A 113,431-nucleotide genomic window follows, 5' to 3' on the forward strand; every position below is an offset into this window, starting at 1 on the left:
AATATGAAATATTAAAATTTCAAAATACATAACGAAACTCCAATACTCCATCTATATAAACATAATCATAATGTTATAAAGAGAAATAACACATGTTTGATTTGAATAAAATCATGTTTGATTTTAATAAAATTATTAACACATGTTTGATTTGAATAAAATAAAAAAATAATTCGGTTTTTCGGTTCGATTTTTCGGTTCGATTTTTCGGTTCAGCTAAGTGAACCGAATACCGAACCGACATTTCGGTTTTTTTTACAAATGGTATATTCGGTTTTTTTAAAAAATAAAAACCGAACTGAATTAGAAAAAACCGTCGGTTCGGTTCGGTTTTTTTAAGACTACGGTTTTTTTGCTCACCCCTAATTGCAGTAGAATTCAGGACCTATTTGATACAAACGAAAAAACTGTGCTCTTATCTGATAAATTATATAACTTTCAGACCCAGATGTTTTTACACCAATCCGAAACTCCCGTCAATGTTTTTTATTTTTAATTTATTTTATTTTTTTGAGAGACAGCCATGGTTCTTTAATATCTTGACCAACGAGTTTTGTAGCTTATTTTAGGCCGTGACTCGTGAGTTTATGCAAGGGTAATCCATCAGTAAACACTCTAGTAGAATTAATGGCTGAGATCCCCACTAAATTAATTAGTTTGCCGAGTCCATACTATTTTCAAATTTTATGAATTAGCAATGGTTTCAGTCTTGTGTTTGAGTCCTCGTAAATACAATAGATCTCTCGTGTCTACTCTTATTTTATCAAAAGATTGGATTGTATGAATATCAATTAATTCAATCTTGTCTTTTGAGGTCCTCACGGTATTGTTGTTGGTGATATTTGTCTTTTAATTTGACAGAAACATTTAAATTACAGTAGACCCAAACCCGTAGATTCTTTTGAGTATATTCATATGCAATGAAAAAAAAATCAAATTATATGAATCAGCATTAACCAATTCTTTCGAGTCATTGCGTTATGTACAAATCTTCCGTGTCTAGCCTTATATAATAAATAGTTCTTCCATTCAGTTTTGTGTTTTAAATCCTCGTAAGTATCGCTACTAACCGACATCACTTAATGTGAGAAGGTGAATCTTACCAGTAATGGCACGAGATTTAGAAGGCTTAATGGAATAAAAGAAAGAATGTCGTATAGTTGTTGGAGTAAAGGTAATTGAATATTATGATTCAGGGAATTCTCGTGACTATAATTGGTAACTGGTGTCTCTTATCATGATAGCGCGAATCTCGCTTATAACTATTGTATTTTAACATGAAAGAATCGCATGTGGACAATAATTCTAAAAAGTAATTGTAAAGTAATTTTTATATATTCTACCTTTTTTTCCCCTCATTTCTATCTAATCTAGCAGCAAGAAAACAACTTAACTAATTAATCAGAACCTAAGATTTTTCCAAATCCATAAAAAAGGCGTACACTAATTAATATCTGAAAATGATAAACGAAATTATCAAAGCAGGGGCCCGTTTGTTTTTTTTTTTGAATACTGATTAATCATAATATTACTACATTACACAGATATTTACAACTGCTATTATAGCAGATATATTACACTGATATTTACAATCAGAAATACATGATTGGGACTTATATTATTACATTGAATTCTGTGAAGTACATGCCCAGATAAATAATCCCTTACAGAAGAGGGATGTCCATACTCCACTCGTATTGCACGAGGGAGAGGAAATTTTTGAAATATTAAACAAATAAGCACGTTAGCCCCCACAAATGCTTTTGTGGGGGCTTGAACCGCTGCCCTCACAATGCTTGTGAGGGCAGCAACCCACCACTCCGACCAAGGCCGAAGTGGCAGGGGCCCGTTTGTTATTATTGCCAAAAGGGAAAAAACTTTTTTCATCCCTAAGGTTTCATACAATAGCTCATTTCATCATTATTTTTTAAACAATAACCCAAAATATCCTTCTATTAACTCACCGTTAGTTGAATGTCATTTGTTAGTAATTTATTAAGGGTAAAAATAGATTTTCCATCAAAGAGAAAATTAAAAAAATAAATAAAAGTTGACATATAACTAAAAGTGATTTTATCTAATTCCACCAAATAGGAAATACCGAAAAAAAAATGAAAAACTTATATTTCAAACAATTCTTTTTTCACTTCTTTCTATTTTTGCGGCATAAAAACCCTATAAACCTTAGATCTAAGTACTAAAAATATCACAATTTTTTTATTTATAAAAGTATACTCTCTAATTGCACTGTAAAATAGCTTGAATTGAGTTAAAGATAAAGAAGATATTCGCACATGTAAGTACATAAAAATTGGTGGTATTTTTGAGTTTTTCTTCCAATGATTTAAAAATATTGTGTTAGTTATAGTTTGTTCCTTATGGCCATTATTTAATGGTTATATCAAACTATATCATTGTTAATTTCATTTAAGAAAAAGTTAATGAATTTTATGTACTTTGTAGTGTTATTTAATTGTGTAAAAAAATTATTTTAATATAGTTTGTATTACTTTAATAAAAATATTATTTTATCCTTAATAAATTACTAAATAACGATTTTATATTAATGATGGGTTAATAAAAAAATATTTTAGACTATTATTTAAAAAATAAAAATAAAATAAGTTATCGTATTAAATTTTAAGGATGAAATGAGCTTTTCCCTTGGCAAAATGAAGACCTTACGACAACAAAGCGACTCCAAGTGCAGTCCTTCCGTTTTATTTTGTATCTACTCTGACGTGCGTTACATCAAGCTGTTTATAGGCGAGTTGAAACCAATTACAACTCCCCACGTCTACAGTCTTCGCCACCCACTTGGCATTACGTTTTACCGTACTCCGCAGAGGTGGACCCCACTCTCGCTTGCTTCAAAATCCCACCGCAATGATTAATCTGAGGGTTGTAAATAAACGAATTCTGTTCCCTCCTCCATGCCTCGCGTCTCTCTCCTGGCTTTTGCCTCGGAGAATTGGAGTAATATCAAATGGCTCCTGATAATTTTATATTTTTTCAAATATGTGAATAATTATTTTCATGTGAATCAAGTGAGTCCTAATACCTATTGTTGATGCCGAAAAACGACCTCAACAGCTGAATTTGTTTCTTTAGGGGAATTACAGTACGAATCCAAGCTCAAACGCCAATATGACCACAATTTTCTGTATCTGTCAACCAGAAAACACGGTTAGGATACGCCGATAGGGTTCCGGCGCATACCCTCCGATGCTTAAGTCATAAATTTTGTATAAAGAGATGAAAATGAGAGGGAAGAATTGTGAATGGGTTCAAAAAAAAAGAATTTTCCGATCAAAGAACTCAAAATCTGGTAAGCTCTGTTAAGGCTCTTAGATAGGTCACTTCTAGAGTTTTTTGTTGATTTTTGCTAACCCCTGCCTCAGTTGCCATTTTCAGCTTAAATAGGCCCCTGGTCATGGGTGGTTACCACCTTTAACTTCTGCCCACTTTCTTCAGCAGTTGCACATGGTCATCGGTTGGAGATAGTTTAAATAGATCGTGACACACAACTTTCCTAGAAATTAGGCCACGTTATCTTAACCAATAGCTTTCTATGTCAAGCTAATTCTCTGGTCGGGCAAATAAATTTCGAGGTCAGACCGGTGAATTTTCTGGTCGCTCATATAGGTTTAAGGTTGTATTCTTAAATCAGGTCATTCACATAAATCTCAGGTCGTACTTGCGAACCAGGTTGCCAACATAGGCTCCAGATTATACTTACGTGGTTAGCTCAACAACAATGAGTTCTGAGTAAATTAGGGTCGACTATACTTCTGAAGTTTTTAGAAAAATCCAACCCAAACACCTATTAGAATAACGGAGAGAGTATTTGGTATTGAGTAGGATACTCTTACACGGATCCCCACTTGTAACCATTCTCTCTTAACAAAAGAGCGTGAAATAAGGTTGTAACTGCTGTCTTTTAGCACGTGATAATCGTATACGGACAACAATAGCGAAAGTAACTTTTCAGTATATTGACAACAATCATAAAGTAACTTCAATAGATCCTACAATCCTTACCTTTTCTTTTTTGAGAACTTAGATGTATAATTAGAATATTTAAGTAAATATTAATATACTAATATTTAAGAATATTATCAAAATACTTTTTTAATTTTATTTTTTAAATATTTATTTTCTCACTTACGTGATAAATAGAAGACTGAAAGTAGTTAGAAATACAAAGATAAAACTTATTTGATATAAATAAATAAATAAATAACATCTTATTTGTGGAAACATAATAACAACTTAAGGGTATCCGGATACTTTAGTACTATAATTTTTAAACTTATAAACAACAATTAATATTTATTAAATATTTTAATACTATATTTTTAAGATATAACTGTTTGATCTCAATATCAAAAGCATCCTATATCATCATTTTGCTATTTGGACGTCATTCCACTTTCCTGAATTCCTCTCCACCGTCTGATCAAAATCAGAACCAAACAAAGGAAGCCCAGGAAAAAAGCTAAGCCCATTTGTCAGTTTATGATTAGATCGATTGCAACTCTCAGGCTATATAAATTGAGAGCCTGGACTCAGGCTAGCTTCTACACATTACTACTACAGCAACCTTTGTTTCTTCCTCAAAAACTTTCTCATCCCAACACACAAATTAGAAGAGAAGAAAAAATAATATGTGTGGCGGTGCACTTATTGCTGATTATGATGAAGTCCGGCCGGTCAGGCGCGAGCGCAAATTGACCTCCGAGGATCTCTGGTCCGAGTTTGGTTCCATTTCCGACCTCTTGGGCTTGGACTACAATGGCAAATCCCACCCTAAGCAACCTCTCAAAGGTAACATTTTTATCGTCGGGGTCCCTCCCTCCCTCCTTAAAGTTTCATTTTTTTTTGGTGCCGTAAACAATTTGAGAAAAGATTCTGGGTTTCATTGAATTTAAATAGGTTCCGTGTTATTTTATGGTTAGGCCCCTGTACTTGCTAATATTTATTCTATCCTCTTTAAGTTTGTTATTTCTCCATAATGGTCCCGGTCAACTGGTCAAACGAAGCAAAAATCAAGGTTGTAATTGCATTTGTCTGGGCATTGCATATATCGTCAACCAATTCTACCTTGGTTTTACTTTCAAAAACTGCCTTCGGTGCTATAGCTTAAAAATGTTTCGATGGTTCTGGTGATTACAGTGAAAAATGAGAAGGCTGAAGATTCAAGCAATAAAGCTGCTCGTGTTGAGGGGAAGGAGAAGAAGACTCAGCGAGTTCGCAAGAACGTGTACAGAGGAATACGGCAGAGGCCGTGGGGAAAATGGGCAGCTGAAATTAGAGACCCTTACAAGGGCGTCCGCGTTTGGCTCGGCACTTTCAACACAGCCGAAGAAGCCGCAAGAGCTTATGATGAAGCCGCCAAGCGTATCCGCGGCGACAAGGCCAAGCTCAACTTCGCTCAGCCGCCGCCGCCAATAGCTCCACCCCCAGCTAAGAAACGCTGCATGCCATCCCCTGAGTTGACTCAGCCGAGATTTGAAACCATCGGAACCCCACCGGCTCCGGCGCCGTCCCCGTGGGTGGGGTTTGGGTATCAGAATGAGTTTTATCAACCCAGGGCAGTAGACGACGAGTTTGAGCTGAGCCAGCAAATTTCGAGCTTGGAATCGTTTTTGGGATTGGAGCCATTAATGAGTCAGCCGAGTGGAAACGGTGCTGGTGGGTATGACTCGGTGGACTTTTGGATGCTTGATGACGTGGCGGCGACTCAGCAGCTGAACAGCAATCAGTTCTTGTGTTAGGAAAAATAATAATAAACGAATTGAGTTGTGGCCGTGCTGTGTGTTCGTGTGGGTCTGTGTATTGAGTTATAGTGTTTAATGCTGTTTATGTAGTTTTGATTTTGTGTTTATGTTGTTAATGACTTTGTTTATTTTAATTTGTGTTTTATGTTGTTAATGACTCGATACTTAATTACGTGCTTCGTGTGTAATAAGCAGCTGCTTCCGCTTGCTTCTCTGCCTGCTTTGCATGCAGCATCTTTTATTCAATTTTCCGTTCAATTTCGAAACCTCGGAAAATGCCAGTGATATCGGTGGCCTGGCGTGGCGTGTTTGATTTATCTCTGGGTATTTATTAATTCTAGTAGTTAGCCTTCTAATTTCTTCATTATTGCTTCGAGGGATTAGATTCATTTGATACAGTGATTTTTATTATTTTAATCCAAATCAAAGAATCCGTGCAAACCTTTCTGAATCGGCCAGCATGTGATGTTCCTTCGGTTATATAATATTTTCTGTTGATTTTTTTTCCTTTTTTAACTTCGTAATTTCTTTCGTCTCACACACACGCAAACACACACGTATAATTGGTTCAACTATCATAGTGTTATGATTGGCTGGCGATAAAGATTACTTTTGAAATAAAAGTAAAAAACTTAGATAATTTCCTTTTTTTTTTTTTATCACGAGGTATCCTGGGGAGGCTCCAATTGTCAGAGGCACCTTTAAGCCCATACCATAACTTAGATTAGAAGTTTTCGCTCGAACCGAGAGGCATATTTCTCCCAACAAAAGTGATTTCTCTGCAACTCGAACTGGGAAGTAAACCCAATCAAATCAGTTAAGGGGACTCCATTGCCAGTGCCAACACTTTGTTGGTTTCCTCTCTCTTCTTTAAAGATAAGTTTAAGACTTATTTTTAGTTAACAAAAAAAAAAAAGACAAAAGGGATTTTTCTTCTTTAGGAAAGGAAGAGAAAATAAATTGGAAGTCGTCTTCATTTGTACGTACACGAGGATTTTACGTGCATTTACTGATATCAGTGCAACAACTGCCGGCCGTTTATTTATATACGTGAGTCTGTCTCTTTTTTTTTTTTTAAATACTGCTTCGCACTATAATATTGTATTATATAAATATTTATAACTATAATTATAACAGATATTACACTAATATTTATAATAAGATATACGTTAAGAACCAATCAACGTTACCTTTTCAAAAAAAAAAAAAAAGTAATGAAATTCCGATTGCCTGGTCTTTAATCAGCAGTGGCGGCCTCGTGGTGGTGGGTGAATGTAACTAATCGAAGATGTTTCAACAGTCTGGAAAAGAGCACTGACTTGCGACCACAATTACAGTTGATGGTATATTTGAAAAGTAGGGTCGGGCTGTAATGCAGTGCTGCATGTCATGCAGCTGCCTTTATTATTTTTTTAATAATGCGGATGTAACCGGCCACCGATTCGCTCCTTTTAATCGCTTAAAGCGGCAAATGTTAAAAGAAACTATCATAGAACTCCCTCATTTTAGGAAATATTAAGATAATCAATTCAAAACTAGTAAATTATCAAAGACCCCCTCAACTTTACACCAAAAAAATACTTCCTTTTTCTTTTGATTCATGGAAAATATAGTTAATATATTTAACTTATATCCTAAAAGAAACATAATTAAATAAAATTAATTGGACTAATATATTTAAATAAAAATAATTATATTATTTTTCTTAATATTACATTATAAATTTAATGATATTTTGCCTTAAAAAATGTAACTTATGTACTAATGAGAATACTATTTAAATATAATAAATGGAAATAATTATATATTAATTAAAAAATTTAATTTATTAATTGCACTATTTTTAATATTATGTAATAAATATAATGATATTTTGCTTACAAAACTATCAAAATAATTTTATCAACTTTTAATTACATTAGAATCCGAGTATCTAAACATATAACGAAATCGATTTATTTCCAGATATTTAGAAGAAATCAATTCCAGGATCTCACGATTCACATTCAAGGACTTAAATCCCTACCTACTAAAATGAGGACAATATTTATCCAACTATCAAATAATTATCATTCCAAACATCGTAATTACCCCTCAAATGTTGTTGTTGTTATTATTAGTGGCCAATATTAGTATGTTTTATGTATACCCTCTAAAACAAATATTCATATATTACAAAAATATAAAGCATCTAATATTTGATATTTTTAAATAAAACTCATAATCAATCTCTTGTGCAAATTAATTCATACTATCTTAAGTGAGATTAATTATTTTATTTAATCCTTTTTGCTATAATAATTTTTTTGTTAAACATTAATCAAATTCATAATGGTACATAACATGGATAATTACAATTTGAATGCAACTAATATTGAATAATGTTGTATTATGTTATACTTATAGTTATATAATTTAAGCATGACAGTTATATTTCTAAATTAAATTAAATTATTTGAGTAACATTGCACTCACTATATGGGTACATGATTTGTCTACTAAATGATGTGCAAGTATTATAAAATATGTTCAATCTTAAATTTATATCTATATTTTTTTGAAATTAAGTTAATTTATATCACAACCAAAAAAAATTAAATTATTTAAAAATATGAAAAATATAAATTCATTTTCATAGTAAGCAGTATGTTTTACTAAATTTACTTTTAAAACATTTTATGCCATTGGGGAGAAATATAGTCTTTTAAATTCATTTTTATTTATACGTCTTAAGCTTGTTATAATCTTTGCCACATGAAATATGTTTTCACTGTAATTCTCGCTAAATTTAATTTATATACTTTTATTCTAGTGGTAAAAGAAATTGAATTTGAATATAATTTTTTCAATTTAGTTTTTTTTAACTGATTAAGCATCATGTTACTGTATTACACAGATATTTACAACTGTTATAACAGCAGATTATTACACTGATATTTACAATTAGATATACAAACTGAGACTTATATTATTACATTTTAAATTCTATGAAGTAAGTGCCCAGACAAATAACCCTCACGGAGGAGGAGTGTCTCCACTCCACTTGTATTTCGTAAGGGAGAAAAATTTTACAAATAATCTCCATATAATTATGTTTAATTAAGGGAGTTTGAGTCTATGAGGACTCGAATTATTGCCCTCATAGTCATGTTTTACTTTAATGGTGTGTTTACTTCATGGAATGAGGAATGAGAATGAAGGAATAAAAATGAAACATATATTTACTTGGCAAAATGTAATTTGGGAATGAGAATAAAATGTGTGGGTCCCACACAATTTGGGAATAAGGAATGGGAATCTCATTCCCGGGGGTTGGGAATGTGAATGAAATATATGTTTACTTTTGTATTCCTCTAATTTTTTCATATTTTCTAAATTACCCTCATTCAAATCACAATTAATTTTATTATTTTAATTTATCAAAAATTTATTATTATTTTAAATGTCATTAATGATAATTATTATTATTATCAAATTTTATTAACTTTATTATTTTAGTTATTATTAATTATTTTTATTTTTATTATTAATATTATCATTATTAACAATAAAAATAATGATAAAAATAATAATTAATAAAAATAATTAATTTATCATTATTTTTATTATTATTAATAAAAATAATAATAAAAATAATTAATAATAACTAAAATAATAAAGTTAATAAAATTTAATAGTAATAATAATCTAATTTTCATTATCTAGATATAAAAATGATATTAATTAAAAATAATAATAAATGTTAATAATAATATTAATAAAAATAATATTAACAATAATTAATAATAATTAAAATAATAAAGTTAATAAAATTTAATAATAATAATAATAAATGTTAATAATGATAATATTAATAAAAATAATAATAACAATAATTAATAATAACTAAAATAATAAAGTCAATAAAATTTAATAATAATAAATGTTAATAATAATAGTAATAATAAAAACAACAATAATGATAATATTGTTAATAATGATAAATTAATTATTTTTATTAATTATTAATACTATAAGTATTTTGGTAAATTGATTTTCATTCACATTCCTCATTCCCATTTATTTTGTCAAGTAAATACATCAATGACATTTCAGCACATTCTCATTCCCATTTATTTTTGCCGAGTAAACATTAAAATCGCATTCTCATTCCAACTCATTCTCATTCCCAGCCCATTCCTATTCTACCACATTCTCATTCTATGACGTAAACGCACCATAAGGTCAATGGTTCACCACTGGGCTAAAGCCTAAGTGGCTAATTTAGCTTAATAACAACTAAATTTACTCCCATGGATTCAAACATCAACTATTTTGTTTTTAATTCAAATGATTTACAACTGCATTAATTAGTACCCACAACGTGATTATTAATATACTTACAAAGTAATATATCTCATCTATATTAAATTATCAATATATTTGTAGAAAATTAATTTTATATTAGCACAAAAGTTTAAAATATATCTTTTTTATGTAAAATTTATACATAGAAAAATTTTGGCAAGTAAAACTACCGCCTCAATGAAAATATTATTTACAAATTACAAAAATGAATTTTTAGATTTTGAATGGTCACAACAAATTTATCCGTGGAAGTTTTGTCATACATCATCACTCTTTTGTAACTTGCAAAAATCAATTGCATAATCAAAATGTTAATGATATCCATCGAGTGCAAAAATAGCGTAGGACATATGTACATTCTTATTATATTTAATTATAAATCCCACAGGATATGATATTAATAATAATAACTGTAGTAATATCCAACAAGCACACAGAAAAAAAAATAGAGATGCTCAACTAAAATAGATTAACTAAACTTTAATCTTGTAAATTAAAGTATTTTTGTAACTTAACTTATATCATCATAGCTTTAGAAGCATAGCAATTGCAATCCTTCTTACTTGTTATTTATTTATTTACCGTTGACGTTATGAAAAACTAAAGCAATTAATTTGAAAAGTAAAGAGAAAGATGAAAATAAATGCATAGATTTATTTTTAATATAATTAAACGCTATTAATTAAAATGATTACAATGAGAATAGATATGTATAAAAGTTAAAAGCTCAAGTATACATACAATCAAACTCAAAAGATTGCATGAAGTAATGAAGATGAAAAAAAAAAGGACTTAGATTATGGACTCAAAATGTTGAAAATGATGAAGGGTTGCAATAAAAAAATTCTTAGTATTATGTGGTAAATTGATATTTGTTAAAATAGTAAGGGGTCAACCATAATTTGCCTTATTGATATTATTGTTATTTTCAACAAGTAATTTATTATTAGTAAAAAAAAAGAACCTGAAACATGTACTGGTAGTGTTGGAATATAATAAAAATAATAGGAACATAAAACCATTATTAGAGTTTAACAAGAGTTGAGGAGCATAACTTAAAAGTTTGAAGAACTTAACAAAAATATGATAAAGTTTAATAATAAGTCGAGAACTAGAAAATAAACTTGAAATATCTAAGTAAAATGTTAGAAATCAATAAAAAGAGTTGGAATACAGAACCAAAAAGTTGTGGGAACAAGAGTAGAAGAAGTTAACCTAAAAGTTGAAATAACTTATCATGAATTTGATAAATTCAAACACGAAATAGGGATCTGAAAAGTAAATTTGACATATTTACCCAAAATTTGAAATTCAATGAAAAGAGTAGAAATATTGAACAAAAAAGTTGTGAAAAGATAAGTTGGAATAACTTAGCGATAACTAGATAAAGTCTAACAGGATATAGAGATATAAAAAATAAACTTGAAATGTTAACCTAAAAATTTGAAATTTAATAAGAAGAGTGGAAATATAGAACAAATAACTGGTGGAAAAATGAATTGAAACAACTTACCAAGAATTTGATAAATTTTAATGGAAAGTGGGGATCTAAAAATTAAACTTGAAATTTCCAAACAAAAAGTGGGAATTCAATAAAAAGAGTAGGAATATAAAACCAAAAAGTGGTGGAAAAAAGAGTTGAAGAGGTTAACCTAAAATTTGGAAAGAGTTACCAAGAATATGATAAATCCAACAATAATTAGGGATCAAAAAATAAACTTGAAACATTCACGAAAAATACTTAAATTAAATGAAAAGAGTAGAAATATAGAACAAAAAAAATGGTGAAAACAAGAGTTGAGGAGCATAACTTAAAAGTTCGAAGAACTTAAGAAAAATATGATAAAGTTTAACAATAAGTTGAGATCTATAAAATGAACTTGAAATATTTAACCAAAATATTAGAAATTAATTAAAAGAATTGGAATACAAATACAAAAAGTAGTGGGAACAAGAGTGGAAGAAGTTACCCAAAAGTTGAAATAACTTAACAAAGATTTGATAAATTCTAACGCAAAGTAGGGATCTAAAAAGTAAATTTGACATATTTACCCAAAATTTGAAATTCAATAAAAAGAGCAGAAATATTGAACCACAAAGTGCTGGAAAAATAAGTTGGAACAACTTAACGATAACTAGATAAAGTCTAACAGGATATAGAGATATAAAAAATAAACTTGAAAAATCAACCTAAAAATTTGGAATTCAATAAGAAGAGTGGAAATATAGAACGAATAACCGGTGGAAAAATAAATTGAAACAACTTACTAAGAATTTGATAAATTTTAATTGAAAGTGGGAATTTAGAAATTTAACTTGAAATTTCCAAATAAAATGTTGGAATTCAATAAAAAGAGTAGGAATATAAAACCAAAAAGTGGTGGAAAAAAGAGTTGAAGAGGTTAACCTAAAATTCGGAAAGAGTTACCAAGAATATGATAAATCCAACAATAATTAGGGATCAAAAAATAAACTTGAAACATTCACGAAAAATACTTAAATTCAATGAAAAGAGTAGAAATATAAAACAAAAAAAATGGTGGAAACAAGAGTTGGGGAGCATAACCTAAAAGTTCGAAGAACTTAACAAGAATATGATAAAGTTTAACAATAAGTTGAGATCTATAAAATGAACTTGAAATATTTAACCAAAATATTAGAAATCAATTAAAAGAATTGGAATAAAGAACCAAAAAGTAGTGGAAACAAGAGTAGAAGAAGTTAACCCAAAAGTTGAAATAACTTAACAAGAATTTGATAAATTTTAACAGAAAATAGAGATCTAAAAATTGAACTTGAAATTTCTAAACAAAATGTTGGAATTTAATAAAACGAGTAGGAATATAGAACAAAAAAGTGGTGGAAAAATAAATCGAAATAATTTACCAAAAACTAGATAAAGTTTAACAAATTGTAGAGATATGAAAATAAACTTGAAATATCTATCAAAAAATATGGAAGTTGATGAAAAGAGTGGAAATATAGAACCAAAAGCTAGTGGGAAAATGAGTTGAAACAACTTACAAAAATTTAGATAAATCATTACTAGAAATAGGAATTTGAAAAGTAAACTTGAAATATGCATTATAAATATTGGAATGTGACAAAATAAGTAGGAATGTAACCATTTTGTGATATGTTTATATTTTTTGTACTATTTTTAAATTTTAAATTATTACAATCTTTTTCCTTATTTAATTAAAATTTTACTCTTTTTTTTCCAAATTTTTTCATAATTTTTTCACATTAAAAACAAATAAAAATATAATTTTCATTATATTATCCGGTTAAAAACCGGTTGTACCGGTTGCATGCATGTGCTGTATGAGATACAGCGCTGCATGGTAGGTTGACTCTGAAAAGTAATTAAAAATAATTTGATTCCCAGAACAAAATCTTCCTTTGTTTCAATGGTCAAAAATGTTAACGTGTCGTCAATGTGAAGCTTTTGAGTCTCTTTGATTGTGATGTTGAATTGATAGAAAAACAACCCCAACTCCATTCATGCACCAGACAATAATATATAGTCTCAAAGCATGCAGTAAAATATTTGAAAATTTCTCTTGGTCCTGTCTCCTATGTGATTCACCACTTTCCTAGTTGGGTCTTAGTTTTTTTTTTTTTTTTTTGATTTATTTTAACTCGTATTTCTAACTTTATAGAAAGAAATCTAACACTTTTTTTAAAAAAAAATTCTAAGACCTATTAAAAATGTGGGAATAAAAATGTTTCAAATTTGTTTAGAGTAAAATCGTTCGTTTTTTATGTTGATGAATGCCAATTTTCATATTGCATTGATTATATACCATTGTAATAATCAAGATTTACCATGACATGTATTTTTCATATGTGTTCGAATAAAAATGAATTACTACCAGTCATTTTGTTTTATAGCCTTGTTATTTTCTTTATTGTCCCCTTGAAATAGATCAATTAGGTTGTCGGATTTTTTTGATAAATTTGTGTCACTGCTTGCGAAATCACACAGACTTTTTTCCATCTGGATAGGTAACATGATCCGACAAGAAATTTAGCATCTCTTATTAACCTAGAATCAATGGCCAAAGCCCAAAGGGTCGATACTTTGACTCATCCCACAACCACAAGCTCGAGAACCTCTAATTAAACGCCAATGTTTTTCAAACTTTTACTTTCACTTGCGGATTTTTCATATTTGAAGAGTAAGGAGGAGAAGGCAAATACAAAATCCTCGCAGCGAACTAATTTTGATGCTGAAGAGGAATTTTAGTGATCAATCAAGAATGATTATTAAACATATGTAGATAATGAAAAGAATCTCAAATTGCAAAAGAATCGACATCAATGAAATAAAAGCACCAGTAATTAATGTCAATCACAATTGGTAGAATAGTTCGAAACCAAAGACGAAACCATTGAAAAAAACACGTCACTTAAGAGGAAGATGCATGAACCAAACCCAAAGGTGCGTCACCACTTGAATCTTAGTGGGGCCTTTGATTACAACATACACTTCTACACATTCATGTCTACGGGGGGGAAAAAAAAAGATTCAATAACTTCTTAATCATGGTTGCGGAGATAATTAGGGACCGGTGGTTCTTGTCATCTTACTCGACCGTCAAGGATTTCTTAACATTTTATTTCAAAACTTATCCTAAGTAATGTGACATGCGGTGCACTGTTCATTGAGCGGCTAAGTGAATTAATTATATTATCTCACTATTTAATAGATGAATGCCACATCATTTGAAATTAAATTTTGAGATGTATAACAATATTCTTTCCATTTGGCTTCGAAATAATGTTGAACATTAGATGTAGGATCGATATCTTTGATCACTACATTTTTATAGTGTGTGTGTCTGTGTCTGTGTAGACACACACACCCTATAATTATGAGTAATGATATAGCTACAAACTCTTATATAAATTTATTTTGTATAAACTGATGTGGTATGATAAAATTGATTAAATTACATATCTCTTGACCCACATAATTTATTTCTATTATTTTATATTTTCATTCAATCAATGAATTAATATTACATCAGTTTGTACAAAATAAGTTTATACAAGAATTTATAACTGTATCATCATTCTATAATTATTAGATAGTAATTTCAACTAAGGATAATCTTCTTAGAATTGGGCTTGACCTTTTTTTTTATTGGATCAGACTATGTTGAACTCTCAATGTGGGTTTCCCATATTGTGCCTTTCATTTTTCAATTTCAATTATGCTCCTCTAAATTTCCTCCTAGGATGTGTCCACTTCTTAGGTGATAGAGGATGACATTTATCCGATAAATATCAACAAACATAAGAAAAACAATTAAAGGGCCGGCTTTGGCAGCATAAACCCTCTGATAATCACCACCGAATTTTTAGAAAAATAAAGTTTAGAGTGAGAAAAGCTAGAGAGATAAAGCCTTAAGAGAGAAAGTCAATATATTTTTTTTCTTGAACGATTTTTGGCTTAAGAAAAAATACTTGTCTTTTGTTTTTATTTTTTAAAGGTAAAAAAAATTGATTTATAAAGGCCAAATTCCAATTAGTTGCACCAAAAAAAAAAGGAAAAAAGTATAAGCAGTATTCATCACAATCAATTACATAAATCTTAGAATAATTTAGACTATCAATCAAAAATTAAATAAAGAAGATAGATAATAAAAGAAATCTTTTCTAAGAATAAAGTTTAAAAAAAAAGTGAGAATTGAGAATTAAGAATTTAACTTGAAATATTAATTGCAAAAAGAAATCTTATTATTTAACTTGAAATATTATATGTTATTTTTTAAAAACATTATTATAAGGGACATGGTCATATTTGTCTCTTGATGGAACTGTCCCTGCATTGGACACATAGGTACGCAACCTTGTCCTTAAATCAAAGGAGAAAATGTCTCGATCCTCTTTGTTTAGAGGAGGATGTGGCGTTAGGATGCTCAGTTCAAATAAGGAAATCTTTTTATCTTTTCAACCTACGAAGTTTGTGCGAAGAGGTTTATCTTTGGAAGATTTTCCTAAGAGGTCTTTCTTAAATGACTTGTCCTAGGATATTAAGAACCCAAAAGATTAATCCTAAGTGATTTGTCTCAAGATATCAGTATCTTAAGAACCTAAGAGTTTTATCCTAAAAGATTTTGTCCTAGTGTGCTCTAGAATCCTCCTATGAGGTTTGTCTTAGGCGGTTTATCATAAAATCATGAACTTATCCTAAAAACCTAAGAGGTTTACTTTAAGTTTTGTATTAATCTCTTTTTGGACTTTGTTGGAACCATATTTACTCGGATTGGACTTAGGTTTAATTTTGGTCCAACAAAAAGTGTATATAATAGAGTAAAAGAAACACATCATCAAGTAATGGGACATCAATAATCATTATAAACAAAATATATATATTTAATATTAAATTTTTAAATGTCCCAATGTAATAATAACTTAACTGTAGAAAGTATTTTAGTAATTTTAGAAACATCATTATCATTTTTCGTTCATTATGTTAAATATTATTTTTTTAGAATGAAAAGTTTTATCAAAATTAAATCTTATCCTCTCCTAGACATTTTCTTTTCTACTCCTTCTAGATTTTTAAGGATCTACTGGCACGTGTTATTAATAAAATTAAATGACTTAAATTAATTCTTATATTGTAATCTTATTTTTTTAATTCATGGTAACTCAAAAAATTTTGAAAAAATTCAAAATATATGTAGCGGAAGCATCTCAAGCTCCAAAGTCCTAACGACAAAATTATCCATTCATAACTAGTGGATTAGTTTCTTCTTCTTACTGTGGGCTCGAAATAGAGATCTCAGTGCCACTTGGGAATTTCTATTTGTTTTTTAGCTGCCAATTTTCGCATTATTTATTTGATAAGTTTATGACGTGAATTTACACTGAAAAAAAAGGCATTAGTCCCCGTCGCCTGTCGCTTAAAAGATAAAAGGAACACTACCAAAAATTAAAATCAAAAAATAAAAAGGAACGAGTTTTATGATAAAATTCATCATGCACTTGAGATTTGGCTGCGATTTCAACTCCCGGCTGACTTATTCCAAAATCCCCACTTGGAAACTTCTAATCCGCAACTTTCGACAATGAGATTGAAATCAAGCTTGCAATCATATCAAACGGATATGAATATTATTATAAATTCATCAACATTCTCTTGTTTAGAAATTAGAACCAGGCGTTGCTTAAACCCTGAACATGCTTGAACCATTTTAACTCACAATTTCATTTCAACAGATCTATCAATGATGGCATGAACAAGCAGTTGCTAAGAAGTTAATGGTTAACCTATTTTAGTTTCATGGTAGAGGTGGAAATCAGCAAGATCAAAGATGGGAACCTAGATAGCTGTTTAGCTATTAACTCACCAAATACATCAGTCATGATTGAAGACTGATTCACATATGCTATAATTGCACTGAAGAAAAGATATGGAAATCAAAACACTACTGAAACATAAAATTAAAAAAATAATTGGAAGAGGTTTTTCTTCACCTGTGGTGTTGCTTATGTACCAAAGCAGCCAATTGGCAAGACATGTACAAGCTTTCACATCAACCAAGTTGCATTAAGGTCTCTAGTGTCTGCTAGCAGTCAACCTCAATATTAAGTACACCAGCTGACAAGGTATAAGGAAGGCAAGATGCATTCATCTCTAAAATCCATCAAAGATATGTATGATTCTAGGAATATCAACATGATCTTGATCTAGTCCACTGTTGCCATCAGTTGCACATATTGAACGTTGGAAGGAAAGTTTCTAACATATCTTCTCAAATAAAACCACCAAACTTCCATGTTGTCAAAGCAAAATATTGCATGATCCAAAAGAGAAAATAATACATAATAAATGCTCAAATTTAGCTTCCTTATTTGCTTCTTGAAAAATTAACATAGTGAAATTTTCAATCAACTCAAGACAGCTTTAAAAGAATGTGGTGCTTTAATGAACTGAAAGTCATCTGAAGACGTTATATTAAACTTTAACAACTTCAAAACAAATTCATGATACGAATCTACCAATAACATACAGTAACATGAAGTTAAGAGAAGAGGAGAACAGACAAAAAAGAAAACCATTCTTTCAGCATTGCATTTGACCCAAGAAAAAAAAAAACAAAAGCAAAAAAAAAAATAATAATAATTCTTCCAGTATTGCATTTGACATTGAATAGCCCAATCATTGACAAGGTAGCTTAGTCACCATTTTAGCATATAATAAAGTATTCAGACAACCTAATCGTGACTATAGAACTTTCCAGTATAGTTTAGGAAGACAAAAGGAGAGGAAAAACAAAAAAACAAAAAAACAAAAAGACAAAAAAAAGATGTGTTTTAGAGCAGTCATCAGTACCAAAAGAAGGAAGCACAGTAGCTGCTTTAGGTCATAGCGTACCCATTTGCCAGGCAATGAGTTCCACAGCCTCTATTAAGAGAGTATTCATGGCTTTTAAAATATGAAATGACCACTATAATTCATGAGCTATCATGAGCGAGAAATTGATCAAAATTTTCACCAATGAGTAACTCTATTCAAATTCACACTGAACCTTCCATTTTTTATAAATTATTTTGCATTCTCCTTCAGTAATAAAAAAGTAATTGAAAGAGAAAAAGAAGTGCACGAATGAAGACATAGAATCAACAAGAATACCAACAACAGAGCTCTAAAGATTTTTCTTGAAAAGAGGGAAAGATTATTAAGCAAAGAAAACAGAGAAAAATAGAGAGTGAACAAAAACAAAATTAGCTGTCGTCAAGTTTTGTCAACTCTTGGGCATGTAGTGTACATGCAGGCACACACACCTGTGTGTGCTATACATATTGGTGCAAACTAGTAGAGAGACCAGAAGAATGGCTGGACAGTATTTCGTAGTTGTGAACACCCAGGAAAGACAAGGCAACTAACATCTCGTGCAACTAGTAAATTTTCCAAGAAAAGAAAATAAAGGAGTTTCTTTATTCAACAAATTAGTATTTAAAATTACTATTTTAGTTAATGTTAGAAGATTAAAACTTGGAATGGATCATAAACTCAGCATGGAATATCAAAGCCCCATGATAATTCAAACCAATTAATTAGAAACCCTGCACCATTGCGCAAAACAAATTTCAATGTAAACAATTAATCCAAGTACATAATTTTTCTGTAATAAACTTAATAGAAAATTTCCCAACTACATAATTTCACTAACAGGGTACAGAAGTATCTCATATTCTGATTAAAAGCAAATAAAATAAAATAAACACAAAAGAATTAACAAAGCAAACCAAATTTGAGTGACCACATGCTTAAAACTCAATTGAAAAAAAAAAACACCAGTGAATAAGAAACTAAATATATCCATGCACAAACAGTAATCTATTGGCAAGCAATGAATTATTCAACTCAATTAACTAAAAGTTAATAATAGATCTTTAGAAGCAATGAGACTATATATATACACTATATATACAACTATCCAAATGAATATCAACAGACAATTCAGATATAATAAATTAGAAACAAACACCTAAATGACAGCAATTAACAAACTGGAGTCAATCTCATAGGAACCTTGTCTCTATCAGAGTCGGCCACAATCCTCGCCACCTTCTTGAAGGCAAAATGCACGCAATTCGATAACGCGATCCAATAAATCACTTCATAAACAAAATCAAACGCGAACTCATTCGACGATGATGACTCACCATCGTCGCCCCAATTTTTCCCTCCGAATCCGTCGAAATTCCACCCCCTTCCACCGTAACCGCCGCCGCCTCCGAAAGGCCCATCGTCGTTCCCGCCATCGAAGAACCCGTCGCCTTCGCCGCTATCTTCGGAATCATCGCCGCCGCTGTACGATCTTCGTTTCGTACGCCGCTTCTTGCGGAGGAGAGTACGAGGCACCGTCCTGCGGGAGGTTGATTTGACAGGTGGCGGCGCAAGGGCGTCTCTGGGGAGGACCGGGACGGATAGCAAGTAGTGGCGACGGAGAATGAATTTTGCGATGCCTAGGGTCTGTGACGTGGAGGATGACACTGCATCGCCAATTAGAGCGATGTCCATTTTGGGAGAAAGGGCTTGTTTGTTTGGAGGAGGGGTCTGGGGAATTGGGGATTTTATTTTATTGTTTTCCTTTTTCCCAGAGAAGGCGGGGGAAAATATGTGGAGTTGGAAGAGGAAAGGAAAAGAAAAGGGCAAAATTGGAATGTGACTTTGACGCTCCGGCGAGACAAGGACAAAAATATGTTTTAGGTAGAAACGCAACGTGCGTGTTGCGAATTGTGATAATGGCGGGGTGCGCGCGCGATTGTCTTGTGTGTGTTTTGCGGGGCTGCGTTTGGGCTGATAAACAAAATTTGCTAAATGGGCTTGAGAGCAACTGAAACGATCCGTTTTTAAATTTTATTTCTGAATGGGCCTGAGAGATCTTAAACGTTCGATGGTTTAAGCATCTCTCAAGCCCAGTCTAACATCGATCGAAAGTTAGTTTTGTTTTATTTTATTTTATTTTTCTTTCCCACCATAAGAGGAACGTGGAAGCCTCAAATCCCTTATTTCCACTCAAAAGATTTTACAAATTAAACTAATTGTCACCACAATGGTCTATTAAGAGTCTAAATTAATATACTTATGGTACAACGAGAGGTACACCAAACTATGCGTATAAAGTTTCTTACACCAACTAATGACAAGATTTAAAAGAGATTCATTTGCTACCATTAATATTATTTGGAAAGATACATCTATCCCACCCTTATTTGTGGGAGTGAGTTATTTTGAGTCCCCGCATTTCCTTTCAGTGGACATCATTAACCCAAGGCTTTAGTGACTCAATTTCTGTCAATTCGAATCAGCCCTAAACCCATCTAATATATAACTTGTAAGTATGAACACTTCTTAATTAGTACCTAAAATCTTATAATCCCAAATAAGATGATATTTATTAACTAAGCAATCTATAAATTATGAAATTGGTTCAAATTAATGAATTTCAAATCGTCTTTTAAGATTATAATTCTGAAAAATGGATCATTTAACGTTTATTTGCATGGATTTGTTAACCTGGAAGTCCCTTGTTTTTCTATGCAATTACAAACTTGTTTGCTCTTAGAAGTCCTTCACTATATATATAAATTATAATATGCCAGCTAGCTTGTGATGTCAGAAGAAATTTTCGGACAATAATGGTGATCAGTTGCAGCGAAGAAGCAAGAGGCTCAAGTACGAGCGTGTTCAGATGGCACGAAATGCTGCTAACGAGGAGCAAACACATGAATATCGTCCCGGACTTTTTACTTTAACAACGGAGAATCAAATCACCAAAAAAGTTCCCGGAAAATCCGATGTTGCTGATGAACCCAGTCATTCTTTGTCGAGATCCGTTTCAGCCAATGCTCGACGATTTGCTCTGATCGACTCGTCAGTTTCTTCCTGAGCCCAGACATTCTTTGTCGTCTCAAATACGTAGCTGCCTCGTTATCGCTATCGGTTTCCTTAATTAACAAGGTCCTGGAATTTTACGAGGGCGAAGAGCCCCCTGATGGTGATAGCCGTACATGCTGAGGGAACAAGGCTTGTGGAGTTTACGAATTCAACAGAAGATCTTGATAGCAAATAAAGATTTGGATGTTATTCATAATAATCGTTATCCTGAAGAATATATATTTATCATCATCAGATGAATGCTACAGTGATTCGGCACCTGATATTTGGAAAGCAAGGAATGGTCCTGTTTTGAAATATAGTCCTGATCTGATAATCCTGAAAGATGTTGCGAAATGATATCTAGGTGTTCGGAACAAATTTCCACCACAACCCGTTTTAGGTAATGGGCCTGCCGGCTTAGTTAAAGTGGAACCTCAGCCAGGACTCGAGATTGCGGATGTTGGAGAATAAAAACTGTCAGATTTGTTCCAAGCAATTTCCGGTTGGGATGGAGATTGTTAAACCAGCTTGCTCGCACATCAAAAGGGGACTCTTGCCTCTCGTGTGTCGATTTGTTTTCTTAGAAACTTGATCAATAATTAGTTGTGATCTCATTATTAATTTTTAATCAATTTGTTCAATTTGAAACTTGAGTTCTCTCGCACTTCTGTTTTTGTTTTTTAAATCTTTCTACGGATTTTTTCCCGTTTCCATCAAAATTCGGCTATGTTCTTTTTTTTTTTTTTTTTTTTTTTTAGTAGGGTTACAAAAGAGTAAAAGATGAACATTTTAAATTTTTTATTTCAAACTTTATCCCAAATAATGTTTGTGGTTGACAACTCTTTACAAAATTAAAGTGAATTAAGTATATTATCTTACTAACTAATTGATACATGTCATATCATTTGGGATGTGTAGCACTATTGTCACTAGTAGAGCTTTTACATATATAGTTTTTACTAAACAAACTTTATTTGTTTGGTTGTCAATAAATTTTTTTATAAAAAAAAATTATAAATTATTTTAATAGTCAAGTGTTTTAAAGTTATGTTATTATAGGAGTGAAAAAAAAGTGAATTATAATTTTAGACAATTTAACATTTTAAAAAAGCTTTACAACTTCTACTAGTAAACGTTTAAATTAAAATACTTTTATTTAATATTCAAAAGATCTACTCAAAATATAACCAAACAACATTCAAAAATTGTGAAAAGAACTTTTGGAATTAAATAACTAATATGTTTAAGAAAGCTTTCCAATCTCTACTAGCAAAAGTTTAAATTAAAATAGTTTTATTTAATTTTCAAAAACTCTACTCAAAATATAACTAAATAACATAAAAAATTGTGAAAAGAACTTTTAGAATTATAGAAGCACTTTGACCATTAACCGTGCCAATTACCTAAGATGCAAAAACATGGGTAGATTTCAAAATGGTAAATTATTTAACTGTTGTTGTGTGGCATTTTGTTGCAAATACGACAGTAACAACACAAAAGCATTTTGGATGCTAAGCATTTTGTCAAGTTTATAGTTAATCTCGACAAGTGACATTATTTCGTGGGAAAGTGGCTTTCTTTATTCAGCACGAAATTCAAATCACTTCCTCCTTATTTGATGCAAACCCCACAATGAAACTTTAAAACTGATACTTAATTTTAAGTTTCAACTTCCTTAAAAAGTTCTAAATAGATTTAAGTAAAACAAAAACCTTGACTCAATGTTTAAGAAAACATGAACGGGAGGTATAGAGAAAGATATTGATGCCACACTCAAGATTTATATGAGAAGGTGAGTGATAAGTTTATTTTGAAACGCCACAAGAATGCAAATTCTTGATAAGTTCACTAGTTCTCTCAAAGAACCAAAGAAATAATGATCTTTCAAATTCAAAAAAAAAATATTCATCTCTAATTGTCTTACATAGTAAGGTTACTGAGTTTAAATAGGCTAATAGAAACCCAAAATCCTAAATATACAAATGGAAACATTAAAACAACCCTCCAAGCATAGGTTTGTCAAAGGATGCTCCAAAAATCTTCACCAACCCATTATTATTAATGTTAGTCATTGACAAACTTAATGATAGCCTACCATAATTAATGCTATCATTACCAGACATAATGCTAGCCCACTATCATCAATGGTAGACTTACCTAATACATTGATAAACTTGAAACAGAACAAATAAATGAAGTTGAATAAACAAAAGAGTCGTTGGAATTCCCAAACCTGAACAAGCTAGAAGTTATAACTCATTTTAGAGAACTCAAAATCCAGTTCTGTAAATTGCATTGGAAAGTTAACTTAATTATCCTTCCAACGATATATAGCTTGCACATTAGTTTTGACTCAATCAATACCAATTTTATAATGAATTTGCCTTTTCTGTATTGGATCCAAATTATGTATTTGGCTGCCCAATAACTTGAATAATGCCAACAATGCCTTATCTTCTCTCCAAGCCCAATTCATGATATCTTGCATCTTGAATTGTATTTTCAGTCCACTTTTTCTCAATTAATTTATTTAAAACAGTTTGCATCCTTTTTACTCTAATTCTTGCCATTGAGCCTCTATAAACGTGCAAAGGATTACTTAAAGCTTTAATGGTATTCCCTTGATGGTTCTCATCACTATTATATATATAGTATATAATAGGCTGATTTTGTTTAATACGCACATGTATTGATAAAACTTTAAAAAAAAACACTATTTCTAGATTAATATACATTCATTCATTAATAATTTAATAAATTATTTATTTTTAATGGATAAATGAATAACTTCATTGAAATAAATTTCATTCTTAGTCCTAACAATATTATTTATAGATATTTTACTATAATAAAGTACCTAATCATAATGGAACAATGTAAAGAATGATTGTTGCCAATAGAAAATAATACCTATCAAGGAGTTAGTTCTTAAGTTAATTTTGAAGTTATTTATAAATTTATGATTTTTTTGGACATGCTTGTTTTGTACATCTTAAAAGTGAATATTTCTCTCACAACTCTCTTAAATATTTAAATAACTCTTACTCACGGATCGGTAGAGTCAACAAATATAGCCGTGAGATCAAAGCTCATACGGGCTGGTGGCTGTCGTCGCACGGCTATATTTGTTAGCTCTAACCGTGGCCCTCACTCATTAGTCTTCATTCAAAAGCAGTTTTTCCTATGTTTAATTATAAAGAGATTATGTGTGAATGATTTAGTTAATGTCTTTGTCCTTTATTGTAATCCGTTGAGGCTAAAATTATAAACATAACATAGGGGTTTTTCAATTTAAAAAAAAAAAAACAAAGGGGTTTTAATAAGGACTTCTGAGGGGTGTCAAAAGCTTAACTCTACCCCATAACTGCTACAACGAAAAGCCCATAATAGAAGCCCAATAAATTGCCCAAGTGTCCAGCAGCCCATATTGGCCGATTCGCCATCTGCATTAATCCTCTTTCAAAACCCTAACACATACATGTCCTAGCAATCTATAATATAAAAGCCGCCTCCACTCTAAATAGCAAAAACCCTTGTTGGTTGGCCACCGATCGCGAGAGAGAGAGGGGGAGAGAAGAGAAGAGAAAATGGTGTCGTTGAAGTTACAGAAGCGGCTCTCCGCTAGCGTCCTCAAGTGCGGACGTGGCAAGGTCTGGCTTGACCCTAATGAGGTCAACGAAATCTCCATGGCCAACTCCAGTACGTCTTGCTTTTAATTTCTCTTTGCAATTTCATCATTCTATTTATCGTTTTTGGGTAGTTTATATGTTCTTTCATAGACTTGATTATGTGAATCTAAGTTATTGTGAACCCTAGATCTGGTAGCTGAAAGGTTTTGTGAGGGCTATATTACAAATTAATTTATCGATAATAGAGAAAAGCTATTGTTACCTTAGTGGTTTTTTTCATCAAGTGTGATGGCTTATATGAGTATTTAATCTTCTTCTTCTTTTTTCACCTTAGGGTTTAATTATGTGGTGATGGACTTGATATATCAAAGTTTAGGTGGCAGTTTAATTGTTATACAAGTTTAAGAAATGAGCTTCTAGTGAGATTTTTTGTTATTGATTATTTCAGCGTAGGATATTAACTTGGAGCATATTTTTGGTGAGCAAAGCAATGATTATTTTTGGAAATAACAAAAGTAGAAAAAAATTATTGTCACTGGCTTGTGCTTCTGCTTAATTTTGAAGCATAGGATCTTCTCATCTGTGTGTGAAAGCCACATCACTTCAAAATCTGAAATACCCTCTTTGCTGTTGCCGAGTGCAGGGCAGAACATTAGGAAATTGGTGAAGGATGGTTTCATCATCAGGAAGCCAACAAAGATCCACTCCCGTTCTCGTGCTCGCAGAATGAAGGAAGCCAAGAGGAAGGGCCGTCACTCTGGATATGGTAAGGATTAGTCTGAAAATTAGTCATGCCCCTTTTTTCATAATTGTTTTCTGATGCTGCATGTTTCAAATGTCAAACAAGTCATGGATTGGGTTTCTTTATTCTGTCTGCATTGCTGAAAAAAGTGTTATCTTTATGCTTTCAGGTAAGAGAAAGGGTACTAGGGAGGCGAGGCTTCCCACCAAAATCCTCTGGATGAGAAGGATGCGTGTGCTCAGGCGGTTGCTCCGCAAATACCGTGAGTCGAAGAAAATTGACAAGCACATGTACCATGACATGTACATGAAGGTCAAGGGTAATGTATTTAAGAACAAGCGTGTCCTCATGGAGAGTATCCACAAGTCAAAGGCTGAGAAGGCAAGAGAGAAGACTCTTTCTGACCAGTTTGAGGCTAAGCGCGCCAAGAACAAGGCCAGCAGGGAGAGAAAGCTGGCCAGGAGAGAAGAGCGACTAGCACAGGTTAGTTAATGGAAATATTATACATGAATGGCTAAATGGGTTCACAAGTTTCTACTTGTGTTTGCATAATATGTTCTATGCTTCTAGTGGCATCTTGCATAAGTTATCAAGTTCTTTGTTGTGTTTGCGTGTAACGTACTCTGCTTCTAGTTGCCTTGTGACCTAACTTTGGTGTTGGACATGGCAGGGACCTGGAGAGAAGGCAGTACCAGCACCCCAACCGGCTGAGTAAGAAACTTGAATTTTACTTGATTTGAGTCATTGTGCAACTGAAATTTGGCGTATTATACATTTCTTGACTTTTGCAGGGGAGCTAGGAAAGCTAAGAAGTGATTGCTGATACATCGATGATGGAGACTGAAGATTGACAACTTATATATGTTAATGTTGGTTCTGGTTTCTTTGTAGGAGTTTGTTTCCCAAGTTATTTTGTTTTCTGTTTAATGGCAAATTATTTACTTACAAAGCCTTGAATTTTGGAACCATATGAACCGTTTGTAGTTTCTTGTTATGTTGAATGATGAGTATTATGTTCATTATCTCTGTTGGTAAATTTTCAGTGTGCGGTATTTGTTGAAATTTCCATTTTTGATTGTTTAGCGCAATACTCTTTTTGTTTAAAGTCAGAGGTTATGTAACTTGAGATGCTAAACTTATGCTGGTAATGTTATCTCTTTCCGCCGCTAGATTCTTCAGACTTGCACGGCACTCTTTTTCTTTATTGTATTTTAAGTCAAGTTTTCTTGTTATTGAAAACTTGAACTAGACATGTCAGCCCATCGAGCATATGAAACCTCAAGTCCTTGAGTTAATTTGATAACTGGAGGGTTAGTTCTTGGTCTGCATCTGCTGCTAATTTTTGTTATTAAATTGTCAAAGATTGTCAATTATGGTTAACTATCTATAATTATTGGATTATCAGTTAAAATTTGTTATAACAAAAGTTAAAAGATAATGATACATTTGAGGGGTTCCTCACTTCTTGTTTTGAAGATGATACGTGTAATTTACCAAGGACGTGTAGACATTGCCGTTCATTGTTGATTATTAGCTGGACTTGGACCAAGCTTAAAGCGTCTGATTGAAGCTAAAGTCGGTGATTCCTCCTAAAATTACAATTAAATAAAAAAAGACAGTTGAGTAAGCTTATCATTAAGCCGACCACGAGAACTAGGAGCAAAATTATGTATATAAACTCCTCTTGCGGATTACTCATACGAGAAAGGGAACGGAACGGTAGTTAAATAGTTTACGTGTTACAGAAGTTTATTGTGATATTATATACTCATTTTATTTAAATAAATCGATGTGATACAATATATAATATTGATGTCCCAAGTCGTAATGTTATATCAATTATTATAAGATCTCTAGTTCAAAAAAAAAAAAAATGGAGTAGCTAAAATATCCCAAATTAATTTATGCGAATGGAGTTTGTATCACAATATTATTGTCTGTTTACATTTTGATCCAAATACCATTGGTTTTAATTCTTTAAAGGCAATAAAATGAATGATTCAGCATTATTTAATGTATTAGAACTTTCTGCTTGTTTTCTAAACACAATCGGCTCTAATCCAAATTCCAATATGCCCCCATTGAATAAAGTGGCAACTAAATTCCAAATTTGACACATCCTTCTGGTAGTTACTTGAATTCATGAGCAAACCAATTTCCCGAGACTCTCTCTCTCACTGTTTCTTTTACTTTTCAAAATCCCAAAACGACCCCAACAATTCATAACTACTCCGTCGTTTTATTTTATCTCTTAACTTTGAATTTAAATCAAAATCCTTTTACCATAACAATTCTTTGATTCGGGAAAACATCTTCATTTTTTCTTTTTTGGAATCAAAATCACAGATTGGTTGATTGACTGTTAAATTAAATCAATATATTTTAAGGAAAGGAATGGCATCGGAGGATTCGATACCAGGGGTTGGACTCCGGTACGTACAAATGCAGCAGGAAACGTCATCGTTCTTCACGTCGGTCGGGTCGGGTCCCGAACCCGAGCCGGCTCGGATATTCGACGAGTTGCCTAAGGCTTCCATCGTCTCCGTTTCGAGACCCGACGCTGGCGATATTAGCCCCATGCTTTTATCTTACACCATCGAAGTTCAATACAAACAGGCACGATCTCTTTTTCTTATCATTGATATTCATTTTTTAGTTATTCTCTAACAAATCGTTCAAATATAATCGAATTGTGACTATTTATAGTTTGTATTTAAATCCGAATTAAGTTCAAGTTATGATTATTGCAATGCTTGAGTTTAATAAGAACTGCTTTCGTAGAGCGCAATTTCGATAGCTAGTAAGTGCTCTAATTACTTATATCAAGTCCATGAAAGTGTGTCTTTTATCTTTTACTGATTACATACTGTTTTCGCCAGTTCAAATGGAAACTCGTAAAGAAAGCTTCACAAGTGTTTTATTTACATTTTGCATTGAAGAGACGTGCGTTTTTTGAGGAAATTCAAGAGAAGCAAGAGCAGGTATGCGTTGTTGTAACTTTTTATGTATTTGCGCCATTTTGTCAGTTTATTTATGATTTGGGAAGGTTTAGGAGTTTGATGTAAATTTTTCATTGGAAAATTATATTAAAGGTTAAAGAATGGCTTCAAAATCTAGGAATGGGAGATCACATGGCAGTTGTGCAAGAAGATGATGAAGGTGACGAGATCGCTGTTAATCATGATGAGAGTTCTAAGAAAAGGTCTGTTACAACTTGTTATGATGGTCATGAATGAAAAATATGACCTATTCTTCAATGTTTGTTATAGTTACAAAGTGAGGTTTTTGTGTTCAGAGATGTTCCGGCAAATGCTGCTCTGCCAGTTATCCGGCCAGCTTTAGGAAGGCAGCACTCGATGTCAGACAGAGCAAAAGTTGCAATGCAACAGTATTTGAATCATTTTCTGGGAAACATGGATATCGTTAACTCTCGAGAGGTATGCTTGGCATTTTCTCGTAATCTACGTTAGTGTTATTTGAATTTTTTTTTAAAACATAATTTTTGCATTTCTGTTTATAAATTGATTTGAATAACATTGAAGAGTTAACTTTCTTCACAATGAGCAATTTCATATTGTAGGTTTGCAAATTTTTGGAGGCTTCAAAGTTGTCGTTTTCACCAGAGTATGGCCCTAAGTTGAAAGAAGATTACGTAATGGCAAAGCATCTACCAAAGATTTCAAGGAATGATGATTCGAGAAAATGCTGTTGCTGTCCCTTGTTTACTTGTTGTAATGACAATTGGCAAAAGGTAGTGTAATCATCCTCGAAGTTATTGAGATACCATTTGAAGATTTTATTAATTAAGAAAGTCTTTATTCTATTTTATCAACCTTATTTTTAATTTTGTTAATTAATCCATGTTGTTATTCTTTCCTTTTCTTTTCCCCTCCTGCACAGGTGTGGGCTGTTCTGAAACCTGGATTCTTGGCCTTGCTGGCAGATCCTTTCGATACCAAGCCAATGGATATAATTGTTTTTGACGTACTACCTGCCTCAGATGGAAATGGTGAAGGTCGAGTATCATTAGCAACAGAAGTAAAGGAACGTAACCCTCTACGCCATGCATTTAAGGTAATTAGCAGTTAAGCTGGGGAAAACACTGAATGAAGCAATTGAGGGTAAATTTTCATTGTTATAATTTCAGGATAAAATCAGTCCACTAACTTCTAAGAAATTGCCTGGGAAAACGCTGAATTAAGCTGTTGGGGGGAAACTTTCACAGTTATAAATCTTTATATATCCTAACTCTTAGTCTGAGCTGAGTTCAGTAGATTTCTTTAGGTCTTCTTTGTCTCTCATTTCTATTTGTATGAATTTTACATATCTCAATGCTGAGGTCGACACCCACTTAAATCCATGGATTTATAGTCTACACGCTTGTTCAGTAGCCCTAGTTGAGGAATTGTGTGATTTAGAGTTGGAAAAAATTGTTGATGCCAAAGTAAGCTAGTGCAATTTATTAATTTTCTTGTTGTAGTTAGATTATCTTGTAGTTTCTTTAAGTGGAGGCATAAATATGTGATGCAAATTGTGATGAACTTATACTCTACTTATTGAACTTATGGTGTAATTGATTGGCTGGTAAAATTGTATATCTCATGAACGGTTCCAGAAAAATTCACCCTCTAACGAGTAATTGGAAACTTCCAAAGGTGACTTGTGGGGTTCGGAGCATAAGGTTAAGGACCAGGACTGGTGCTAAAGTTAGAGATTGGGTTGCAGCAATTAATGATGCTGGACTTAGGCCTCCTGAGGGCTGGTGTCATCCTCATCGCTTCGGTTCTTTTGCTCCTCCGAGAGGTATGACAGATGATGGAAGTCAGGCTCAGTGGTTTGTAGATGGTAAGGCGGCCTTTGAAGCTATTGCTTCTTCAATCGAGGATGCTAAATCAGAGGTCAGTCCCTTCCCCATTAGAGGCACTGAAATACTGCTGTTAAGATTAATTATCCTATCTTTTTGGCTTCAAGTATCCATCAGATGATTGGAATTTCTTTGCAGATATTTATTTGTGGCTGGTGGCTGTGCCCAGAATTGTATCTGCGACGTCCGTTTCATGTTCACGCTTCCTCAAGGCTTGATGCATTGCTGGAAGCCAAAGCTAAGCAAGGAGTTCAGGTATATGTTTGGGATTTTCTTTTTCCTTTTCCTGTTCATGTTATTATTTTGACATCTGGGTTGATGCTGCTATTATTTGCACTACTTTTAGTGTTCTACAATTGGACACATACGTGGTGTCATGATGAGTTGTGAATCATTTCTATCGAACTGAATTCCTTTCTCCTTTGGATGCAATATTCTATTTGAGATACCATGAGGATAAACCTTTTGGAGAAATTTATGCACCCTTTTCACTGCCAATATTTTCTATAGTTGTTGCCTAGAACTTTGCATGGAAAGTGGACTTCAGTGTGCTGAGTCTTGTTAACATTTGTTAAACTACCTCTGAGTACTTGCCTACTAATCAGCTTTGCGTCAACTGAATTGATTATGTATCTTGTCTCATTAGTGAATATGATAATATATCTTGTCTCATGCTTGAATTGGAGCACAAACTGCCGTCAATGGTACAAATTACAACTACCATTAAAGCAATATTTAACTCATCAAAAACGTAAGAGATAACTTGTTGCAGAGTACTTTAGCTCAAAAATTACAGCCATCTAAATTCTGCGCATGTTGGCTGCTATATTATAACTGTTATCTTTTTCTAATGTCTAATTTGTGTGTTTTTAATGTTCAGCCTATGTCGATCCAAAATTTTGGTGTTTCAACTTGATTTCAGATTTTTGCTTCAGCAGGATGTCACTGCTGGCATTTCATTTGAGTGAATGATGGTATTAATGTATTCTTATGATTGCAGATATATATCCTTCTATACAAAGAGGTTGCACTTGCTTTGAAAATCAATAGTGTGTATAGCAAGAGAAAGCTCCTTAGCATTCATGAGAACGTGAGGGTTTTGCGTTATCCCGATCACTTTGCTTCTGGTGTTTATCTATGGTAAGGATCTGTGGAAAAATGTAATAAAATATTTGAAGTTGTTAAAAGTATCTCTTCTCTCTTCTGGCATTATGTTGGATTTTTTTCATTTTCTGATATCTATGTTTGATAACATATAGGTCCCACCATGAAAAACTTGTCATTGTTGATTACCAGATTTGCTTTATTGGAGGACTGGACTTATGCTTTGGCCGCTATGACACATTTGAACACAAAATTGGTGATAATCCTCCTTTGATATGGCCTGGAAAGGACTATTATAATCCAAGGTATGTTTATCCTTTATGAAATAGTTCTTTATTTAAAATGTTTTGTGCATTTGTTGGAAGACTATGGTATATAAATGCTCTGGTCTATGTGATTACTCTTGAACTAGTGTTTGTTGTCACCAGTTTGTATTTGTATCCTGGAACTTGTACCATATAGGTTGTCTAAGAAGAATATTACTAGGTGTGGAATGTAGCTTATTATGCTACTTGGTCAAAGTAAAATAAATAACTAGCAGTTTGAAGGTTTTGATGTAATACTTGGGTTAAACTTACCCAAGATTTTGCAAATAACCTTTGATGGGCAGTGCGATGAGGAAAAGACAAAGATTTTTGTTTGGAAATGTCATAGTTTGAAATTTGGTGCAATAATAGGACTTAGTTTTGCTTGCAATCTATTTGGCACGGTCGGAGTTCGATTATTGTGTGTAGAAATTTAGTCCTGAAATAAACTTATGGTTCGTTGGAAGCTTGCAAGATTTTTAGTTGATTTATGTAATGATCTTTCCTTGCATTTTTTCAGGGAATCTGAACCAAATTCTTGGGAAGATACAATGAGAGATGAATTGGATCGTGGAAAATACCCTCGAATGCCTTGGCATGACATACATTGTGCCCTGTGGGGACCACCTTGTCGCGATGTAGCAAGGCACTTTGTTCAGCGCTGGAATTATGCTAAGGTTCATGCTTTGTTTCAATAATGTGATTCTGTAGGAGACTTAATTGTGATTGTGTAATTTTAATATGGGCATGCATTTTTTCAGAGAAATAAAGCACCAAATGAGGAAACAATTCCGCTACTTATGCCTCAACACCAGATGGTTATTCCACATTATATGGGCAGAAGCCGAGAAGTGGAGGTTGAAAGTAAAAATGTGGAAGACAATTCTAAAAGCATCAAAAGACAAGATTCTTTTACTTTTAGATCATCTTTACAAGACATTCCGCTGCTCCTGCCTCAAGAGCCAGAGGTGCTGGATGATTCTAGTAGAGGTCTGATACCTAATGGGTTGGACTATACCACAACCAAAAGTGCCTCTTTCCGTTACCAGAAAGCTAAAATTGAACCAGTAGTTACAGATATGCCTATGAAGGGCTTTGTAGATGACCGTGATTCCCCTCATCATCATCTCAAAACGTCACTGGATGTGATGACACTGCCTGGCACTAAAAGTTCAGATATAGAGTGGTGGGAGACACAGGAACGTGGTGATCAAGTGGGCTCAACTGATGAAACTGGGCAAGTTGGTCCACGTGCTTCATGCCGTTGTCAGGTTTGTTGTTCCTCATGTAGACATCCGAAACATTTTCATTGTAGACCAAACATGTGCAGCTTACCTTAAGGTTTCTGATAATGTCATTAAGCTCCTCTGATCTCATGGTTACTATTTACTTTGAGGTTTTAATTTGGTGTATTTTCTCTCCAACTGCAATAATAAGATGCTCTATTTATTTTTTGGCATGTATGCTATATATAAATTTACAAGTTTTACAAGGGATACATTTAATCCTCATTGGTTTTTCAATTGGCCAATGTGTTTTCTTGTTTGTCTGTTATTGTCTGTTACCAATTTTACTGTTTCTCCTCCTGAATTACTTTTGTATTGTTAACTAAGACTTTATATCCTCTGCCATTCATTAATTGCCTCGATTTTTTCAGATTATCAGGAGTGTCAGTCAATGGTCTGCTGGAACTAGCCAACTTGAAGAAAGCATTCATTGTGCTTATTGTTCCCTTATTGAGAAAGCAGAACACTTTATCTATATAGAGGTATATATTTGGAGCTTTTATTTTATAATTATAGCTTCTTTTTCCATGGTAGCTGTAGCTTGTACAGCACCTCAATGCCAAATAGGGCCATAGGCCTGCCTGAAGCTCACCCTAAACTTTAGTCATCTATGCTGCTATCTCTCCGTAAACTTTACATCAGTTTTTCTCATGGCATGCCCTAAGCTCTCCTAGGTATAACTGTTTCAAATCAAGTCAGGATCAATCTCCTAGGTACATCTGTTTCAAATCAAGCCAGGATCAATCTCCTAGGTACATCTATTTCAAATCAAGCCAGGATCAATCTGAACATTCTAATCTCATTTTAGAGACAAGACTCAATTCATTCTGAGCCAATTCATTTGTTTATCTAGGATGCTTCCTTGATAAAATGCAGTGATTTATGGTAAAACTGATGAAGAGATGAAAGGAAGAAACAACTTTTTTGGAATGACTTGTAAAAAAAATTGAACGGTTCTTATAATGAAGGGAAAGGTCGTGAGGCTGTAATTTTAGTAGAATGAATCAATCAACACACGAAGCACATTGAAAACTGAAGTAGTTGGGAAGTTTTGCCTTCTTCTGAAATGATTATACTCTTTTATCTGTGGAAATTTTTCATGACAAGTATTTTTATACTTTTCAATCTATTGTTCTTTATGTAATGTTTTCCCTGTTTCCTTACCTGAACTGAAGGAGGTTTGCGAACTTGTTTTATATGGTTTATCATCCTGACTGTTGTTTAAACCTCGGGCAACATGTTCCCAGAATCAATTTTTCATTTCAGGACTTTCAGGAGATGAAATTATACGGAATCGTGTTTTGGAAGCATTATACCGACGTATATTACGAGCCTACAACGAAAAGAAGTGTTTTAGGGTTATTATTGTCATACCTCTGCTGCCAGGTTTCCAGGTTCTAATCCTTGCATGATAATATTGTGAAATTGGAATTTAAGCTGGTTATTTTTATACTGAAACTGAATCCTAAGCTTCACAGGGTGGTGTTGATGATGGTGGTGCGGCGTCTGTTAGAGCCATAATGCACTGGCAGTACCGAACCATTTGCAGAGGACAGAATTCGATATTGCATAACCTTTATGCCCTTCTTGGTCCAAAGACTCATGATTACATTTCTTTCTATGGTCTTAGGGCTTATGGTAGACTTTTTGAGGATGGTCCAGTGGCCACCAGTCAGGTATTGTCTTTAACCAATACAAATGCTATATGCATCTGTTGTCAAATTAATTCCCTGATATATTGGCAAATGTTGGTCATGCTTTTTCACAATGATCTACAATTTCTTGGTAACATAATTTTCGAAAGGTTGAGTGCAGATCATGATTCATGAATATTTGAGTTGATTCATTGTGTTCTAATTCTTTTGCAGGTCTATGTACATAGTAAAGTTATGATAATTGATGACTCAATTGCTTTGATTGGATCAGCCAATATCAATGACAGGAGTTTACTTGGTTCAAGAGATTCTGAGGTATCAGTTGGTTTATATTTATTTATTCTTAGGTGGGAACTTACTGACCTTAAAGTTAATTAGCTAAAACTGCTAAGGAAATGCATGGAGATCTTTTGACCAGTCCAAAATCTGATGCTCAGAAATATTAAAATCTTCCATCACTTAAATTTTCCATTGATGACATGAGAGTTATTTCAGATTGGAGTACTAATTGAAGACAAAGAGTCAGTAGATTCATTTATGGGAGGAAAACCATGGAAGGCTGGAAAGTTATGTTTGAGTCTTCGGCTTTCGCTTTGGTCTGAACATCTTGGTCTTCGTTCAAGGGAGGTTAGTAACTCAACCATTTACTTTCCCGTAAACACGTATATGCATTATAAGAGCATTACTTGCCAAGCCCTAAGAGCATCTAATGTTACTCAGCTGATTCTGAATTCTTTGACCATTATTTCCTCCCGTAGGTCAATCAAATAATTGACCCGGTCATTGATTCAACTTACAAAGATATATGGGTTGCAACAGCAAGGGTGAGCTGAAGATATTGTTCATTTGTGCTTCTGAGTTGTTTTTGCTTCCAAGAGTATTGACACATATATTTTTATTCATTGGGCAGATGAATACCACCATCTACCAGGATGTCTTTTCTTGTGTTCCCAATGATCTTATTCACACTAGGTATGATTTGCTTGTGACTTATTTCCTTCACCTACTTGCATCGTGCTAATTTATCATCGTGTTTAAATACGATTTACATGCAGAGCTGCAATTAGACAAAACATTGCTTTTTGGAAGGAGAAACTTGGCCATACTACTATAGACTTAGGAATAGCTCCTCGGAATCTAGAATCTTATCAAAGTGGAGATATCCAAAAGACCGATCCCTTGGAGAGATTACAGGCAGTGCGTGGACATCTTGTTTCTTTTCCTTTGGATTTTATGTGCAAAGAAGATTTAAGACCCGTTTTTAATGAGAGCGAGTATTACGCAGCTCAAGTTTTTTACTGAGCTTAGAGAAAGCGCAGGGTTGATTTCCAATTTGCGGAAAATCCCCTTTTTTTAAAAAAAGGCAAAATGCACAGAAACCACACGTACAGAGAAATAGACGCAGAGAGGGGCATATTGTTTTTACACTTGCCCCTTGAGAAACCAATTTGGAACCGGCCATTGTATAAAAGTCTTCAAGAATACTAATTTATAATACAATGTTGTCCTTTTCTTATCAATAACTGTTGTCACTTTGTCTATTGTTTCTCGTTTATTAAAGAATTGTGTGGCTGTGTTTTGCTAAAACCTCCACAGATCACCAAACAATTTGAATGCCCTCATATAGTTTAAGAACCACAGCACCTTAGGATGGTTCTATTGGAATATTAAACAAGAAAAGGATGTATCTACAAGCCTTCAACAAACGCGACAGGCACCGGCCACTTTACGGAACAAAAATCTGGTTATTGTCCATGTGCTTCAAGCCTTCAACTTTATTTTTGCACTAAAAAAGTTGTGGATTTAATCAAAAGGGTTTGCAATCATATGTTTCCATTGACCTTCAGAATCCACGGCCCCCCGCAATCTAGCGGCTTTCGTTTAGCCCCGTGTTTGGTACCTTTATTAAAGCACAAAAATGATATCTTATCTTCTCAAAATAAAATAGACTCTATTGATAAATTTGGTTTTAGGAAATTAAATCATCATTAGACACTAAACCAACCATCTTATTTTTAATTCAACAAACCTTCACAATCATCATTTCAATAATCGTTTAGTTAACAACTCCGCTAGATATAGTTCTTTACTCGCATCCAATTTCACCCACAGAAATATCTTAATTAATTACCGTTTAACTTATAAATTAATATGTTTTTGACCGACTTTACTTGTATATTCCAATTTGATTGTCATAATGTCATATTAAACCACGTCGTAGGTTAGTGGGCATGACGTTCGATCTTAAGGGTCCCCTCCGAAATGTCTAAAATACCCATCGTAATTGCATTATTTGGTAGTCAAAGTTAGGGCGTTGTAGTAATTTCATTCGTCAAGGCCATACAACATTACGTCGATGCACTTTAAAAGCTTTTGCAATTTGGAGGCAACAAACAATGGAGTATAAGCGACACGAAGCTCATTCCTGTTCAACTATTTGCGGGGTGACGTGATATTCCGGCCGTTGACACCATCTTCGCTGCCCAGGTGTCCACTTTCAGACAAACAACTGATCATTTTCCTGACCGTAACAAAGGGTTTGTGTTATATGGAATTTGTTCTCTTTTCTTTTTCATCCTTCGTTTGTATGGAATACATGGTGATGTTATTGTAATGCAGAGACAATATATAAATATCAATATGATTTTTCCGTCTCTCATCGATGGGTTGGCGAGGACTGTGTCGATCAAGAGAGGGAAGAATTGTCGAAATGATTCCGGAAGAGAAGCTGCAGAAGCTTTGGCAAAATCTGCAAGAAAGAATGAGTTGATGTTGAGTTCTTCGGGCATTGTTAAGTCCAATAAGTCTAGTAACTTCGCCTCTGTTTGCTCCAAACGAGGCCAGAAAGGAATCAATCAAGATTGCGCCATTGTCTGGGAGGTAAGAACAATACAACTAAACTAATAAAGTGTCCCACTTCATGCATAGTTTGCTAATTTTTATATATTTGCTTATTATTATAGGAATTTGGATGCCAAGAGGACATGGTGTTTTGTGGGATATTTGATGGGCACGGACCATGGGGTCATGTTGTGGCCAAAAGGGTCAGAGAATCAGTGCCTTATTCATTGCTGTGCAATTGGCAAGAAACATTACTATCTTCAACTTCACCTGCCATGAATCTCGATCTTGATGGGAATCGAAACGTTCCTCAGTATGACATATGGAATCAATCTTGCTTGAAAACTTATGCTGCTATTGACCAAGAGCTTAAGCAGCATACTGGGATTGATTCTTTCCGTAGCGGTACCACAGCCCTGACCATTGTTAAACAGGTTCAATACTTAAAAAATCCCTCTCGCGTAGTGATGAGAAATAGCTAATAGTTGAATCAAATTTCTCCTTAGTTTTGATTTCTCTTCAGGGTGAAAGTCTTGTGGTAGCAAATGTTGGGGATTCTCGGGCTGTGTTAGCAACTCTTTCTGATGACGGCGATTTGGTACCCTTTCAGCTTACCGTAGACTTTAAGCCAAATATACCAGGTCGGTTCTCAATTGTCTCATCTTCTCTTCGATATTTCTGCCTCGTGTAGGTGTATATATGTGTACGTGTTTTAAGGTCTCCGTACGTGTTCTTGTCTTCACTGGCCTATACAGAGGAAGCGGAGCGAATAACGCAGTCCAAAGGGCTTGTGTTTTGCTTAAATGATGAGCCGGGCGTATACAGAGTCTGGATGCCGAACGGTGAGACTCCGGGGCTAGCCATGTCAAGAGCCTTGGGTGATTACTGTGTCAAGGACTATGGCCTAATCTCTGTGCCCCATGTAACGCAAAGAAACATAACAACACGAGACCAATTTGTCATTCTGGCATCAGACGGGGTACGTATTCACAAATTAGAATTATCTTTTGATCTGAACTAACGTCAATGTTTGAAAGATCAATTATGGATTTTTCTTCAGGTTTGGGATGTGATTTCGAACCAAGAGGCGGTGGAGATTGTTTCTTCAATAGTGGATAGGGAAAAGGCAGCTAAAAGATTGGTGGAATGTGCTGTTCGGGCATGGAAATATAAGAAACGAGGCATTGCAATGGATGATATTTCTGCCATTTGTCTCTTCTTTCACTCCTCATCGTCCCCTCAAAATGTGGAGCACAATTTGAAGGATTCAAAACTGCAGGCTGGCATTTGAATGAATTTGAAAACAAGAGCTGCTTCTCGGCTGTTGTTTCTGTTGCCAAAGTACTACTTGTATGTATACATATGTCGGCGTTTTGTACGCGACAGTCTAATATAAAATTACACATGAGAGAACACAGAAGTTGAAGTGACCCAAGATTAACGTAACATTGTTTCCAATGCTTTGGTTGCATCTTGTTTGCAACATCATGATTTCATTTTCATATAATGGCATTTACTATCACCAAATTGTACATCTATGTTGTGGCTATTATTAAATTATAATATAAACTACCCGATAATTATTCAATGCGTATTTGTTAGTAACATTTACATTAGAGAACTTCAAGATATATCTAATGTGGTGGAGGAGATCTAATAACAAAAGAAGGAAGAAATGAGATGATATATTTACATAGAATCATTATATATTATAAATTTCCACATGTTTTAAAATATGAATTTGATACATGATTAAATTGGAACTAAATAATAAATGTAATATAATTCCACAATTAAATTTTAAAACGCGTGAACTTTCCACCTAATATTCTTGATGGATAACCAACCGTGATTAAATGTAAATTTTTTTTTTCAAGTACAATTGAGAAACTCAAAAGATATATGCATAATTTTACAGAAGGATGAAAATATTCCAAACTTGATTAAAGAAGAATGCTTTATATATGTAACTTGTACATTAGTAATGGTTTTGTAGGAAATGGACAAATGAAGACAAAAACAAAATTACTCATAATTAAGGGGATAAATTATAAATAGGAAAATTATCAATTGTATACCTTATTATCAAATTTACTACAATACTTTTAGGGTATATCAGTCATTCATCTTAAGTTGACAAAATATATTGTCGTTCACCAAACCTTAGTTGCCGTTTAAATATGATGACGTCAGAGGGGTAATATGATCTTTTCATATGATACAAGTGATAATTTAAAGGTATATAAATAAAAAAAATTTAAGGGCATACAAGTACTAATTTTTAAAGATAAAATTATCAATTTACTTTAATTTCATTAACTTTCAAAAATCAATTAACAATTTAATGGTCAGCAAGTAACTTTTATTAATTTAGGATAAATGATTAATACATTCTTAAAATATTATAATATTTTTTATAAATGCATAAATTTAGGATATCCGAATGATAATTTTTGTTAAGACACTTTCATGGGACACGTGCATTGCATGTGATTAATCTTCATAGACGAATTTACTAAAAAAACCCCACGTTGTAACCAAAATGTCAACTACGTCCTCCGGCCACGACCTTTCGACACGACGACACAACCACCCCCACCGGCTCCTCTTCTCTTATGAGCACCTCCGCTTATATCCGCCACACCTGTCCACTCGCGTCGTTCGCGTGCATACCACGCTCCAAAGCCTTCTCATTCCAACTCCGGGTGTCGACACACCCTCCACTACACTCCTCTCACTGTAAACTCCACCGCCGCCGTCCTCCGCCAATGTCCTCCGACCACGCCGGAACGAATTTCCCGGCTAACAAGCTGGAGCCGATTCAGCTTAACGATGAGTCTGATTTTTACCAAATCACCTCCCCCGATGGTCTCATTTCCATTTCTGGCTTCGGTTCACTCCTCTCCGGTACGTATAATTGGCCAATTGCCATATCAATCATAATTGATGATCGTTTTTTTTGTTCTTTTTGAAAGTATGCAATACGGTGCGTTTTGCGAGCAGAGAATAGTGCGAGAAGTACGTTCCCAAATCTGATCAACTTCAGAGTGGCGAAGCTGCACGGATTCCGCCGCGTGTTCGCTCACGTGGCTCCGATCTTCTTCGAGCGTGGCATTGCCAAACCTAAAACTAAGGTCACTTTAAATCTGACACGTGTCGCTTAATTTTTTTCCATTTGTTACAATCTGTTTGTTTGCTGAGGAAATTATAAAAGATTGAAAGTTTGAAATGAATTCAGGAGATTTCGAGCTTGAGTGTGGAACCATGTGAAGGACAGACACTGATTGTTACTGTTTTTGAAATTAAAAAATCAGAGGTATAAAATTGGAAGAGCTATGTACTATGGTTTGCTCATTTTTGGTTTCAGATTCTGAATGTTCAGAGTGATACTGAATTTGTTGTTAATCTCTACAAAGTCAGATTCCGGCATTCATCAAACGAGAGCATGAGTTTCGTTTTCTAGCTGTAAGTCGGGTTTACTATCTTTTTGTTAGTTTCAATTTCTGGTATTAAGTTTCATCTATTCATGCATAGTTTCCTCTCTATAGGTTTCACCGGAAACACTTGATGGGAAGCCTTTTACCAATCGCGCGGTATGTAAATTTGACTATATATGTGGCAGTTTTATCTCATTCTGTCTCTTTTGATTGGGTCTGGCATGCAGGTGCTGTGTGCTCGATCTAGTGATGAGGAGTTTTTCCAAATTAGATGCAAAGGTAATTATCTTCGGCGCTCTTGTTGTCAGAAGTGTTTGAGAAACTTCGTATGGGATCTATATTTAGCTTTTTTAGAACAGATGATGTTGCTGTGGCAATTTTATATCTCAGTTTGGTTTCCCATTGTATCAACCCACTGGCTAGTTTAGTGGCTCTTTCTTGTTTGTTGTTTCTGAAAAGTTGGCATAGACTTCGAATTACATCAGATATGTTTCATGATTGGAATTAAGGCTCTCTGTATAAGCATATCAAATACCATGTATGAGGACTGTTGAGATTACCTTATGTTGTTCATTTTGGGTAACGTATATTTTTCAAATTTCTGCATCTTGAATTTGTCGTCATTTTCTTTTCATCTCTCTCTGTAGCACACTCTATATCCTTGCTATTTTTGTTGGCAGGAAGCAAAGAGATATATTTTCATCATTATGGGCGATACAACATTGATAAGATTTGGAGGGATGATATCTTACCTTGCCGTGTTTATCTTCGGCATTGGTAAGTGCTGCGTTTTATGTTTGCCTATTTATTCTATAAACTTATCATGAGTAGACTGCTGCGTGTACTCATAACCAAACTTATTCATGAAGCTAATGACTGATGTCTTGAAGTACTCTAATAGTCAATTGCATGAATTTTTTTAATAAAAAAATCTCCTGAGAAGCCAAAGCCTTCAAATGCATGCATACCCACAGGAATATTTACAGAAAAATTATAGCTTTGATGCCTCTCATTGATCTGGGTTTAAAACTTTTAGCGACATCTAGTGGCAAATAATAATCTTTTGCTTTGCTGCCTTTTTCTTCTTCTTTTTTTTTTTCCAGTCATTGCTGTTTTATTTCACCCTGCCCAGTATGCTTTAGCAGCTTCCACAAACTTGGTCATTCCTTGCATCAAGAGCTGTAAACTCTATTTGCCATGCTAGTATCTCTACTCTAAACTGAACTTGTTGAAATGCCTCTGTAGTGTGTTGGCAGCCAAGAATCTTGGAGATGAAGCTTACAACAACTTTCTGGATCACACCTCTCTTGGAGACTGCAAAACAACCATCCGTGAATACTTGGCAACAACTGGAGCAGGCATCATGGAAGAGGAGCCTCCAGAATCCCTCAAGACTCGCTACGGTGGGTAATTGCAATAGAAAGGGCTGACAATTCTGCAGAGAAGTTTTTATTGTATTTGGACATGAAGACAAGCAACGGTACTTCAATCATGGCCATTGATGTGTTTAAAGTTCGACAATAAACCTGAGGGGACTTGCTTTGTTATATTGCATTATTGTTATTGAATCTGCAAAATGCAAACTGGAGAATAAAACAAATCTTCCTGTGATTGTTAGTTGTTACAAGAATATATTAGATTATTAGTCCCCCTACATGTGGGGTAACAATGTTTTGAGACTCCAGTGAATCCAACACTAAATATTGGGTTTTGATTGTTCAAGATTGACACGATAATTGAACAGGTTGGGTTTGTTTATTGCAATTGCAGAGAAGGGGGAACAGTAAACTTAATCCCACAAGAAACCTTGTGTCCCTGTAAGAGCTGAGTGCTAGAAGAAGATAAACATCTATCACACATTGAAATTTAGCGTGACGGAAGCTATATTTCAGACTCCATAAATTCAGCTATAGCAACAGCATCAAGATGGCAGGAGATAATTGGTAAAATACTGGTTTTGTCCTATTGGTCAAAATAGAAATGTTCTCAAAAGTATATTCTTGTGGATTTTGTAATTGAGCATTATTGTGGATTGAATGGAAGAAAAACAACAGTATTAAAATAACCTTCTAAATCACAGTAAAATATCATTTTTCTGATGAAGATACTGGAAGAAGAATGATCTTACATTGGTGTGACGGTGACTCGTGAGTGACAAATATAGCGAATTCCTTTATGATTAATTTCACATTTTAAGATAACTAAACAAGATCAATGTTAAATAATATTTGAACATTATCCGCAGATGTCCTACTTCGGTTTCGTAGCTTTTTTATGCAGCAATTGTTTTGCACAGATGATGAAGGCAGCAAATCCCACATCGGTTTCCAAGTGAGGTCAAGGGTTGGGAGCAGCTATTTAAAATCCACGAGACGACGTTGAAACCCAATAACCCAGTCCTGTCAGGGGTGAAGGGTGACTCGTCAATGATCGTTTAGAGACGGCGGGTCGTGCCAACACCTTGTGAAACGAACACACTGTCTTGAGACGAGTGAGTTCCCACCCTACTTCGGTGGAGCTCGCCCGTCAATTTTTGGAAGCCCTCGCCTTAGGGCCGGGCCTCACAAATCCCTAATTCTCAACGCAATTTCGTTTTTATTCGCTGAGTACGGTATTTCTTGACAAGGGGCATATTTTTAGAGGATGTGTTGGCAAATAACTTTTTACAATACCTTGTACGCTTGTGCTAAAAGCTGATCATATATATCACTCAGAATTCGAAACGCATTTCATTATCTCACAATTTTCTATTCTTGTAATATTACACAATTACAGGCGGCTTCTTTTTGAAGTTCACTGACTAGCAGCTCTATCATCTTCTTATACATGGGCATATAATGATCATTAATCATCGTTCTTGAAAGCCGGATTTTATTGTACAGTTTTCTCGGCGTCTCATATATACCAACTCGTTCCTCAACTGGACTGTCACCATCCAAGTTGGTAGTATCAGATGAAGGTACAGAGACAACATGCATGATTCTGCCAGGGGGATAAAAGTGATGGCTTTCCGTAACATCTGATGAAGAAATGGAAGTTATGCTTTCAGATGCTTCGGCTAGAACATTTTCTTCTTCTGTAATTTCTTTTACTGCAGCAGCTTCTTCTTCCTGAGCTTGAACATCGACTTTGTTTTCCTGCCTCTTGAGTTCCTTCTCTAACTGGTACCATAACTCGCCTTCAGAAATGTTTTCCACATTGGATCTAGTAATGCATCCATCCACCGAAATGAGCTCTTCATCTTCGTCTGTATCATCATTTCCCAATCCACTACTTGAAGAATGATATTCTATTTCAGAGTGCACAGAATCATTTGTTACCACAGCAGTCATACCACCAGCTTCAGAGCAAGTTTCAGTTATTAGAGGAGCGTCAGGAATATCCTCAACTTTGGAGGTTGACAATGGACCCACAGTTCGTCTACGTGGACCTATGCAAGACCATGATGACAGAGATGGGCGGGTTTTGACCACAGCTTCAGCAACATTCTTTGCACGCTTCATTACAACCTAAAATTTTCCAAGCATAAATCAAATGTTATAGTCTCAACATAGAAGCAACAACTCAGAGGGAGGGGAGAAGCTGCAGGAAGAACCTTGGATGGAAGTTTAATATTCTACCATAAGTAATTCAGAAGACTCAAATTAATGTGTCAGGATAACCATTACGTCATGCTCAATTCATGGCAAACAAAGGAAAACATTATGAAAGTCGCATTACTAGATGAGTGGCCTAGACATTACCTGAGTAATGTTGGAGACAGGTCGTAGAAGAGCACCTGCACCAACAACCCTAGCTCTTGCACTAGCTATAGAAGGTAAGCGAGACCCCAAAGCAGATGCTGAACGATAAACAACATTCAGGACCCTTGTACGTTCGACCTGGTCCCTCAAATCATTTAACCAAGATGATGCTGTGACCTGATAAGAATTTGAAAAAGGATTGTGACATTAAATAATACAAGACAGTTTAGACTATGATCGTTAAGGATCGATGTTATAGAGAACATAGATTCTTTTCCACTAAAGAGAAACAGATACAGAACCTCAAAACGAAGATCATCAATAGAAGCAGTGGAGAATGTAGGCACTAGATCAGATCCATTAATAAGAGTAGTAATAAAGTGCTTGCCTGATTCTGCCAAATCCCACGTCATACAGGCAGCTGCAAAACAGTACTTCAAGCAGTTAGATATAGCAAATCACGCTAAAGCAGAGTTATTGTCATTTACATATGGAACAAAAAGAGACAGAAAAATGAAGTAGCCAGTAATTACCTGGTGCAAATGCGAAACAACTACAAGAGGAGAACTCTTTCTGCTCTCTCAGAACATAAGTTAATAGTGCAGCAGTACCACCGCCCAGTGAATGCCCAACAATCTGAATATGAAAATGAAGCATTGGATCAGGTCCGCATACCAAGGACAAGAAAGCTTGTAGCAACAAATAAGATCAGTACCCATATAAGTAATTATAACAGAATGATGATAATATGTTTCGAAAAAAGGAGGAAAAAAATGCTTTCTCCAAAACGAGATATCTAGTGATGGAGAGGGATTATAATAATAGTGTTTCAACATCCAATAACACCTTCTAACGGCTGGAAGCTGACATCAACATCCATGAATTATTAGATACTATGAATCTGGATTTGCTGACAAAGATCAAATTGATTAACAGGTAGAAAATAGAGAGGTTTCAGTTAATGCAAAATATTTTCGGAGGACCGAAATCTATTTATATGAATGTTGACAGAAACATCAAAATACAGCTCATTTATGCTGTAAATGAATTTCCAAAATGAAATTGACTTGAATGCAACCATTGGGTGTAGGCACCAGTAAACCATCTGATTTGCCCCAGGGCATCTCCTTTGACCCAAAGCAAGAGAAACATTAGGATTAACAACATGATTGTCAAGAAGATACGCATTGATTACCTTAATTTTGAAGTCAGGATATTCACCAAGAGCCTTAAGCAGGCAAGGTGTACTAAGCTTTGCAATCCAACGAGCTGCAGCAACCATTCCACAGTGCGCGTATCCTAAAACCAAATTGCTTATCCCACCATCATGTAAAACAGAATGGTGGAAAGGGACCACCGCACCAGTTACTGCTGTTAGTGTATCTTTGATGCTATGAGTACCACGAATCAATAGAAGGAAACATTTTGAATTTTTATCCCGTATAATTGTGAAAGCGGGCTTCAGAAGCTGCAATCATTATGGTGAACATTAAAAAAACATCACTCTAGTAATCTTCAAAATCAAATAAAACAAAGTTTGCCAATTCAGGCTCCCTAGATAATCCAAGGTAAATAGAATAAAAAGGAATTACTAAGAAATTGGAAGCCATACAAACATGCAGCTTCTTTTAGTGCAATCATATCAAGGGAACAGTTGAAAACAGTATTTCAACACAACATTGAAGTAAATAAAATATCAAGATTCCTTTATCACTTACCCATGCTTAGTATAGAACATTCCTAGTACTAAGTTTGGTAACACAGAATCATAAATTCTGAATTGAAATTAACAGGTATTATTCACACCAATCCCCAGTCTTTCTAAAAATACAGTCAACTCTATGTCCAAAATTTCAGTTGAAATTAGCTGGTATTAGTGTCACCAATCCCTAGTATTTCTAAAAATACATTCAACTCTATGTCCAAAATTTCAAACCACCATATACACCTACGAAAAAGCTAATCAACTTCAAGAAGTTAATTCAAAACAAAATGCATTCAGACTGTGACCACCTACTAAAAACAGAGGCAGTGCAGAGAGTGACCTACCCCCGCCTTCGGTTTTTGAAGTAGGACTTCTTCTTCAGAGTAACCGGCAGACTCTAAAAAGACTGGAAATGTCTTCTTTGAGAAGAGCATGCATAGAGTCAATAACCTCAATAAGTTATTCAATTCAACAATAATTTCAGGGCCTTTTAGTTGTATGCTCTCATTGCCAGCATATACACTCGCAACATGAAAATTACCCTGCAATAAAATAACACTCGATAACATCAAACAGCAAGAAAACAGAACAAGAAGATATTCATTAGTTCGCAATACAGAAGAAAATCGAAGAAATACAGCAGGAAGACGAATAAGACAAGCAAGATCACCAATAATCCAATCTTCTAATAGCATTCCATGAACTCAAAGGTATCAAATCAATAGTTCAAGCTTAAAACCCTGAAAGTTTATACTGTTTTTTCAATTAAAATGACTAAAAAAAAAAAAAAAAAATTTTTAGTTATAAAATACCTCAAATAACAGTACACAAAATCTTAATAACATGCATTGAGTTTCTTTTTCACCATAAATTAAATCAGCTGAGAACAAGATACACATAAGATTTTTTTTAAAAATAAAAAAATAAAGAAGCTAAATTTCTTACATTTTTTTGATAGAACAAAGAAACAGAGCTGAAAGAAATGAACTTACTTGTTTTCGCAAAAGATAATTGATGCCGAAAGCGAGGTCAGCAATCGGCCATTTACCCAAAGTCTCGGAGTAAGTAAAACGCAGCGTTTCAGACAAGGTAGTGATGGTCTCAATCCACGTGGCAGGCGCCTGTGCAGGCCTTCTAACAATCCGTCTCCTCACCGATCTGCTCGCTTTCGATAAATCTCCGCAGTCCTCCGCATCTTTCGACGCCGTTCTACGGCTCAGCACATAGTACAGCAGCACCGCCGCGGCCGCCGCCGTCGCCATTGTTCCCGCAGCCATCCGTTTCGAAGACCAGATCAGAACATCTGAAATTCTTTTTGAGATCGAAACGAAAAGGATAGCTAGCTAACGCGAGGGGCAAAAGTGAAATTTTTAAGAGAAAGATAATGGGCTTATAACGAGAGAGGAGTGTCGATTTCGAAACGTCGAGGAAGCTTTGTTTTGGGTTCAGTTGGTTTAGCTTTTAGTTTTTAGTTTTTAGTTTTCAGTTGAGTTTGTGTCAGAAGCAGGGGTATTTAAAGTACTAGAATATCCTAACCTCTTTAGTAAATTTTAGGCAGATTTGCGAAGAATGGGAAGGGTGTTTTGGTAAGTATGGAAAATGCACGTTGATGCAGAGAAGAAACAGATAAGAGGGGCGCGCACGTCAGGGATCTCAGTTGATAGTGGTGGATGAGACGAAAGGTAAATCCGGTGCGTTCCCTTTCTTTCACGGGTTTATTATTTATTTATTTTTAATTATGGAGTGGGAGAATGAACTATGATTAATGAAGATGAGGACAAATGTGTGGCGCTGGAAGGTGGGGCCCACAGATCGTGGGGCCATGAAGACTGGCTAGGCTGGATCCAACTCCACACGTAAATCTTTAAGTGGGCCCCATAACGATGGTTTCGGAGTTTGGACTTTTGGACCGTGATGTGAGAGGATGATGCGAGTGATGAGCTTAATAAAGCCCAACATTATTGGGTTTGTTTGCGGAATTTATTCCGATTGGTCCTACTTTTTAATGGCTGAAAATTTGACGTTTCAACTTAGCAAAATTCTCTATTTTCTTGTATATATATTATATACACGATAGACATTACACTCGTATGTTATTTGTTTATTGCTTATGATCGCTCGTACGACGCTGTACAATCTTATAAGTCATTTGCAAATCATTTGTGCATTATTTTTGGTCATTTTTATACTATGTTTATTCGAATATAAGAATTGAACTATCTCCTGTCAACAGTCATCAATTAGAACAATAATAATAATAATAATAATAATTGTTCTTTCTAGTGTCATTATCTAAATGGGATCTAAAACTAGGTAAGTAGCTTTATTAATGGTGACAGAAAGAAGAATCTGCATTGGATGAATTAAAACGTTGAATTTACAAATGAAGCCAAATATAAAGAAATTAACAATACTCTGCAGCATTATTATTATCATTTAATGAAGAAAACAACAATATTATGCATTGGTTTTAGAATTCTTCCAACTCGAGGAGCTACACCGTAAATTTTGCGATTGCTCTAATCGACCTACGTATTAGGGACATTGGTGACCCGAGCAGAGTCAGTCCTAGTGAAACGCGCAAAATCCTGTTGATTCCAGCTTAGCAGACAAATCCAAACACCATAAAATAAAAACAATCAAAGCCCAATTCTCTAGATTCCAAGTTGACCCACACAATGCTCAGACAAAATTGTAAAAGGATCACTTTTATAGGACCTGTCTACCTTACAGATTCTGTAACATACGCACCCAATGCATGCACCACACCTGTCCTGCATATGGAGAAAAAGCGTGCAATTGTTTTTGTTTGGTAGCTAGCTAACCAATCAGGAGCTGGCTAAGTTGGATCTGTATGTTACAGAATCTGTAACTTAGCCAGCTCCCTTTTATAACGTGTCTCCACATTTGGCGGTAAATTACTCTCTACAAGAGATATTTAAATTTTCTCCTCCAGGTTTTTTTTTTTATTTTATCAATAAACTTCGATACCTATCTTTAAGATCGAGAGAGAAAGACTTAGGTGAGAGACAAGCCTAATATGTCGTTTATTTTATGATTTATCAATTATTATAATGAGGGAAAATAAAAATTTATACATGGAAGTAGGAGCCAAAAAGGGATATGTATTTCACCTTCTCATGATCAAGTGTTGGATGCAATTGCTAAATTTTCGAACTTCCAACATTCAACTAGGCATCATGTATGTGGGTCACGGCATATTGGACGCTCCTGGGTCACACGAATTCTGTTTTAGAATTCAATTTTTCTATTCAATTACCCTTGTTGAATTCAATGTCACCTACTAATGAAAAATACATAAAACTTTGGCTTCAACTTTATTTTCCTATTGGCCTCTTCTAAATCCCATTATCACTCCGTCGGTTTCTTTTCTTGACTCATCGGCATCACATTGATCTCTTGTTTGCTGCAAAAAACGTTTCATTTGAAAAGCCCTGCTGTTATTCTAATCACCAAAACTTCCTGTGATGAAATAATTTGTGTTCATTAAATGAGCAAATATATTAAAGAAAATAAATCTCAAGCATGTTACAAGATCCTCAGAAAAAATCTGAAAAGCACATAAAATGGCATAATTAAAAAATCATAATTCAAGTTTTTATGACAGTTATATTCCACTACCATATAGGGATGCAAATTTAATTGCCCAATTAAGGCTTAAGAATACCGATACTTTTTTTTCAAAATTGTCAACAGCTAGTTAACCCAAAAAAAATAAAATAAACCGGCTATCAATGAAATCACTTCCTGTAAAAGCACTTCCAAAGCGGCTGAAAAAATAACCACGTGACAAAATCAACGCGAGGCTCTCTCTCGCTATTTCTCTTCCCACCAACTGATCCACTTTCAAAAAAACTCTCCCGAAAACTTTGCTCTTTTTTCTTAACCGCTCCACTCTCATTTCCCAAAAAAAAAAAGAAAAAAAAAAATCACATTCTTTGATTCTTGTTCAAGTTTTCTTTAAGTTTTGTCAAATGGGGATATTTGATAAAGAAGATTCAGATATGAAATCCAAGTTAGTTCTAGAAATTTGCTCCATTTCAACAACCGCCATTGGCTGTGCTCACAGGCGCATTAGTCCTCCAAGCCCCGCCGAGTCACATTTCATCGACTGGTACCGCCTTCTCGGTGTAAGCTTTTCGAGCTTTCTTGATCTTTATGTTGATCAATCTTCATCTGGGTATCTTTCTTTCATTCAAGATTTTAAGTTTTTGCATTGATTTCAATAGGTTGACGAAGAAGCAACAATAGAAACTATCCGAAAGCGGTACCATAAACTTGGTAAGTTTCTTCAGTGAATGCATCGACATTGTACTTACATCATGTACGTGAATTGATGATAGGGGATTGTGTTTTTTTGCGTACAGCTCTGCAACTTCATCCAGACAAGAACAAGCACCGCAAAGCTGAGATTGCATTCAAGCTTATTTCAGAGGTTGGATTTATAGATTCTCATGTTTTTGTTAAATCTCGGCACATTAATTATGCAAATGTGATTCTTCTTTGAGATGGGTCATTTTTTTTTTTAATTTCATCACAATGCAAGAATAACGCTTGAATCCCTTTCTCACTTTGACCATTATTCAAATCTCTGTCGTTTTAATACCTTATTTCTTTACTGATATTGTAATTGATGTTCAGAAATCAAACTTTACTTGTGAATTATAAATGTGTTTCTCTTAATACACAACTTTGATATTATTATATTAGATTGACAGTAGAGGATGGTGGTTTTTCATTTTTTTTTTTCACGGTTTTAATATTAGGAAATAATGAGATAATTTTTTTATTTAAAAAAAAGACCCTAATGTATTCTCCTTTGCACAATTTACAAGACTTCTAAATGATGAATTGGGTCACAAGTTCAAGCACAAACACAACCACCTAAAAGATTGCCCAAAAAAAAAAATGACAAGAAAGAGAACGGAGGCCAGGAAAGTGTTAAATGCTGGTACTATAATGGTTGCATTATTGGAGTCTCGGGGTAATGGATGAGACAGTTAGTAGGGGTTGTCCCACCAGACAATATCGTAGAGAGAGAAGGTAACAAACATCATTCAATTTGACAACAGAATTTGGTTCATGTGATCTTTAACTTTACCAACAGCATCTGATAGTTTGGTAGGAGCACATTCATTTGGCAATATTGCACTCATAATGGGACCAACCTCCAGAGAGAGAGGAAAAAAAAATCTACAATTTCATCTCTTAGCTGTTAATGTTTTGTTTTGGAAATATGAGGTTTGAGTGGGCTCATATAAATAAGTAGGATATTCGAAGTAATTCCATTTGTTTTGAGTTCAGATATTTAAGCATGCAAGTGCAACAAAGCTTAACATTTACACAATAACAGTAAATTTTCAATCATTGATACTTGAGAACTGTTTATCTCATTCCACAATACCAGTAAATTAAAGTGACGGCGCTTTGGATCCACACACCCTTAAAAAATATCTTGTTTATTCTAAATGCTGGTTAAATTTCTGGCTGCAGGCATATACATGTCTCTCAGACACTGCCAAGAGAAGAGCTTTTAATTTGGAGAGATGGAAAAAGTTTTGCATTGAATGCAACAGAATCCCCTACACAAGCTGCAAGTCACCTGTGAATTCACGTACATCAAAATACAAGGCTTGGAATCCGGCTGCCTGGTCAAGATCTTATAAAATTCTGAGAAACCTGAGGGACATAAAGGAAAGATTCAAAGAAGAGGCGAAAGTGATAGAGAACTGTTTGAGTGCTGCTGCATCAAGGAAGGAATCTCTACTTGTTAATCCATCAAGCAATTTGTTCCAAAGTCGCCACAGGACCCAGAAAGAGACTCCTATCTTTGATCCATCCAACTATCTCTTTCAAGGATACCCGCATCTCCGAAATAGAATGTTTATCAAACCACAGAGTTTCTGGTACTTTCCTAGGGAAAATATGGAAAAATGTGATGAGGCAAGCGGGATGTGTTATGATTCACCAATCTTTGAGAGCAGACCACAGAGGGGAATGTTTAAGAGCAAATCCACTTGTATCCGTTCATAAATCGGCATTCAGATTTAACGTTTCATTAATAAAATACAATGCGAATTGCATAATCTCTTCTTTTATCAAGACTACATCCGCATTGCTTTTTTAGTAATCAAAATGCCTCTAAATAAATAATTGTATACATCAGAACTGAAACACAACATCAACCACGAAAGTGAAAACAGAAAATATATAAGTAATACATCAAAATTTTATAGCCACCTTCTTTCATGTTTTACAGAAATTGTAGCTAAAATCCAAAATATATTAGAACTATCTTTCACTCTGTAATTCCTCGGATCCATCTGGGAAAAACAGGATCATGCCAGATGCCTTGAATCCCACTCATCAGAGACCAATAATTGCCTATTTGATCACTTTATCTCCCATTAGATTCATGGATTGCTTTAAGCGGGGTTGAGTACAGATGCAAATTAGCCCATGATTCAATTATACCACCTCTATTCCATTGTAAAAGGAATCTTGCTCTTCCACCACAAGAGATGAAGCAACTAAACTTCTTTTGGCAGTTGCTTGGCTTCAGGGATTTTGAGGGAGCCACTATCTATCAAGGGCTGCAGCTCCGTCTTTGCCAATTCACGGACCTTAAAATCTGAAGATTCCAAGAAAGCAGTTACTACTTTGCAACTGCAATCACAGCAATGGAAATTAGTACATACATCAAAATTCACATGAACTTATCTTATAATTGGGTAAACTTGCAAGTAGAAAGCAAATTTAGCCTCACCTGTGACCTTGGGCCCAGAATTCAGACTTCCCTTTTAAAGCATTCTTCCATAAAGTGGAAGCAAATTTTGGGCAGTCCATGACTAGTTTCCTAATAGTGCGGCTGGAGTGGAAATTTTCAAGGACATGCTCCTCTTCGGATGCTTCAGATTTGGACTCTGATGCAAGAGATGCTATAGTCTCATGCAAGGTGTTCAACTTGTCATCCAAGGTTGGGCAAAGAATGTCATCAGAGCCCCCTTTTGCAACCTGTATGTGTCACATTTGATTAGTTGAGACATTATGGGGCAAACACATTGAAAAAGGGCCAACTCAGATGTTCCATGTCACATGTGCATGTCTGTGCACATAAATAGGAATTTTCGGAAAAAAACCTATTGCTTCCTTTTGGGAAAAATGAAATTTCCAATTTCCAACAGAACTTCAGCCAACAAACCTTTGGCAATTTAGGCAATACCATCATAAGCATAACAATTGGCAATGAACAATTTGACTACCTCGTATAAGACTTCTTTGCCAAAATTTGATCTAAGCAATTCTCCTGCATTCTCAATACATACATCGATCATACTCTGCAACACAGAACAAACAAGCAATTCAAGCTAGACACTAGACATGATGGATGCAAAACATCCAAATAATACTAGAAATCCTTCAAATACAATTGCCAACTTAGAAGTCTAACCAAAGCCACAAACCTCAGCTAGTCCACTGCTGACCAACAACTCTTGCCTTCTTACACGAGGGTCTTTCTTCCCACCCTCAGCTAAGGGAAGATTCTCAGCTGGACTTGTACTTTCATCAGCCTGAACTGCTACTACTTCTTGGTCAGCCATCTCTTTGCTAGATTCATTGTTCTTTGCTTCAGAATTTACTTCTGACCCTTCCTGATTTGAGAGAGGGAAGATCAGATTAAGTTGCAGCAGATCCACATCACTAGTGTAAGATAGTCTAGAAAATATCTCTCTTCATTTTACCTTGGCACAAAGAGAAGGAATAGATAAATTTAGGGAGCCCAGATCATCAGGGCTGAGATAACGTGAACAGTTAGGATGTAGTAGCTGCAGTAGCACTCGTCTTCCATTCTGAAATTTGTAAAAACCATTTGGAATGTAGAATTATCAAAAGAGTAAAGTTAAACTTGGAGGACTGTCTGGTGGTCTCCAGTCAGATACCTGTGTACAAACATACTACAACATCTCATAGGTAGGAATGTAATAAACATTAAACTAAAAGGAAATACCAAGTGTTGTATCACATAAAATGAAATGCTTAATAGAACAACCCACTTCTCAATCAAGGACATTCCAAACTTTCCTTAAAATTTAGTCATCAACATAATGTAAAAGTTTACGAAGAGTGCAAACCTTATCCATAACAAGCTCCTTTATAATCGATTGAAGCTCACGAATGATAATCTGTAAACAGGAGAGACTTATTTAGTAACTCTATCAAGAAACAGCACTTGCTAAGTGTAGACTATGTCAAACAACTATTTTGCTAAAAGCCTCAAAACCAACCTTTGTGATAAGTTTTGTGTCATCAACTATTGAAACAATGCAGAGAAGTACCTGCAACCAGACCATAAGATAGCATGGAATTAAGTAATTTATTCTAAACCAAGTCAAGGACCTGTAAATCAGAAAGCTAACAGGAACTGATAAATGCATCTTTTGGAATAACAATATTCAAGTGGTTAGGAGTAATCTTACCATACTCCCACATTGGTCATGAGCTACCTTGCCAATGTGCCCTTTCATTCCTTTGATAATCTTCTTTCTTTCCTAAAAATAAATCACAACAGTGAAGAACAACTCAAAAGTCAATGAAAGTCAGAAGTCCACATGCATTTCGTGTTTTTCTTTTTTTTTTGGGTGTGTTTGTGGGGGGGGGGGGGTTGTGGAGGGAAAGGAACAGAGAGATTCATAAAATCTAATATCAATTGCAACAAACCTTTGCACTCCCATGCTTGACACAAAGCATACCAATCTTAGAACCATCCCTAGTATGGATCATACGAACAAGGAGTGGGCCAGACAACTGTTGAATTATGTCTGCAGCAGAGGACTGTCAACAGACCAGACTTAGAAGAGAAAAAGATTACAAGTGAAGAAAATACTACAGAATTTCTCATAATTTACGGAATGCATATAAAAATCTCAAACACACCTTATCAGCCATGCTGAGATACTCCATCAAGACTCTGTGTATGATAGAATGATCAATAATTCCTTTCTCTAGAATTGGTTGAATTACAGAAGCCATATGTCTCAGCACTGATGCTTTCTGCAGGCCTAGCTTTGAAATTACATCGACCAACCTAACGCAGATTAAAAAAGATTAAACGGTTGGCTACAGAACCAAGACCTTGCTTGTGAATTTCCAATTCCACATGAAATGGCCCAATGAAAATGCTGTGAACAGATTTTAACTTTTAAGAAAATCCATACATGCCTATTGCAATACATTATAATCAATTTTCACAAGCATTTACAAGAGAGAACCATGAATCCCTTTAATCATCCATTAAAGAATTTTCTTCAAGAACAGAGGTTCAATAATGCAGTCTTCCTTGCCAAATGCCAAAGAAACGAACCTCCCCGGTACAACACTACAATGTCTTTTTTCAATAGAACAAATGCCCATGACTATTCAATGAAACTTAATTGTAACCAAAAAGGAAAAATGGAAAATTGAAAAAGGAAAGGAAAGTAATAGAATCCTCGGAGTTGCACAAGATATTGCTGCAACTATCCTGCTAAAACAGATCATCAATTAGTGGATTCATTGATGAAAGAATGTTAATTCTTTGGTTTACCTGCTCTCTTTGATTGACACCAGGTCCTTAAACAACTGAAGCTCTGTAGAGTACAATTCTACCAGAAGCTCTTGTTTTTGAGTTGCATTTCCCAGTTGGTATGCATGCTCGACAACTGGAAAGAAAAGAAAAAGAGTGAGAAACTTTATAAAACAGAAAGGGTCAAAGATAGATAGACCAGATTCCTACCAAGACGTCATCAAAATTTCTTGCAGATGAATCAATTAGTTAAATCATATTATAGTGAGACAGGTTTCATTTCTTTATAAATCCCAGGAAATTGCAAGTCTACCTACATTAAGTTATACAAAATTACTGCTGGAAACTGAACTAAGGATTTTCTTTTTCTTTATCACGTAATAACATATTTTAAAACCAAAGACTCTTAGGTGCCAAGTCCCAACCCTTGTAATGTGCGTATAAGATTACTACCATAATTGGGCCATTCTACTTTTCACATTGAAAATAAAAAAGCAAAGACTGAGATGGTAATAACGTACCAACAGATCCAACCATGTGTCGAAGAAGGGAAGCAACATTCCCATGGAGTGCTGAGATAAACCCTGCCAGCTGCTTCTTTGAAGCTACAAATAGAACATAAGAGCGTCATCAAATAATCTCAAAGTAGAGGGTTACAAGAGCAAGAACAACATATACGAATTATTCATTCAAGCAAAATACTAAAGTTTCTCTTTTAATTCTTAGAGGCTAAATCATACCATTATCTATCATTTTCTTCACGAGATGAACTGCATAAGTGTTATCAGCTAGGGAGAGAAAATGTGGCTGAAGCTCCTCAAAAACAGCATCTCTTTCAGCTTGTGAACAATACTTGACGCAAGTCTGAGGTGAAAGAAACATGAAAGGAACAAACTTAAGGCGAAAAAATCACAGATGTAAATACAAAAATTCCCGCACAAAGTTTCCAAAAATTACCTGAAGAACACGAGAGGAAACATGGGAGCCAGCAATTTCTGGGATCTTTCCCTTCATCTTCTGCAGAGCTTCACTTATCAATCTAATCAAAAGAAAGAAAAACATTCAAAATAACACAATTAATAACTGTGAATATAACATTTGCACCAAAATTCATACTTTGATCTAGTTTCTTTAGCAATATTCCGCTGCCTCATCTTCTCCCACAGTGATGCAAGCTCCTATCAAGATGAAAATAAAATTTGCTTAGTCAACAAGAGCTCGCAGTCTCAGCTATTTTACATGTTTTAACCAACCCCAGCACAAAAAAAAATTAAAATTCTTCGGCTTTATTCCTTCTATCACAAATGTACAACACATAGCTTCAATCCTAATTATGAATGAAGTGGACAAAAAATAAGAAAATGCATACCAGCTCCAAATCGTAATGCCTCTTCCTCTTCTTCTTCCTAGCCTCTGCCAGTTCCTGTAATTAAACCAAAAACACCAGTGTATGAGAAAAATGTAAAACTAAACTTTAAAAAAGAACAATTTGCAAAAAATAACGAAAAAATAAAAACCTTGGCACGAAGCCGAAGCTCGCGCTTCGTTAAGGATTGATTCTTTTCTTTGTTCCCATCCGTTTTCTGGAGCTCGGATTTAAATGGTTTTTGTTTTCGTTTATCTGGATTGAAAGGCTTCTTAAAGTCCTTGCTTTGAGATACTTCTGAGGGTTTTGAACCCGCGAGCTTCGGCTTCTTCGAAGCGGGGTTACTCGGTTCGGTTTTTGCGAATATTCTTTTCACGGGTTTGTTGGTTTCTGGTCTGTTCTTCGCCGCCATTGAAGCTTCAGCTCAACTGCTCAAATCTTTGTGTCTTCTCTTCTCCGCGAACTGTAACCGCTTGTGCTTTTTGCGGTTCTTGCGAGGGTTTTGGGGTTTCTAACTCTTCGGGCAGGGGATGTTAATGTTTATGGGCTGTTAGTTCCTACAAGGCCCACAATACGAGGCCGTTTAATGGCCCAAGAAACGACGAATTAACTCATACATATAGGCCCACAGGCCGAAACGTTGTTGTAAACTTTCTACCATAAAAGTTTGATACCAAAAATTGTTTACATTTATCTAATGATTCGTAAAAAAAAACTAATAAAGAGTTCAATAATTTACTTAAAAAAATATCTGAAAGTATTGTTCTGATATTATATTATATTATGTGGCTACAGGGATTGCCCGGCACATGTAGTCAGTCTCATTGCTTGAGTAACGAAAACATTTTTATTTAGTTTTTTTTAAAATTAAAAAAAAAAACAATAACTGCCTTTACTAATCGCATGTCAATATCAACAAGGGCGAGTGCACCATTAGCCGACCATTGAGCGCTCCTGATTCGCCCACCGTGTGATCTGGTACTTGCGAGAATAAATCCGTATTATCGGCTAACATGGTGGTTCAAAAAAAACCAATCAGATAAGAGTTGGTCCCACACGATGAACCTTTGACACGTTTCAATTTCAACATCAAGGGGGAAAAAATTGATAGTTTGCTTTTGTCTATTGGCACACATGAAAAGCAAAGATTTGACTCACTTCTCATTTCTCATGGGAGGGAGAGTAAATATGGCAAAAAATCCGATCCGGTCTTTGGTCTAATTGATTGTATCTTAATTTTTAGGACTTTAGTCCAGATTTTAAAGATTAAGCGCTCGTTTGGTAGCTAGATTGGATTGGATTGGATTGAATCGGATTTGATAAGATAGGAGTGAATTAGATAATACTATATTATATATAATATTATATTGTATTTGGTGTAATATTGGATTAAATTATAAATAATCATGCCTTATATTATAATATTATAATTTTCAAATTATTATTATTATTATAAACTAAAATTTTGTATCATTAATTATACAAATCTACCTCATTGATATTAGTGAAATATAAATCATAATTTGTATAATTTTTATTTTATTTTGTTAAATATATTTATGATATTTATATTATTTTTTATTCAATAATCTATTATTTATAAAATTTTATATTTTTAATATTAATTTATAATGTAAATATGAAATTATAAAAATATTTAATAATAAAGTAAATTAAAATGAATTTTAATTTAATGTGAAATTAATAATATTTTTAGTATAATTTATTATTTACATTATTAAAATCAATATTTTTTATTACATTTATCACATATTACTATAAGTTTAATATTTATAAATTATTATGTTTAATTGAGTTATCAATATAATCCAATAATAACTAATCTCATGGCCCCCTTAGGATAATTTCCTTTACAAATTTGAGATGATCTTGTGGGCCCAAAATAACTAAATCCTAATATTCTTGACAACACCAAACATGAGAATATGATAAAAAAAAATTTAAAAAAAAAGAGTTCAATCCCCACTTTTAATCCTTCAATCAAATATACCCTAAGAGTTAGATGAAGGTTCAATAAATTAGGACCCAATGACATTCGAGTTAGGGTTATGGCCTTACCAAAATGCCCTCATTGATCCTAAACCTTAAATTAACTTTTTACAAAAATAAAACTTAGAAGTTATTAGAGCACCAAACCACATACTGTCATAACCATACCTTAAGTATATTTATCTTTATTTTGTATTAATTTAGTTATTTTGTATTTGTTTTTTTTTTGTGTTGTTAGTTTGGTTTTTCTGTTAATTTGTTTTAATTGTTACATGTTATATTCTTGTTAAAGCTAAAATAAAATTAGTTTATTAAATTCCCTGCAACCAATTTTAACATAAAAAAGGTACAATACTAATAAAGAATGGATAATATGAGTCATACTTTAAAAGTTAAAAATAAAAAAGTAAAAAAAATTATGGCTAAACTTAGATAAAACTCGAGCCCAATGATGATTCGATAAGACATAAGAGTCAACTTTTTAAGGGTAACGTTAGGACTTGACATGGCCTGAACCCGACCCGATCCACTGCCAAGCCTACATCAGACGAAACCTATTCAGTTCAACTTCGAGATTGACTTCGGTCTTGGGGTTTCAGAATGAACTGGGCCAATCATATTTGGCATCTATTAAAAAAAAAACTAATTTATTCACTTGTATTCAAAAGTTAATGATAACAAAAATTGGCTCCACAATTGTTTTTTTTTTCCCCCTTAACATTCCATTAAAAATTTACTGATAATATTGCCATTAAATTTTGGATTAGCTTTGATCAACACAAAGCTAATGAACACAGACCACAGACTAGAGGACTTCATTAATGTCGTAAAAAAATAAATTTTATGACTATATAAGTTTTGATAAAATACTTTCTTAATTTTACAAAAAAAAAAAAGATAGGCTCTTTCTAATAATTTAATAACAACTCAATTTTCTATACAGTTATATATAAAGTACTTGAATATGCACTTTTTTTACTATAGAATTTCCTAAATATACATCATTAAGGAATTAAAATAGAAATCAAGTATGAGCTTAGTTGGCATTTTTATTGTTTTTCAACAACCTAACACCTAATGGTATAACACTAAGGTAATATTTTATTTATTAATTACCTTGGCTTCTACAGGAAAAATATTTGTAAATGAGAAGGCATTATCGAACCTTATATTATATTTTTCTAAAAGTCTTAATGTTTGGCAGCAAGGAAAACAAATGTAGTTGGGTCGTGGGTAAGATTGGTTGGAAGATAAAGTGCATTAACAATTGAAATTGAATATGATGATCAATTTGTGAGTGTCTTTTATTATAATGTGGTTGCTTGGTCATGTGAGGAGCGAGGACATCATCTAGAAAATGACTACAATCAAATCGTTTTGCTCAAAACGTTTATAAAATTTGTCATTCGATTCAGCCATCAAGAATAGTGACCTTGAAATTTGGAAATATCACATGGGACAACTTTGATCTATAATAAAAGTAATAATACAATTATAAAGCAATGATACAATTCTTTATGGAGTATATATTAGGACCGGTCGAAAAGGGTAGTATTAATAACCATTTATTTTGGACAATAAGAGTTTCAATATTTGAATCTCTAAGTACATTCTTCTATTTGAATAATTCATTTTATACTTAAGAATTTTTATTATATTTTTTATCGTGGTTATCTACTTTTAGATAAACTTATTTTAGGATTAAATAAATTTATTTACCTAGTTACAAATTTAAATATTGGGAAATATTGATTAAGTTTTTGTCCATAGTTTTCCCTTCTAGAAAATAATATTTAAACAAAAAAAATTTCAACGGACTTATTGATATTTTAAAAATATTCTAGAGTTGAAAAGTAAAATTTTAGGAGATTTGACCATTACATTATGATAAAAAAAAAATTTACAATATTAAAGAAAACTCCGCAAGACAGAACGCCACGTAATCTTCCGACAAGGCGACATGACGTGGTGGACGTTAGTACTTGTATTCAAAATAGACTTGAGTTCCCAGCTTCGATTCCGCAATCACTTTCTAGTTTCGCTGCCACGTTTCTCTACTTCCCCTCTCACACCCCGCATCCTCCATTAGCGACTAAAAACTCACCACGTAAGCACCACAACAAGTATCATTCTATTCGGAGTAATAACATCTAAGTCCCTGTCTTTTATAAAAACCATATATAATGATATAGTTTGAAATTAATTAACACAGCTGCGATATTTTAATGTTTTGTTATTGAGGTAAATAGAAAGAATTACTTGCATTATACAATTCGACGCATTTAGATGAAATTTTTTAAGTGTTTTTGTCTTTTTCATTTTAATTGGAAATATTTTTATTTTATTAATTTAAGAGGCCATCTATTCTTCAATCATCTATGATTGTTTGAAATAACTTCTTCACGAATTTGGTTTTTTTACTATAGTCATGATAATTATCTTTCCATCTTCCTCAATTAAATCTTTTAGAATTAGGATATCCAATCATAATTGATTTCTTAGATGACAATTTTGTCTATTGTATCTTTTGAAGAACTTTATTTAAAAAAGAAAATCACCAAATACTTATAATATGAAAATAGTAATTATGTTAAAACTATATGGCTACTGATATGAACGTCCATACTTAAATATGTGTACTTCGTCTTCTAAGATTTAAAATTACAAAATTTTCTTTTATTTTTCTTAAATATAAAAAACAACAAAGACATATTATAGGCCAATGAAATTACACATGATTCTTTTCATATTCTTAAATTTAATCAACTAATAATAATAATCAATCACCTAAACCCAATGTGTTAATAAAATATAATAAATAAAAAAGTTAAGGCTACGACTATGTTGGAGTTGATTTATAGTGGAGTACGAATTTTAACCACACACTCAAAATGATAAATTGTAAAAAACTCATTATAACTTTGATCGTGTGATTATGAATGAGTGCTCTATCTTAAAGCAGTTTGAAGATAGCCGGACCCAAAAGTTAAATGTTTAAAGCTCATTACGTGATAATACAATTCCATTAACAAGCTTTGAAGCTTATCAAGTGACTTGAACCACCATTTATTCTCTAATTCTTTGAAGCCTCGTTATTGACGCATCATTGTAAGAAGATTAGTGAAATAATATTCAAACTATATTCTTGTTTTATTATTGTACAAAAACTAGGGAGTCACATATTATTTTATTCTTTCACCTCCATTTTCGTGCGAAAATATACTCATCACACAGGAACACAGCCCCACAGGCAACGCGCACTTGCCTGATCAGGCCGCCATGAGATCTGATAACTTATCATTCCACTGATACGTTAGGTAACTTATCACTGATAGGTCGGTGAGAAACAAAGACACTGCAAAACGCATCGAAGAAAGTGAGAACAAGTCATCTCTCACGCACACTCTCTCTCTTCTTTATCTTTTTCTTTTGGCAGCTTTTTTCGCCTTTTCTTTCTTTCTTCTCATGACTGTTCTCGTTGAAAGCGAAGCATGGAAATGCAAACCCTAGAAATCAATCGCCTAAGAGAAAAGACGCCGTCGTTTTCTGTCCTCAACCTCTCTTCTCTTCATAAGGCTTAAATTCTAAACTAAGACTCACCGTTTAATGATTTAATCTATTTCGTTTCCTGCATACGTTTCATTTTCGAGCTAAAAATGTCGTCTTTAAGCAGAGAATTGGTGTTTCTAATTCTTCAATTTCTCGACGAAGAGAAATTCAAGGAGTCTGTACACAGGTAATAAGCTCTTTTTTTTAAAAAATATATCTTGTTTATATAACCGTTTGATTGAGCTTTGACGGTCGTGATGTCACTGATTTGAATATTTGATTTAGATTGGAGCAAGAGTCAGGCTTTTTCTTCAACATGAAATATTTTGAAGAAAAAGCTTTAGCTGGAGAATGGGATGAAATTGAAAAGTACCTCTCTGGATTCACTAAAGTTGACGATAATCGTTACTCCATGAAGATTTTTTTCGAGATCAGAAAACAGAAGTATCTAGAAGCTCTTGACAGGTACTTTATTTTTTAGTTATTTTGTATTTGAAAAAAACTTTAAAAAAAAAAACTGCGGCGGCAGTTTTGGTGGTTTCTCACGTTTTGGTTTGCATTTGTAAAGTTGCTTAAAAAATTAAACTATAATGCACAAGTTGAGAAATCTGATGGAAAAATTTGTCACGTCGATCTTTTGTTTTTGGATTTTGTGGTTTGTTTGTAATTTTTGTTTTTTGAAATTTTGGTCAGGCATGACAGGCCGAAGGCTGTTGAGATTTTAGTGAAGGATTTGAAGGTTTTCTCTACATTTAATGAAGAATTGTTCAAGGAAATTACACAGCTTTTGACTCTAGAGAACTTCAGGTAATTTGATTTTGGTTTTTTAGCTGCTTGGAATTTGAAGAGAAAAAGAATATAGAACTGAGAAGTTGGGGGTTAATGCAGGGAGAATGAGCAGTTATCGAAGTATGGTGATACTAGATCAGCTCGGACCATTATGTTGGTGGAGCTGAAAAAACTGATAGAAGCGAATCCCCTGTTCCGGGACAAGCTTGTTTTCCCATCTTTGAAGACATCACGTCTCCGAACTTTGATAAATCAAAGGTAGAACTTCAATGCTTTTAAATCTTCATTATTGGGTTTCCATCTTGGTATTTATGTGTTGGTGTTCATGTCATTGACAATGTGACTGGAACCAATTTAAGTATTTTTGCTCACGTGGTGATATATGGTGTTTGCAGTCTGAACTGGCAGCACCAGCTATGTAAAAACCCAAGGCCCAATCCTGACATCAAAACCTTATTCGTAGACCACAGTTGTTCACCTCCAAATGGGGCTCGTGCACCAACTCCTGTCACTCTTCCAGTTGCAGCTGTTGCTAAGCCTGCAACTTATGCTCCACTTGGGGCTCATGCAGTAGTATGATCAAAATCTTCACTTTTTTTTTTCAAGTTATCAATGTAAGAACATGTATCATCTTTTTCTGAGCTTGAGATATTTCCTTTCGGGGTTATTATACAGCCATTTCCACCAGCTGCGGCTGCTGCTAATGCTAATGCGTTAGCAGGATGGATGATGAATGCCAACCCTTCCTCATCAATTCAATCATCCGTTGTCGCTGCTTCATCGTTGCCTGTTCAACCAAATCAAGGTATTCTAGTTGTTTCAGAACACCGCAATTGTTGAGATAATGTCATGACAAAAAAGAGTTGATGTCAAACAGTTATTACCTATGATTCTTTCTTTTAAATGAAATATTCTGCCAGATAATCAACTCTACCGTATAAGCTTTTAACTTGATATTCCTGACATCATGTACTATCCATTACAACAGTTTCTGTTTTGAAACATCCAAGAGCACCTTCAAATACACTTGGAATGATTGATTATCCAAGCTCTGATCATGAGCAACTAAAGAAACGTTTGCGGGCTTCACAGTCTGTTGATGAGGTATTCTTGCAAAATCTATGTACATTGCATGAAGTTATGAGTTATCATGCTTTGTTTTTGTTTTCTAGGTTAAAAGCTACTGCTTTTGAGTTTAATTTTAATTTTTCAGGCTACATATCCTGTTCCTTCTCAACAAGCCACATGGTCACTCGACGACCTACCAAGAGCTGTAGCTTGTACCATGCATCAGGGTTCCTCTGTTGTAAGCATGGATTTCCATCCTTTTCATCACACATTACTTGTCGGTAGGTTGGATGCTAACCTTCTATGCCAGTCAACTGTTTGATTCTACCAGTTTTAATTTAGGCGCTCTGCAGCTTGACTTTTTTGACTGACTGGGTTCAAATTTTCATGGGCAGTTGGTTGTGGAGATGGTGAAATTACACTATGGGATGTGGGGCTGCGTGAGAGGCTGGTTTCCAAGCCATTCAAGATATGGGATATGTCAAACTGTTCTATGATGTTACAGGTTGTTATCTGATCAGTTAACCAAAATATTTCAAATCATGCTTCTCATATTCAAAATTTTTAAATAAACTGATTTGTATTTGGCCTAAATTTATGTCATGTCATTCTTTTTCGAGTATTAATCTCTAGATTAAATTAGTTGAAAAGGATAAGTTATGGCGTCACTGGTTACTGTCATTTGTCTATCCTAGTCTGTTTCTCGTTAAGAAAATTTTTCTTGAAAACTAAAGCTGAATGTCAAATTATTGAAGTGGTAATTTCCTTCTGATTGGATAATTGAAGTTGGTATGCTTTCCGATGCTGTGGCCCTGCTTGAATTCCGATAAAGTATTAGTATTTGCTATATGTAATCGAGTTTCTTTTACAGGCTGCTATTGTCAAAGATTCATCGATATCTGTCAGCCGTGTGGCATGGAGTCCAGATGGGAATTTTATTGGTATGTGCAGCAACACACACACACACACACACACACACATATATATATATAATTTGCTATATTATTTTACTCTTTTACAACTTTTTTTTTCTTTTGGGGTGCAGGAGTTGCATTTACAAAGCATCTGATCCATCTGTACACTTATCAAGGATCTAATGATCTATGCCAAAGTTTGGAGGCATGTTTTGTTTACTTTTGGCTGCCTTTTCTAAAAGAAATTATTTGCAACCGTAAAATGATTTTAGCTTCTACATTTTGGCAGATTGACGCTCATGTAGGTGGTGTGAATGACTTAGCATTCTCTTATCCAAACAAGCAACTCTGTATAGTGACCTGTGGAGATGATAAGTTGATAAGGGTGGGGTCAAATAAAACACTCTGTGCCTATCAAAAAAAATAAAAATAAAACACTTCGTGAATTCATTTTTCATTTACACTTGTATTAGCTTTTCCTTTTCAGCTGAGTTATTGAATAATTATTACAGGTTTGGGATTTGTCTGGAAGAAAACTCTTTCAGTTCGAAGGCCACGAGGCACCGGTTTATTCTGTTTGTCCCCACCAGAAGGAAAATATTCATGTAAGACATTTTTCTAAGAAAAAAATAATAATAATGATTTTTATTACAACAATTGAAAATCGGTGCACAAATTTGGTATGGATGAGGTAGTTTTTAGAATAGAAAGGTATTATAAGTTTTACTACAGTTGAGGCTACCAGTTGAGGAATTATGCAGTTTAAGTTCAGATGTGTTGAAACTGGGAGAAGTACCATCTGTCGTCTTTTTGTATGACTTTATTCTCTAAATTCTTCTTCTGCAAGATTTGAATAGATAGATAATGTTGGAATAGTGATTCCACTATTAATTTGTTACCATGTGTCCTGTTCTATGCTCACTAGCTATTATGGGGATAGTAATGTGGAGGGAAATGAAAGAGGTAATGGTCATGAGCCATGTTATAGTGGTCCTTGTTTCATGCTCTTTCGATTGTGTTCCATACCTTGTTTTATAAATTGGGTTTCATATTAACACCATGATTAGAAGCAATTGATTTTAAGCATGGTATAGTTACTGTAGGACGAGACTGATGATGTTCTTCATATGCTGAACATTTTTTTGCTATGAATTTGTAACATTCTCTAAATCGTTGCAGTTTATATTTTCAACTGCCGTTGATGGGAAAATTAAGGCTTGGCTGTATGATAATGTGGGCTCCAGGGTTGACTATGATGCTCCTGGGTTGTGGTGCACCACAATGCTCTATAGTGCTGATGGGAGTAGGTAAGTGAAAGATTAGCTACATATTTATGCAACAGGAAGCTTTTAGGTAGGCTTGTGTTTCTAGTGGGTCATGTATGAGATTTAACCATCCTCTTTCAAAACTCAGGTTATTCTCTTGTGGAACAAGTAAAGAAGGGGATTCTCACTTGGTTGAATGGAATGAAAGTGAAGGAGCTCTAAAGAGGACTTATATCGGCTTCAGAAAGAAATCTGCTGGTGTAGTGCAATTTGATACAACAAGAAATCGCATTCTGGCTGCTGGTGAAGATAACCAGATTAAGTTTTGGGATATGGACAATGTAAATATGCTCACAAGTACAGAAGCTGAGGGTGGACTACCGGTTGGCAACTTGACCATCTGTCTTCAATTTCCTTTGTGTTTTTCATAGTTTGACTGGCAGATGGCTCCAATTTTGCTTGTGTTGTCTGATATCATTATTTCTATTACTTCAGAGTCTTCCTCGCTTGAGATTCAACAAGGAAGGAAATCTGCTTGTCGTTACTACAGCAGACCAGGGAATCAAGATCCTTGCAAATGCTGATGGTCTGAGAGCCTTAAGAGCAATTGAGACTCGAGCTTATGAGACATCGAGAGCAAGCACTGAGATGAAGGTTTTTATCTTTGCCCTTCAAGCTACCTGGATTATTCTGATTTAATTTGCACTTTCGTTTATATTGGTTTGTTGTTTGTTTGCGAATCAGGTGCCTGGTTCAGCTGTGGTTACAACTATCACTCCAGTCTTAAGTAAAGTGGAACGTGTGGACAGAAGCTCTCCTGCCAGGCCTAGTACTATCCTTGTATGGAAAATAAATTACCAAGTTTAATTTTCTTTTTTTTTTGGGGGGAAATTTACAGTAAAATTACTTGAAAATTTTCATTGGCAATTGATTGACACATGAACTTGAAGTATCGAAGTATTGTTTTTCATTTAAAAGAATTGACCAGCATTTCTACCTGGACATCTTTTTCTTTGGTGTGTGGGACTATGTTTTGTACTGTTGTATGACTTGAAAAGTATCCATGTTAGAATGGAGCTGATTCTGCGGCTAGAGGCATAGAAAAACCCAGAAATCTGGAGGATATTTCTGATAAAACCAAACCTTGGGAACTTACTGAGATTGTTGATCCTCTTCAATGTCGAGTTGTCGCTATGCCAGAGAGCACTGATTCTGCTAGCAAGGTTTTATTTCAGTAAATTTTTATGTCCTTCCCCCCCCCCCCCAAAAAGTTTATTCTTATCGATGCGAAATATCTGTTTCAAGCCATTAATCTTTTTGTATTTAAACTCATCGTTGTTATGAAGGTTGCTCGACTGCTTTACACAAATTCTGGTATTGGCATTCTTGCCCTTTGGTCAAATGGGGTTCAGAAGCTATGGAAATGGAACCGCACTGAACTGAATCCTAGTGGAAAGGTGAGGGGTCTATACTCGCAGATAAGGACATGTGCATGCATACATTTGATTGTTTTTATTTTTGTAATGTGTCTGTCTATGTATTCTGGTTAACATTCAATATATGGAGCAAAGTTTTGTTGCTGAGATTTCTAGCTTATTTGTGGGTTTAAAGGCAACTGCAGCTGTTGCCCCACAGCACTGGCAACCAAGCAATGGTCTTCTTATGACCAATGATGTCCCAGAGAATGCCGAAGATGTGGTTCCGTGCGTAGCACTCTCAAAAAATGACTCATATGTCATGTCTGCCGGTGGAGGAAAAGTTTCGTTGTTTAATATGATGAACTTCAAGGTAAATTTGCAAACCCCTTGCAAATGCTTGCTGACACAGACAGGTGTATTATTGTTTCCATTGTGACCGACAACTTTGTTATGAAAGTGAAGATATAGTGGATTTTGATGTCATTGATTATGTAATTTAGAGAATTGTATTGCTTTCTAGGTGATGACAACTTTTATGTCACCTCCGCCAGCTTCAACTTTCCTAGCATTTCATCCTCAAGATAATAACATAATAGCAATTGGGATGGAAGATTCAACCATCCAAATTTACAATGTTAGGGTGGATGAGGTGATTACTTTAAGCATTTTCTTTTTGTTGTTGAGTCGATTTTTCAACTGCTCCAATGTAAGTGAGCTGCTCTGTTACTGTTAGGTTAAAACAAAACTAAAAGGTCACCAGAAGCACATTACTGGTTTAGCATTTTCCACCAACCTTAACATCCTGGTTTCATCAGGTTCTGATGCTCAGGTGTGCTGAACATGCTACTTTTTACCTCTTTTTATATATAATATCAACTTCTTGCCTGCCCCTGAAGTTCTTGGTCTTGTTTTAATGGATGCTTTTTGCAGCTAATCTTCTGGAACACTGATACGTGGGAAAAGAGGAAATCTATTGCAATTCAACTGCCTGCCGGAAAGCTGCCTGTTGGTGAAACTCGAGTGCAGTTTCACTCTGATCAAGTCCGCTTGTTGGTGAACCATGAAACACAGCTAGCAATTTATGATGGTTCCAAGATGGAATGCATTCGGCAGGTGGAAATCAACTTCTTAGATATGTAATTATGTTTGTTGGCGATAAGTTGGTAAATTTTTTTTTCCACTTTGCAGTGGGTGCCACAAGATGTACTTTCTTCGCCCATTTCTTCTGCGGCATATTCCTGTAACAGCCAACTAATTTATGCTACTTTCACTGATGGGAGCATTGGAGTATTTGATGCTGATAGTTTGAGGCTAAGATGTCGTATTGCCCCATCAGCATACATGTCCCAGGCATCGCCAAACAGGTATTTCAAGCATTGCTTGCATGGTTTCCCATGGCTACCACCACCCTGTGTACCATCTTAGGACAACATCTGTTACTAATCTCTATGTTCTATAATGCAGCAGCCAAACTGTGTTCCCGCTAGTTGTTACGTCACACCCTCAGGAGCCAAATCAATTGGCTGTTGGGCTGACGGATGGATCTGTTAAAGTTATAGAGCCTTCAGAGACTGAGAGAAAGTGGGGAGTAGCTGTTCCTGTTGATAATGGAACAGACAACTGCAGAACTGTAACATCGTCTGCCACTAACAATCCTACACCTGAGCAGTTCCAAAGATGAAGTTTCATCTTTGAAAGATTTGTATATTATCATCCATGTACACTAGTAGGTTGGCCTTCTATAGTTTTCTAATCAAAAGTGTGCAACTTAGGAAAATTAGTTAGAGTAAGATAATTTTCATGTATATTATTCATTGATTTCTCTGATAAATGTGATGTCTAATTGTTTCTCGAGTAACCGGTTCTGTAATATACTAATATGTATGTATCTGCATTTCATGTACTTTAGACCACAAGGGACGGTGCTGATCAAACACACTATATACTCATAGTTAATAACTTTTAAATTTGATTTGGGACACAAGGGCTTGCTCAGGTAGGAAATTTAATATTTTTTTTCCATTCAAAATTAAAAAAAAAAAATATTGTTTCTAACTACTCATCAAATAATGAAAATAATGAAAGGACGCTATTTTTCCTTGCTGGGTGAATCGGCTATCGTAGTTGCGTAGATTTATAATTATTTGTTTTTAGTCGCTATCTGTTCATTAATTGCTATTTGGTAGCCATTAGAGAATTGAAGGTTTCTTTGGTTCTCTTGGAGGTTCTCGTGTTTAAGAATCCTAGAATTTGATTTGCTCTTTGTCATTTTCCTCTGCCCTTTACCGGTGCCTCAGGTTGGATAGGTAGATTTTAGATGCGTTAATATGATGCTAAGATGATATCAATTTTTGTTTTTTTTGGAATTTTGTCATATCCCTTAAGGATTAATAGGATGATGCATAAGGCCAGCAACAAGCCCATCAAGTGAAACTGTGAAAGTTATTTAGAACGTACACCAAAACTGTTAAAAGGTATGTAGAATGCACACCAGACAAGTGATTTTACAGTACCAGACATGACGTCAGACATGAGACATAATGACATATATTCCAATTCAACCATCAATAGCTCTCTGTTCTGATTTTGTTGATGAGGTGATATAATGCATGGGGTTCTCAGACCAACCCTAACCCTAGGGTTGATCTGTGCTTATGACGCTTCCAGTTAAAACCAGTACTATTACTGCTGCTAGTTCGGATAATTGCTTCCGTGCTAAAATCATCTGCACAGCAGAGCTCATCTGTCATTTACAGGAACTGCTGGGCTCTCTCTTTCTAATCAAAAAGTCAAAAAAAGTTGGAAATATTAAATAGGAACATGAACACTGTCTTGTCTATCCAAGATCAAGATCAACCAAAAATGTGAAGATTATTAAACAATTTAGTGACTAAATAAGAAAATTGCTTAAGTGTCCATTTGTTAAAAAGTCCTTTTAACTCTTTCCCTTTTAACATTTTCTGCTTCTGTGTACTGTCTCACTTGATTCAAACTGTCATCGCCGCTTAGTACTCCTATTTCCCAGTATATTGTATTTGTTGAACAAACCAAGATTCGAACAAGGCAGCCACATGGTGGGGATCAGAGGCTATATGTACTTGGCTAGAGAAGTTGCTTTAGCTATGTCAGTCCCTCAATCCTTAAGCTGAAACTGCTGATGATTTGATTTCATCATGGTATTCATACGGTCTCGCTCTTGCTTTGCATACTAATAAAATAAATAATACACAGACAAAACCACAATTCCAGGGGGTGTTTTCTTGTGTTCTTCTGAGCTGCACGTACGCGGCACATATGGTTTAATAGTCTGGCTGCTTTGGATGCTTCTCTTTATTATTAGATTGGATTGGAATATTTTTCTATTTGATAACGAATCTGCTCAATATAATACAATATCTATCCCTTCAGTTCCAGCCGCGGCCCCTTAAACATTCCAAGTATATATGTGTGTGTGTATATATATTCTGTGAATTGTATCTCTCAAGTAGATGAATGCATGGCCTGCAATTTTTCAAGTATCCCAAGCCGGCTCGAGTTACTTGGTACATGTATACCACTCACTCTCTCGTTGTGGAACCATATTGACTTAAGAGTATTCATGGATGGTCCATAATCTAATAAGAATACCATCATTGTTATGCTTGCCATGTCCATGCTTGCGTAAATAAGACTTTCGTCCCAAATAATTTAATCATCATTTCATTTTTCCAATTCCAACATTTTCAAGTCATGCATCTATGTTAGGATCGCGAGTGTACCAAAAGTCTAAACTTTTACAATCCTACCCAATGGGTTAATTGAGCATATATAGTCAAATATTTTACTCTACCAGTCAAATATTTTACTCTTACCTCACAACTAAACATATATACAATAGAGAAATGAATCTCTTAAAAAAAATCTAAATTTGAAGTAAGATCCTCATAGGATTTAAATATTTCTAAACTTTTAAAATGCTTGCGTCGTCTGTCTATTAATAATAAATGTATTGTCGGGATTTAACTACTTTTAGGAAAAAAAAAATCCTTTTCATACTTAAGATTTTATGTAATAGTCTATTTCATCCCCACTCTTTAAATAATAGGTCAAAACATCCTTACGCCAATTCACCGTCTACTGTTGTTAACTAGTAATTCATTGAGGGTAAAATATGATTTTTTTTTAATTAAAGTGATACAAACTATGTTAAAATAATTTTTTACACAATTAAATAACACTACAAAATATGCAAAAATTATTAATTTATTTTAAATAAAATCAACGATGAAATAGTTTGATATAGCCTAAGCAACAAATTGTAATTAACACAATATCTTTAAATCATTAGAAGAAAAACTAAAAAATACATCTAACTTTTATTTGCTTGCATGTGCTGAACATATTCTTAATCTTCAATCAATTTTTATTTTGAACTTTCCCACCACTTTTCTTTGACCATTATTATCTCTCGTAGTCCTTACCACTGTCTCCCAAAGTCGGCTCACAATGCAATTAGAGAGTATACTTATATGAACATAAAACTTGTGATTATTTTTTGTACTTAGATCTAGGGTTTATAGGACTTTCATGCTGCCAAATATAGAGAGAAGTGCAAAACAATTGCTTGAAATGGTATTTCTTATTTAGCGGGATTAGATAAAAATTAGTTTTAGTTATATGTCAAGTTTTATTTATTTTTTCTAATTTTCTCTTTAATGGAAAATCCTTTTTTGCCCTCAACAAATTACTAACAAATGGCATTTAACTAACGATGAGTTAACGAGAATGATATTTTAGACTATTGTTTAAAAAACAAGGATGAAATGAGCTATTATATGAAACCCTAGGAATGAAAAGGATTTTTTTCCCTACTTTTATATAAATATTTAATCTACCAGCAAAACAATCACCAAAATTTTTCTTGAGAAAAAGTCGAATCACGAAAGAATTCTGATTTCTCGAACTGTTGGCCTCTCGATGGAGGAGAAAAATATTTTACCATCCTCCGATGGTATAGGTGGCAAATTAGGGGGAATCTACACTTTAATGTAATTAAATCATTATTTTCAATTTGATAGATACTGAAGTTATGTGGCCAAGTTACCACTTTTATCACCATTACAATCTTGTATCAAAGTCAGACTTAGAGATCAAGGAGATACAACTGGCAAAGAATTGTTGGTCACCTACCAAAGAGAAGGATCATTATCTAATAAGGAAAGCTTAATCAATCCTTATCACCAAAATAGCAACGATGACTTTTGCTTTTGTGTTCTGACTGCTATTCTTCATCTTCGATGAACATTGCTTCTGCTGCTGTCAATTTTGCATTATTCAAACGTCAAGATCACTTTAACCATTCACACTGCGTGCTGCTGCATATATACCTTTTTGCTTAATCTGCCCCCACGTTGCCATTGTAACCTAAGCTCTTCTTTTATGTTGCATCTTAACTAAAATCATCTTCTCTTTGCGCGATGATTACATGCTAGGCTTGAGGATATATTATATATATATATATATGTTGTATAAAATTCGGAGTTCTAATTGAAAGGTCAGAGAAAGTTGGCAACTACAATACTATTTTTAGCAGTTGGGGATTAAATTTTTAGATACCAAATTCAAAAAGTACAGTAAAAAAATCTCTGGTGTCCAAAAGTTGTCCAAGTCATGGCTGCTTTAGCGGCACAATTCTGAAAGTTGGCATAGAAGCATCCAAAGCAACAACCCAGATCAAAATTCAAGACTATAGCCGCCTCGCTATTTTATAAGTCTCAAACTGTTTTAGAAATAGACACATGAGCTACCTTTTGTCCATGAATTTTGTTACATTATAATTCATTAATCTTAATTGTCACTATAATAAATAATCTTAAGAGGGGATAAATGAAATTCACTAACAGAATGGAGTCTAAACATCTATTATATTTCTCAAAAGAATATATAAAAGTCTTTTTTTTTTAAATAATAAAAAATTGTAAGAATCTAGCTGTCTATCCTTTTTCCCTTATCAATATTGCGCATTACTTACGGCCAAAAAGGAACAATCGAATCAACCAAATTTCATATTCAAATTATAAAATCAGAGTCGCGGATTTGTTTTGAAAATCTGCGGGGCTCTATACAAAAAGGGTAAGTATATTTTTGGGTCTAAACCAGCTGTAGTTTCCACTACGGACCAAAGCATGCTATAGTTTTCAAGAGAATGCATGAAGTTTGATTCCAATCACGAGAGAGCATTTCGCTGCTTTGATTCCGTGAACCATGCACTGCATTTGCACGTTGGTCATGCCCATTCCAGCGCTGCAAATCGAAATTGAAATAAAAGTTCATTTATATTATAAGATCCTATAGACCCACTTTCTAGAAATTTCACTGGTGAAGTCTAAATTTGGTGAGCGAACCCAATCATAAACAAGAGTAACCATCAACCATTTTTCATATTATGGTCGTATTTAGAATTAAAGTGCTGCAACATAAAAGCTACAATTATTATAGAAAAAAATTGTAATTATAAAATAAAAATTGATATATAGTATATAGTAAATATAATGTTTACATAATATTTTAATAAAATTATAAAAAATATAATAAATTTTTCATTATATAAGTAAAAAATCATGTTAGCATACATTTCAAGATATAACAGATAATTTTTATCAACCACTTAAATAATGTTGTATCTTTTAAGTTACAATTGCCCAACCTCAATTCTAAACAAGTTTAATAGCGTGCAATATTGTCTATTGTTTAATTAATCTAAAAACTTCAACAATAGGGACTGTTTACACGGCGTTTTAATTAATTTACAACTTCAACAGCAAGGATAGGCTTTGTAAAGGGCCTACTTATATTTTCAACTTTAGGCTCCCCCCTCCATTCATTGTCACAAAATCGCATTATTTGTGCATACTTAAATCACATATAATAAACGAGTTGCTCATACAATAATAGCGTGCAAAAATTGTCGTATGGTGTGGTTTTCCTGTCAATACCATTCACACGACACTACATAATTGAATTGAGCCGCTGCATAATTGAATGTAGCCGGTACATAATTGAATCTGCCATATTCCGGATGAGTTGCCCATGTTATAATATCAACGATTAGTCGCCATTTGAAGGTGAAATTACTTACCAAATCATGTAATTTTTTTGGGGTTCCATTAACAAAACAAAGCATATATATATGATAAAATAAATGATGCCCGAATAAATCGAACTACTCCCTCTCTCTTTCCCTTTCTCCTTTTATAATCCCCTTTCTTTGAGTCTTTGTTGTGTAATGCTCTGTCAAGTGATTGATGCCAGGCTAGCAATTTGGCCATGATTGACGTGGGCCCCGCCGTAAGCCCTACTCCTCCCTGTCAACCCACATGCGGTCTCAATACCCCATGCACTATCTTCACTTATTTTATTCTTGTTCACCCCCCAGTCACCCTGGGTTCCACCAAATCTCCATACCACCACCGCCCGAGTCCTCCTACGTGTCCAAATGGGCAGCCGCTGTTTCACCAAGCTTTGGTACACCCACGTGTCGAGTTATCACTGCTCAGCTTATTTTGTGTCCGGTCAGTAATGAAATCTCAACATAAGTAACTGCTCAAAGTTTTAGTAATGTTATGAACAGTACAAGGACAGCCCACAGACACACTGATGAAGGGCCGTTTCAAACAAATTTGTCGGCGAGAGACGTTAACAATCATATTGAAATAAAAAGGGGAAGTTGTTTTTAAATTGACAATTAGTATTATTTAGTGGCAATTAATTCTTTTAATTATTAATTCCCTTATTCTCTCTTTGCACTTACCATGTTTGATTTGCATGGGGAGCTGTCATTTCCAACAGTGTAAGTGCATTAGTGTGTATTTATTTTGCTTACCATATAATTATTTTAAGAGTCAAATAAAAATTAACTTATGGGTTTAGTTATTTTTTTTTTTTGTGTCATTCATATATAATTAATGCTCCATGGTATACATTCTTTGCACAAAAGCTGTTTAAGTTTTTGTGGTGCTTCTCTTCGTCTTCTTCTTCTTCTCCTGCTCCTCCTCCTCCTCCTCCTCCTCTTCTTTCTTTCTTTCTTTTTCTTTTTTGCAGTTTGGTGTTTTTGGCTTCTCACTGTTCTCTTCTTGTCTCTTTCGTCCACTGTTTGCTGAAGCTTGCGACTCATGAAGATGCCAGTAAGTACGTTTTCCATTTTCATTTCTATTTTTTCGCTTTTAATTGCCAAATCAGGTTCCTTTGGTGGAAACTTGATTGTTTTTTTATTTCGTTGTTCTTAGTTGTTTCCAGAACTTGAATCTTTTTTTTTTCCAATGTGGGATTCTTAGATTTTGCTATTATGGAGTGAAATTCAATCTTAAGTTTCACATGAAAGTGATGCTTGATGGGGATGATGTGTGTTTTTTTTTTTCTTCTTCTTGGCTTTTTTGATTTTGAATGGTTTTAATATTCTTGCGTTCTGGAATTCTTTGTTGCTCTTTGTTCGCTGTGCTTTTGAAAACAGTTTTGTTTTGCTTTGCTTTCATTGGAATCTATCCTTTTAACTTTTCACGAAGCTGTTTCCAGCTTTCTTTTGGAGTTACCAAATTATAGTTTTGGTGCCTTATTGGTTCTAGCAACCGATGATTCGCTCACCATTTGCTCTCTTGCCGTTTTACTAAAAGTAGATTGTTCGGCTTTCACAGTATAGTCAAACTTGTGTCTTGTGCAATTATGTGATCTATCTGGTACACAATCATATGCTAATTCCTCTTAATCTTGTTAATGGAGTTTGTGTGTGTTTGAAATTATGCTGAGATTGGACTGCCCTTGTTGGTTTATTTATTTTTTTGTTGGTTGCTTTGTTGCAGGTGGCATTGCTTCTGCTGCTGGCATTGTGCAGTGCTATCTTAATCAATGGAGAAGTAAGTGATGGACAATGTGATGATCAACCTACATTAGACCCAAGACCGCATAGTGTGTCAATTACTGAGTTTGGTGCTGTTGGTGATGGGAAAACGTTGAACACACTTGCCTTTCAGAATGCCATTTTTTATCTCAAGTCCTTTGCCGACAAAGGAGGGGCACAGCTGTATGTTCCTTCGGGAAAGTGGCTCACTGGAAGTTTCAATCTTACCAGCCACCTCACCCTCTTCTTGGAAAAGGGTGCTGTCATTCTTGGATCTCAGGTACTTTCCTTTTTTTTTTTTTTTTTTTTTGCATCATCATGAACTTCTGTGTAGTAAAATGCTTCTGTTGTTACAAAATAAGCTTGAGTTATTTGGTTGGCCTTTCATTTTCATACACTTTTCCCTCCCTGCTTAGAATCCATCTCACTGGGACGTTGTGGATCCCTTACCCTCATATGGTCGAGGGATTGAACTTCCTGGAAGAAGATATAAAAGTTTGATAAATGGGTATATGCTACGCGATGTGGTAGTAACAGGTATGTTTACCTCTAATTTTGTTTGGTGTTTTATTCATTGCAGTCCTAGTTGAATTTCTCTTATGAATTATCCTATGTTCTGCCAGGTGACAATGGAACGATTGATGGTCAGGGCTCTGTTTGGTGGGATTGGTTCAGTTCTCAGTCCTTAAATTACAGCCGTCCTCATCTGGTCGAATTTATATCATCAGAAAATGTAGTGGTCTCCAATCTTACATTCTTGAACGCCCCAGCATATAACATACATCCAGTCTACTGCAGGTATGTTGACTAGAATGATGGGGTTTCCAATTCCTATGCTTTGAACTTCAAACTGATTTCTTAATAATCAGAGGTATGTGATGCAGCAATGTACACATTCAAAATATATCAGTCCACGCTCCACCAGAATCGCCATATACTGTTGGCATAGTTCCAGGTTTGTGAAAACTGATTAGATTCCTTAAGCTGTTATCCATCTATAATATATTCTGCTAATCATTTTGTGCCTTTCTGTTAACTTTGAAATTATAACCTCTATACGTTTTGTGGTGGTTTAGTGCAATACAGTAGAAATCTGGCAATAAAGTGGGTTACTGTCGCTAGTGTATATGGCATAACCATATACACTATATACAGGCAGGCTTCACTCACATATGTTGAATTGAGTGAATGTTGATGTTAACATTTATGCTAAGGATCAAATTAGGTTACGGTTTGCATTTATTATAACCAAACTGGATAGCCATATCTTTCAACTTGTTTATACCTTCCTGGTGTATCAAACTTGTAAGGAAATAATTATGTGGCAGGATTTTGCTGTCTCATGCTTTCTCATTGTGTTTTCAGATTCTTCAGATAATGTCTGCATCGAGGACTGCATCATCGCCATGGGGCATGATGCTATTTCTCTAAAGAGTGGTTGGGACGAATACGGCATTGCTTATGGCAGACCAACCACAGATGTACACATCAGACGGGTCCTTCTTCAATCATCTTCCGGTTCTTCAGTTGCCTTTGGTAGCGAAATGTCTGGTGGCATATCTAATGTGCAAGTGGAGAAGATTCATCTATACGACTCATTAAATGGTATTGAGTTCAGAACAACTAAGGGCAGAGGTGGTTATATCAAACAAATAGTCATATCAGATGCTGAGTTATATAACATCAATGTGGCATTTGGTGCCTGTGGCAATTGTGGGTCCCACCCCGATGACGACTTTGACCCTGATGCACTCCCAGCTATAGATCAAATCACTTTCAAAGACATCATTGGCACCAACATTACTATAGCGGGAAACTTCACAGGAATTCAAGAAGCTCCCTTCGCCAATATATGCCTATCAAATATTTCCCTATTGATCAATCCTGGCTCATACAATTCTTGGGAGTGTTCAAATATTCATGGATCCTCAGAGTCTGTGTTCCCGGAACCATGCCCGGAGCTTGAAAACTCATCCTCGAATTCTTCTTCAACTTGCTTTTCCCTCATCAGGTATTATGGTAGAGCCTCATTCTTGTGATAACATTATTACCATCCCTTCGAACCAAAAAAGAAAAATCCCACTCGGAAAGGTCAAATTCTTCTACCATTTACCATCTCAAAAACTAGATCAGATTCTTTCCAATAAGACATCATGTCTGGAATATTTGTTTCTTCATCACCGTCCAATATTGCATTTTCATATGTTCCAATCTCTGCAGATTATATTTATATGTACAGCTTCATTTCTTCATTCATGTGTAAGGAAATTTTTGTTAGCGGTGGCACAATCCAGAAAGGGGACGTGGGATTTTTTTTTTTTTTTTATTTTCATTTTGGTTGTGACATTTCTAAACTGGAGATCTTTCTTTGTTCATAGGGTGGTCTGGTGCAGTGTAATTTCATTGTAAAATCTTTTATTTGATGTGGATTGATGACAAGTTGGGGTGAAATGGTAGATATGAAAATCAAAACAAAACTTCATTTCATTTGAATAAGAGATTCTAGTTCATTTCATTTGAATAAGAGATTCTAGAGGTGCTTTCATTTTTTGTATCACATCTTTGCTCTCAAAATCTTTGCATTACGGGTCGTGGTTTTGATCCTCAGATTATAACTGCTTGTTGGAACATAAAAGATAAAATGTTCATAAGATGATATGGAGTATGGAGTGGTGGTATGGTGAACTCTGAGCTGATTAGCTTCTCCCAATCAGCGCCCGTCAATTTATACTTGATTTACGAACCGCTAACTCCAATTTAATATTATAACTAATCATATCAGTAAACGACTTTAAGAAAATGCAATCATAATGTTGAAAAAGGAATTTGGTTATTACTCAAGTGATTTTTGAGGTAAAAAAAATTAAAATTAAAAAGTCAAGTTATATGGCTGAAAATCAAGAATAAGAGTACGAAATTATGGGTGTGTTTGAAATTGAGGTGATGTAACTTTTAAGTTATAGTTATGAAAAAAAAATTGTGACTATGAAATAAAAATTAATAATATGTAGTAAATATAAATTTTAAATAATAATTTTAATAAAATTATTAAAGATATAATAAATTTTCTATTATACAAGTGAAAAATCATATTAACATAACTTACAAGATACAGTAGCTAGTGTTTACCAAACACTTCAGTGATGTAGCTTAAAAGCTACGGCTGCCCAACCTCATTTCCAAACGCATTATATATCTTAATTATAAACTAAATCAAGAGAAGGTTCTAATTCATGAACGGTTTTGTACATTGCCTCAAGAAAATACTTCCATACCTCTTTGAAATAAAGAGAAGAAATAAGATGATTTGTATGTAATTCATATCTCGTTAAACGAAATAAAAAGAGGAGGTTCCGCAATGGGATTTTATTCTGTTTTAAGGGTATTTTGGTCAAAACGTTTATTAAAAAAGTGCTAGTTATTTGAAAACGAGTACTCAGTAGGCCATATGCGCAAAAGTAGCTTAACCTTTCTCTCCTTCGGTTCTTCTGCTGCAGGCGGTTTCAAGTTTCAATTGGTTTAGGGTTTTACAAATAATTAAAGCAGGGTTGTGCAACTGCAAAGCAATTGGGCGTCAGAAGCGGGAAAAGAGAAAATGCACAAAAATAAGCAAAGAAGAGATATGGAGACGAAGGATGAAGAGATGGACTTCAGGAAGATTATGAAAGACATCGAATTTCTTGGTATTTTTTTCCTTTAAAAATCGTTAGTAAATTTGTATGCTGAGACCGTAAATATTCAGTCTTTAAGAGTTTGAATCGTATAATAGACAACCGTATGAAGTAAAACAGCATGTAAGTTTTTTTTTAAAAAAAAAAAAATTATAATTGAATTTGGGATTTGGGAGACTCAGAGATTGGGATTATAGTGATTAGGTCTCAAAGGCCGAAATTTTTTTGTCTAGGAAATTGAGGTATACTTCTGCTAGATGGCTTTGTTCATAAAATCTTTTCCGATTTTCAGCTCCAAAATTTTCACCACTACCTGTACTTGACTACTTGTAGCTGTATTGTTTCCCACATAGGCTAGTTAAGGGTTGGTGTGTGTGTAGACATATAAACAATGTGTTAAGCATACCAAAACCCAGATGATTAAACTTGAAGTTGTTTAATTGAACTTAACGCCTATATGTTTCTATTGAATCCAATCTCATTGTCTGGACATTTTGTGACCTTCTGTTGTTGCTTTAGTATATATTGTTATTATTTGCTTGTGATGTAACAGAATTTTCCTCAAATGTCGTAGTTTTTGGTTCACTTAGATGTTCTGCCATTTTAGGTTCCTCGCATATGTCATGGAAAGAGAGGAAGGAGCTAGAGAACAAAAGGGTTGTTTCTTTAGGTGGAAAGGTATGAACTCAAAATGCATGCCTCCATGAAGGCACTTAAATATTTTATGTTCCTAAGGCTACAAAAATATCTTTGTTTAATATTCATTCATGCTTTTCCTGTTAACAGGCTTCTAAGAAGCAGAGACTACCACTAAGTGTAGCTCGAGTGCCCATGAAGAGACAAAAGGAAAGAGAACAGAAAATGCAAGAAGAGGTGATTGATTTCTTCGCTTTTATAATCATTCGTTGCAAGACAGGCGGGACTTCACTGATAACTTTTATCTTATAGAGGGCAATTCTTGGACGATTTGGGGCGAAGTTTGCTGGCCCTAAAAGAGCAACCGAGAGACGCAAGCCTGAAGATAGGGTGCTGAAGTCAAGCGAAGGTCATTTTAGAAATGGTGTACTTGATGTGAAGCATCTGTTACGTCCGGGGCCATCAAGAGATACTGAATCTAGTAAACACATGGGTGGTAAGGGTGGTAATAAAGGGGGAAAGAAAGGAAAGCAAAAGAACCATGGCAAGAATAAAGGCGGTAAAAAGAAGCGCCATTAGGCACATCTAACTCATAGGGCATTCACCATAGGAGATCTGGCCCCATAATCAGATTTGATTGTAGTTCCACTGAGTTTGAAATTTTGATGTATGGTTTCAATTTTGTTAGCTGTATTGATTAATGTTTCCATTTTTATTGCTTTGACATCTAATTAAGCTGATAAAGCATACCGTGATGAACCATAAATCTCCTTCTGTTACATAAGTGCAATTGGAAGTTTACAAAGACACTTTATTTGATCCCAATTGTGAAGAGATTCATTTGCTTTGGAGTTGGAATGAATAATCTATTTGTGTGTAAGAAATACACATCACAAGATGATGTACTTCCTGTTCACTACAATGGACGGTATTCTGCCTCCGAGGGGGTCCCAACGGTTTAGACTTGAGTAGGTTGAAAAAGAACATACAAATATACAATCTTGACAAGAGCGATGTTCGACAGATTATATGACTTATGCTCCTTTAGGTTTTTTAAATTTTGTTGGCTGGCGAAACTACCGAGATCAATGTGTAGTTGTTAATTGTCTCTATAATGAGTAGGGTCGCTACACGAAATTCTTCATTCCTAACTCAGACAAATAGCGGATTCATGGCTCCTTTTATTCATTATATGTAAGAATGAAATCCTCGTTTCCCTTGCTTGGAACTCTTACGGGAAATGTAAGTATATTTGCCACCAGCATATTATATCTTGGAGGCATCAGCTGCTATCCGGTTCAACGCAATGGCAGTCTTTGAACCAGATGGACGACCCAAATGCTTGTTGATGAAATCCCCAGCCAACATTAGCTTCCTCAGATCCACATTGGTTTCCACACCAAGTCCGCTCAGCATATACACAACATCTTCAGTAGCAACATTCCCGGAAGCACCTTTAGCATAAGGACACCCACCTAACCCGGCAACAGAGCAATCCACTGTGCTTATCCCCATCTGCAGGAACAAATTAGAAACTAACATTTTGTGCACACGATGAATTCTTAAGTCTGAAACTGATATATTAGGCTCAGTAAGTGCTGATTATTAAAGATAAGCAAATGTAAAACAAGGTTTGGCATGCATTGGGCTTACTTGGAGGGATATTAAAATGTTTGGAAGAGATTGCCCATAAGTGTCATGAAAGTGAACGGCCAGCTTCTCAACAGGAACAACAGCCATTACAGCTTCAAGCATGGGTACAACAGTACCTGAGATAGAAAAGAAGAAAAATAAACTTAGGAAAAAGCATGTAATTTGGGAACCCATTCAACTTGAAAAAATATATATGATATATAGGCTGGTAAATATGCACTCCCCAGTGCAAAAGAAAAAGAGCTAAAACCCAAAAAGAGTTTTTCAGCATATTTTTACCAACTCCAAATTGGCTGCACCTCATTCAATTCAAACATATTTGTGCCAAGGAAAACAAAATGCAGTTAGAAGATTACCTGGTGTACCAACTCCAATTGTATCCCCCAGAGAAATTTCAAAGCAACCCATATCATGAAGTTCTTTTGCCACATATGCCACTTTGGATGGAGGAATTGCTCCTTCCACCGGACAGCCAACAACACATGATACATATCTAAAAATCAACGACATTCATTATATAAGTCCCAGTAAAACTTATAAGGCATATGGATTTTGTATAATAGAAAAGCATTCATACAAGAATGAGACCAGAAGATACATTGGAAATGACAAAAAGGGTTCATTTAAGTATGAAGAATAACCCAGAAAGGGGAAAATAGAGGGGGAGAGGACATACCCACGAACAGGGATTGACAGATCTTTAGCAGCACGAGCGACAGCGCGATAACGAACAAGACTCTCCTCAATGCTACAATTGATGTTTGACTTCGAAAAAGCCTCGGAAGCTGATGCAAAGATGGCAACTTCCTTAGCACCAGCTGCAATGGCAGCTTCAAACCCCTACAGGTAGACCCGCAAGTTAGAACTGATCACACTGGCATGACACTGTTGAAATAATATGGATCTCTGTAGAATGACCTTTAAATTAGGTGTGAGAACTGGCAATCTAGCTCCCTCCAAATCACGGACGGCCTCCATTACATCCCTTGCATCTGCTAGCTACAGAAAGGGAAACTTGATCCATGTAAGTCATGTGGACCCTAACTGGAACTCTTACTTTCATCAAACAAGAAAAACGTGTAATAAAGCAGTGAGTTTCATACTTTCATGCAATAAACTACAACAAAGTACTAATATATAAAACACCAATACATGTGGAAGAGTGTCTAAGCAAATGCCACTCTGAAAGAGAGTTTTTCAAAAGATATCAAAGTTAATTTGTTAACTGGTAAACATAATCTTTATCAACATGCAAAATATGACTTGTTTGTACCGATTAACGGAGAAGAAAAGAAAATAAAAAAGTGAAAGTGACAATATCAACCCAATAATGTGAAGCGAGAATTTACCTGAGGAACCCATTTTGGAGAGACAAAACTTGTAGCCTCAACAACAGGTAACCCAGACGATACTAATCTGCGAATCAGTTCCACCTTTACACCTGTGGGTACAGTATTCTTCTCATTTTGCAATCCATCTCTCGGACCAACTTCTACTATCTTCACAGACCTTGGTATACCTTTCAAAAACTACATCACCCAAAATATATACATACATATATCAGTATTTAGCTCAGAGAGAGCCTTGCTAGATGAACATTTTCACAACCCTCCTAAAACTCCAAAGAAAGAAAAAAAATAACAATTTTATGACAATTAGTAAATCACCTTATTTGTTATATCTCGTATGTCTTTGTCATTGCAATTGGAACTATATATATCACAAGCACTTCCAAACATCTTGTGGTTTCTTCCTAAGCTTACAGTTCTACGACTGAAGGAGTCACCATGAGACATGTCCCTTGTATGTCTTCTCCATGGGAATGCCTCTCTTGTATATTCGTCATACTCTTCACTGCATGTCAACAGAAGTGTCAATTTATCACAGACGAATCCTTTTGATAAAATGATGATAATAGGCAAGAAATACATCAATCCCCGGTGATATCAGAGACGCAAGAAGCAAATAAGGAGCTTGAGCAAGTAGAAAAATTTCGCCAATAGTTTTAAAAAGTCTTCACGATCTTCAAATAAATTTCAAGAGACATCAATGAACGTATATACCAAAAGAATCATCCAGTAATGGCTGTCAAATTACTCTACTACATTTTCATTCTACTAGAGAACTAGATAACTAGAGACAAAAAAAGGGGCAAATACTGACTAAGAATATTAAAAGAAAAAACCGTTGCATTATGGTGTGCGCATAACATTTCTTAAGATGCCCACCTACATTGACACGAAATGAGCCAGTCTCCTAACTGCAAAGAATAGAGGCAATATCACACTTACTCATAACTGTTGGAGGTGCTGCAACTGCTCCCCTCAATCCAGCAGCTCCCCATTCCCATACCATCCCCACTAGGCCTGCAAGCATTGGAGGAGAACCTCTGAATCCTATCAATGGTGCTCATGCTTGGCAGCTTGTCAAGACCAAGTGGCTCCTCCAAGCTTGACATGATGGTGAAAGATACGCTGCAGTTTCAAACAAAACTCAAGTATCAGCAACGAGGGAGTAGCCAATGCCTAAAAGCTAATATTATAGAAGTTGACATCTTGAATCACACCAGCATCGATTCAAATAAGCAAATGATCCAATAAAACAATATGAAAGAAATTGAATTAAACAACGTGTCAGAACAGCAATTCTTCCCGATGCATTTGCATAATCCAACGAAATATTTTAACAAGATTACAAAAAGAGCGCATCTGATCAATGTCTAAGAAGATGTACTACGAACTGAAATTATAATGAACTAAAGAATTCAAAAGAAATTGAAGCTTAAAACAACAAAAACCACCTTCAAAACCTCGGTTTGGTTGATGAGAAAACCAATCAAAAGAGAAATACTGTTTCTTTTGTAAATTTATAAAAAAGAAAAAAGAAAAAAATAGTTGAGCTAATTAAGCGGGTCTAATTTCATTTCAATTTGTTTCAGTTTCTCGGTAACCGAACAGAGCGAGTCAATAAAAAATGAGAATTAAAAAATAATGATAAATTAAAAAAGAGGAGAGAGAGAACAGACCTGAAGTCAAAATTAGGGTTTCTGAGAATAGAAAAAGGAAGAGACTTTAGAATTTGAAAGAACAAAACAAAAAAAATGGACGATTAGATAGATGGAAGGAGGAGAAGAAGAGGAAACATAAAGGAATGGGATTCGTTGGTGTGGACTCTTCTTGTAGGTTACAGTTACAAGGAGGCGCTTTTTGTATTTTTATTTAATTATTTATTTTTGTGATAATTTTTGAAGCAGACACACAGACATGAATTGAATCGCCAGCCAGCATTGAAGAGATGCAGGAAAGAACGGTGGTGGTAGGTAGGTAGTTTTCAGTTAGAAGTTTGGTCACTTTCTTTCCTTTCTTTCATTTTTTTTTTTGGAAATTTTTAACCTTTGATATTTTACATCCCACACCTAATAAATAAAATTGACTCATTGGACCGTGTTCTTAATTTCGTTATTTTTTTAGTTAAGTTTAATTATGGAGGGGTAAAATTAAAAATTTGATAATTAAATTAATTTTAATGAAAATTATCTTTATTGCAATTGAAATAAAAGTCTTTAAAAAATTAAAAGAAAAATAATAGTAGTGATAATGTACATGTAAAAAAAATTTTTTATTGCAATTAAACAAACCTTTAAAAAAATTAAATGAACTTAAAGTTTTGTTTTTTTCATATAGAGGGGCATTTTTTGTCATTCAATCAAAAGTAAGACGGAACCGTTAAAAATAACTGAAAAATTAACGAAATTAGGGGTGCGGTGCAACGAGTTAAATTTTTTGGGAACGCTGTGTACAATGTTAATTCGTTTGGGGTAGTTAAAAACTTTCCTTTTTAATTAAAATTGTTCTTTTTTTTAAATTAAAACTATTTCCCTCATTGGAAATCTGAAATATAAAAAAAAAAATCCAAAACACTAAAATATGTGATGCAAATTCCGAGTGTCTAGGAACTAATTTTTTTCTTTAATTATAATAATTGTAATAAGTCCAAAAATATATGTGTTTAGAATGAGTTGGATATATTACTAAATATTTGAAAAAAAAATCTGTGCATGTACAGAAGGCGATTCAAATTACTTTGCACAAAAGTAAAACAAATGGCTTACCAATGTATTAATAAGTTGTTCAATTCTCTAACCCCTATTGAAGTGACAAAAATTTCCTTAGTGTTAGAATAATATGATGAAAAACTAAATCGTAAATTGGCCATTTCAGTGAGGATAATACATTAATACTGTTTAATAAAAAATTAACAAGCTATGTCTGTATTTGAGAATATATAAAAACTTAAGGACTCAAATATTAAGATACTGTACCTCTTTTTTATTTTTAAAACAAGATTAAAAAATTATTGTATTTATAATAAAAATATATAACAGTGAAAGAAATAATATTTTTAATGGGCAGGTACAAGAATACCGACTCCATTGAAACATATGCTCCGCGTTTCAATGAATATGATTTAAAGGGTTGTCGCATTAAATTTGTCGATTTCGGGCGTCATTTATATTGTTGACTGGCCAGTGGCTAGCATCCATGAATTTTCTAGAAAGGTGCTGAGTCCATTTCGCATTTGGTCAAGTGGTGGGTAGGGATGGCAATAGAGAGGGGAGGGGAGGAGAGGAGATAAATCTTTCTGTAATCATCTTTGATATTTTATGTATGTCTTTGTCTCTTTTTCGATATTTTATATATGTCTCCGTCCCCTCTCTATTTCCGTCAAAATTACTTGAGAGAATCATTATTCCCTCTCTGAATAATAACAGGGGATCTCCGAGGGTTCTCGACCTCCGAATAACTAATAATTTTTTTATTTTCGATTTTGAGTTAATCATATTAAAATAATAAATTCAAATAAAAATAAAGTTTGAAATATATCTTATATTAATATCTATTACAAAAGTCACATACATTAAATTAGTAAGTAACGCAACATATAAGGGATACAAACTTCTTTTACAAACTATCATGAACAAATTAATAGTTTAATACAAAATTGTTACAAATAAAATTGAATTTAGATTCAAAATTAACTTTTTCAATGGTGGTGTGGGCACTTTATAAATGTAGACTATTCCCTTTACAATACAATAATTAAGTCGGAACAAATCAAGAGCAAATATTAAATTAGATTAGATATTAAAATTGTGATTCGTTGTGGGCAATTATAACATCTAAAAATAATTTAAGTTTAAAATATTTAAAGAATATTAAAATTAAAACAAAATTTTTGGGCTAATAGAATCTACCCGGTCTTTTTAATGTCCTAAATAAAAATTTAGGACTTTAATTAGTTAATTAGGCCTAAAAGTTTAATAATATAAATATTTTGATATTTTTATTTTTACCAATATTTATAATTTTATAATTTATTTACTAGTAATTTTAAAAAATTAAAATAAAATAAAAAATTAAAATGGGGAAATGGGTAGGGGACAGGGATTCCACCTCATCCCCGTCCCCTCCCCGAATAAGAAATTGGGTAAAAAAATTTCTTCGTCCTTTCCCTCAATAAGAAATTAGGTATAAAATTATTCTCATACCCTCTCCGAATGGGAAAAATCCCCGAGGGTACCCGTCCCCGTGGGATTTTTGCCATCCTAGTGGTGGGTGCCTGACAACAATTGTTTTCTAGTAATAATAACAAATGGTTCCCTGATTTTTGAGTTTTTTCATAAAGAATCTAGTTTGTTGCGATAATGAATGTTTGACTCCTAACTTAAGTTTTAATATTTCGTGTCATTTATCTTATTGGATGATAGATTTCATAATTATTAAAACTATTTAACCACCGTCTACTAAATGAATATCACATTAGTTAGGACTTACATATTAAAATATCTAATATTACTCAATTCGTCGTTAGTTTTATCAAATAAGTCTCTCACTAAAATTGACCCTTATGACATGTCTAGTTTAAAAGAATGAAATGAGAGGAGAGGATAGAAAAAGAGAAAAAGGAAAAAAAAAAGAAGAATAAGAGATGATTACATGTTAAGCTAAATAAATAAAATTGAGATTGACTGTATTTTTCTTTCGTTTCTCTATTCTTCTTTTGTATACATTTCTCTCATCTCATCTCATTTATTCCAATCAAATATGCACTTAGTATATTAAATTTTAAACGTCTAACACAAGGATACATAACTCAATCATTGCAATTAGTGTCGGTGCCTATTTGATATGAATAGACAAACTAGCTCGTTATTCGAAATATTCAGAAACTCTGGACTCAAATGTTATTTATATAAATCCACTAAGAAGAATTGAAAGGAAATAAAACCTCCGGTCACTTAATGCCACATTTTTTTATTTTTTATTTTCTGGTACAAGTGTGCGGTGACTGTTTGCATTGTCGCAAACAATAGACAACGTGGGAACACGAAAATTAGAGCAAACTTATGGTACTACAATTGTACGGTACCACTGTTAGATTCAATCATTAAATTTAGCCTATAATTGTCATTAGAATTGAATTCAATGACTGGATTCAGCTGTGGTACCATACAACTGCGGCACTATAGCTAGACCCCGAAAATTAATACAATGTAATAATGCCCACAATTCTGAAAACTCCTAATAGGTGTGGACCGAAATCTTATTGCCTCCTGCCGGTTATTAAACTAAAGGTGAATACATGAGATCTACGTAATCAACATAGAGAGATTATTTTTTTTATGAGAATTTGTTATGCATACTACAATAATATGAAACAAATCCTTTCATGGTACTGTTAATTTGATTCCTGTCTTACGACATTAGACCAAAAAGAAAAAAAAAGTTGCTAATCCTTATAATTTATTGGTCAAAATCTCTTAGTTAGAATTTTTTAATATCCATCATCACTCATGCAACCCGTTTAATCAAATGGCATATAGATGTACATTTTTTAGAGAATTGAATATTATTTCTTTTTTTTTTGGGGGGGTGGGGGGGGGGGGGGGGGGAAAAAATTGAACTTAAGTCATGAGATTAGAGAGATGAATCATCAAGAATTTGTGTTAAGTTCTAAATGATTGAAATGAATCAATCTAGAAGGCCGGTTAAAAATACCATTTTAAAAATCCCAAACTCCAAAGAATATTTTTGAGAGTGGAGCTTTTAACACCCTTTTAATAATCTCTGTAAAACTCTTAAAATCTTAATTTTTTTTTATCTTATCATAGGATTTCTATCTCCCTTATTCTAAGCTCTTAAAAATTTCTAGAAAAATATTTCAATTAAATTTTAAATATAAATCTAATTTATGAAATGGGATGAGTTTAAAAAAATTTATAATACAAAATTTCATTTAAGTGAGTAATCGAATTTCTATTTAAAAATAATAATTAATTTAGCTCTGATAATTTTAATAATTTTAATGGAAAAGGGGTTTTATGAGAACGTTTGAGGTGTGCAAAAGGCTGACTCAATTTTCGATGGTCTAAATCTAAATACAGCCCTCTAGTTACTAAATACATCCCTCTTACACTTCCTGGGGCTAACAGCATTATCCTCATCCCTGATTTTTGGTCAAATAACAAGTTAAGTTTAATTTCATTTTATTTTCTCCTCTTGTCAGATTCGGTTAAACACCTGTCAATGAAATTAATGATTTAAAAAAAACTTTGAAAATAACGTCCTCAATTGTAATAATACTGTTAAAATACAGGGACCCAATGTTATTAACCAAAACAAAAAAACACATTAAAACGCCCTAAAGCAGAGCGCGGCGCGCCACCTCTGTCGCCACACCTTGCCAACGCCGTTTCCATTCGCCTCTTCTCAGGCAACTCTTCAGACTCTCGTACTTCTTTTAACGGTCGATTTTTTTAGAAAACCATTTTAAATAACTTAATAAAATTTCATTTCACTGTAACACGTGCGTGAAAGTTTGTTGCTTTTGCCGGAACTGAATGCTCAAGCTAACCACTTTACATTGTTTATTTTCTGTTTTTTATGTTTTATTCTTTGGGCGTGTTGCTTGAACTACAAGAAGGGCTTTATTCATTTTTGACACTCATTATAGTTCATTCTTGAATGATTCAGGATTATGGGGTCGTCCAATATTAGAGATATTTTAACATCCTTTAGTCCTGCTTTGGACTATTTTGCTATCTATTCTGGAGACGCTAGAATCAAGGTGCCTTTTTTGTTTTTTTCCCCATATATTTGTTTGGGTTTATTTTTAAAAAATGGATGGTTTTGTTTGTTTTGAGTAAATGTTGACTGTGTTTTCGGTTTTGTTAGATATGGGACACTTTGAAGGGCCAGGTTCAGACTGAATTTGCAGACATTGCATCAACCGAAACTACGAGTTTGTATGGTAACAGACCGGAAAGAGAGCATCTTTCGGTTGATTACACGTGCATGAAGTGGTTGTCAGTAGACAGAGAGGTTGAGGAATTGCTTCATGTTTTTTATTTTTGATTGAGCTTGTATGTTAATGCTTTGTAGTAACGTTTTGAACTTAAAACTTTGATGATTGTAGAAAAAACGGAAGCTGGGGAGTTCACTGTTAGTGTTAGGGACAGGTGGTGGTGATGTTTTAGCACTTGATGTATCTGCTGGTCAGTTGAAGTGGAGACTAAGTGACTGCCATCCTGGGTGAGTTTTAGTTTGATATTGTTGATTAATATCAGTTTCAAGTAATGCGGACTATGTTCCTAACAACTTTAGTATTTATTGAACTATGTTATTTGAGAGTTTATGTTAATCAACGTCAGGTCATTTTCTTGTTCTTTGTCAATCATGTTGCAGGGGTGTTGGTGCCATCTCATTTGCTACACATGGTTCCTGCATTTACAGTGCCGGTGCTGATGGAATGGTTTGTGAAATTGATCCACTGACAGGAAGCCTATTGGGGAAGTTCAGAGCTTCTACAAAGGGAATATCCTGTATGGCTGTTTCATCAGGTAAGTGAAATTCATGATGGACATGCAGAGAGAAAGGATTATCTTAATAAACAATCTTCAATTAGCTCACTGGCATCTGCTCCTTATCTTTATGAAATCTTCATGAATTTAAGTTACCTCTCAATAGCATTTGTTCTTTACCTGACGCCATTATATGGATGGGTGTTGTTGCTTATCAGATGGCAAGATATTGGCAACTGCTGCTGGACAACTGAAGACTTTTAACTGTTCTGATCACAAGAAGATGCAGAAGTTTTCTGGCCATCCTGTGAGTGTTATCCAGTTTTCAGTTTTTTTTTTCTGGCGTGCATTCCACATCTTCCATTTCATGATGTGGTTAAATCCGGCAATTCTTATTGGGTTAATATTTTCAAACTATAATTTATAGGGAGCTGTCCGCTTTATGACGTTTTCCGACAATGGGAAATATGTCCTCTCTTCTGCTGTTGGTGAAAGATACATTGCACTATGGAGAACAGATGGTGTCAAGAAGCAATCAGCTAGTTGTGTTCTTGCTATGGAGCACCCAGCTGTCTTCATGGACTGCCGGTGCATTGACAATGGTGGAGTTGATGATGCAGGACTATATGTTTTGGCTATCTCAGAAACTGGTGTTTGTTATATTTGGTATGGACAGAATATTGAGGAATTGCGCAATACCAAGGCCACAAAAATTTTATCATCTTCAGAAGATGTGAACTCTAAAAGTCAGAAGAGTGCAACAGCAGCTATTTTTGCTGCAAAATTACAAGACATTGTCAAGCCTGCTTCTGTGCATACGTTTGTTGCCTATGGTTTGTTATTAAAGCCATCATTTCAGAAAATTTTAGTTAATTCTGGAGAAGACATAAATTTGAATTGCTCTCAGGATGGGGTCCTTCTACCCATGAGTCAGTCTCTTCTCAAATCTAAGAGAGGGCGATATGTACAAAATAGGGGTAAGGACTGAACGTGTTTTTTTCTTGCCAATGCATTCACCTGTTAGATTATGTACTATGAGATGCAGTGCATTGCTTACTTTTTTCATCAATCTTGGAACATTTTACTTGTTTGGTACGTAATCTAACTTAAGATACGCAAGATCTGTTGAATGGTCTAAAATCATGTCATGCTTAGTTGGGTTGGAAATCAGCCAACTATCCTTGTGTTACAGCTTAAGGTTACTTAAAATTTTTGTGCATGTTGAAGCCTGTTTTATTGCCATTCTTCCAATTTTCAAATTCATGTCTGTCTGGATTTCTGCATACGTATTATCTTAGGAAAATGTTTGCTTTCTTGGGGGCTGTGCTAGATTTAATTCCCTCCTAATTTGTCTTTCCTCTTTGTTTTGATTAATCGGAAGCAGCTATGGTGTAAGTTCACTAGTTAGAATCTTTATCTTAAAGGATTTTCAGTTCTTGGGCTTGGAGATATTTGACTTTTGTCTTTATGGACTTCTTCTCCCTCCTCTACGTACATTTCCTGCATCTAATATACTCATTTGCATTCTTGGTTTTCATGGGTTGCTGATTTCCTGTTTCATAATTCTACAGTTACCGCATTGGATCGTGCAAATGCAGAGGATGCTGTACTGCCACTGCCAAAGATTTTAGATAGTTATGATAAGAAGAATAGACATCAAAATTTGAGTAGTGACCTTGATGAAGTGATGACCGACGTGGTTGACAGCGAAAGTCAAGCAAAGTTTATGGAGATCAAAGGTATACTTATGTTTGCTTAGCAGTTTTGCCTAATTTTACCTATGACTTTTTTAAGTCCCTGGTGTAGGCTGGTTTAAGAATTCAATGTTTTAGAATTAGATGTGTGAAGGATGGTTTGAGGTTTAGTTAGGGTTTCAAGGAAATTTCTTACATGGTTAAAGTTGTAATTGTTTTGATCATGCTCTCGGTCCTATTCATTGATTATTATTTTCGCAGATGACAAGGTAGAAGTAGAAGCTGACTCTCAAACGGTTTGCATGGAGGACCGGTTGAGATCATTAGGGATACTTAGTAATAAAGATGATCTTCTGTCAAATTCAGCACTTGAAGCTACACTGTTTAATGGTATTGATTTTGAAACCAATATACCGGTAAAGAAGGTTAGTATCAGTTGCATTTTCTGGACATCATTTCTGTTTTAACAGTGGTCCAGCTAGTATCAGTGACTCCGTTATCTTATCAATCAGATGAGAGCTACTATTTTGTCTCTGTCACCTACCAATGCATGCAAGTTACTGGAAGTCTTGGTGGACCTGTGGCAATCAAGGTTTGATGCACTCTCTTTTATGTTAATACTAATTAAGTGTTGGGAACTCAAAACTTGAAGATTGGTTGTAGTATAAATTATGTTATATGTCACAGGCTAATAAATGAAATCAAATGTAATCTGAGTTTTCAAAATCAAGCATGAAGCTCGCATTGCAAATATTTACTTCATTTTGAAAGACTGAAATTCAAGATATTGTTTGTGTTCAACAGATCATATAAGGGAAAAAATATTCTTCAATGGATCTATTTCATACTGGTGAATCATGGTCATCATCTCCTGTCTCAGGAATCATTAACCCCTATGCTTAGCTCCCTATATAAGGTAAGGAAGAAGAAACTCTTTGCATCTGCATTTACATGTTTTATTTTATTGTATTTATTTTTAGGCTGACCAGCTCCAATAGCTATGTCATACTTATCCTCTCTTCCCTTTAAGCATTTGCATGCATTTAAATAATAAAGCTTATGTACATCACTACTGAGATTCTGTGTCAAATATGTAAAGGATGTGTGTAAATTACTATGTAAAAGTTAGTGTTTAGAGGATAAATGCACCCTTGTTGACGTGATTCTGAAACCACCTACTTTATTGTGGGACAACTGCTGAGATATTTTCTACTGGGCACATTACGCAAGGTTTTCCGGTCAGCCTCATGTAAGAAGACCTGGTCTTTGGGTCATAGTTATTTCATTGCAGATACAAATCATCTTTTGCTTCTTCCAGATTACTGTATCCAGAGAAGCAGCTTTTCAATCTTTACTACGATTATCAGGACGATTGCAACTTACAATGGCACAGGTTAATAACTTTTGATTCTTGTTTCCATTTGTTATTGTTGTTTAAGTTTGCCGATGATTAATTGGTTAGTTTTCAACATTTTCTAACAGATTGACAGGGCAGCCCAAGACAAAATGCAAATCTCGTCACATGATCTCGAAGTGGGTGAAAGTGAAGATGAGGACGATGATGTGGAAGAGCTTCTTTACGGGGAAGTAGATGATGAATCCCAAATAAGTAGTGATGAAGATAACTGAAAGCATGTTTCCATAAAGAGGTAATCAAACTTTGGTAGTTCAATCTTCTGCTTTTCTATTGCCTGTTGTACAGTTTGAAATTAAAAAATAAATAAATCGTCTGATTAGGATGGATCAAATCTTTGGATGATAAATTGATAAACATATATATATGTATGTGTGTATCTATATATATATATATATAACTCCTTTATGTAAAGATTATGGACTGAAATGTATGATTATGTAGTATTTCCACTGTTATCATTACTGGTGCAAATTGATTGGACATGCACATCATTTAAATTGTGATTTATGATGAACCTATTAGATGTTCACAACTGAACAAGCTCTATTGGCATGAATTCAGCAGATGGCTATTCTGAAATTGGAAATATTTTGGATTTTCAAGTTGAATTATTTACAATTATTTAGGCTGGTTTTTCTGTCCTTTTCCCCCTTAATTAAAATAAATTCCAAATTGCAATGTCTCTAACAGGTGTCAACAACAACATCAGACTGTATTCCATTTAATGCTTAATGACAGAGCTTTCTTGTAAGCATATACCCTTCTGTGGCTTGAGCTATTTTTCCATTTGGCAGTTCAAAATCTGCATATGATTGGGTCACTTCTCTGGGTTTAAGGCGCTTGATCTGACATGGACTCTTCAAAGCATGCATGAGGTTGTTTGACTTATTCTTTGCTGCTGTAACTCTGGTAACATTATTTGTTCTACGGTCCAGCCCTGCAAAAGGTCTCATCCTGGCCAGGCAGATAGTCCAGAATTTTGTATTGCCTCAATTTTGGTGTTCTTTTCATGGATCTTTCTTATGGGAAGAAGTCCAGATTTTGTTTAGGGTTATTAATGGACGGTGTAGATGTAACTGGCACCAATATTTTTTATTTTTCTTCTTTCTCCGTAATTCTTTTCTTAGTTTTTGTCTGTATTTTTTTTATTTTGCCCTAACGGAAGTACTAGTGTATGAGTACATCTTTTAAAATAAATATATATAAAAGATTTTCAATAAAATTCCATAAGTTCTGCATATTTCTTTATTCTGCTGCTGACTGCTCTAGGATCACGTGCTTGCAATTGATACTCAACATCCTGTTAGATTTCAGTTGCAGTGAGTACTAACTTTAAAAGTACTTAAATAGAACTCGTTGGACATTTGAATTGGTTATCAAATTAAAATTATGGAGCTTAGAAAGCATTTCACTTTCATTCATAGTACACTCGTTATCCATTCAGTAGAAAGTTATGGTTAGGCTGTTGGCTAAGGATCTGGTCAGTATAGGGAATTTATATAGTTGAACATACACTATAACTTTTCGAATCTTGAATCAGTTAATCATCTATTTGGAATTTTTATTTGAGCATTTTAGTTGATTGACATTGCTTTCTGGCTTCTACTCAGTTTAAGAACTTAGATGGCATACTGAATTTGCTTCATTTTGGTGTTCTGGAATCTAGATTTAGTGCTTGTACCAATATGAATCTGAAAATGGAGAGCATGCTACTTCTAAATCAGGAAACAATGATTCAGTTCTTTTTTCGTTTCTTAGTGAGAATCTGTTCCGTGCAGTATGTATGCGTTAAACAGAAGTCACTAACTGCCATTTATGAAGCTTCTTTCATTTGAAGTAGACAATCTTGTTCTTAAGAATCCTGATTTTTTTTATCCTATTTGTTATTCTACATGTTGTTGTCAGCATCATTCCTGTGCTAGGTTTAAACAGAATTATGGAATTTGCTTTAGTGTTATGAAGCCAAGGATTCTATCATTAAGTATCATTATTTCATATGTATGTAAAATCTAATAACTCTTTTTCTATTGCCTGTTTTGGGTTGAATTTTAGAAATTTATGGAATTAATATGCTTTTAAGATTTGAATCATTACTGTCTCTTCTGAAGCACTGGTCATAGTATAATTAGAGTAATCAGTTACCTGCAACAACTAGCACGAGGGACTAGAGATTTACTCTAGTTCTGACTTCTGAATATTGAAGCCCCCCCCCCCCCCCCCCCCCCCCCCCCCCAAAAAAAAAATTGCTGTGAAATGGCAGAAGAACTTTAATATGGAAAGGTAAAGATGGAAAAAGCTATTGCCAGAATTGATGACTTGAGGTAAAAAGAAAAGAAAGTATGGCAGATTTCCTCCTTCCAGAAACACAAACTTCAGTTTCAGAAGGCATTTTGAGAAAAAACATTAATCTTTGTAGAATCTTTTTTTCGGGGCAGTTGTTCTGAGGATTTGACATAATCTAGGGATGATTACTTTAAAAAAATAGAGGCTGAGAAGTATGTTTAAGAATATAATAATCTCTTTTATGAGTATTCTTCTACAAGAAACTACTACCCAAGGAGGGTGTCTTAGCCCTATCAGAAGTGGAAGGCAGTATTGATTCTTCCAGCACGACAAGCTTAGAATCTGATTCTTCTCTAAAAATTTTCACATGCTCATTGTCAGTTTATTAATCATTCTTTTTTGAGTTTCTCCTTCTTGAAGCAAAGGACTCTGTGAAACCACTGCCTTTTCATATTGATCACCTCTCAATACCCTCTACATTACTGTGCATGCATTTGGATTTTCGTCGCTAAATATTGATGTGATATTCCCATTTCCACTGCCATTGCTGGTGTTGTAATAGACATTATTGTTGTGATAGTTGTTGTGATAGTCGTCACTGTAATGATCCATCCTGCTATAATGTGTATGCCTTGGTGGTGACCTCAGGTACTCATATTCCGTGACATAAGGCGGTGGCTTGTATGTATTGTAACTGTGAGTCACATAAACTGGTTGTGGACCTTGAGGTGCTCCATGTTGATTATAAACTGGTTGTGGACCTTGAGGTTCTCCATGTTGATTATAAACTGGTTTTGGACCTTGAGGTTCTCCATATTGATTATAAACTGGTTGTGGACCTTGAGGTGCTTCATGTTGATTATAAACTGGTTGTGGACCTTGAGGTGCTTCATGTTGATTTCTCGCGGCACTAGGGTATCTGTTCCAGTGCCCACTGTAGTTATTGCCATACCCATAGCTGTATCTGTAGCCATAGTCAGGTGGGTGGTGGTGTATAACATGAACTTCTCCTATGTCTTTTGCTCTAGAAGGACATGCTTGCTGGTTTGCATTGGCATCGGCAGCAATGGGTGAAGGTTTCACCTCAGGTTGCGGGTCCTCTGGGGGTGGTGGATTCTCAGGTGGTGCCGGATTTTCCGTTGGTGGTGGGACTTTTGGTGGCTCCGCTGGTTGTGGCTGCTCGGCAGGTGGACCTTCAGGTGGGGGAGGGTTAGCTGGTGCATCATTGGATGGTGCCGGAGCACCATCTTCTGGCAGTGCTTGTTCTGTTGGCTGATTGCTAGGCTCTGTTTGTTCTGAATGAGAAGATATAGTAGCAATCTTTCTGGTCTTCCTAATGGCTTTAACTATTCTTTCCGGGTCGGCCCACCCAACTATCGTTAATTTTTGCTGTGGGAAATCAATATGGAGATCATATATGCCTGTATATGAAAATGAGAATCAAGTCAAATTTCAGAAATTAATAGTAGCTGAAGAAAGAAATTTTATACTAATAGCTGATGAAAGAAATTTTATAGTAGCCGATGAAAGAAGTTAAGGCTAGCTATTATTTGCTCACCGTTGATGCCGTGTAGTGCCTTCTTGATCTTCTGCACACACCCGTTGCAGTCCATTCGGACCTGTATTTCTGTTACTCGAGGTTTCTGCATTTTAGAAGGGAAGTAAATCGTTAGATAAAGAGATATATGCAATGTAAGAAACAAAAGATGGAATGTTGAAGCTTTATGTTACCTCTAATTCTGGAGCCATGAGGCAACGGAAGAGAATAGAAGAAACCAAGAGATATGTTTTGCATGAGATGGAGATGGAGATGGAAGATGGTGGGAATGAAGAATATAATTGGTGGCATTTATTTGTGCATGGAGAGGGAATATTTCAAAGGCAAAATGGTGTGGGACATGTAAGGAATCTCCTTTTTTTCTTCTCTAGGTGACAAGAGATAATATTGCTGCTGCTTGATTAACTTGATGGGGTCATCATTATCAAATCTTAAAGCGGGAAGAAAGAAGGCAGGCAGGCTAGGAGTCGGTGTATTTTGTATGGACCTTGAAATGTTGAGCCGAAGGGAATTTGCTTTTAGAATTGATGGATGCCCATCCATACAATTGAGTGAAATAATGTGTGCAGCAGTTTCAGGATATCCAAAACCGACCCTAGAGAAGAGATTAAAAGTGAGAGCACATCTTTTTTTTTTTTTTCATTTCCGTAGGTTCTCAAGGTTCGTTCTTATGCATAGATAGATCCTCAACATTTCTTGATCTTGATACATAGGCTCCTTTCTAGTTTTAATTGTCATAGTTAATATGGTGCATATGGTTCCATCGATTCTCATTTTATGAAATCAACCTCACCATTGTAAAGCAAATATTTCGAGAAATAGTATCCGACAGTATGTTTGATATCCCCAATAACTAGAAAACAAGGATAAAAGCCAAAATGGGGTATGTGTGTCCATTTATTAATAATTAGGGGCCTACTTGTATTTTAAGGTAAATCTAGGGGGTTTGGGCTTTATTTTCATTTTTCCATTTCATCAAAGAATAAAAAGTCAAGAAAACTTTTGCTTTTTACTTTGTGTGCAAGGGATATCCACTCTTGAGGAATCCTTTTGTCACAAGTAACACTCTGGCATCTTAAAAAAAATGACCAAAATTAGTTGTTTATTTGTGCTGGAGAGCATAAACCAATTTTTCATTGTTGTCATAAAGATTGATGGAGGCTTTAAGAGAAGATTCTTTCTCATTTGGTTTTCTGAATGGCCTATGAGCTTCAATTAAGCTTGTAATGCATAGATTGGATGTTGGTCAAATCATGATTGAGACATTAACAACACTTTGATGACTTTTTGGTGATCCAAATTCACATTAGCTTTTTCTTTAAATTGAAACCCTTCCTTAACGCTAGTGTGAACGAGATCTTTTTGCTATTAATTAAGCTAAATTAGTGAAATTTTTTATTGTTTTGAGCTCTCCAAAGTTTTCTTTAAACAAGTATCTCCAATTTACTTGAGTACCATTGCCAGAGTCGAAGAATCCAGGCGTCCAATTATTTTGATGCCACGGGTTTCCGTCCCAGCCAGTCTTTATAAACTTTTGAACATTGCGCAAAGCTTTTTTTGTAAACTATCCACTTATGCAGGACCAGCTTGACTGAGTCTCGGCTATTGAGCATCCAAAATCAGCCAGTTGTCCAAATGATTAATTTTATAACACACTTATTATATTCATTAATTAAAATCATTGATGAACTTTCTGACTTTTGAGGATGCCGTTGAGTGGCAAGGGAGCTTGCTTTAATTAAGCTTTTGAGCATTGGCTGATAGAAATTACAGTTGAAAATTGTTTGATGTTGCTCAAGATCGCGCTGATTTTTAATCTCGAAGGTGAGTCACGGCATTACTAGCAGCATGATGTCTCACCAGATATGATCCGGGCCCTTTAAATTTTCAAAGAGTTAAAAAAGTGTCTTTGCCATTTGAGTGGTGATTGCTGACTTCAAGTGGCAGCATCATATAAACTCAGACTAAAATGAAAAATTCTTCTATGATTGAAGGATGTAATTTTCTGGCACGACGTTTGCGAGAATATACAGGCTGGCTTGCCAATGTCAACAGTTGCTTTACTTCCTTGTGATGGCTATGCCCCACAAAGGCAAGAAGGAGAAAAACAAATCTGAAAACCATTGGAATCAGTAGACATTAAACCCATTGTAAAATCTAGTTCACATTTTTAACTAGTCAAAAGTGTATGTATACATGTTATTATAAGACTTTGACCTTAAGTTATGAAGACTTGCATGCACGCAGTGCCTCTGCTGTAGTCCTCTTTAGTTTCTTTATTTAAACTTGATGTGCATATCAGTCTCTCATTATCATCCTAATAATCCCATTGCCCTGAGTCTCTGCAACAGAGATGGTTTTGGGAACCATTGTTGACGAGCACAAGTCTCCGATCGCGGTTGAGAGGCTATGGAAGGCATTAATCTGTGATGCACATAACTTCATGCCCAAGGCTCTGCCTCAGGTCATTTCCAGCATTGACTTGCTTGAAGGAGACGGTGGGGTTGGCACCATCAAGAAGTTTAATTTCACTGAAGGTTTTGTAATACAATAACACTCTTGATTAGCTATTTAATGTGGTTTTTTCTTGACAGTTATATAATCTTGTTGCAGTTGTGAAGGAATTCCGCTATGTTAAGGATCGTGTAGAAATAATGGACAATGAGAATCATGTATTCAGGTACTCCATTGTTGAAGGTGGGATTCTTGGATTCAAAGTAAATTCTTATGTGGCCGAAGTCACTTTTACATCAAGTAGTGATGGAGATTGCTTTGCCAAGCTAAAAATCGAGTATGAATCATTGGGGGATAGCTTACTTTCTGAAGAAGATGTCAGAAACATTAAACAAGGGATCCTGACAATGGTGAAGGCAGCTGAGAGATTCCTATTAGCAAACCCCAATGCTTATGCACAAGGGCTTGAAGAAGTCAGAACCAAATGAGCATAGAAGGCTCTCAACTCATTGAATGTGTTAGATGAGTGACAATAAGTCACGTTTATGCAGGGGACTCAAAACCCTTTTGACTGATTACATTAGCATACTTAAAAGTGGCATAAAAACTTTAGATTCTCTTTGTTCGTCCCACTTAAAAAATGACAATTGCGAAGGCATACAAGATTTTTTAGAGTTTAAACAAAAACTATGTGTAGACTTGAGGCTTTTTGGGGATGTACTTTTGGACAGCCTTGTATATCCTCGTAACCGCATCCTCGCCAGCTCCAATTTCCTCTTCCTTGATCTCAAAGTTGCCGATTTATACGGTAATTGATTGTCGTCTTACAAATGCAACCTCCACCACCAGCAGCCTCAAAATTTGACCTCATAAGTTGTTTACTCAAGCTGTCTATTAATGCATCTCCCTCAATCATGGCATACTTGCACATAAGATTCTTTTCATCAACTTCATCAATCTGGTGCTTGTGCTTCGCATACTTATATTCACTACCTCCACGTTAAAAACACAGAACAAATGCCTTAAGGCTTAAGTTACTCCGCGGAAAATAGTCTCTCATTCGGTAAAGTTGACTTGTTCAACCCTCCCAGCTCCACCGGCACATTGAATTATATCTAATACTATTTATGAATTCTTATATCAATGGATTGTCATAAGAACAGGGAAGATAATGATGGGGCTACCAAATAAGAACCTTCAAGTAATTACAAGTGAGGCCTCTCCGATAAAAGGTTCTCGGTAAGCATGATCTTTATGGGACTACAGGTGCAATGCAACAACATAACGAAAGGCATTACATTCAATAATTACACATACATCCGACATGACGTCCGACAAACTTAAATACTATACGTCGACTCATACTTAAAGGACACATCCTTTGTTTATTCATATAAAAAGGACATGCCATTCGTGTTATAAACATATCGACAACATGGCTTGTTTATAAAATCTTGGCGTTAGTACGACTGTCTTAAGATTGCATCTATAGATAAGATTGTGGCGGTAATGTACTTATTAGCGAACAAAATTGGTTGGATAAGAAAGGAGTATTCTTCCTAGATCTGCGGTAATTAATTCAATTTATGTTATTGAAAGGGTTATTAAGAGGAACATTAACAGCGATTAACAGTCTCGCATTCAATATTAATTTTAACCTTCAGCAAAGTTGATTTGTTCAACGCTTCCAGCACCACCGGCATCTAGAACTCGGTCAAGACTTTTTATGAACTGGGGTAAGGGATTTGGAAGAAAATTGTTGGCGTCTAGGGTCAAGGCCTTGAACATGGGTGGAGGTGCAATAGCAGACTTTAATTCCTGTGCAGAACTTGCAACACCCATGATTGCTTATATCAAACAACAACTTTAAGTGTTTACAGGTGAGGCTTTTCCCATAAAAATTTCTCGTAAAACATGATCTTTATGACTACAGGTGCAATGCAAATATAGATCAGAGCATGATTTGTTTGAATTACTGTTTCTGGCTGCTGGATTTTTCTTGTTCAATCTTGAAAGTTTCTATTCAAGAAAAAGTGAAAACGAATTATGCCAATTTTGAGAAAGGTGCAGTAAAATAGAAGATTTATTTTCGGTTTGACATGGGGGGAAAAAAGGTGTTCTTAATTAAAATAAAGCTGCCAAGTGCCCCCAAAATGGTGAATGGTATTGATCTTTCTGCAACTAAACGGAACACATAATAAAAGCAAACAAGAGACAAGATCTAGAGATGTATAGCAACATTGCTAGGATGGTGATATGATTATTCATATTCACAGGAGTCAATGGTTACAAAACCAGCTCAACTAACAAAGTACTGCAAATACATAAATTACCTTAAATTAAGGGAAGAAATAGCATAAGAGTTAAAAACATTAGTTTAAGCATAGAGTTGAGGGTATGCTTTAAGGTGAGCTTCCACGACTTCATACATCCCAAGAGGCTTGTGCTTGACCAACTCAATATCAATTCCCTTGATTTCAACACCTTCTTTGGCCTTGAAATCACATGTGATCTTGCACACACATCCTCCTTGACCATAGCCTTCAAACTTTATCTCATGAGTAAGAAACTCAAGCATGCTATCAATGAAGCCGTCGCCTTCGATAAATCTATATTTGCACACGAATTTCTCCTTGTCAAGCGCATCGACCCTATGCTTTGTGTATCTAATTTCACCACCTGGATAACAAACAAAGCACTACATAACAACGACAAAAGATACATAGCACCATGTTATTATATATTCCATATATGATATGCTAAGTACTAACCTTCAATGTAATTGATTTGTTTGATGGTGCCAACATCTCCATCGCCTTCAAAATATTCAATACTCTTGATCGATGAAAACAAAAGCCTGGGGCAAATATTGTGGGAGTCTAGGATTAAGGCTTTGAACATTCTCGACGGGGAGACTTGTGTCACAAATGATTGAGTGACCCTTTTGGTATTTTCATCCATTGTGATGATCATGATCGAGTTTTTGAAGCTTGGTATCAAAAGGGTTGCCTTTGACGAAGATATATTTTATGAGAAGTGAAGATTGAGATCATATATTTAAGTGTATTCTTGTTGTCGTGGAGGTGGGTTTATTAGCATTGAAGTTTTATTAGTCATTAGTCCAAAGTCAAAGTCTGTGAGTTTGGAACGTGACCTGTTCAACACGTGATGGGTGAGTTCTTTATGAATGGATCTCTTAAGTGAATAGAAATGCCGTAAAAATTGGAAAATGGATTTGTTTTAATCACATGGATTTTTTATTTTTTTTTGGGTGCTTGGAATGTAACTTGTTGATAAGCTTGTTTGGATAATTTATAAATATTTGTGCGAAACTTTTTTCTTTAGAAGCTTCGGCAAGAAATTTTTGCTGTTCTCTGGAAGAGGAAGAAACAATTTGGTACGTGTTAGTGTGTTACCTGGTAGTTGTTGGTTGGCTGCAGGTCAACGACCTTGAAACTTTCAATAAATAGTGAAAAAAGGTTCACATGGCGTAACGAGCAAGTCTCTTGACACCCCCTCAAAATCCTTCTTAAAATGTTTTATTAATTGAAATTTTTTAAATAACTTAATACAAATTATTAAAAATTTAGACAAATTATTCTTTTAATAAATATTTTATACACATCCCGTTTCATAACTTATATTTTTATTTTAAATTTTAATTAAAAAATATTTCTTTGAGCAAATTATAAATGTTTAAAGTTATGAAAATAGAAATTATATAATAATAATAATAATAAAATAAAAAATTTAATATTTTAAGATTTATACATACCTAGGAAGAAATATTTTTTGAGTAAAAATTTATAGGAAGGTAGTTAATTTTAAGGATAAAATCTCATTTAGTCATTGTATTTTGAGATTAATACTCGTTTAGTTCTTGTATTTTTAAAAGTACCTTAAAACATCCCTATCGTTAGACTATTGACACCCCATACTGATGCTTGTTGTTCTTTTTTGCTTACTTTTATAATATTATCATCTTACAATGATGTTTCTTTTTCTTTTGGACATTAATAAAATAATTAAATTACCAATTTATAAAAAATAAAATAAAAACAAAAAGAATATATATTAATTTTTATAAAAGCTCACGTGTGTCCAAAAAAAATTAAATTATCAAGCTTTTTGGACATTAATAAAAAATTAATATATTAACTCTTTAGCAGAATGTTCCACAATATATATATATATATTCTTTTTGTTTCTATTTTATTTTTGGGATTTAAATTGGTAATTTAATTTTTTCTTTTTATTAATGTTCAAAATAATAAACATTATTATAAAAGAGTAATATTGTAAAAGCAGACTAAAATGACAAAAAAATAACGACAAGGGTATCAATAATTTAACTGCAGGGATGTTTTAAGGTGTGTTTAACAATATAGAGACTAAACAGATGTTAACCTCAAAATATAAAGATTAAATGAATTCTTACACTTAATTTAATATACGAATTTCTATTTTATTAATTAAATTAAGAGTATTTTGGAAAATAAAATTTAAAATGGGTGTTATAAGGATTTTAGAAGGCTCTTGGAAAAGGAGCCACACCACAGTTGCTGGGTATACCAAGCCCAAGAATTGCCCGCTTTCTAGGTCCATTTTTTTTATGGTAAACGTGGTCCAATTAAACAAAATACAAAGAACATACTGGGTCTTTATATAATTTCACATACTCTTCAATGGTAAATGACACAGAGGGCAGCAAACAATTTAATATCTTATGGCTGTAGCCTGTACTGTAGGCACTGAAAAATCCAAAGGCTAATGCAGTACCAACATGAATGCAATGATTACTGGATCCTATGTGAGCAAAATACAAGACTGTAACACATATTCAAGATCTTTTAAATTCTCAGCATAGTTCATAAGATCACACCAACATGCTATGTCAACATGAAGCGACACAGTACAATTGCAAAGATAATAATTATTAATTATGATGCTCAACCTCACAAGCCAAAAGAAACCATAAGCACTGCATGAACTAACCCACAACCATATATATATATAGCCATGCCAAACCAAAAGCAAAAGCAACCCAACACGCTTGCAAGAGCTACTAGCGAAGAGCATTCTTATAAACATACTTATTTTTAATTAGGGAAGAAAATTCCAACTAAGCGTATTCCTCAGGGTTTTGCATAAGATAATTCTCCACAACTTTGTACATAGCCAAGGACTTTTCCTTGCCTTCCTTGATTTCTTCTTCAGTGAGCACGAAATTGCCTTTCGTGTAGTATGTGCTTGTCATGGTATTTTTGCTTCCACCATCAGCTGTAGGCTCAAACTTGACATCATAAGAAATCTTTTCAAGCTTGTCCATCAAAACATCACCTTCAATCAAACTGTATTTGTATGAAAAATTCTCCAAATCTAGGGCATCAACTCTGTTCTTGCTGCACTTTACTTGGTTACCTGCATGAATAATACAATATGTTAGTCTATTTTCAAAGATTTCATCAGTAATGTAATAACATTTAAAAGAGAGAGAGAGAGAGTAATGTGACCTTTAGTCCATAAATGAATATATACATAAAAAATTATTAGGTGTTGATATTCACATTTTATTAAAAATTTAAACCATCAGCTCTTGACATCAAGAGTCACTAAAAACTAAAAAGTAATAAATTTCAAATTATAAAATTTGCAACTATTTGTAAATTATCTTTTCGAATAAAAAATTTAGTAACTTTTGACGTCGAAAAGTTGTCGGTTCATATATGATTAAAATACGGATATTTAAAAGGAAATATGAACTATAAAATATAAAAATTATGAGGTGCATATGTCTGCATATTTTAAAATGTGGATTTATAACTAGACGCAACCATTTAGTTCTAATTAAACATTGTATTTTAGTTAGACAATAATGTTTAGCTTTAACGCATCCGTAAGTATTATCATATATGAAATTTATGTTGGACAATATATATTGCCTTCGACAACGTTGATCTGCCTGATGCTTCCAGCACCTCCATCACCTTCAAAGATTTCAATGCTTTTCACAGCTTGTGGCATGAGCTTTGGAATAAGGTTGTGAGAGTCGACAATCAAGGCCTTGAATAGCCTAGCAGGCGAGATTGGAGAAGTGTATTCATCAGTGACAGTAAAGACACCCATGATATCTGAAAAATGGGAATTGCTTTTACTAGCAATGAGAAGAATCTTAATTAATATGGTCAGAGGGTTTGGTATTTATAGAGCTTTAAGTGTAGGAGTTGTTTTTGTTCTTAATTTTTTTTTAATTGGCGCGCATGTATATATTATGTACACATTATGATAAGATGAAAATTTAATTTTGTCTTTGCATTCCTGCTTTGCATCAAGACATTATGTGGGCTGATTTTCCAAAGACTAGAGAACCTTCCTGAAGATTAAATTAACACAAATGCAAAGAAACAAAACTAAGGATTTCAATGGCTTTAAAAAAACCTTTTAGATCTCGAAAGGGCCCTTGGTCTCTGTTATCATGCTGAGACAAGGCAAATACAAACAAAGTTCAAAATGTTTCCAAAAAGCTTAAAACACACATTAATTAACAGAACTGGCTGAACTGAAACATGAAATTAATGACCAAGAAAATGATTTACCCAGTAGTTAAAAATGTCCTTGAACATATATATTGCCAGCGGACAGCGATAGTAATACTTTAGGAAATTACAGTAAAAAGATTTACATATGGTGGTATGGGCAGCTTTCTATTCAAATTTTACGAGGAAGCGAATTGGACATTTTTGTTCTTTCCTAGAGCATATGCGGATCATAATTTGAATTAAGGCATCTTTGTATTATATATTCAACAATATTTTGGCTACATCAATGCTTCGACAATTTTATTATCAATCAATCACTTCACTCATCAATAGATTATATCCAAAAAGAAAACTCTGCCGTTTGGTTTAATGGTATGTAGCAAATCAATCGATTAATTTATATATCTGTAAATGGACCCTTGCCTGTGATAATAATAGTTTAATATAACTAAGTAATTAATGATATATCGTCATACGGCTGTTTGATTGGTCTATGGAAATGAACTTTCAACACACACGAGTACATTCAAGCTTCGAACAAATTGACATTTCAACCAAAGCCGAGCAAAGTCAACAAATTAGTAACTCACAACAGACAAACCTAAATCAATTAGCAACATATTTTGAAGTAATTGGTTAATTATTTAGGAATAGAGATGAGGTTTAGCCAAGAGATGTGCTTCCACAACCTTCTACAATTCTATTGCTTTGTCTTCGTTGTCCGTGATGAACTCTTTATTGACCTCTTGACGATCATCCTTTATATGGCACTCCGCAACAACCTTGTAAATGCATCCTCCATTGCCAGAAGGCTCCAATCGTATACTGTTTTCTCAAACATTTCCTAAATCCTATCTCCTTCATACAATGTGTACTTGCACCTAAAATTATCCTTACCCAGTTCTTCAATTCTTTGCTTCGACTGCTCGAAATCAACAGCTGTGTCAATCACATTCAATCTTCATTAGACAAGATATATATGTTCAGTTTATAGAAACAATTCATTGAGACATGTTTTATTACTTACCATCTCCGGAGTCATATAATTTAACGGTACTCACACCTCCATCTCCTTCAAGGAGCTCGACGCTCTTAAATGCTCCAGCTTTGGAAGAAGGTTGTGAGAGTCAAGGATATAAGCCTTGAACATTCTTGATGAAGCAACAGCAGTTGGGACCTCTTTCTCAAAACGAATGATAACCGTGTTAATTAGCCTTAAGAGGGTGAGAAAAATGTAAAGAAAATGAAGATGATAAATGAATTCCCTAGGAGGAAGGGTAATAATAAATAATTGGAAGTGAAAGGACATACTAAACTTTTAAATTTAATATTTAAGGCATCCGATAAAGATTTGGCCACTAGTCAAACACTCAAATATCACTAAAAAAACATTGGGATTAAGGGCAGTTTTGGTAGTACTGTAATTTTTAAAATAATTACCATTAGCTCTCTATAGAAATAATCGGCTGTGAAGAAAATCAATTAAATGTTTGATAAAATTTATTTTTAAATGTGTTGTGAGTTTTAAAAACAGTCATATGTATTTGGTAAATTTTACTGTTAAACTGCTGTAAGAATATAAATAATTAAATTAGACATAATGTTGAATAAAACTTATTTAAACATTTATAAACATGCATATAAAATATTTTTATTGTGTACATATAATAATTGATAACTAAAATAAATATTTTATACTATTAATTTTATTTTTTTATTTTGTTATCTCAATATAATTGACAATAGTAATAATCACTTTAAAGTTAATGATTTTGTTTTCTAATTAATAAAGATAATTTTGAATTTTATAATATATATGAGGATTTATATATATATGGAACTATATTAAATATAAAAAGTAATTCTCAAAATCGGATTATGAAAAGCTACTCATTTGCTTTTTAAAATTTATTGTAAAATAGGGTAATTTTTTTTATCAAAAGTGATTTCTAAAAAAATTATCGAACACTAAATTAACGTTTATCTTTTCAAAATCACTTTTGAATTTTCTAAAAGCAATTCCAAATAGGCCTTAAGATATGCTCTTGATCTAAATTTCTCCTGAGCAGTAATTCACCTGTTGAATGGTGGTTAATTAAAGAAAATGTTAAATTATATCTATACACTATTACTACATGAAACATAATATAAGATCTTTAAAAATTCAGGAGAGCTCAGATTATAAGAGGATTCTAATCCTAAATATTGATGATTGTAATTTAGTTAAGACATAAGTATTAAATTCTATTGGTAAAAATGAACCATTATTTTTGGATTTGTAATCGAATTTGCGGGTGTCACAATTCCTTACAAATTTTTATTGTAAAATGATGACGAATTGACTAATTTTGAGAACAATCTAGAAAAGATATACTCTTATTCATACATAAGCACTAAGCTCAATTTAAATGGAGATTAAAAAATAAAAGAAAATATTACAAAATGATTTTAAAATTTTGATTAATTGACAATCAGTATTTGAAATTGATTGGCAAATATACTGAAATCTGCCTCTATTTTTGTATTTATTTTTCACATTGCATTATTTCCTTTAACGTTCAACATCAATTAAAAAAAAATGGTTAGTTGGTTGATTACTTGTGAAAGCATTGATCAAAGATTTAATTTCAAAAGGATGATTTTGTGAAGTGAGATGTGATAAGAAAATATTCCACATCTGCTGCGAATAGTAATCAAGTAAATAATACATTTAAGTTTAAGGCAATCTAGAGTTAAATAATTGAGTATGAATAAAACCTATGAAACTTCTATAAGATGGATTAATTAAAAAAATAAAAAAAGAAAAAGAAAAAGTTTTGTGATGCCATTGGACGGATGAGCTACCGACAAATAATTGGGACCGGCACTTGAGTCAACGATGGATATCAATATCATCAGTTAATTGGTTGGCTACAAATTTGATTTTGTTTTGTTATGTCAATATATGCATACGCAAGATATTGAGCGTTAAAAATTAAATTTACCATTGCCTTCCTTGAGTTGTTAATTCAAAGTTGGCGGGCTTGGTCACAAGGAATAAATTATAACTTCCCATTGAAAATTAAACAATAAAATTGAAAGCTCACAATGACAAAACCCCTTATTCAATAATTATTATAGCAAGATGCATGATTAATTTAAATCAGGCATAGAGATGAGGGTTAGCCAGGAGGTGTGATTCCACAGCCCTGTACAATGAAGTTCCCTTTTCTTGTGAGTCCTTGACGAACTCTTGTTTGCTCTCTTCACCTGCCTTTAAATAGCACTCAGCAGCAACCTTGTAAATGCATCCACTGTCGCCGGATGCCACGAACTTAATATCGTACACAACCTTCTCAAAGATTCCCCAACCCCCATCTCGTTCATAGATTGTGTATTTGATCGAAAAATTATCCTTGTCAAGTGCATCGATTTTTTGGCTTCATGTGCTTCCCATCGCTAGCTGACATTCACATTGAATGGATTCTTTATTAGGCAAGAAATTAACGTTAAGTTAATTTACAAGTGCAGCATTTTACATGAGTACCTGTCTTAAAATTTAACAGTACCTCTTTGATTTTACTATATTAAATATTTCTTACACTTTAATTATAAAGAAGGTCAATTTATTATTTCACTAATAGATAAATTTGGCTTAAGTCCCAGCATTTGTTGGAACTCTATTCTCCTCCCAGTGTCAGGGTAATTATCTCCTTCACTAATGTAGGTGTAGTACATTTTTCCTCCAATACTTGTAAGGATAGAAATTTAGATTATCCCACAATAGACTTAATCTAAAATTTTCTCATAAATATCTGATTGCAATATACTTATTGGTGTTTGAAAAAGAAAAAAAGATAAAAGCAATAAACAAATTTAACAGTTTAAAAAGGAAAAGTCTTATAACAAGAGGACTTAACATCACCGAAGTCATATCGTTTCAAGGTGCCGTCGCCTCCATCTCCTTCAAGAATGTCTATGCTCTTAAACGCGTGTGGAGCCAGCTTTGGGAAGAGATTGTGACAGTCAAGAATGACAGCCTCGAACATTCTTGATGGAGCAACGGCCGCTGGGACATCTTTCCCAAAGCGAATTGAATAGCACCCATTTTAATTAGCTTAAAGATAAATAATAATAATAAATGAAAATGATCAATGAATTGCTGTACTAGAGATAGTTTCCTCGTTTGTGATCAGGTTGAATAATAACTTATGGTTTTAGTCTTTTAGATAAATTAGAAGTTATGAACTTGCTAATTAAGTTCCTTATATAGGAAATACTTAAGGCACTCATAATGTTTGACTTGATCTGTTTCAAAGTTGGGGCTTGACTATATAATACTGCTACTTTCCATTAAGTTTTTAGCTTTATTAAAGGCTGCTATCTTGGATCATTGCTCCTTGTCTTTATTATTTGTTACATGCATATGCATTTTATTATATTTAACTGAAGCATACACTTAACAGATGAGAAAAAACAGTAGTCCAAAATACCATGAATTTTCCCTTTGTAATCTGTTACCCCATTATAACTTCAAAATTTTAACAAAGGCTATTACAACTTACAAGTGGCTGTTTTTAATTTGATTTGATATAAAAGCAATTGCAGTCGGCAATAAATACGATGACCATATGAGAATTATTTGTATGGGCTCTACAGGATGGGGAGAGTTAATTATTGAACTGGTAATTAATGGAGCCATGGGCTTGAAGTGCTCCCTTCATTTAAATTGTCTTGAATATATCTAAATATCTCAGCAAGAGTGGAGTCGATAGTAAAGAGTGCAGCATTAAATCACAGTTCAGTACTTTGTGTTGAGTGCATATTTAAAAATTATGAGATTTTGATAATTATAAACATACCCTATAAATTAATAGGGATCCGTGACTATCAAAATTTATTTTAAACTAATGTGGGGGGTGAGATTATTTTAACACTTCTGTCACATATGGATTAATTTTTCGTGAAATCAAAGCCAAAAGATAAATATTGGCTTGTACATGAGTTT

General features: G+C 34.3%; 19 protein-coding genes across 30 annotated transcripts; 11 read left to right on the forward strand and 8 right to left on the reverse strand.

The window, feature by feature from the left end:
* The first annotated feature begins 4,565 nt into the window (after positions 1-4,565).
* On the forward strand, positions 4,566-6,046 carry LOC102627706 (ethylene-responsive transcription factor RAP2-3). Its single transcript, XM_006488967.4, has 2 exons — positions 4,566-4,827; positions 5,176-6,046. The coding sequence occupies exons 1-2, from the start codon at positions 4,668-4,670 to the stop codon at positions 5,775-5,777; spliced, it is 762 nt and encodes a 253-aa protein (XP_006489030.1). The 5' UTR covers positions 4,566-4,667; the 3' UTR covers positions 5,778-6,046.
* A 13,440-nt stretch (positions 6,047-19,486) lies between these two features.
* Positions 19,487-20,335, reverse strand: LOC102627403 (hypothetical protein). The gene has a single exon (XM_006488966.4). The coding sequence runs from the start codon at positions 20,170-20,172 to the stop codon at positions 19,651-19,653; it is 522 nt and encodes a 173-aa protein (XP_006489029.1). The 5' UTR covers positions 20,173-20,335; the 3' UTR covers positions 19,487-19,650.
* Positions 20,336-25,039: 4,704 nt separating this feature from the next.
* LOC102627110 (60S ribosomal protein L19-1) lies at positions 25,040-26,927 on the forward strand. The gene is made up of 5 exons (XM_006488965.4): positions 25,040-25,233; positions 25,807-25,929; positions 26,075-26,388; positions 26,576-26,616; positions 26,697-26,927. The coding sequence occupies exons 1-5, from the start codon at positions 25,122-25,124 to the stop codon at positions 26,719-26,721; spliced, it is 615 nt and encodes a 204-aa protein (XP_006489028.1). The 5' UTR covers positions 25,040-25,121; the 3' UTR covers positions 26,722-26,927.
* A 1,043-nt stretch (positions 26,928-27,970) lies between these two features.
* LOC102626649 (phospholipase D zeta 1) lies at positions 27,971-36,660 on the forward strand. Of its 2 annotated transcripts, none has more exons than XM_006488963.4 (20): positions 27,971-28,521; positions 28,785-28,886; positions 28,998-29,107; positions 29,201-29,342; positions 29,486-29,656; positions 29,806-29,979; positions 30,561-30,803; positions 30,908-31,024; positions 31,770-31,909; positions 32,029-32,178; positions 32,699-32,855; positions 32,940-33,449; positions 33,836-33,946; positions 34,712-34,858; positions 34,943-35,140; positions 35,333-35,434; positions 35,615-35,746; positions 35,878-35,943; positions 36,030-36,091; positions 36,175-36,660. In XM_006488963.4, the coding sequence occupies exons 1-20, from the start codon at positions 28,300-28,302 to the stop codon at positions 36,419-36,421; spliced, it is 3,303 nt and encodes a 1,100-aa protein (XP_006489026.1). In that variant the 5' UTR covers positions 27,971-28,299; the 3' UTR covers positions 36,422-36,660. The 2 variants fall into 2 exon arrangements, with proteins under 2 accessions (XP_006489026.1, XP_006489027.1); XM_006488964.4 differs by having other exon boundaries at positions 28,505-28,521; positions 29,023-29,107.
* Positions 36,661-36,974: 314 nt separating this feature from the next.
* On the forward strand, positions 36,975-39,548 carry LOC102626354 (probable protein phosphatase 2C 34). The gene is made up of 6 exons (XM_006488962.4): positions 36,975-37,656; positions 37,739-37,999; positions 38,083-38,394; positions 38,484-38,601; positions 38,716-38,939; positions 39,021-39,548. Exons 2-6 carry the CDS (start codon positions 37,760-37,762, stop codon positions 39,249-39,251), a joined length of 1,125 nt encoding a protein of 374 aa, XP_006489025.1. The 5' UTR covers positions 36,975-37,656; positions 37,739-37,759; the 3' UTR covers positions 39,252-39,548.
* A 962-nt stretch (positions 39,549-40,510) lies between these two features.
* Positions 40,511-43,076, forward strand: LOC102625855 (uncharacterized). The gene is made up of 8 exons (XM_006488960.4): positions 40,511-40,867; positions 40,964-41,094; positions 41,199-41,276; positions 41,381-41,425; positions 41,509-41,553; positions 41,625-41,676; positions 42,078-42,174; positions 42,643-43,076. The coding sequence occupies exons 1-8, from the start codon at positions 40,576-40,578 to the stop codon at positions 42,806-42,808; spliced, it is 906 nt and encodes a 301-aa protein (XP_006489023.1). The 5' UTR covers positions 40,511-40,575; the 3' UTR covers positions 42,809-43,076.
* Positions 43,077-44,103: 1,027 nt separating this feature from the next.
* LOC102625570 (uncharacterized) lies at positions 44,104-48,548 on the reverse strand. Its single transcript, XM_006488959.4, has 7 exons — positions 47,838-48,548; positions 47,190-47,387; positions 46,336-46,608; positions 45,674-45,776; positions 45,443-45,561; positions 45,141-45,317; positions 44,104-44,906 (listed from the first exon to the last, which is right to left on the reverse strand). The coding sequence occupies exons 1-7, from the start codon at positions 48,120-48,122 to the stop codon at positions 44,145-44,147; spliced, it is 1,917 nt and encodes a 638-aa protein (XP_006489022.1). The 5' UTR covers positions 48,123-48,548; the 3' UTR covers positions 44,104-44,144.
* Positions 48,549-50,576: 2,028 nt separating this feature from the next.
* On the forward strand, positions 50,577-52,964 carry LOC102614303 (pre-mRNA-splicing factor cwf23). Its single transcript, XM_006489189.4, has 4 exons — positions 50,577-50,996; positions 51,096-51,147; positions 51,234-51,301; positions 52,360-52,964. Exons 1-4 carry the CDS (start codon positions 50,841-50,843, stop codon positions 52,897-52,899), a joined length of 816 nt encoding a protein of 271 aa, XP_006489252.1. The 5' UTR covers positions 50,577-50,840; the 3' UTR covers positions 52,900-52,964.
* A 111-nt stretch (positions 52,965-53,075) lies between these two features.
* Positions 53,076-58,302, reverse strand: LOC102625301 (pumilio homolog 24). The gene is made up of 17 exons (XM_006488958.4): positions 57,946-58,302; positions 57,798-57,851; positions 57,545-57,606; positions 57,386-57,467; positions 57,169-57,292; positions 56,950-57,033; positions 56,450-56,564; positions 55,801-55,951; positions 55,585-55,698; positions 55,344-55,415; positions 55,152-55,202; positions 54,999-55,049; positions 54,609-54,716; positions 54,330-54,518; positions 54,129-54,203; positions 53,633-53,880; positions 53,076-53,532 (listed from the first exon to the last, which is right to left on the reverse strand). Exons 1-17 carry the CDS (start codon positions 58,204-58,206, stop codon positions 53,397-53,399), a joined length of 1,977 nt encoding a protein of 658 aa, XP_006489021.1. The 5' UTR covers positions 58,207-58,302; the 3' UTR covers positions 53,076-53,396.
* A 4,892-nt stretch (positions 58,303-63,194) lies between these two features.
* Positions 63,195-70,723, forward strand: LOC102624824 (topless-related protein 2). 2 transcript variants are annotated; one of them, XM_006488956.4, is made up of 25 exons: positions 63,195-63,540; positions 63,639-63,818; positions 64,047-64,160; positions 64,242-64,400; positions 64,538-64,715; positions 64,818-64,947; positions 65,131-65,246; positions 65,356-65,491; positions 65,606-65,715; positions 66,082-66,151; positions 66,256-66,329; positions 66,414-66,509; positions 66,637-66,729; positions 67,304-67,431; positions 67,538-67,772; positions 67,885-68,043; positions 68,134-68,229; positions 68,460-68,612; positions 68,736-68,846; positions 69,001-69,177; positions 69,328-69,456; positions 69,541-69,636; positions 69,738-69,920; positions 69,996-70,171; positions 70,275-70,723. In XM_006488956.4, exons 1-25 carry the CDS (start codon positions 63,461-63,463, stop codon positions 70,486-70,488), a joined length of 3,393 nt encoding a protein of 1,130 aa, XP_006489019.1. In that variant the 5' UTR covers positions 63,195-63,460; the 3' UTR covers positions 70,489-70,723. The 2 variants fall into 2 exon arrangements, with proteins under 2 accessions (XP_006489019.1, XP_024958294.1); XM_025102526.2 differs by having other exon boundaries at positions 63,196-63,540; positions 70,272-70,723.
* Positions 70,724-76,417: 5,694 nt separating this feature from the next.
* LOC102624542 (probable polygalacturonase) lies at positions 76,418-80,229 on the forward strand. The gene is made up of 6 exons (XM_006488955.3): positions 76,418-76,969; positions 77,642-77,959; positions 78,096-78,216; positions 78,303-78,477; positions 78,564-78,634; positions 79,045-80,229. Exons 1-6 carry the CDS (start codon positions 76,958-76,960, stop codon positions 79,716-79,718), a joined length of 1,371 nt encoding a protein of 456 aa, XP_006489018.1. The 5' UTR covers positions 76,418-76,957; the 3' UTR covers positions 79,719-80,229.
* Positions 80,230-81,141: 912 nt separating this feature from the next.
* LOC102623976 (uncharacterized) lies at positions 81,142-82,805 on the forward strand. Its single transcript, XM_006488953.4, has 4 exons — positions 81,142-81,362; positions 81,958-82,028; positions 82,137-82,223; positions 82,299-82,805. Exons 1-4 carry the CDS (start codon positions 81,275-81,277, stop codon positions 82,563-82,565), a joined length of 513 nt encoding a protein of 170 aa, XP_006489016.1. The 5' UTR covers positions 81,142-81,274; the 3' UTR covers positions 82,566-82,805.
* A 150-nt stretch (positions 82,806-82,955) lies between these two features.
* On the reverse strand, positions 82,956-87,000 carry LOC102624255 (hydroxymethylglutaryl-CoA lyase, mitochondrial). 2 transcript variants are annotated; one of them, XM_006488954.4, is made up of 9 exons: positions 86,665-87,000; positions 85,931-86,113; positions 85,307-85,493; positions 84,989-85,168; positions 84,558-84,638; positions 84,316-84,479; positions 83,996-84,132; positions 83,640-83,755; positions 82,956-83,501 (listed from the first exon to the last, which is right to left on the reverse strand). In XM_006488954.4, exons 2-9 carry the CDS (start codon positions 86,095-86,097, stop codon positions 83,253-83,255), a joined length of 1,281 nt encoding a protein of 426 aa, XP_006489017.1. In that variant the 5' UTR covers positions 86,098-86,113; positions 86,665-87,000; the 3' UTR covers positions 82,956-83,252. The 2 variants fall into 2 exon arrangements, with proteins under 2 accessions (XP_006489017.1, XP_052295534.1); XM_052439574.1 differs by lacking the exon at positions 86,665-87,000 and adding an exon at positions 86,440-86,576.
* A 4,250-nt stretch (positions 87,001-91,250) lies between these two features.
* LOC102623293 (uncharacterized) lies at positions 91,251-96,848 on the forward strand. Of its 6 annotated transcripts, none has more exons than XM_025102735.2 (14): positions 91,251-91,412; positions 91,673-91,766; positions 91,874-92,020; positions 92,115-92,230; positions 92,384-92,538; positions 92,718-92,806; positions 92,927-93,476; positions 94,071-94,238; positions 94,455-94,618; positions 94,706-94,785; positions 94,998-95,109; positions 95,485-95,586; positions 95,676-95,842; positions 96,301-96,848. In XM_025102735.2, exons 2-13 carry the CDS (start codon positions 91,677-91,679, stop codon positions 95,820-95,822), a joined length of 1,920 nt encoding a protein of 639 aa, XP_024958503.1. In that variant the 5' UTR covers positions 91,251-91,412; positions 91,673-91,676; the 3' UTR covers positions 95,823-95,842; positions 96,301-96,848. The 6 variants fall into 6 exon arrangements, with proteins under 6 accessions (XP_024958503.1, XP_024958505.1, XP_006489013.1 ...); XM_025102737.2 differs by having other exon boundaries at positions 96,405-96,848; XM_006488950.4 differs by having other exon boundaries at positions 95,512-95,586.
* A 1,117-nt stretch (positions 96,849-97,965) lies between these two features.
* On the reverse strand, positions 97,966-100,244 carry LOC102623011 (uncharacterized). Of its 4 annotated transcripts, none has more exons than XM_052437458.1 (4): positions 99,625-100,244; positions 99,452-99,536; positions 98,772-99,314; positions 97,966-98,693 (listed from the first exon to the last, which is right to left on the reverse strand). In XM_052437458.1, exons 1-4 carry the CDS (start codon positions 99,640-99,642, stop codon positions 98,368-98,370), a joined length of 972 nt encoding a protein of 323 aa, XP_052293418.1. In that variant the 5' UTR covers positions 99,643-100,244; the 3' UTR covers positions 97,966-98,367. The 4 variants fall into 4 exon arrangements, with proteins under 4 accessions (XP_052293418.1, XP_052293419.1, XP_052293415.1 ...); XM_052437459.1 differs by having other exon boundaries at positions 97,966-98,654; positions 98,733-99,314; XM_052437455.1 differs by having other exon boundaries at positions 97,966-98,654; positions 98,694-99,314; positions 99,625-100,241.
* Positions 100,245-101,640: 1,396 nt separating this feature from the next.
* Positions 101,641-102,736, forward strand: LOC102622718 (major pollen allergen Bet v 1-D/H-like). Its single transcript, XM_006488948.4, has 2 exons — positions 101,641-101,988; positions 102,065-102,736. Exons 1-2 carry the CDS (start codon positions 101,805-101,807, stop codon positions 102,391-102,393), a joined length of 513 nt encoding a protein of 170 aa, XP_006489011.1. The 5' UTR covers positions 101,641-101,804; the 3' UTR covers positions 102,394-102,736.
* On the reverse strand, positions 102,693-103,747 carry LOC107178384 (pathogenesis-related protein STH-2-like). The gene is made up of 2 exons (XM_015533512.1): positions 103,564-103,747; positions 102,693-102,898 (listed from the first exon to the last, which is right to left on the reverse strand). Exons 1-2 carry the CDS (start codon positions 103,745-103,747, stop codon positions 102,693-102,695), a joined length of 390 nt encoding a protein of 129 aa, XP_015388998.1.
* Positions 103,748-104,133: 386 nt separating this feature from the next.
* Positions 104,134-104,981, reverse strand: LOC102622413 (major strawberry allergen Fra a 1-3-like). Its single transcript, XM_006488947.4, has 2 exons — positions 104,677-104,981; positions 104,134-104,584 (listed from the first exon to the last, which is right to left on the reverse strand). Exons 1-2 carry the CDS (start codon positions 104,876-104,878, stop codon positions 104,283-104,285), a joined length of 504 nt encoding a protein of 167 aa, XP_006489010.1. The 5' UTR covers positions 104,879-104,981; the 3' UTR covers positions 104,134-104,282.
* Positions 104,982-106,744: 1,763 nt separating this feature from the next.
* LOC102622112 (major strawberry allergen Fra a 1.04) lies at positions 106,745-108,065 on the reverse strand. The gene is made up of 2 exons (XM_015533536.3): positions 107,848-108,065; positions 106,745-107,326 (listed from the first exon to the last, which is right to left on the reverse strand). The coding sequence occupies exons 1-2, from the start codon at positions 108,029-108,031 to the stop codon at positions 107,028-107,030; spliced, it is 483 nt and encodes a 160-aa protein (XP_015389022.1). The 5' UTR covers positions 108,032-108,065; the 3' UTR covers positions 106,745-107,027.
* Positions 108,066-113,431: the final 5,366 nt, after the last annotated feature.

The sequence above is a fragment of the Citrus sinensis genome, chromosome 1 (genome assembly GCF_022201045.2).
Source record: "Citrus sinensis cultivar Valencia sweet orange chromosome 1, DVS_A1.0, whole genome shotgun sequence".
NCBI lineage: Eukaryota > Viridiplantae > Streptophyta > Magnoliopsida > Sapindales > Rutaceae > Citrus > Citrus sinensis.

Bases quoted from the DNA above. Each gene is read 5' to 3' on its own strand.
- LOC102622718 (XM_006488948.4), top strand. From the start codon at position 101,805: ATGGTTTTGGGAACCATTGTTGACGAGCACAAGTCTCCGATCGCGGTT. The intron at 101,989-102,064 runs GTTTTGTAATAC...ATCTTGTTGCAG, and splicing joins GAAGTTTAATTTCACTGAAG to TTGTGAAGGAATTCCGCTAT.
- LOC102624542 (XM_006488955.3), top strand. The intron at 77,960-78,095 runs GTACTTTCCTTT...CTCCCTGCTTAG, and splicing joins CTGTCATTCTTGGATCTCAG to AATCCATCTCACTGGGACGT. The intron at 78,635-79,044 runs GTTTGTGAAAAC...TTGTGTTTTCAG, and splicing joins TACTGTTGGCATAGTTCCAG to ATTCTTCAGATAATGTCTGC.
- LOC102625301 (XM_006488958.4), bottom strand. From the start codon at position 58,206: ATGGCGGCGAAGAACAGACCAGAAACCAACAAACCCGTGAAAAGAATA. The intron at 57,293-57,385 runs GTAATTTTTGGA...CTTTCACCTCAG, and splicing joins TTTCCTCTCGTGTTCTTCAG to ACTTGCGTCAAGTATTGTTC. The intron at 57,034-57,168 runs GTATGATTTAGC...TTCTATTTGTAG, and splicing joins GAAGAAAATGATAGATAATG to CTTCAAAGAAGCAGCTGGCA.
- LOC102627110 (XM_006488965.4), top strand. From the start codon at position 25,122: ATGGTGTCGTTGAAGTTACAGAAGCGGCTCTCCGCTAGCGTCCTCAAG. The intron at 26,389-26,575 runs GTTAGTTAATGG...TGGACATGGCAG, and splicing joins GAGAAGAGCGACTAGCACAG to GGACCTGGAGAGAAGGCAGT. The intron at 26,617-26,696 runs GTAAGAAACTTG...TGACTTTTGCAG, and splicing joins CCAGCACCCCAACCGGCTGA to GGGAGCTAGGAAAGCTAAGA.
- LOC102622413 (XM_006488947.4), bottom strand. From the start codon at position 104,878: ATGATCATCACAATGGATGAAAATACCAAAAGGGTCACTCAATCATTT. The intron at 104,585-104,676 runs GTTAGTACTTAG...TTTGTTATCCAG, and splicing joins ACAAATCAATTACATTGAAG to GTGGTGAAATTAGATACACA.
- LOC102623293 (XM_025102735.2), top strand. From the start codon at position 91,677: ATGGGGTCGTCCAATATTAGAGATATTTTAACATCCTTTAGTCCTGCT. The intron at 92,231-92,383 runs GTGAGTTTTAGT...ATCATGTTGCAG, and splicing joins CTAAGTGACTGCCATCCTGG to GGGTGTTGGTGCCATCTCAT. The intron at 92,539-92,717 runs GTAAGTGAAATT...GTTGCTTATCAG, and splicing joins CTGTATGGCTGTTTCATCAG to ATGGCAAGATATTGGCAACT.
- LOC102624255 (XM_006488954.4), bottom strand. From the start codon at position 86,097: ATGTCAAGCTTGGAGGAGCCACTTGGTCTTGACAAGCTGCCAAGCATG. The intron at 85,169-85,306 runs GTGATTTACTAA...TGGGTGATGTAG, and splicing joins TACGAGATATAACAAATAAG to TTTTTGAAAGGTATACCAAG. The intron at 84,480-84,557 runs GTCATTCTACAG...GTCTACCTGTAG, and splicing joins TTCTCACACCTAATTTAAAG to GGGTTTGAAGCTGCCATTGC.
- LOC102622112 (XM_015533536.3), bottom strand. From the start codon at position 108,031: ATGGGTGTCTTTACTGTCACTGATGAATACACTTCTCCAATCTCGCCT. The intron at 107,327-107,847 runs GCAATATATATT...TTATTCATGCAG, and splicing joins GCAGATCAACGTTGTCGAAG to GTAACCAAGTAAAGTGCAGC.
- LOC102623976 (XM_006488953.4), top strand. From the start codon at position 81,275: ATGCACAAAAATAAGCAAAGAAGAGATATGGAGACGAAGGATGAAGAG. The intron at 81,363-81,957 runs GTATTTTTTTCC...CTGCCATTTTAG, and splicing joins GAAAGACATCGAATTTCTTG to GTTCCTCGCATATGTCATGG. The intron at 82,029-82,136 runs GTATGAACTCAA...TCCTGTTAACAG, and splicing joins TTGTTTCTTTAGGTGGAAAG to GCTTCTAAGAAGCAGAGACT.
- LOC102625855 (XM_006488960.4), top strand. From the start codon at position 40,576: ATGAGCACCTCCGCTTATATCCGCCACACCTGTCCACTCGCGTCGTTC. The intron at 41,677-42,077 runs GTAATTATCTTC...TTTTGTTGGCAG, and splicing joins TTTCCAAATTAGATGCAAAG to GAAGCAAAGAGATATATTTT. The intron at 42,175-42,642 runs GTAAGTGCTGCG...ATGCCTCTGTAG, and splicing joins CGTGTTTATCTTCGGCATTG to TGTGTTGGCAGCCAAGAATC.
- LOC102614303 (XM_006489189.4), top strand. From the start codon at position 50,841: ATGGGGATATTTGATAAAGAAGATTCAGATATGAAATCCAAGTTAGTT. The intron at 51,148-51,233 runs GTAAGTTTCTTC...TTTTGCGTACAG, and splicing joins AAAGCGGTACCATAAACTTG to CTCTGCAACTTCATCCAGAC. The intron at 51,302-52,359 runs GTTGGATTTATA...TTCTGGCTGCAG, and splicing joins CATTCAAGCTTATTTCAGAG to GCATATACATGTCTCTCAGA.
- LOC107178384 (XM_015533512.1), bottom strand. From the start codon at position 103,747: ATGGGTGTTGCAAGTTCTGCACAGGAATTAAAGTCTGCTATTGCACCT. The intron at 102,899-103,563 runs GTTAAAATTAAT...TTTAACGTGGAG, and splicing joins ACAAATCAACTTTGCTGAAG to GTAGTGAATATAAGTATGCG.
- LOC102624824 (XM_025102526.2), top strand. From the start codon at position 63,461: ATGTCGTCTTTAAGCAGAGAATTGGTGTTTCTAATTCTTCAATTTCTC. The intron at 66,510-66,636 runs GTGGGGTCAAAT...TAATTATTACAG, and splicing joins GAGATGATAAGTTGATAAGG to GTTTGGGATTTGTCTGGAAG. The intron at 69,457-69,540 runs GTGATTACTTTA...TGTTACTGTTAG, and splicing joins ACAATGTTAGGGTGGATGAG to GTTAAAACAAAACTAAAAGG.
- LOC102626354 (XM_006488962.4), top strand. From the start codon at position 37,760: ATGATTTTTCCGTCTCTCATCGATGGGTTGGCGAGGACTGTGTCGATC. The intron at 38,000-38,082 runs GTAAGAACAATA...TTATTATTATAG, and splicing joins ATTGCGCCATTGTCTGGGAG to GAATTTGGATGCCAAGAGGA. The intron at 38,395-38,483 runs GTTCAATACTTA...ATTTCTCTTCAG, and splicing joins CCCTGACCATTGTTAAACAG to GGTGAAAGTCTTGTGGTAGC.
- LOC102627403 (XM_006488966.4), bottom strand. From the start codon at position 20,172: ATGGACATCGCTCTAATTGGCGATGCAGTGTCATCCTCCACGTCACAG.
- LOC102625570 (XM_006488959.4), bottom strand. From the start codon at position 48,122: ATGGCTGCGGGAACAATGGCGACGGCGGCGGCCGCGGCGGTGCTGCTG. The intron at 47,388-47,837 runs GTAAGTTCATTT...ATTTTATTGCAG, and splicing joins ATTATCTTTTGCGAAAACAA to GGTAATTTTCATGTTGCGAG. The intron at 44,907-45,140 runs GTAATGTCTAGG...GGAAAATTTTAG, and splicing joins CTGTCTCCAACATTACTCAG to GTTGTAATGAAGCGTGCAAA.
- LOC102623011 (XM_006488949.4), bottom strand. The intron at 99,315-99,451 runs GTGAGCAAATAA...TTTCATATACAG, and splicing joins GGCACTACACGGCATCAACG to GCATATATGATCTCCATATT.
- LOC102626649 (XM_006488963.4), top strand. From the start codon at position 28,300: ATGGCATCGGAGGATTCGATACCAGGGGTTGGACTCCGGTACGTACAA. The intron at 33,947-34,711 runs GTATATATTTGG...ACATGTTCCCAG, and splicing joins AACACTTTATCTATATAGAG to AATCAATTTTTCATTTCAGG. The intron at 34,859-34,942 runs GTTCTAATCCTT...TAAGCTTCACAG, and splicing joins CTCTGCTGCCAGGTTTCCAG to GGTGGTGTTGATGATGGTGG.
- LOC102627706 (XM_006488967.4), top strand. From the start codon at position 4,668: ATGTGTGGCGGTGCACTTATTGCTGATTATGATGAAGTCCGGCCGGTC. The intron at 4,828-5,175 runs GTAACATTTTTA...TGGTGATTACAG, and splicing joins CCCTAAGCAACCTCTCAAAG to TGAAAAATGAGAAGGCTGAA.